General features: G+C 49.8%; 2 protein-coding genes and 1 non-coding gene across 3 annotated transcripts in view; 2 read left to right on the forward strand and 1 right to left on the reverse strand.

Moving 5' to 3' along the window:
- Positions 1 to 8,627, reverse strand: part of Vwf (von Willebrand factor) — a 167,817-nt gene extending 159,190 nt beyond the window's left edge. The window contains exons 1-3 of the mRNA XM_045139643.1: positions 8,385 to 8,627; positions 6,445 to 6,499; positions 3,403 to 3,567 (exon numbers count right to left, since the gene is read on the reverse strand). Of these exons, the coding sequence (XP_044995578.1) occupies positions 3,403 to 3,567; positions 6,445 to 6,499 (220 nt within the window). The 5' untranslated portion in view covers positions 8,385 to 8,627. The remainder of the gene's footprint in view (positions 1 to 3,402; positions 3,568 to 6,444; positions 6,500 to 8,384) is intronic.
- A 39,160-nt stretch (positions 8,628 to 47,787) lies between these two features.
- LOC123456486 lies at positions 47,788 to 47,894 on the forward strand. Its single transcript, XR_006634564.1, has one exon. It is a non-coding gene; the product is annotated as a U6 spliceosomal RNA (small nuclear RNA).
- Positions 47,895 to 64,198: 16,304 nt separating this feature from the next.
- Cd9 (CD9 molecule) lies at positions 64,199 to 103,247 on the forward strand. The gene is made up of 8 exons (XM_004668682.3): positions 64,199 to 64,346; positions 89,329 to 89,431; positions 97,470 to 97,567; positions 98,173 to 98,247; positions 100,965 to 101,063; positions 101,176 to 101,265; positions 102,125 to 102,208; positions 102,763 to 103,247. Exons 1-8 carry the CDS (start codon positions 64,281 to 64,283, stop codon positions 102,826 to 102,828), a joined length of 681 nt encoding a protein of 226 aa, XP_004668739.1. The 5' UTR covers positions 64,199 to 64,280; the 3' UTR covers positions 102,829 to 103,247.
- Positions 103,248 to 142,108: the final 38,861 nt, after the last annotated feature.

A 142,108-nucleotide genomic window follows, 5' to 3' on the forward strand; every position in this document is an offset into this window, starting at 1 on the left:
CAGAGAGCCCTTCATCATGGAATATTTGTTCTCAGAGGCCCAGAAGAGACCAGTATTAGAAAGTCCAAGGGAGGCTGGGCATGGGGGTGCATGCCTTTAATCCTAGCACTCAGGAGGTAGGAGGATGGCCAAGATGTCGAGGCCAGGCCTTGTGAATTCCAGGTCAGCCTCGGCTAGAGCGACACCCTACTCACCCCCTTCAAAACGAGAGTCCCGGGGGCGCCCAGGAGAGCATCCTCAGAATGAGCTGGTGGATGGAGGCGGGTGGGGGGAGGGCAGTTAGAAGTGGCTGCCTGGGCTGTTTGCCCACTGCTGGAATTTGGGATTCTGAAGTGGATGGTTTGGGTTATACCAGCAGCATCAAATTCCCATCCAGAGACAAAACCTGGAAGCCTTGGAACAGTGGGGAGAGTGTCACTGTGACCTTCAGCGAGGACGGAATTGTGTGGAACCCCAGTAGCTCCTGACCCTGCAAGGTAAGGAAGTTTCAGGAGCAGCCGGACCACACCCGCAGCAGGAGGGCCCGGGGAGTTTTGGAAGCGCGAGCTAGATCAACCAACAACTGGGAAGACGCGATAGCAGCGAGAAGGATCTGGGGAGTTCATCCAAACAAGTGGTCCTTAAGCTTTCTTACCCAGAAATTGCAGTAAAAACAATTTTCTTGGGCTGGAGAGATGGCTTAGTGGTTAAGGCGCATGCTGAAAAGCCTAAGGACCCAGGTTCAATTCTCCGGGTCCCACATAAGCCAGATGCACATGGTGGTGAACACATCTGGAGTTCGTTTGCAGTGGCTAGAGGCCCTAGCATACCCATTCTCACTCTCTCTCTCTCTCTCTCTCTAATAAATAAAAATAAATAAATATTAAAAGAAAACAATTTTCTTCATGAACCAATACAAAGATACACATACACACACACACACACACACACACACACACACACACACACACAACAGTCCCCTTTCTACCCTTACCATGTGCCGTTATCTTTAAATGTCTGGGTGTTTTTCCCGTTCTACTTAACCTTCACAGGGCTAGTGATGGCCCACGGCTAGTGACTCAGTTTGAACGCCACTGACTACACTAACTCTATTTTCTCCTTCTCTTTTGACAGACTCATTATGTGGGCCAGGCTGGCCTTGAACTCAGAATCCTCAAACTCTTAAGTACTGCGTTTACAGGCATGGACCACCAGGCCCAGGTAGATTGACTCCACTTTGCGAATTGCAGAAATGAGGCCCAAGCCGGGCATGGCGGCGGCAAACGCCTTTAATCCCAGCACTCGGGAGGTGGATGTAGGAGGGTCGCCCTGAGTTCGAGGCCACCTTGAGATTCCAGGTCAGCCTGGACTAGAGTGAAACCCTACCTTGAAACACTAAAAATAAATAAATAAATAAAAGAGGACCAAATTCACAATAGGGTTTCACCAGTTTAGCACGGTTGGCATTTGAAGCAGGGTGCTTTGTTGTGGGCCCACCCTGAACACAGTAGGGTAATTAGCAGCATCCTAATTAGCATATCTGCTAGAGCCATGTGGTACTGCCCCCTAGTCCTGACCCTCCAAATGTCCTCTGTGGGGCCACTGTGAGAACAACGGGTTTGCACCGGACCCTTAGAGCAGAGCCCCACGCAGGTGTCCCAAGTCCAGATGTCCTTCTGCAACTCAGAGCTTCCCAACAGGATTCAACCAACCACGAAGACAGGGGGTCTCTTTTCCCTTCCTTGCTGCAGAGACCGTGTAGTCTTTAGGGGGGAAAGCGTTTGGAAGTGGCCACTGACTCTCCAGCCGAGTGCCCACCCCAGGGGACAGACAGGCTCTCTCCAGGCTCCACCTGACCTTGTTATGCCCAGTTCTTGGCGCCCCCAGTGACCACCAAGGAGAACCAGACCCACATGCAAAGGCAAGGAGCTTTATTTCAGGCTTAAGCTCAGACTCTTGACCTCACCAATGCAGTGGCTCCGTGCTGGGTTTTTATAGGGATTTGGACAAAGAAGTAGGGGGCGGCACATGATTGGTCGGTTTAAACAGTAACTGTACTTGTATTCTTTTGATTGGCTGGGGCAGAGAGGCAGAAGGGACAAGTCTTGGGCAGGCCTGGACATGTTTTGGGGGTGACTCAGGTCCTCTGCCTAAGCGGGAATCTGAAACTCAGGCCCAGCCGGGGCAGCGCCTTAATGAAGCCTGTCATGGCGCCAGTCTGGCTTCGGGGTCTTTCGACCTCAGGCTCGGTGCACAAGGCCGAGTGGACAGCCAGCTGCTGGACCCGCATGTCGCTCACTTGATCTGCCTTCCTGGCTGATGCTTCTCCTGCTGGGCCAGTGTCTGTGGGGCCGGTGATCCTGCATCCAAGCTCAGAAGAGCAGGCATCTATCTGCGCTGACCCTCATTCTGCTCACTGGGAAACTGAAGTGCAGAGCCAGGGAGTGACTGAACACACTTCTGATTTTTTTGGGGTTTTTTTTGAATTATTTATTTATTTATTTGAGAGAGACAGACAGAGAAAGAATGGGCGCTCCAGGGCCTCCAGCCACTGCAGATGAACTCCAGACTCGTGCGCCCCCTTGTGCATCTGGCTAACGTGGATCCTGGGGAATCGAGCCTCGAACCGGGGTCCTTAGGCTTCGCAGGCAAGCGCCTTAACCGCTAAGCCATCTCTCTAGCCCCTCAACAGATTTCTGAATATAGCGCTCCCTGGGCTGGTTTGGGAGCCAGATCCTGCAGCCATGGCTTAGAAAAAAAAAAAAAAAGCAGGACTCTCTCTGGTCTCTTTGCTGACTGGGGGCAGACATGCAGCCTTGGCCTGGGACCCTGACCGGGAAAGGCCTCCTCTTGGCCCCAGGTGGGCCTTCACGTACAGACACAAACACTTTTACCCAGGATGTGGACAAGATCCAAGCAAACACCCGGTCAGGAATGGGAATTCTTTGCGATTTAGAATCGAGGAAACAGGATGACATTGAAGAACATCGGCGCACGAGGCCAAGGTGACCCCAGGTCTATAACCCGACACCGAGGTTCCAAGGCCCGGCTCTGAACACCACTCTAGCCCTCCCGCAGGACCTTCCCATCCTGACACCCGTCTTCTCGCCGCTAATGCCATCGACGAAAAATAACATCCGGTCTTTCTGGTACTTCATCAAGATTTTCAGAGAACGTGAAACAAACGAAGAGTAAAATGCTTTTGATCTTGGTTTCAGGCCAACGGCCACCAAAGTAGCACCGATGCCACCACGCCAGACCCTCCAAGGAAGCGGGTGTCTCGGGAAAACCACTGGCCTCCACATTCTCAGCAGCAACCTCTGGGTTTCAGGCGTGTCATGAGAACTCGAACCCGCCCCTCGTACAACAGAGCCAAGTATGGCTGTGGTCTCCGAAATCCTGCCCCAAGTGCCCAGCACTCACCGAGAATGGAGAAGGAGCGTTTCTGACAGTCCCCAGCTAGGAGGTAACTACAGTCTCCTGCAAAGCTGTACATGGTGCCATCAAAGGTGTTGATGAAGGCTTCCCCGAACAGGCTACACCGGCCCGTGGAGGGCCTGCCCGGAGTCTTTTCCGCGCAGGGGGTCCCTGATGGAACAGGCCACAGGTGAACACAGTGAGACCACCAGCCCAAGGCCCCCCTGGCCTCGTACAACAGAGGCCTCATCTGGCAGCAAGTCAGCCCTGGGGAAATACTCTCCATCTTCAGCAAGGTCCACGCTGCCTCTGAGTACCATGGCCCCCAGACTTGTGGCAATTGCAAAGAAACAAAGTGGCAGGAAATAAATTCATTTCACTGCACTTACTACAATCCCTTATGAAGGAACAGAAGCGGGCGCAAAATTAGAACAGTCTGCGACTCAGCAACAACCACAGCTGACAGTCCAGGCTTTGGGGTTTTTTGGGTTTTTTTTTTTTGTTTTGTTTTTGCTGTTGTTTTACTTCAAGGCAGATATCACAGTTGTGGATTATTATTATTATTATTTTGTGTGTGTGTGTGTGTGTGTGTGTGTGTGTGTGTGTGTGTGTGTGATGCATGCACATGTGCGTGCAGCTGTGCACACCTGATACATGGCCTGTATAAAGGCCAGAGGACATCGGGTGTCCTCCTTTAGATACACTAACTTAAGATCTTGGTTAGTCTCTCGGGCTGCAGTGATGGCTTAGCCTAAGGACCCAGGTTCAATTCCCCAGTACCCGAGTAAGTCAGATGCACAAGGTGGTACATGCAACTAGAGTTCACTTGCAGTGGCTAGAGGCCCTGGCATGCCCTTCTCTGTCTCTGTCTCTCTCTGTCTCATAAACAAACAAAAATACTTTTTAAAAAAGACAGTCTCGCCAGGCGTGGTGGCGCACGCCTTTAATCCCAGCACTCGGGAGGCAGAGGTGGGAGGATTGTGAGTTCGACGCCACCCTGAGACTCCATAGTGAATTCCAGGTCAGCCTGGGTGACAGTGAGACCCTACCTCGAAAAACCAAAAAAAAAAAAAAAGACAGTCTCTCAGTGAACCTGGAGTTGCCATTTTTCTGTCAGACTGGCTGACCAGCAAGGCCCCAACACACCTCAGGCCTCTGCTCCCCACAGTCTTGGGGTCACAGGTCACAGGCACAGGTGGCTGTGTCCAGCTGTTTGCATGGGCACTGAGGAATAGAACTTAGGGTGAGCCAGGCCTTCTCAGAGCTTCTTGCCTGTGCAGCCAGTGCACCCCCTCAGCCCCAGCTGTGGATTCTTTGCTGCTGCTATTGTTTCGAGGTAAGGTTTCGTTCTAGCCCAGGCTGACCTGGAATTCACTATGTAGTCTCAGGGTGACCTGGAACTCGTGGCGATCCTCCTACCTCTGCCTCCTGAGTGCTGCGATTAAAGGCGCACACTGCTACTCCCAGCTAGATTTCTTTTTTATATAAATGAACATCCATTTTCCATAGGCAGTAACTCCTGGGTGTTTCTCAAGCAGTGTGAAGCATACGTGCTCCTCAAATGTAACTCCAGCGACTGCATTATATTCAAAATCTACATGTATGAAACAGGGCCTCATGTTGTTGGGTCCTTAGCATTTTGCTCAAAGTTTCTAACATCGAAAGTCGACTGTATAAATCTGTTGGCGTATCTCGAGAGATTCGACTTGACACGTATCGGACTGTGTACTGTCCTGTGTTGTGAAGTGCTGACTGCTCTCCACACTGTTCATTCTCTCACTGATTGTGTGTGTGCGCATGCGTGCGGGTGTGTGCGTACATGACACACGTGACGGGAAGTCGCCAAGAACATGACACATGGCCGCTGCTCTGGACTAACCTGCGTAGATATTGTGTAGCTGTGTCTATGTTGTATAGGTACTGTATGGATACCGTGTAGATACTGTGCAGACACTGTGTGCTGTTGAGAGACTGTGTATTAGATACGGTGAAGATACTGTACAGCTATTATAGGCATGATGTAAAGATACCGTGTAGATATTGTGCAGACACTGTGTACTGTTGAGATACTGTGTATTACATACTGTGAAGATACTATGTAGCTATTACATGCATGATGTAAAGATACTGTGTAGATATTGTGCAGATACTGTGTACTGTTGAGATACTGTGTATTACATACTGTGAAGATACTGTGTAGCTATTACATGCATGATGTAAAGATACTGTGTAGATATTGTGCAGACACTGTGTACTGTTTAGATACTGTGTATTACATACTGTGAAGATACTGTGTAGCTATTACATGCATGATGTAAAGATACTGTGTAGATATTGTGCAGATACTGTGTACTGTTTAGATACTGTGTATTAGATACTGTGAAGATACTGTGTAGCTATTACATGCATGATGTAAAGATACTGTGTAGATATTGTGCAGATACTGTGTACTGTTGAGATACTGTGTATTAGATACTGTGAAGATACTGTGTAGCTATTACATGCATGATGTAGATATTGCCATCCTGAGGGTTCTAAATGAAGATGGTCCAAGGTCCATGGGCTCTACTGCCATTCCCAGCTTGGAGCCTCGGTGAGGAAGGAAGGGCAGAAGTGAGCTCTGGAGTGGACCGAGGGCTTGAAACCCAGAACTACCCCTCTGCTTGCGGCTCTGTGTGACTTTGGTGCTCTCATGTCTTGCCTCTGGCCCACAGGCTATTCATCTGGACTGAGGGCAACTCAGCTAGGGGACGAGATGAAAAGGAGCAAGCTCTCTGAGCCGTGAACTGCTTCCTGCCCATCCTGGGCACCAAGCACACAGGGCACTTCCGCACCACCCTGCTTCTTTGGACCTTCAGTCTGGGGGCTGCCGAGGCAGGGCGCTCTGGAGAGCCTGCACCGGAAACAACCAACCGCTCTGCAAGTCTTGAGCCTAACACAGGGCGAGGCACACACCTGAGCTCCAGACACACTTTCCGATTACCAGAAAGGGGGTGACCCAAATGGCCCGGGGACAGGAGTTAGGCAAGGAAGTGTTTCGATACCTACCTGGCCAGGTGAAGGCTACAGCAAGCAGCAGACTCACAAGCCTGGAGGGATTCATCTGCAGAGAAGCAAAAGACACGAGCTGGTCTCACCGCCCACACCTATGGCTTCTGGGACATCCACTGTCAGGGCATAAAGTTGAGGAGAGCTGAGCGTGGTGGTGCACGCCTTTAATCCCAGCACTCAGGAGGCAGAGATAGGAGCATGGCTATGAGTTTGAAGTCAACCTGAGAATTCTAAGTCAACTTGGGCTAGAGTGAGATCCTACCTCAAAAAAATGGGGGGGGGGGCTTTTGCCGGGCGTGCTGGAGCACATCTTTAATCCTAGCACTCGGGAGGCAGAGGTAGGAAGATTGCCATGAGTTCAAGGCCACCTTGAGACTCCATAGTAAATTCCAGGTCAGCCTGGGCTAGAGTGAAACCCTACCTCTAAAAACCAGAAGAAAAAAAAAAGAGCGGGGGCGCTGGAGAGATGGCTTAGAGGTTAAGGTGCTTGTCTGTGAAGCCCAAGGACCCGGGTTTGATTCCCCAATACCCACGTAAAGCTGGATGCACAAGATGGAACACGCATCTGGAGTTTGTTTTCAGTGGCTAGAGGCCCTGGCATGCCCATTCTCTCTCTCTCTAATAAATAAATAATTTTTTTTTTTTAAAGTTGAGAAGGAACATTTTGATAAAGCAAGACAATGACGGATCGTCCCTGCCTCCCATTCTTTCTTTGAACATGGGCCGCTAATGCCCAAAATGATGTTGGCCAGTGCCAGGCCTAAGAGTAGCAATCCCAGAGCATCACACACCCCTGGTCACCTTCCCCGGGGGAACAGTCCCAGGGCCAAAGCAGGGGAGGTAAGGGCTGCCCCAAGGATATTTGGTGTGTCACCACTGCACACCTCTGTAACAGCTGGAGCAGCATGCGACACCCCCAAGCCCTGCACACTTTGCAGCCACCATGAGGGAGAAGGAACTGGCGGTACTTTGTGGCTAGGGCTAGCGTAGGTCCCCCGGGGCCTGGAGGAGACGCAGACGCCACCACTCGCTGCTTTCTGGACACCCGCCCCGAACCCTGACTCTCTAGAATAGGGTCTGTCTCTCCCACCTCCCTCCCCCGCATCAGAGCACGCTCACAGACGTTTGCTGAACTGACCTGACAAAGGGCCAGGGACCCAACAGCCCTGGTCCAGGGCAACTTTGCCTACAAGGTGCCACCGCTGAGAGACAGCCAGTCGTGGCTGGCACAACACACTTCGAGACCCTAGGAGTTCCTGGAACAGGTCACGGGAAGTGCAAAAGGTACAACCCGAGGGTTGGAGAGATGGCTTAGAGGTTAAGCGCTTGCCTGTGAAACCTTAGGACCCCGGTTCGAGGCTCGGTTCCCCAGGACCCACGTTAGCCAGATGCACAAGGGGGCGCACGCGTCTGGAGTTCGTTTGCAGAGGCTAGAAGCCCTGGCGCGCCCATTCTCTCTCTCTCTCTCTGCCTCTTTTTCTCTCTATCTGTTGCTCTCAAATAAAGAAATAAAAATAAACACATTTTTTTTTAAACAAAAGGTACAACCTGAGGCTCACGGGGGTGACTTCCGACTCGCTGCCCCTTCCAGACAAAGAGGGGCAAGCCCAATATACTGTGAATCTTCAGACAGAACGCTTCGTTACTGGGTATGGCCAGAGCTTGGTCTGGAAGCAGGTCCCTCTCCCCTTCCTCCCAGCACACAGGGGCATCTGTGCCCCAAGAGATGAAGGCAGAACTCCTTCCGGTCTCATCTGCCCGCTGTGCTTGCAAGTGGCAAAGCCTTCCGCAGGAAGAAAGGCCTCAGCAGCCAGAGGAGAAAGGGTATGAAAGGGCATATGCCTGCTCTCCAAACAAAACCCTCCTGTTCCAGGCGTAGGAACTCCAGCGAACGCCTCCAGGGCAAGGCTCAGACAGCTCTCCTTCCAAGAACATACCTTCCCCCTGGAAATGGCTCTGGATCTCCAAGGTCCCTTGGGAAAGTCGGCCACCACCGATCAGTGGCAGAGCCGCCCTTAGGCCATGCTCCCCAGCAGCTGCGGTGTGGATCGGCTGCGGCTCTGGGCCGCCTCGCTGTGAAGTATTGGCCCAGGCGCTATGAGTCCTCAGAGCCAGGGAGCGAAAGCCCAGGTTGGGACGTTCACCAGCTGCCCGCTCTGCCCCTCCGCTCTGCCCCTCCGCAGTAGCCACAACAGGGCACTGGCCTCCTCTTAATGACCAACAGGAAACAATGGCAGGAAACGCTATCAGAAGTACTTCCCAGCTGATAAGAGCTTGGAAGGAGACCTGGAAGCCGCCCTAATGAGCTGCCTTGCTCTCTAAACACCCCCACGGCCCAGCTTGGACCCTGGGGTCCCCCAAGTGCCCCTACACCCACCAGACCAGGAACACTGGTTCCCCGTGGCAGCCTGGACCTGGACCTGCAGGACCTAGAAGGGCCCAGGCAAATCTAGGGCAGGGAAGGATCCAGATTGTGTCAACACAGCCTCTGGATCCAGCTTCTAGGGCTGAACTCCAGGGAATTTTGAGAAACAGCTCCAACTGAGCCCACCCAGGGGCAAGGTGAGGGGCAAGAGTGCATGAACACTTCCTGTCTGCCCCAGGTATGACCCACCCAGCCCTTGACCTCATGAAAACAGCCTGCTGAACCTGGCCTGTGTTTAGAGGAGGGTCCTGGCCATAGGTCCAGGCCTTTCCTTAGTAAAGTAATGGAGAGGAAGAGAAGGTTTGATTCTAATACTCTTCTCAAAGATAGATGTGAGCCTGGCGTGGTGGTGCACGCCTTTATTCCCAGCACTCGGGAGGCAGGGGGAGGCGGATCGCCACAAGTTCAAGGCCACCCTGAGAATACAGAGTGAATTCCAGGACAACCTGGGCTAGAATGAGACCCTACCTCAAAAAACCAAAGGGAAAAAGTAAAAGATCTTTCTTCTTTCTTCCTCCCTGTTCTCCTCATCCCTCTCCTCTACAGATGGACCCCAGGCCTTGTGCCCGTTAGGCAAGTGCTGTACCATGGAGCATTATCCCCACACCCTCAACTTCACAAGACTCCTTCACTTCCAGTTCCTTGATTCTCCCCTAACTTTACACACACACACACACGCACTCACGCGTACATGCTCATGTACACACACACACAGACACATGTACACACTCCTCATGTACACACCTGCATTCAAGCCTAAATCTCAGCATCGACTGTCAAAGTAACTCCTGGGAAGAGACCCTGGGTGAACTGAGTGGGTTGGGCCAAGGCAGGAAGTGATCCTCCTAGTGTGATTCCCAGCGTTAGGCGACGCAGCAAAGACACACAACACCTAGAAATAAAGCCCACCTCATCGCTTCTCACGCAACATCGTCTGCCCTGCAAACTCTGGGGGGAAAAAAATCATTGTACCTGCCTCCCCTCTTTCCCCATACCTCACTCTCTTTACCACCTAGGACAGGAAGAAAAGTGGCTGGGAGCTGGGGAGATGGTTCAGTGGTTAAAGGTGCTTGCTTGCAAAGCCTACTGCCCGGGTTCAATTCCCCGACCATGCACAGGCATTTGTTTACAGCAGCAAGAGATCCTTGTATGCAGAGAGGCACCCACACAGATTAAATTTGTTTTAAAAGAAAAATGGAGCCAGGTGTGGTGACGCACGCCTTGAATCCCCTATACTCGGGAGGCAGAGGTAGGAGGATCGCCGTGAGTTCGAGGCCACCCTGAGACTACATAGTGAATTCCAGATCAGCCTGGGCTAGAGTGAGACCCTACCTCGAAACCCCCCCCAAAATAATAATAATAATAATAATAATAATAATAATAATAAATAAATAAATAAAAGCAGGGGGAAGAACAATGGGGAAGGACACCCAAACATCTGCTTCGGTCACTGCAGACAAGTGTATAGTATATATATATCACACACACACATTTTGCACACATACACCACATTAGACCCACATATACACACGGGCAAAAATGTGAGATAAGAAGGGCTGTGAGCCGATCGTGGGGTTCTACGCGCAGAACAGAGCCTGAGAGTCTCAGCACGGATAGCTACTTGGGAGAGGAGGAAAGAGCCGCAGGAAGTGGGAGTGTGATGTGGGCAGAGGAAAGGCACCGATAAAAGATGTTTATTACCGCAGCCACCCAGACAGAGGGAGAGGCAGAGGGCAAAGGGAAGCGGAAGGTTAGGGCAAGGGAGGGGGAGAGGAGGCAGCCGAAGCTTAATCCTCTGGGGAGAGTCTGGAGGCATTAAAACACAGGTCTCGGGACTGTCCCTCTCTTGAGTCAGGTGAGCCTCGTTTTGTCAGCTGTCATCCAGGGCTGCTCTTTTAGCCCCACAGCACCTCGGGCCATGGGGCACAGAGGTGACGGCACACGTGAGTCGAGGTCACAGGGCTGTGGGAGGGAGAGCCCCTTAACACAGCCTACCAGAGTTAAAAGATCAATTTAATATGATCAGTCCTTTCTGAAAGAACCTAAGTGGGATATTTCAGAGAGAAGAAGAAGAAACCCAGAAAGGAGATGCCAGAAAAAAAGACACACGAAACTGGTAAATACAGGGTAAAGAAGAGCAGGCAGTGATTTATAAAACAACAACAATGACAAATTAGTTTAAAAAAAAAAACAAAACATGGATACCTTGACACATGATACTGACGACAATTCCAACGCTTGGTAGGTTCGGGCAGGAGGATGGTGAGTTACAGGCCAGTCTGGGCCACATTTAAGATGGTTTCAAAAATTAAATGTTAACAGAGCTAGAGAGATTGCTTAGTGGTTAAGGCTCTTCCTGAGAAGCCTACGGACTCATGTTCGACTCTCCAGATCCCATTTAAGCCAGACGCACAAAGGCGAGGCAAGCGCAAGGTCACACATGCCCACTAGGTGGCACAAGTGTCCAGAGTTCGATTGCAGTAGCTGAGGCCCTGGAGTGCCAATTCTCTCTCTCTCTCTCTCTCTCACTCTCTCTCTCTCTTTAAAAAGTAAAAATAAAAGTTCAAAGAAAAACAAGATGGAGCCAAACTATAAGAGAGCACCAGCCCCCAGGACGGGGAGAGGGGGGCAAAGCGATAGAGCCTGGAGGCACCTGCTTCCTGAAAAGACAGCAGCGGTCGATTCATTAAAGCAGCACTGCACAGCAAAGTGTAAGAACAGCCAGTTCTAAAGGAACAGAATTCAATGTGAGTTGTCCAGAACCATGGAGAGAAATGTAAAATCTAGAGGATAAGTAAAATAAAGAAAACCAGATTGACATAGGAGAAGTGGAGCTAGCAGGTCAAAAAAAGTAGAAAATAGAACTCAAGGGATGGCTTAGTGGTTAAGGCGCTTACCTGCAAAGCCAAAGGGCTCAGGTTCGATTCCCCAGGACCCACGTAAGCCACATGCAGAAGGTGGCGCACGCATCTGGAATTTGTTTGCAGTCGCTGAAGACCCTGGTGGGGCCCATTCTCTCCCCCCTCCCTGCTTCTCCCTCTCAAAGAAATGAATAAATAATAAAACATTTTTTTTCAAAGTAGAAAATGATAGAGTGCAGAAGCCCAAGTAGATAAGCAATGAAAGGTGAAAAACAGAGACCCCGGCTTGGATTTCTTTTAAAAGACACATAATCCAGAACTGTTCAAGAGACAAGTCTAAGCCAGGCATTCTGGCTGTGGAGGCAGGAGAATTCCTGTGAGTTTGTAGGCCTGCCTGAGCTGTTGAGTGAGCCTCAGACTCAAAAAAAACCTTAATTAATGAATTAATTAATTAACTGAAAGAGAAAGGAAGGAGACCATTAACTATAGATAAGAGGAAAGTGATTGCTCTGCTATCGCACAGAATGGACTTTAAGATAAAAAGGTTTTGGCAATAAACAGGATAAGCAGGTCATAAAAAGTTCAATAAACCAGATTTATGGGCAAGTAATAACAGGAGCTTCAGTTTTACTTTTAAAAACTGATTGAGTCAGGGCTCAATGATAGAGCACTTACAAGCAAACTTGAGGCCCTGAGCTCATTCCCACCACTACAAAAAACTAACATGAAAATGACTGTTGGTACTTCATGAAATCTGGTCTCAAAAACAAGAAGTGATTGCTTTTTTTATTTTTTATTTTTTTATTAACAACTTCCATGATTATAAAAAATATCCCATGGTGGGCTGGAGAGATGGCTTAGCGGTTAAGCGCTTGCCTGTGAAGCCTAAGGACCCCGGCTCGAGGCTCGATTCCCCAGGACCCACGTTAGCCAGATGCACAAAGGGGCGCATGGGCCTGGAGTTCGTTTGCAGTGGCTGGAGGCCCTGGAGCGCCCATTCTCTCCCTCTTTCAATCCCTCTCTCCCTCCGTCTCTCTCTCCCTCTCTCTCTCCCTCCCTCCCTCCCTCTTTCTCTCTTTGTCTGTCACTCTCAAATAAATAAATAAAAATAAACAAAATAATTTTTTTAATCCCATGGTAATACCCTCCCTCCCCCCACTTTCCCCTTTGCAACTCCGCTCTCCATCATATCCCCTCCCCTTCTCAATCAGTCTCTGTTTTATTTTGATGTCATGATCTTTTCCTCCTCTTATGATGGTCTTGTGTAGGTAGTGTCAGGCACTGTTAGGTCATGGATATCCAGGCCATTTTGTGTCTGGGGGAGCACGTTGTAAGGAGTGGTACCCTTCCTTTGGCTCTTACATTCTTTCTGCCACCTCTTCCACATTAGACCCTGAGCCTTGGAGGGTGTGGTAGAGATATTGCAGTACAGTACAGAGCACTCCCGTCACTTCAAGAAAAGATTGCTTTTTGTTAATTTATTTTTTTTCCAAGGTAGGGTCTCGCTCTAGCTCAGGCTGACCTGGAATTCACTATGTTATCTCAGGGTGGCCTCAAACTCATGGCAATCCTCCTACCTCTGCCTCCCAAGTGCTGGGATTAAAGGCGTGCATCACCACGTCCGGCAAAAGATTGCTTTTTAAAGCAAGCAGAAAATTCTTTAATTTATTTATTTGAGAAAGAGGGAGATAGAGAGAGAGAAAGGGAGAGATACAGAGAGAGAGAATGGGCATACCAGGGCCTTCAGCCACTGCAAACAAATTCCAGATACATACACCACCTTGTGCATCTGTCTTACATGGGTTCTGGAGAATTGAACCTGGGTCCTTTGGCTTCACAGGCAAACACCTTAACTGCTAAGCCATCTCTCCAGCCCCAGAAAAGTCTTTGGCTAAGAGTCAACAATGTCCCTTTAGAGAAAGCAAGCCAAAATATTTTTACAACTTAGAGTCTGAAGAGATATCCTTAGCTATGAAAAGAGAGCCAATTTATATACTCAGGGCAAAATGTAAGCCACCTTCCCTTATGCCAAGCTGCCCAGGTCATCACTGCAGGTCAACGTCAAGTTACATGCCCAGGCCAGTACAGTAGAAGAGAATGAAATGTTTTGGAGTGTTTTGTTTTGGCTTGTTAGAAATATAATTACATTTCTCTTGATTATAATTTATGTTTTTGATAGAATCAATAAACTGTGGTCCATGTTTCCTGTGAAAGACCTAATATCAATTTAAATATAGTAATCGAGACCACATGTACCCTACCTGGGTAAACCCCCAAAATAATAGTGGGCAAAAAATTCAACCAGGGCCAGGCATGGTAGCATACCTGTAACCCCAGCATTTGGAAAGGGGAGGCAGAAGGATCAGTAATTCAAGACCAGCCTCAATTACATAAGCGTGTCTGAAAAATAAAGAGATAAGGGGGCTGGAAAGATGGCTCCACGGTTAAGGTGCTTGCCTGAGAAGCCTAAGGACCCAGGTCCAATTCCCCAGTACCCACATAAGCCAGATGTGCATGGTGGAGCATGTGTCTGGAGTTTGTTTGTAGTGACTAGAGGTCCCAGAGCATCCATTCTCTCCCTTTCTCTCATCAATAAATAAAAACAAAAACAGGGCTGGAGAGATGGCTTAGTAGTTAAGACACTTGCCTGCAAAGCCAAAGGACCATGATTCTATTCCCCAGGGCCCATGTAAGACAGATGCACAAGGTGGTGTATGTATCTGGAATTTGTTTGCAGTGGCTGAAGGCCCTGGTATGCCCATTCTCTCTCTTTCCTTTCTCTCTCTTTTTTTCAAATAAATAAAAATATATATTTTTTGTTGCTTGTTTTCATTTAATTTTTTTTTCTGGTTTATTTATTAGAAACAAAGAGAAGGACAGAGAGAGTGATAATGGGCGTGCCAGAGCCTCTAGCCACTGCAAATGAACTCCAGATGCATGCACCACCATGTGCATCTGGCTTACATGGGACCTGGAGAATTGAACCGGGGTCCTTAGGCTTCACAGGCAAGTGCCTTAACCACTAAGCCATCTCTCCAGCCCTCAAATAAATAAAAATATTTCTTCTGAGGGCCACTCAACATTAAACATTGGCCAATCTAATTCACAAGAGGTTTTGTAACTTCCCTGGGGTCATTTCAGGACCATAACCTCCTGAAGTTTTTGATCATGCACCCTAGGACAGTGGGCTTGGTGGAGGCCTCTCCCATCACGAAGCTCCTGCCATGCCAATGTCACAGAGCAGAAACAAAGGCAAGACCTCCTGGGCAGGCACCCTGTAAGACAGAGGTCACTTCTCCTGCCTGGCCGCTACCCTCATGGGGATTTAGGCGTTTCTTGGTGACGGTGCACCCGCATAACACACCAGCCTGGTCACCACCCCTGTTATGGGAGGTGGGTCCCCATTATGCCGTAAGAAATACCACGGAACGGCAGGTCGGAGCTCACTCAGCCTTCGCAGCTTCAGGACTGTGGAGCCACACACATGACACTCTCTTTCACCCCAAACTCCAGGCAGGCACCTCTCTGTCAGGCCCTAAGTGAGACAATCGTAAGAACTGCCAAAAGTTGATCAAGCTTCCCTTCCATCAGTGAGGTGGGCTTGCCTAACTGGGCACCCTGGGCACATGTTACTGTTTCCTGAAGTTCTGCACAATTTGATCTCTCTCCCCACCAGGTTCACTGGGTAGAATGTCGGCTGATGATTCTGGCCAAGCCCACAGTTTGACTTCCAAACAATGGCCAACGGACACAGTTGAATGCCACAGAGGCAGTGGTTCAAAGGGCCATCCTGGTCCGTGGGCGCAGCAGGGTTTCCCAATCAAGGAACCAAAACGCCACGGGAAGCCGGGCGTGGTGGCGCACGCCTTTAATCCCAGCACTCGGGAGGCAGAGGTAGGAGGATCGCCATGAGTTCGAGGCCACCCTGAGACTACATGGTGAATTCCAAGTCACCCTGGGCTGGAAGGAGACCCTACCTCGAAACAGCAACAGCAAAGATACAGGGACAAGTCACGTACAAAACAGGTACCAGAGGCAGAGTAGAGAATCAAAAGATTTACTCCTTGTTGACATCTAACCAGTTCCAAAGACTGAGCCCTGAGCCCGGGCCACTGTGGGCAGTTATAGACAGTTAGGCATTATTTCTGAACTTTTTGATCATTGGTTGGATTTGAATTTATTGTCTACAGGACTCAGGACCTTGAGTGGGAATTCTTTAGTGAGAAGCAGGCTTTCAGAAGGGGAGAGGCAGTTAGGATAAGGGTCTTTTGCAGGCACCTGGGCTGTGAGATAAGATCTTGCAAATGGCTCTATGGTTGAGAGGGAAGTCCTGGAGGCTCCATTACTCATTTAGATCAAACTTCCTGATTTTAGCTTTTCTGTCACAATGCAATCCACTGACCCTTTTTGCTTTTTAAAAAAAAAAATTTTTTTTGTTTATTTTTATTTATTTGAGAGTGACAGAAAGAGAGAGAAAGAGGGAGAGAGAGAGAATGGGCATGCCAGGGCCTCCAGCCATTGTAAATGAACTCCAGACGCATGTGTCCCCTTGTGCGTCTGGCTAACATGGGTCCTGGGAAATCGAGCCTCGAACGAGGGTCCTTAGGCTTCACAGGCAAGTGCTGAACCACTAAGCCATCTCTCCAGCCCTGTTTTTTTTTTAAATATGTTTTATTTATTTATTTATTTGAGATAGAAAGAGGGAGAGAGAGAGAATGGGTGCATCAGGGCCTCTAGCCATTGCAAACGAACTCCAGATGCATGTGCCACCTTGTGCATCTGGCCTATGTGGGTCCTGTGGAATCGAATCAAGGTCCTTTGGCTTTGCAGGCAAGCGCCTTAACCACCAAGCCATCTTCTCCAGCCCATTTTGTTTTGTTTTGACTTGGCATAGTTTATTCTGCTTTGTTTTGAGTGAGATAGGGTCTTAATATGTCCCCAGACTTGCCTCAGAATCCTTATCCTCATGCTTCGGCCTCTGGAGAGCTGGGATTATGGACGGGTGCCACCATACCCAGCTCTCTAGCTCATGGATGATGGGCACATGCCACTGGGCCCAGCTCTGTAGTTGGTGGATTAGGGGCAGGTGCCACCATGTCTGGCTCTGTGGTCAGTCGCTCTTTTTTTGTCCTTTTTGTCTTGGTTTGTCTGGTTTGAGTTGGCTTTGTGGTGTTGGGTGTGAAACTTAGGATCTCACGCATACCAGGCAAATACTCCACCACCGGGCTACAGCCCAGTGTCCACGCTACCTTCTGAAACCTTGAGAGGTGAATGTGAGGTGGGCTCTGTTACGGTTCGAGTGTGCCCTCCAGATTTCAGGGGTTGGAAACTTAAACCCCAATTCAAGCAGGTTGAGAAGCAGAACCTTTGAGCCGCGATCGGACGTGAGGCTTCGTTGCTAATGGATGAACTAAGGACTGTCATCATGGTGGGGATGGGTTAGTCATCACGGGGGCTCCTGACGAAAGGACGCGTTTGCTCTGCCCCAACATCGTCTTCCTATTCTGCCTCCTGTCGTGGCGTGATGAAGCCAAGGGCCCTGTCCAGATACTAGACCTCTTAGCTTGGACTTAATAACCGCCAAAACTATAAGAAATACATCCCTTCTTTAAAATATTTTATTTATTTATGAGAGAGAGAAAGAGAATGAGCACTCCAGGGCCTCCAGCCACTGCGTACAAACTCCAGACGCACGTGCCCCCTTGTGCATCTGGTTTATGTGGGCCCTGGGGAACCAAACCCGGGTCCTTCGCAGGCAAATGCCATAACCACTAAGCCATTGCCCCAGTCTGGAAATACATTCCTTTTTATGAACTGCATGCTTTGTGGCGTTCTGTTACAGTGACACAGGATTAAGGTGAAGACCCCGTCGCTTTACAGGTGAAAGGACGATGGGGCAACACACCTGAATAGAGCCGCACAACTGCAGATCCTGAACCCACGTCCCTCTGGCTGCAGCCTCTCTCAAGTAAATAAATATATAAATATGTAAATAAATAAAATGCGTAGAGAAAAGCCGAGCAAGGTGGCACATGCCTTTAATCCCAGCACTCGGGAGGCAGAGGTGGGAGGATCGCCATGAGTTCGAGGCCACGCTGAGACTCCACAGTGAATTCCAGGTCAGCCTGGGCTAGAGTGAGACCCTACCTCGAAAAACCAAAAAAAATAAATAAATAAATAAATAAAAAGGATAGAGAAGATCCAAATTAATTGATTTAGAAATTAAAAGGTGGGAAACATAACAGATAATACTGAAATCCAGAGAATCATTAGGGGTTATTTTGAAAACTTATACTTCAATAAATTTGAAAATCTGGAAGAACCAGATGCATTTCTAGACATGTGATGTACCAAAATTGAACCAGGAAGATTTTATAAACCTAAACTAAGCAATAGCAAGTAACAAAGTTGATGTGGCATATTCATTACTTTTCTCACCGCTGTGACAGGAAAGCTGTTGGAAGGGACGTAAAGGAGGAGGCTTTAACGTGGGCTCGGGGACACAGCCCATCATCACCGGGGAGGAAAGCAGCAGCCTCTGTCCACAGAAGCAACTGCTTACGGCGTGGTACTGACCAGGCGGAGGGCTTGGGCTGGAAGCAAGAGCAGGCCACACCCCTCCAGGCCCCCCCACTCTTCCCACTTCTTCCCCACCTCCTGGAAGTTCCACGGTCTCTCAGGACAGTACCACAAGCTGGGGACCAACTGTTCAAACATAAGCCTGTACCAAATATTTCACATACAAACCCACATGTCTTTCAAGAAAGAGAAGACCAGGACTGGATGGATTCACGGCCAATTTTTTTTTAAAGAACTCCTTTGTTCTTTTTGCATTTATTTATTGTGTGTGTGTGTGTGTGTGTGTGTGTGTGTGTGTGTGTGTGTGTTACCACACTTGTGTGGAGGTGAGAGAACAATTTTTTAAAACTATTTTAGTTTTAGCCGGGCGTGGTGGCGCACGCCTTTAATCCCAGCACTCGGCAGGCAGGGGTAGGAGGATTGCCTTGAGTTCGAGGCCACCCTGAGACTACAGAGTGAATTCCAGGTCAGCCTGGGCTAGAGAAAGACCCTACCTCGAGAAACCAAAAAAATAAAAATAAAAATAAAAAATAAATTTTAGTTTTATTTATTTATTTAACAGAGAAAGAGTATGCCAGGGCCTGCAGCCAATGCAAACAAACTCCAGATGCATGTACCCCCTTGTGCATCTGGCTAATGTGGGTCCTGGGGAATGGACCCAAGGTCCTATGGCTTTGCAGGCAAATGCCTTAACTGCTAAGCCATCTCTCCAACCCCACTGTCAAATTTTAATAGGCCTTTCAAGAAGAATTAAAATGAATGCTCCTCAAAATATTCCATTAGATGTTGGAGAGACGGCTCATCAGTGAAGGCACTTGCCTACAAAGCCTAAGGACCTATATTTGCTTCCCCAGTACCCACATAAAGCCAGATGCGCATGCATCTGGAGTTCACTTGCAGTGACTAGAGGCTTTTGCATGCCTAGTCTCTCTCTAAGTAGAGATTTCGAACATTATCAAGCTTAAAGATGAGGGATCCCACCAGGGAGGACCCTGATGCACCCAAAACATTACAGGTGGGCTGGAGAGATGGCTTAGCGGTTAAGCGCTTGCCTGTGAAGCCTAAGGACCCGGTTCGAGGCTCGGTTCCCCAGGTCCCTCGTTAGCCAGATGCACAAGGGGGCGCACGCGTCTGGAGTTCGTTTGCAGTGGCTGGAAGCCCTGGCGTGCCCATTCTCTCTCTCTCCCTCTATCTGTCTTTCTCCCTATGTCTGTCACTCTCAAATAAATAAATAAAAAGTGAACAACAAAATAATTTAAAAAAAAAAAACATTACAGGCTATTGCCGAGGCCCTTGTTTTCCCACCAGGAAGAGACGGTAAGACCCTATTGCTGAAGACATCACATACTTAGGCTGCAAGGCCACTGAGAAATCCTGCTGGAGCTGAGCTGAAAACCTCCTCCATGTAGACCAGCTGACAGAAAGCTGGAAGAAGCCATTCTGTATGCAGTTCAATGGGAGAAAGAGAAATCACCAGTGAAGATACTCAACAGTGGACACTGCAAGCCTTATATTTGGTCAGCCAGGCCAAATGAGCCAACGGATGCAATAGTGGCACGTCTATCATGGTGGAAACCAACTGCCCTCTAATTGGACTGGAGGTCCACTCCATGGGAGGGAATACATCCCTGACACTGAAAACTTAAAACAGGGGTAGTCATGAGCCCTAGGGGTGTAATGTCTGCTGCTGTCTGGATAAATGTATATACTATGCTTATCAAACTGCCCAGTAAGCACTTCTCTTAATGTCCATACCCTTATGTTAATGCTACTCTCACTTTTGGTAGAGAATCTTCTCTTTTCAAATGTCAGTGACCTTGGGATGACTCAGAAGGCATCATGGTGCTGGAAAGAAGTGACAGGAGTGCTCAGTACTGCAATATCTCTATCACACCTTCCAAGGCTCAGGGTCCATTGCAGAAGAGGTGGTGGAAAGAATGTAAGAACCAAAGGAAGGGTAGGCACCTTACAATGTGCTCCTCCAGACACAAAATGGCCTGGATATTCATGACCTCACAGTACCCAACACTACCTACACAAGACCATCATAGTAGGAGGAAAAGATCATGACATCAAAATAAAAGAAAGGCTGATTGAGAGGGGGAGGGGATATGATGGAGAATGGAGTTTCAAAGGCGAAAGTGGAAGCCAGGCATGGTGGCACATGCCTTTAATCCCAGCATTTGGGAGGCAGTGGTAGGAGGATCGCTGTGAGTTCGAAGCCACCCTGAGACTACATAGTGAATTCCAGGTCAGACTGGGCTAGAGTGAGACCCTACCTCAGGAAAAAAAAAAAAAAAAAAGAACAAAGGGGAAGGTGGGGGGAGGGAGGGTATTACCATGGGGTATTTTTTATAATCATGGAAGTTGTTAATAATAATAATAAAAAGAAATTAATTAATTTTTTTAAAAAGATGAGGGATCCCAGAGAGCCAGAATAAGGGGCCTGGGTCTGAAAGATGGGCTGATGCAAAACAGAGGAAGCTCACGTGAGGAGGGTGTGTGAATGTTGGGGTTCTTGGGACAGCGTTCCTGAAAGTAGGGAATGGGTGATTTGACCTCTGCTTATCTGAGAAGTAACTTGTTCCAGAGAGCATTTAGTAGAAAGGAAAAAACGACCTTCAAAGGATGCCTACATGTCCTAGAAGGGTCCATCTTTGCCTTCTCCACACGTGTTTGTAACGACCCCTCTCCTAAGCAAATTTACCCCAAAGAAAGACATGTGCTGGTATTTCCCAGGCCACTACCGTGGCGTGACATATAGTGCCAACCGTTCCACTGGCAGGAAGCTGTCTTCTGCCATTTGTCCTCCTCAAGGGACGCAGGCCTTGTGAGGAGAACGGCGTGGTGATGCCCTTCCCTGGCATAGCGGTGACGCCCTCACGGGGCATGCCACCACTTCAGGCTTATCTCCTCATGCGGCGCCGCCGTGACACTATTACGGGCTGAGGGTGCCTGTTCTCAGATGCGTAGGGCCAGAAATGCTTCAGATTTTGAAGGCTTGTGAAAATTTCTGGAATGGGGCTGGAGAGATGGCTTAGCGGTTAAGCGCTTGCCTGTGAACCCTAAGGACCCCGGTTCGAGGCTCGGTTCCCCAGGTCCCGCATTAGCCAGATGCACAAGGGGGCGCACGCGTCTGGAGTTCGTTTGCAGTGGCTGGAAGCCCTGGCGCACCCATTCTCTCTCTCCCTCTATCTGTCTTTCTCTCTGTGTCTGTCGCTCTCAAATAAATAAATAAATAAAATGTTAAAAAAATTTCTGGAATGTTTGCATAGACATTACTGGTTGAAAGCCTTTCCCCCCTCGATCTAACATATCTCCTTGTGTTCATTCTTTATTTGGTTTGATTTGGTTGATTTACTTTGAGACAGACTTGTGCTACATAGCCCTAACTGGCTTTGAACTCATGGAAATCCTCTTACCTCAGCCTCCTGAGTGCTGGGATTAAAGGTGCAAACCACCACACCAAGCCTTTTCTTGTATCATTTCTTATAACTGTGTGAGAGCCCATAATTTTCTCCAAATAAAAATGTATATTTAAGCCAGGCGTGGTGGCGCATGCCTTTAATCCCAGCACTCAGGAGGCAGAGGGAGGAGGATCGCCATGAGTTTGAGGCTACCCTGAGACTACATCGTGAATCCCAGGTCAGCCTGGGCCGATGTAAGACCCTATCTTGAAAAAACAAAATATATATATATATATATATTTAGGGCTGGAGAGATGGCTCAGCGGTTAAGGCACTTGCCTTCAAAGCCTAATGACCTGGGTTCAATTCTGCAGTACCAACATAAGCCAGATGCTCAAAATGGCACACGCCTTAAATCCCAGCACTTGGGAGGCAGAGGTAAGAGGATAGCTGTGAGTTCAAGTCCAGGCTGAAACTACATAATGAATTCCAGGCCAGCCTGGGTTCAAGTGAGACCCTATCTCAAAAAAAAAAAAAAAAAAAAGAGAGAGAGAGATTGAGGAAGTGGGACAAAAGAAAGGAATGAGAGGGGATTATAGTCAAAATACTATATGTATGAAAAGTGTCAAAAATTAGGTATTAAAAATTTATATTTAAGGGCTGGAGAGATGGCTTAGTGGATAAGCGCTTGCCTGTGAAGCCTAAGGACCCCGGTTCGAGGCTCGGTTCCCCAGGTCCCACGTTAGCCAGATGCACAAGGGGGCGCACGCGTCTGGAGTTCGTTTGCAGAGGCTGGAAGCCCTGGCACGCCCATTCTCTCTCTCTCTCTCTATCTGTCTTTCTCTCTGTGTCTGTCACTCTCAAATAAAAATAAAAAAAAATGTAAAAAAAAATTTATATTTAAAACTGGTTTAAACAAAGCCAGTAAGAGGCCTGGGGAGATGACTTGGTAAAGTGCTTGCCACACCAACATGAGGGCTCAAGTTTGGAGCCCCAGAGCCCATGTAAATGCCGTGCACGGTGGCGCACACTTTGAATCCTGGCTCTGAAAAGCTGCAGACAAGCGGGGCCCCAGAGCAAGTTGCCTGGCTAAGCCAGCTGGACTGCTTCAATGAGAGACTCGGTCTCCGCAAATGAAGTAGAAAGAGGGAGACGCCAACGTCAACTATCTGGCCTCCCCACGCGTGCGTACACACATGTGCCTGTACCACACATATAAACATGCCAATACACATAAGAACATATTTATACACACACCCCACGCTCATACACACACAAAAGTAAAATAAATAAGAACTCTGCAGCCAAGTAGAGAACCCATATTGCTCTTAGATATGTATAAGGTAACTATATCATCCCAGTTTGCCAAAAAATTTCTTTTAAAAAAAATTTGAGGGGGGGAACTGGAGAGATGGCTTAGTGGTTAAGCGCTTGCCTATGAAGACTAAGGACCCTGGTTCAAGGCTCGATTCCCCAGGACCCACGTTAGCCAGATGCCCAAGGGGGCGCACAGTTCATTTGCAGTGGCTGGAGGCTCTGGCGCACCCATTCTCTTTGTCTCTCTGTCTCTCTCTCTCTTTCTCTGTCTGTCTGCCTCTTTCTCTCTATGCCTGTCACTTTCAAATAAATAAATAAAAATAAAAAATTAATTATTTTTTAATATATATATATATATTTTAATTGAGAACTTCTATGCTTGCAGACAACAAACCATGGCATTTCCCTCACCTCCCCTGCTTTCCCATTCATAACTCTGCTCTCCATCACATGCCCTCCCTCTCGCCATTAGTCTCTCTTTTAATTTGATGTCATGATCTTTTTCTCCTATGATGAGGGTCTTGGGTGGGTATTGCTGGGCACTGTGAGGTCATGGATATTGGGGCCAAATTCTGCCCGGACAGTTGTATGTAAGGAGTCCTACCCTTTCTTTGGCTCTTACATTCTTTCCACCACCTCTTCCACAATGGACCCTGAGCCTTGGAGGGTGTGAGATGTTTCAGTGCTTTTAAAAACGTTTTTATTAACATGTAAAGAACTAGATTTCATGATGTTTTATTTCAAACAAATGCTTTGTTGTTTCCCTTTCCCCTACCTTTACCTTTCCCTGCCCAAAAGCTTTCTTGCTTTTTAAAAATCATTGCACTTCTCTGTCTGAAAAATATTGAATTGGTCACATTTCAAAAAAATTGGTTATGCATAGTTTTCAACATAGAACAATTTTTTTTTCCAGGTAGGGTCTCTCTCTAGCCCAGGCTAACCTGGAAATTCATTATGTAGTCTCAGGGTGGCCTTGAACTCACGGTGATCCTCCTACCTCTGCCTCCCCAGTGCTGGGATTAAAGGTGTGTGCCACCACGTCCGGCTGCACAATTCTTAATACACTTCAGAGAACGGGTAACATACACACTGTGTTCTATAACCACAATACGATTAAACTGAGAATCATTTTAAAAGGTTTTTAGGGCCTGGGAGGATAATTCAGTGGATAAAGCACTTAACACAAGGGTGAGATGCTCCTTTCGGTCCCCAGCAACCATGTAATGCCAGGTGGGCATAGTGACTTCCTGTAATTCCAGAGCTGTGGAGGCAGCGCAAGGGTCCCCCAGGCAAGCTGACTAGAGAAGCCCAGTCCACAAGCTGTGGGCTCAGGTGAAAACCCCGCCTTAGTACAGAAAACAGAGCCGGCAAGGAAGAACATGGTGTGCAGGCGTGCGTGCACACACACACACACACACACACACACACACACACACACACACTCGCATGCATAAGGACATGCATGTACCTTGTACGTGTTAAAAAAGACAAAAGAGGGCTGGAGGGATGGCTTAGAAGTTAAGCACTTGCCTGTAAAGTCTAAGGACCCGGGTTCAAGGCTCAATTCCCCAGGACCCACGTTAGCCAGATGCAAAAAGGGGGTGCACGCGTCTGGAGTTCGTTTGCAGCGGCTGGAGGCCCTGGCGCACCCATTCTCTCTCTGTCTCTCTCTCTCTATCTGCCTCTTTCTCTGTCTGTCACTTTCAAATAAATAAATAAATAAATAAACATACAAACAGGGCTAGAGAGATGGCTTAGTGGTTAAGGCACATGCCTGTGAAGCCTAAGGACCCTGGTTCAGTTCTCCAGGTGCACGTTAGCCAGATGCACAAGGGGGCACACGCATCTGGAGTTCGTTTGCAGTGGCTGGAGGCCCTGGTGCGCCCATTCTAACTTTCTCTCTCTCTCTCTCTCTCTCATCCTGTGTCTAATTAATAAATAAATTAAATTAAAATCTTTAAAAACTAATAATAAATAAATAAACAAAACTTTAAAAAAAAAAGTAAAACAAGCAGGGTGTGGTGGTGCACGCCTTCAATCCCAGCATTCAAGAGGCAGAGGTAGGAGTATCACCGTGGGTTCAAAGCCACCCTGAAACTACAGAATGAATTTTAGATCAGCCTGGAATGGAGCGAGACCCTACCTTGAAAAACCAAATGAATCAGCCGGGCATGGTGGCGCACACCTTTAATCCCAGCACTCGGGAGGCAAAGGTAGGAGGATCGCCATGAGTTCAAAGCCACCCTGAGACTACACAGTGAATTCCAGGTCAGCCTGGGCTAGACTGAGACCCTACCTCGAAACACACACACACACATACAAATCAATCAATAAGTAAATCACAAGAGACATTTTTAGATACTGAAAACTGAACAATACAAAAATGAAGATTTTTTTTAGATATTAATAAAATATTTAAAGTGTGTGACGATGCCACAAAATACCTCTTCTCCGGATATCAGTTCTTAAAGCTGGAGGGTATATAAAAACATCACACTGGGGCTGGGGAGATTGCTCAGTGGTTAGACACTGGCTTGCAGAGCCTGCCAACACAGGTTCAATTCCCAGCACCCACGTAAAGCCAGATGCAAAGTCATGCACGTACGTGGAGTTTATTTACACAGGGAAGAGGCTCTAGCACACACCTATTCTCCTGCTATCTCCCAAGTAAATAAAAGTAAGTTAACATAAAAGGTACCCCGGGCTGGGACGGGAGCTTAGTGGCAGGGTTACTCCACCTCCGTGCGGCCCTGGGTTCCCCTGTCAGCACTGCAAGACATTAAGTCAAATTTTTAAAGGTTCTTTCTTCTTCTTCTTCTTCTTTTTTTTTTTTGGTAGGGTCTCACTCTAGCCCAGGCTGACCTGGAATTCACTATGGAGTCTCAGGGTGTCCTCGAACTCACGGTGATCCTCCTACCTCTGCCTCCCGAGTGCTGGGATTAAAGACGTGCACCACCACACCCAGCTAAAGTTTCTTTTTAGATATATATATATATATATATATATATATGGTTCATTTTTATAAAGCAATTTGGCAGCTTGTAATGTACCATTCCTGTAAAGTACTGTAAAGTACTCATGACCCAATCAATCCCACTTCTAGAAATCCATCCCAAGGAAATAATTTACAATTAAAGCTGAGATCTACATATGAGATAAACACGGCCACATTGTTTCTAGCTGTCAAAACAAGCGCAAGTGTTCTAAATGTCCCAGTTTAGGAAATTAAAGACTTTCAACATCCCTTGGGATAGATTACCACGTAGTCATGAGAAACAATATTGCAGAACGATTCTTAAAGATGTGGGAAATGCTTTTATGATACACCAAAGTGCAAGGAGATATGAAGATGCGTAAACTAAATCGACGCGTGACAGGCTCTCCCTTGAGAAGCCCACACCCACACAGGAGGGCGCGCACTGCTGGCCTGACATGTCCCTCTTCCTCCTCTTAATGTCCTTTCTTAAGTCTATATTTTCTCCATCTTTTTAAATACTTGACTTTTATTTATTTATTTGAGAGAGGGAAAGAAGCAGAGAGAGAGAGAGAGGGAGAGTGGTAGAGAGAATGGGCACCAGCCACTGCAAATGAACTCCAGATGCCTTAGCCACCTCGTGCAGCTGGCGTACATGGATCCTGGAGAATCGAACCGAGGTCCTTGGGCTTCACGGGCAAGTGCCTTAACCACTAAGCCATCTCTCCAGCCCTTCTCCATTTTTTTTTAAAGCTTTTATATTTTGCTTTTATTGATTTATTTGAGAGAAAGGAGGAGGCAGAGAGAGAGAGAGAGAGAGAATGGGTGCACTAAGGCCTCCAGCCGCTGCAAATGAACTCCAGACACATGCGCCACTTGTCCATCTGGCTTACGTGGGCCCTGGGGAATCAAACCTGCTTGGCTTTGCAGGCAAGCACCTTAACTGCTAAGCCATCTCTCCATCCCTATTTCTTCATTTTTCAAATATGGGAGCTGGCATAATGGTGCACGCCTTTAATCACAGCACTTGGGAGACAGAGGTAGGAGGATCACCATGAGTTTGAGGCCACCCTGAGACTACACAGTGAAACCCTATGGGGTGGGGAATGCATACAAGAACTGGGGCGATGACTCAGTAGGTAAACTTGTTGCAAATTAGAGCTTGAGGGAGTCAGAGCCCCACTGAGAACAATTCTGCAGGACCCAGGTAAGCAGCTGGGAGTGGCAACACACATCTCTAAACCCGATACTATGAGGAACAGACAGCAGAGAATCACTGGGCTCAGAGAGACAGTAGAGTTAAGGACCAGCTGACTTGCACCTCTGACCTCCGCCTACTCATAAGCGCATCCACACCCACAGTACGCTACACACACTCCACGTGCAAAATAAAAATAAATACATACGGGGCTGGAGAGATGGCTGAGCAGTTAAGGCGTTTGCCTGCAAAGCCACAGGATCCTGGCTCGGTTCTCCAGGACCCATGTTAACCAGATGCACAAGGGGGCGCACGCGTCTGGAGTTGATTTGCAGTGGCTGGAGGCCCTGGTGCACCCACTCTCTCTCTCCCTCCTTCTCTGATAAATTTATTTATTTATTTAATATTAGCTGGGTGTGGTGGCACATGCCTTTAACCCCAGCACTCAGGAGGCAGAGGTAGGAAGATTGCTATGAGTTTGAGGCCACCCAGAGACTACATAGTGAATTCCAGGTCAGCCTGGGCTAAAGTGAGACCCTACCTCAAAAAAACAGAGTAAATTAATTAATTAATTATATATTTTAGGGGCCAGGTGTGGTGGCACATGCCTTTAATGCCAGCACTTGGGAGGCAGAGGTAGGAGGGTCACCATGAGTTCAAGGCCACTCTGAGGCTACATAGTGAATTCCAGGTCAGCCTGAGATAGAGTGAGACCCTATCTTGAAAAACAAACAAAAAAAAAAAATTATTTATTTGAGATAGAGAGAGAGGGAGAAAAATGGAGAGAGAATGAATGGGCATGCCAGAGTCTCCAGCCACTGCAAACAGACGCATGCATCACACTATGCATCTGGTTCATGTGGGTCCTGGGAAATCAAATGTGGAATCCTTTGGCTTTGCAGACAAATGCTTTGACCACGGAACTATCTCTCCAGCCCTGGAGTTACTTTGTTTGTTTGTTTGTTTGTTTTTATTTATATATTTATTTGAGAGCGACAGAGAGAAAAAGAGGCAGATATATATATAGAGAGAGAGAGAGAATGGGTGCGCCAGGGCTTCCAGCCACTGCAAACAAACTCCAGACGCCTGCGCCCCATTGTGCATCTGGCTAACGTGGATCCTAAGAAATCGAGCCTTGAACCGAGGTCCTTAGGCTTCACAGGCAGGCGCTTAACCACTAAGCCATCTCTCCAGCTTTGGAGGTACTTTTTAATGCCTCTTCGAAATGAACCAACACAGGGGGGCTTCAATCTGCAATAGCCAGAGACGGGAGACTACCGAGGCACCCTTCGACAGTATAATGCCGTGAGTTCAAGGCCACCCAGAGACTACAACTGCAATGGAGTCATTACCCCCTTATTTACACTTTGTCATCTGCAGTTTCAGTTCCCACAGTCAACAGTCCAGAAGTTTTTAAATAGTTCTGGAAATAGTAAATTCATCAGTTTTAAATAATTTTATTACCAGGTGTTTTTAGAATGTCTCTACTTTCTTGCTATATTTTAAAATATTAACTATCACCATTTTTGTTTTTTTTAAACATTTTATTTTTTTATTAATTTATTTGACAGAGAAACAGGAAAAAGAGAGAGAGAGAGAATGGTCATGCCAGGGCCTTCAGCCCCTGCAAATAAATGAACTCCAGAGGCGTGCGCCCCCTTGTGCATCAGGCCACCATGGGTCCTGGGGGACGGAACCTGGGTCCTCTGGCTTTGCAGACAAAGGCCTTAACCGCTAAGCCACCCCTCCAGCCCTTTCTTGCTATTTTTGCTAATCTTTTTCTATGCCTTATTTAGAACTTAAACTTGATCATAGGTGTGTATGTATAGGAAATAAGGTATTTTTGTTGCTTTGGCTTGTTTGTTTTGGTCTTTTGGACAGAATCTTGCCATGTAGCCCTGACAGGCCTAGTTCTCAGTATGTATGTCGCCCAGGCTTGTCTCAAGCATGTGATCCTCCTGCCTCAGCCTTCCCAAGAACTGGGATTATAGGCACGCACCACCATACCCAGCTCACAACATCGTGTCTATAAATCCACGACTCCCTGCAGCTCCAGGCACCCTCCTGGGGTCTTGGAACATATTCCCCACGAACACGGAGCAGCTCCAATAGGGTCCAAACACCGAATTCTCACATGCCCATGAGAATGATACAAAACCGAATAAAATGAGTCACTGAGCAGGAGAAGCTAGGCTCAGGAAAGCATTGTCCCACGTAAGCCGCAGGACCAAGCTGTGCTGGGAGAAGTCAGGCGCGTTCCTCGGGTGAGGGGGTTGGGGGGACGCGAGGAGGGAGCCAGAGGGGAGTCCCTGAAGAGCTGAAGCGCTCTGTTTCTTAACCTGATGCTGGCAGAGAGAGGGTGTGTTTGACTCATAAAAGATTCTCAAACTGAATGCTTACATCTATGTGATTTCTTTTTCTTTTTTTTTTTTAACATATTTTATTTATTGATTTATTTGACAGAGAGAGAGATAAAGAGAGAGGGAGAGAACGGGCGCCCCAGGTCCTCCGGCCGCTGCAAACGAACTCCAGACAAATGCGCCCCCTTGTGCATCTGGCTTACGTGGGTCCTGGGGAATCGAACTGCTGCAAACCCTACGGACCCGTGTTCTACTCTACAGATCCCGTGTAAGCCACACGCACAAGGTGACTCAAGGTCGCACATGCACACAAGGTGGCGCCCGTGTGTCTGCAGCTCAACGGCAGTGGTTGGAGGCCCTGGCAGGCCAATTCTCTCTCTCTCTCTCTCTGTCTCTCTCTCTCTCTCATAATTAATAAATAAATAAATAAATAAAGTTTTGAAAATGAAAAAAAAAAGGCCTAATGGTGTTTAAAAGCACACTTGGAATTTATTTCTACTTAATTGGATACAGTTTCCTGAGAAGCCCACTGGACTTCCTAGAACGTTCATTAATAATTCAAGTCTCCCGAGTGGAGCTCCAGACAGAACAGCCCATCTACCAACGCACCCCACATCCACACGCCCTGTTACGAAGCCCTCTCTCCGCCCTGGCTGCTGCTCTCTGTGCCTGGAGCCTAGCACATGTAATGTGATCTGAGGGGACGTCAACGCAGGTGAGAACACGGGGCTGATTCAGAGAGCACCCCAGCCTCACTGAGTTTCTGAAGGGTTAATAGCCTTCCCTGAAAACTAAAGGGAACTAAAGAGTTAATAGCTATCCCTAAAGCTTGCGGGCAATAAAGAACTTTGGCACCCTTCCCTGACTGATGTACTCCCCTTAGCCTAGATGGCCTTGAAGGACCGGAGGCCATCTGAGTGTCCCCCCTTAGACGTTCCTGGCTGCAGAAGTCTATTCTGAACAAGGACACAAACAGCTACAATTTTCTTATCAACGGCACCTGGTCCAGTCTGGTTTTCTTAGGATTCTCCTTATAAACTTACACCCCAGCCTGAGTAAGTGCTTCAGCCTTCACCCCGCAGGAAAGCTGAGGTCCCTCGCTGTTTTCTCTCAATAAAACAGTCCTTATTGCTGAAGACTCCACATACTTGGGCTGCAAGGCCACTGAGAAATCCTGCTGGAACTGAGCTTATAACCTCCTCCATGTAGACCAGCTGACAGAAAGCTGGAAGAAGCCATTCTGTATGTAGTTCAATGGGAGAAAGAGAAATCACCAGTGAAGATACTCAACAGTGGACACTGCAAGCCTATGTTTGACCAGCCAGGCCAAATGAGCCAACGGGTGCAATAGTGGCACATCTATCATGGTGGAAACCAACTGCCCTCTAACTGGACTGGAGGCCCGCTCCATGGGAGGGAATACATCCCTGATACTGAAAACCTAAAACAGGGGTAGTCATGAGCCCTAGGGGTGTAATGTCTGCTGCTGTCTGGATAAATGTACATAATATGCTCATAAAACTGCTTGGTAAGCACTTCTCTTAATGTTCATACCCTTATAATAATGCTACTCTCACTTTGTGTAGAGAATCTTCTCTTTTCAGATGGCAGTGACCTTGGGATGACTCAGAAGGCACCATGGTGCTGGAAAGAAGTGACAGGAGTGCTCAGTACTGCAATATCTCTATCACACCTTCCAAGGCTCAGGGTCCATTGTGGAAGAGGTGGCAGAAAGAATTTAAGAGCCAAAGGAAGGGTAGGACTTCTTACAATGTGCTCCTCCAGACACAAAATGGCCTGGATATCCGCAACCTCACAGTCCCTGACACTACCTACACAAGACCATCATATTAGGAGGAAAAGAGCCTGTGGTAGAAAAGGGAGAGAAGTAAAAGCAAATAAGTACAAGTCAATAAAAATGAAAGAAGCCTTTAATCCCAGTGCTCAGGAGGCACAAGTAGGAGGATCGCTGTGAGTTCGAGGCCACCTGGAGACCACACAGTGAATTCTGGGTCGGCCTGGGCTACAGTCAGACCTTACCTCAAAAAAACAAAAGAAAGAAAGAGAGGGAGGGAGGAAGGGAGAGAGGGAGGGAGGGAGGGAAGGAAGGAAAAAGAAGGGAGGGAGGGAGGGAAGGAAAGAAAGAAGGGAAGGAGGTAGGAGGGAAGGAAAGAAAGGAGGGAGGGAGGGAAGGAGGGAGGGAAGGAGGAAGGAAGGAAGGAAGGAAGGAAGGAAGGAAGGAAGGAAGAAAAAAGGGAGGGAGGGATGGAGGAGGGAAAGAAAAAGAAGGGAGGGGGAGGAGGGAAGGAAGGAAGGAAAGAAAGGAGGAAGGGAGGGAGGAAAGAAGGAAGGAAGGAAGAAAAAAGAAGGGAAAGAGGGGAGGAGGGAAGGAAGGAAAGAAAGAAAGGAAGAAGGAAGGAAGGAATCAGAACACAGTATGGGTGTCACGTAGTAATAATAGATCAGTATTGGTTCACTAACACTGACACGCACCAGAGGGATGTAAGATGTGAGCAACCAGGAAAAGCAGGTGTGCAGCCCAGGGATTCTTGGTGCTCTCTCTCACCTGTAATCCTGGAAATCTAAAATTTCTCTGAAATGAGAATACCTCCTTGGTGCGTGTATGTGGTGTTTGCCCTCTGGGTGCAGATGCATGACCCCCTGTGTGCAAGCCTAGAGGCCCGAAGAAAATGTCAAGTGACCTCCTCCGTCATTCAGGCACACGTTTCCTTAAGACAAAGTCTCTCCCTCAGCCCGGAGCTGCTAGAGCAGCAAGCCCTGCCGAGCGGCTGCCCTCCGGCCCCCCGTGGGACTGGGGGTGGAGACATGGGTGCTGGGGAATCAGGCAGTCTTGGGCTCCGTGGCAAATGCTTTTATCCACTGAGCCATCTCCTCAGCCCCGAAAGTATTTGTTTAATTTTATTTATTTATGTATTTGCAAGGAGAGGAGAGAATAGGTGTGCCAGGGCCTCTAGCTGCTGCAAACAAGTTCCCGATGTGCACACTATTTTGTGCATCTGGCTTTACGTAGGTTCTAGGGAATTGAACTCGGGTCGTCAGGCATTGCAGGCGAGCGCCGTACGCCGTGAGTCCTCTCTCCAGCCCCGTAATTTTTCAAAATAATTAAGTGAGTGGGTCTGTTTCATCCTTTCCCACCTGCAAAGCATGAAACGTCAGGAATTAATGTGAGAAGAGAGTGTGCCACAGACCTGGCTCTGCCAAGTGCCTGCTTAGGTGCCCAGGGTGGGTCACTGAGCCTCTCTACCCTTCCTTTATATCAGTATGGAGGGAGTAACAATAGCAACTACGCCATAAGACTGCTAAGAAAATAAGTATGTAAACGGCTGGAGGGATGGCTTAGTGGTTAAGGCATTTGCCTGCAAAGCCAAAGGACCCACGTTCAACTCCCCAGGACCCATGTAAGCCAGATGCACAAGGGAGTGCATGCATCTGGAGTTTGTTTGCAGTGGCTGGATGCCCTGACATGCCCATTCCCTCTCTGCCTCTCTCTCCTCTCTCTAATAAAAATCTTTTTTTTTAATTTTTAAAAAAAGAAAGAAAATAAGGATATAAAGCCCACAGTAGGACCAGGGGTATAACTCTGAGGCAGAGCGCTTGCCCAGTATGCGCAAGGCCCTGGGTTCAATCCCCAGCACCACCAAAAAATAAAATAAAATAAAATTGGGGCTGGGGAGCTTAAAGCGGCCACCCCTCCATCTGGAGTTAGATCCCCAGAGCCCACTGCAAAGCCAGAAGCTGCAAGCAGCTTCTGCAATCCCAGCACCCTGATCTCCAGGTGGGAGGCAGAGACAGACTTTCTCAGAAGCTCACAGCAAGCAAGACTCCAGAGTGACCGTGGTTAAAGGCCCTTGCTTACAAAGCCCACCAGCCGAGGCTCCAACCCATGCTGCCCGCAAAGGGTTCCGTGCGCGAAGTGGCACAGGCATTGGGATCTCTTTCCAAACAAGTAAAATTCAAACTACACTGAAGGAAAAAGGATCCAGAGTAATTAAACCCTGCCTCAAATGAGGGGGACAAGCGAGGACCAACCTAAAAGTTGCCCTCTGACATACACACTACGGCACCTGTGCATGCATGTGCACTCACACACGCATGAGCGCGCATGCGCACACACACACCCACACCCACACCCACACCCACACACACACACACACACAAAGTTAAAATAAATGAATTAGGGGCTGCAGAGATGGCTTAGCGGTTAAGACACTTGCCTGTGAAGCCTAAAGACCTCCCAAGCCAGATGCACAAGGGGGTGCATGCATCTGGAGCTCGTGTGCAGTGGCTGGAGGCCCTGGTGTGCCCATTCTGTGGTTCTCTCTCTCTCTCTTTCTCTCTCTCTCTCAACGTACATGCTAATAAAATATTTTAAATAAATAAATTATAAATTAATTAATAAAAATATAAAGCTTTCATGCATGGTCTAAGTCAGGAAATCTTAGCTACGATCTGACTAAGAGGGAAGGCTGTTTGGGAAAAGGATGGCGCTGCGGTGGAGACCCCCACAGGCCCGTATCAAGCTACAAAGAGCTGTTTCCTCCTGCGGAAGACAGGGGACCAAGAGGAGGGGAGTGGGGTGGGGGGGGTTCCTGGCAGCACCTACACTCAGGAGCTTCTTGGGAATGCCAGAGGAAGTACAGACCATTGCTGTGCGACTTGAGAAGAGTCAGGCCTCTGCGTTCATGACCCGGGCACACTGGACACACAATGCCAGGAAGGCCACTCGCTGCCCAGCAAAACAGGCGGCGTGTCTGCCGCCTTCCTCTCTGCACAAGGGACCTGGCCACCGAATCTTGAAGCGCCTCCGCCTCCGTCAGGAATGCCAGATACACCACTACCGCCCCCCCCCCAAAAAAAAAAAAAAAAACACAGGAAACGTGGGCCTCCAGCGCCCTCAGCCGCCAGGTCACAGCAAGGCTAACTCGGGGTGGCCAGGCCAGCAAGGCCTTGGAGACAGCCTGGCCTTCAGAGCCTCAGAGAGACCCTCCCTGGCTTTCCTGCAGGGGACACTGAGGCCTGTGATGGGCCTGACCCAGGTGCCATTAAATGGTGTGATGGGCCCTAATCTCCAGTTAGCTGGACAACTTCTTGGTGTCCCCTCTTCACCCTCTGACACCAGCAGAAACAAGTGTCTGCTTGAACTGCCTCACAGCCTGGCAACGTGGAGGTCAATCACATGGAGGAAGATGGGTAGGGAAGTCCCAAAAGCACCACAGCCTTGTCACTTACCCATCACTTCCGAACAGGACAGGACTCGAGAGTCAGCCTTGCGGCTTTCAGTCTCTTCCCTCTGGGGGCCGAGAAGGCTCTTGGAAGGCATTCTGCGCCCTTTGAATTACCTGGGTATGGAAGTTACTGACGGTCAAGGTAGTGTGAATGTGTGCCTGGCAAGGAGGCGGGCCCCGATGGCTGGCAGCATTGGCCCAAAGATACACAGCAGATTCCCAATGTAGCTGGCCCTTGGACCAGCTGTCACCTCCCAGCTTCTAAAGGCGTGGGGCTTGACTGTGGGATTTGATGTGAGGCTGTTCTTGGCCTCCATCCGTTCTCCCCTTGGGACTCCATTGTCTTTGCCTGGAGCCTGGAGAAAAGACGAGACAGAGGACGGGCGTGGTCTTCTCGGATGGTTTAGCCACCGGTCTCGACGTCCAGATCAGGGAAGGAGCCCCTCGCACGGCCCAGCGTCCACTGGGCTTTTCCCTTCTCCCATCCACTTCTGTGACGTGGAAACCTTGGCTTTGGGGTCAGCGTTCCCCAGGCCTCTGTGCTGACCCCAGACTTTCTACAGTGGTTCATACCACACTCTGTGGAGGCCACATGGCTCTCCCCTGACTGGCTGTCACCGTCATACCGGGAGGGCCTCACCCTGCTTCCTCCACCCTCAGATGCTTTTATAATGTATTTTTAATATATATATGTTATTATTTTGTGTTGCTTTTTTTTTAAGGTAGGGTCTCACTCTAGCCCAGGTTGACCTGGAATTCACTATGTAGTCTCAGGGTGGCCTCGAACTCACAGTGATCCTCCTACGTCTGCCTCCCGAGTGCTGGAATTAAAGGCGTGCACCGCCATTCCCAGATGTTTCTTATTTATTTATGAGAGGCAGACAGAGCAAAAGAGAGAATGGGAGCACCACTACCTCAAGCCACTGCAAACAAACTCCAGACGTGTGCATCACTTTGTGCATCTGGCTTTACATGAGTCCTGGGGAATTCAACCTGGGTCCTTAGGCTTCACAGGCAAGCGCCTTAAACCGCTGAGCCACCTCACCAGCTCAGCCCTCAGGTACTTCTGTCTCGACCTTTCTCTGCTGTAACCTTCTTTACATATCTGCTCCTGGAGGGAGCCAACCATTCACAAATATATATGAGGGCTGGAGAGATGGCTTAGCGGTTAAGCGCTTGCCTGTGAAGCCCAAGGACCCCGGTTCAAGGTTTGATTCCCCAGGACCCACGTTAGCCAAATGCACAAGGGGACGCAAGCGTCTGGAGTTCGTATGCAGTGGCTGGAGGCCCTGGCGCGCCCATTCTCTCTCTCTCTCTATCTGTCTTTCTCTCTCTCCCTTTCTCTCTCTCAAATAAATAAATAAAAATAAAACAAAAAAATTTAAATATATATATATGTGTGTGTGTGTGTGTGCGTGTGCTCCAAAGTGCACAGGCCTGAGGACAGAGCAGGGACTGAGTACAGTGGTCCCCAACTTCCTGGACGCACAGTCAAGACCGAGGGAGACTGAGCATGTGGTCGTTAGTGTGGCAGGACATCAGGAAAAAGAGACGGGGAAGGGGGCCAGGGAGGGAAGAGCGACAAAGGACAAAGAGAATGCCGGCAGCAGATGCCTCCTCCAGAAACCGGGGGGCTGGACAGGGTCACTGACCAGCCACAGACGGGCATTGTGTCCTTCTGGGGCTATGGTAACAAAACACCAGAGACAAGGTGGTTTAGACAGAGTTGTGCTGTCTCGGGCTGGGGAGGCCAGAGTCAGAGCTGAAGGCGTGCGTGGGTAGGACTGGACAATCCTGCAGGCTTGGGGTTGTGGGGGGGGGGGGGCCGCTCTTCCTGGGCTGGTCGTCTCAGCAGCCCCGGCCTGTGGACAGTCCACACACGGCCTCCCCTTTGTGCAGCCTCTTTCTCTTCACATGGAGTTTGTTAAATCCAGCCACAGCAGAGAAAAGGAGGCTTCCAGGCTGAGATCTGTGTGTTTCCCCTGGCCTGGCGTATTTGTCTCTCTCCAGCTCCAGGCCAGCTCAGTTCCAAGGGTTGTTAGTGTGTTAGTGCACGTGCATGCGTGTGTGTGTGTGTGTGTGTGTTTTAATTTTTTTTTAATTTTTTATTTATTTATTTGAGAGTGACAGACACAGACAGAAAGACAGATAGAGGGAGAGAGAGAGAGAGAATGGGCGCGCCAAGGCTTCCAGCCTCCACAAATGAACTCCAGACGCGTGCGCCCCTTTGTGCATCTGGCTAACGGGGGTCCTGGGGAATCAAACCTGGCTCCTTTGGCTTTTCAGGCAAATGCTTTAACCACTAAGCCATACCTCCAGCCCTGTTTTTTTAAATTATTTTATTTATTTGAAAGAGAGAGAATGGGCATGCCAGGGCTTCCAGCTACTGCAAGCAAACTCCAGATGTATGCGCCCCACACCCCTTGTGTGCATCTGGCTTACATGGGTCCTGGGGAATTGAACCAGGGTCCTCAGGCTTTGCAGGCAAATGCCTTAACCGCTAAGCCATTTCCCCAGCCCCTGGCTCTGTTGATTTGTCACTGCTCCCCATTCTTCCCTGCTGACACAGCCTGGTTGACTCACTGCACAGGAAGGGAAGGACAGAAATTGCTGGCAGGGCGCACGCCTTTAATCCCAGCACTCAGCAGGCAGGGGTAGGAGGATCGCTGTGAGTTCGAGGCCACCTTGAGACTACAGGGTGAATTTCAGGTCAGCCTGAGCCAGAGTGAGACCCTACCTTGAAAAACCAAAAAAAAAAAAAAAAATTATTTTATCTGGAGAGATGGCTTAGCGGTTAAGCGCTTGCCTGTGAAGCCTAAGGACCCTGGTTCAAGGCTCAATTCCCCAGGACCCACGTTAGCCAGATTCACAAGGGGGCGCACGCGTCTGGAGTTCGTTTGCAGTGGCTGGAGGCCCTGGCGCGCCCATTCTCTCCCTCTCTCTCTCTCTCTCTCTCTCTCTCTCTCTCTCTGCATGTCACTCTCAAATAAATAAATAAAAATAATTTTAAAAATTAAAAAAAAAAGAAAACAGGGCTGGAGAGATGGCTTAGCGGTTAAGCGCTTGCCTGTGAAGCCTAAGGACCCCGGTTCGAGGCTCTGTTCCCCAGGTCCCACGTTAGCCAGATGCACAAGGGGGCGCACGCGTCTGGAGTTCGTTTGCAGAGGCTGGAAGCCCTGGCGCGCCCATTCTCTCTCTCCCCCTCTATCTGTCTTTCTCTCTGTGTCTGTCGCTCTCAAATAAATAAATAAATAATGACCAAAAAAGAAAAAAGAAAAGAAAACGTCCTGGCAGATGAGCCAGGCCTAGTATGTTGTCCACAAGAGCTACGCATACACGCACATACACACACTCCACAGTTCAGTGTGCCTGCCCCCCCATGGGACACCAAATGGTAAGCCCCCCCCACCACCACCACCGACACACACATCCATGCTCATGTGCCTGGGCCAGGCTTCGTGGGCTGGGCAGTTTCCTCTGCTGGCCATTCTACTGCCCACACATACTGGGCACCATTGCCCGTGCTCCACAAACTGGAATTAGCTAGCATTCACTGTGGCACAGACCTGGTTCTAAACCCCGGAGAAAAGAAACGGGTCCCGCCAGGGGAGGCTCACATCGAGGTGGAAGGAGACGTAATTAATTTAAAATGAGCCCAGGTGAGCAGACCCCTGTACTCAAAGCAGTCACTCATACAGACCACCAACTGTGAGCCGGGGGTGGGGGGGAGACTAAGTCTCTAGGCCCGCGTCCCGCTCCCCCATGCGCCCAGCTCAGACACACATGTAGATCACCCGTCCATGTCTGCCCTGAGCAAGGACAAGGCCAACCCCACACAGGTCCCCAAGAAAAGGTACCCTAGGCTCACTCCCACACCAGTCTAGACTCACACGTAGACTTCCCACCCATACTCCGCCGGGAGCAAGGCAGGCCAGGCTGCTCAACACGGGTCCCAGCGGAGCCCACCGTAGCCGCTTTCTTGACAAGAAAAAGGGATTACCTCTAGGTGGGCAAACCCCCAATACAAAACAAACAAGCAACTGAGGCAACATAATCCCCACCAAGAGCACCTGGTCTCATAGGGGACTCCTCCAGTGAAACTCCAGACACCGTTATGATAAGCCTATGCAAAAAACTTCAAGAGAACATGAACAAACGGCTGAATGAACTCCAAGGGCGTCAGCTAGAACTCAGCAAACTACCTGAACGTGTTCCGAGAGAGCGCAAACCATCAACTAAGTGCAAAGAGAAAAGTCAAACCAAGAAAGGACAATGAAATACCATACAGATATGCTGAAGCAAAACCTAGGGGAAGTCAGAAGAGCTCAATTTAAAAGGATCCCAATGGGGCCGGAGGGATGGCTTAGCGGTTAAAGCGTTTGCCTGCAAAGCCAAAAGACTCAAGTTCAATTCCCCAGGACCCACGTAAGCCAGATGCACGAGGTGATGCGTGCATCTGGAGTTCATTTGCAGTGGCTGGAGACCTTGGCGCACCCATTCTCTCTCTCTGTCTCTCTTTCTACTTACCTATTTCCATCTCTCTCTCTCTCTCTCTCTCTCAAATAAATAAATATAAAATAAAATAAATTGTTTTAAAAAAAGAAGACATGGGCTGGAGAGATGGCCTAGCGGTTAAGCGCTTGCCTGTGAAGCCTAAGGACCCCGGTTCGAGGCTCGGTTCCCCAGGACCCATGTTAGCCAGATGCACAAGGGGGCGCACGCGTCTGGAGTTCGTTTGCAGTGGCTGGAGGCCCTGGCGCGCCCATTCTCTCGCTCTATCTGCTTCTTTCTCTCTCTGTCTGTTGCTCTCAAATAAAAGTAAAGAAAAAAAAAAAAAAAAAAGAAGACATGACCTTTAAAAGGATCCTACGAAAACCTCATCAACAGAATATATCATATTGAGGACAGAATTTCAGGACTTGAAGACAAGCCAGAGGAAACAGATTGGGAGGCCAAAATCTATGACAAGTCAAAAAAAAAAAAATGCAAACAGAAAATGAGAGAAATGTGGGACAGCTTCGAAAGACCAAACATTCAAATCATGGGCATACAAGAAGGGGAAGAACTACAGGCCAAAAGCATAGAAAGCATCTTCAAAAGCCAGGTGTAGTGGCGCACACCTTTAATCCCAGCACTCGGGAGGCAGAGGTAGGAGTATTGCCATGAGTTCGAGGCCACCCTGAGACTTCATAGTGAATTCCAGGTCAGCCTGGGCTAGAGCGAGACCCTACCTCAAAAAACAAACAAAGGGCTGGAGAGATGGCTTAGCGGTTAAGCGCTTTCCTGTGAAGCCTAAGGACCCCGGTTCGAGGCTTGATTCCCCAGGACCCACGTTAGCCAGATGTACAAGGGGGCGCACGCATCTGGAATTCATCTGCAGTGGCTGGAAGCCCTGGCGCATCCATTCTCTCTCTCTCTGCCTCTTTCTCTGTCTGTCGCTCTCAAATAAATAAAGAAAAATAAACCAAAAAAAAAATTTAAAACAGAATAAAAAAAAAAAGAAGGAGGAGGAGATCTTCAATAAAATTATAGAAGAAGGGCTGGAGAGATAGCTTAGCGGTTAAGCGCTTGCCTGTGAAGCCTAAGGACCCCGGTTCAAGGCTCGGTTCCCCAGGTCCCATGTTAGCCAGATGCACAAGGGGGCACACGCGTCTGGAGTTCATTTGCAGTGGCTGGAAGCCCTGGCGCGCCCATTCTATCTCTCTCCCTCTATGTCTTTCTCCCTGTGTCTGTCGCTCTCAAATAAATAAATAAATAATGAACAAAAAAATATTTAAAAAAAATTATAGAAGAAAATCATCTGAGTCTTACGAGAGAGGCCTGCCCAGGTATAAGAGGCATGTAGAATGAGGGCCACATAGAACAGTAGAAGAAAGCCTCATCTACGCTGAACACAGAAAACAGGGAGAGAACTGAAAGCTGCAAGAGAGAAACAGAACGTCACTTACAAAGGTGAGCCACCAGGACTGCATCTGACTTTCCAATAGACACTCCAAAAAGCCAGGAAGGCTTGAAATAGAGTGTTTCAAATATTAAAAGATCATGGCTGCCCACCTAAATCACCCTACTCAGCCATGCTTATTGCTGCTCTGTTCACAGCAGGAAGGAACTGGAAGCTTCCCAGATGCCCATCAACTGATAAACGGTTCATGAAAATGTACATATGCACAGTAGAGGTCTTTTTTTTTTTTAATTCATAACATCTTTTTGTTTTGTTTTGTTTTTTGAGGTAGGGTCTCACTTTAGCTCAGGCTGACCTGGAATCCTCTATGTAGTCTCAGGGTGGCCTTGAACTCACTGCGATCCTCCTACCTCTGCCTCCCGAGTGCTGGGATTAAAGGCGTGCGCCACCACGCCCGGCACATCTTAATTTTAATTGGCCCTCCTCCTACACCCCATCCTGACCCCACTTGGACCATTTAAACGCCAGTATGGTGCCCCTCTACTGACATACCTCTTATTTCCTTGCCTTCATCCCTCTCCTCTCCTCGGGGTTTCATGGTCCCTTTCCAACTTCCTGGCCTCTACTACTGACTTTAATTCGCACACAAATCTAGACATCTGAAGGTAGGATCAGCATATGAGAGAGAACATGGGGTGTTTGACTTTCTGAGTCTGGGTTACTTCACTTAGTGTAATCTTTTCCAGATCCATGGATCTCCCTGCAAATTCCATTATTTTGTTTTTCTCCTTACCACTGAATAAAACTCCACCGCATAGTTTTATTCAGCGGTAAGGAAAAATGAAATTATGAAATTCACAGGAAAATGGATGGACCTCAAAAAATAAAAACAAAAAATTACATCAAGGGAGGTAGCCCAGGCTCGGAAAGACAAATGCTGCATGTTTTCTCTCCTGAGCAGATCCCAGCCTGGCACAGTTTGATTTGTTTAGAAGCTGTAGCAGGCATCAGCAGTGCTGGACAGAAAGATGGAATGAGGCTGGGAGAGAGAAGCAGGAAGGAATTAGAGGAGGGGATAGCAGACAGGCAGAGAGAGAGTAAAGGGGTGGAGGGTCTGGGGGAGACAGAAGAAAGGGAGGGAGGGGAGGTAGAGGGATATACAAAACGAAATAAAGAGGGTATGAATTAGTACGGTAGAAACCTGCTTCTTCATCAGCAAATTTAAAATTATAACTTAGGGCTGGAGCGATGGCTTAGAGGTTCAGCGCTTGCCTGTGAAGCCTAAGGACCCCGGTTCGAGGCTCGATTCCCCAGGACCCACATTAGCCAGATGCACAAGGGGGCGCACACGTCTGGAGTTCATTTGCAGTGGCTGGAGGCCCTGGTGCGCCCATTCTCTCTCTCTCTTCCCCCACCCCCGTGTGTGTCTCTTTCTCTCTCTGTCTGTCGCTCTCAAATAAATAAATAAAAATAAAACTTAGAGAAAGAGAAGGGGGGGTAGTTTGGGCCGAAATACTCTGCTGAGGAGGAAAAAGCTTTACCTTAAATCTACAGGCTGTTGCTGTGCTGGTAAATCCTAATGCCAGAATTGGATCCCTGCCCCCTCCCCCACCACACACACACACACACACACACACACACACACACACACACACACACTCACAGGGAGGCCCATGAGACCGCCCCCAAACAATATAGGTAACTGGCAAAGCACTTGTTTACCCACCAAAACTAGATGTAAGTAAGATCCTACTGCTAAAGATTCCGCAGGCTGAGGTTACAGGACATGGAGAAATGAAGCTGGAAAGCCCTGGCCGGCTGTCCTAGTACGCCAGAGTGCTGGGCAAACTCCTGGAGGATTAAAATCACCAACAGTGTGAGCAAGCAGCGGATCCGGAAAGCTACCAAACCACCCAGCCAGGCAAGGTGTACCTGCTGGTGGCACACAGATTAGGGAATAATCGACTGCTCTCCGATTGGGTATGAGGCCAGTTCAGTGGGAGGGAACTCATGCCTGGTACTGATAAACTATATGAGAAGCCTATGCGTTCTCTGGAAGATCATGGACCTGGACCGTAGAGGAAAACTTCCCCTGTTCTTTGGCTAAGCAGGGAGGTTATGCACATCAAAAAAAAAAAAAAAAAATCTAAATGTCTAAACCCTTGGTCAATGCTGGCTCATTCTTAGAGAACTTTTGCTTTTAAATCTGCAAACGAACTCCAGGCACATGCGCCCCCTTGTGCATCTGGCTTACGTGGGTCCTGGGGAGTCAAACCTGGGTCCTTTGGCTTTGCAGGCAATCGCCTTAACCGCTACGCCATCCCCCCAGCCCGAGAACCTGTGCTTTTTACAGATGGTGGTAAATACTGGGAAGGTTCCAGGTCCACTACAATGACAAGAAGAGAGAGCCAAGGGCCTAGCGTTCAGCAAGTCGTCTCTTATCACACCTTCCGGGACCCAAGAAACTTTTCGTAGGAAGAGGCAGAGTCAATGTGAGCGCTGCACTCACCGCCACCCTGAGGACCATCTCCAGGGAGAGGGCCGAGGGCACCGAGGAGCCTCCGAGCTCAGCAAGGCCAAAAGTAAAAGGCTGCTGGGAGAGCTCAGCAGGAAGGAGAGTCCTGCCGCACCTTCCAGGGCTCAGGGAACCTTGCAGAAGAGAAGGCAGAAAGCGCGCAGGAGCCGCGGGCGGGGAAAGCACGTGCGTAGTATGCGGAGCTCACTGGTGCATTCGCGACCCCACGGTGATTACCAATAGCTCACTTTGGAGGGCCCTCGGTGAAACGGAGCAGGGGAGAGAGGAAAAGCAAGAGGACAACATGAGGGCAGTATGCCCCATTCTCAGAATGTCCACACGTTAAGGTTCCCAATAAAAGCCACTAAATGGAGCTAGAGAGATGGTTCAGTGGTTTGAGGCACTTGTTTGCAAAGTATAAAAGCCCAGACTCTATTTCCCAATACGCACAGAAAGCCAGATGCACAAAGTGGTATACGCATCTGGAGCTCATTTGCAGTGGCATGAAGTCCTGGTGTGCTCATTCTCTTTCTCTTTCCTCTCTCTCTTATAAAAAAAGAAAAAAAATGAATAGTGCCTGGTGTGTTGATGCACGCCTTTAATGCCAGCACTGAGGAGGCAGAGGTAGGAGGATTGGCATGAGTTCAAGGCCACCCTGAGACTCTGTAGTGAATTCTAGGTCAGCCTGGGCTAGAGCAAGACCCTTCCTTGGAAAACCCAAAAAAAAAAAAAAAAAAAGAAGGAATAGTTTTAATATTTTTTTTATTTATTTACTTATCTGAGAGAAAGAGAGGAAGAGAGAGAGAGCGATAAAGAATGGGCACACCAGGGCCTCTAGCCATTGCAACCAAACTCCAAACACATATGCCACCTTGTGCATCTGGCTTTACATGGGTACTAGGGAATCAAACCCAAGTCCTTAGGCTTGGCAGGCAAGCACTTTAACTGGTGAGCCATCTCTCCATTCCAAATAATTTTTTTTTTTTTTTAATGAGGTAGGGTCTTGCTTTCACCCAGGCAGACCTGGAATTCACTATGTAGTCTCTGGGTGGCCTTGAAACTCACAACGATGTGCCTACCCCGGCCTCCCAAGTGCTGGGATTTAAGGCATGTGCCACCACACCTGGCCATATAAATATTTTTTAAAATAAATAGTTATTTAAGAACAATTACTTCATGGTATAAAAAAAATTGGGCTGGAGAGATGGCTTGGTGGTTAAGCGCTTGCCTGTGAAGACTAAGGATCCTGGTTCAAGTCGCGATTCCCCAGGACCCACATTAGCCAGATACACAAGGGGGCACACACATCTGGAGTTCCTTTGCAGTGTGGCTGGAAGCCCTGGTGCGCCCATTCTCTCTGCCTCTTTCTCTCTCTGTCTGTCACTCTCAAATAAATAAATAAAATAAAATAAAACAAAAAAATTAAAAAACAATAAGGGCTGGAGAGATGGCTTAGAGGTTAAGCGCTTGCCTGTGAAGCCCAAGAATCCCGTTTTGAGGCTCGATTCCCCAGGACCCACGTTAGCCAGGTGCACAAGGGGGCGCACACATCTGGAGTTCGTTTGCAGTGGCTGGAGGCCTTGGTGGGCCCATTCTCTCTCTCTCTATCTGCCTCTTTCTCTCTCTGTCTGTCACTCTCAAATAAATAAATAAAAGCAAACAAAATATTTTTAAAAAAATCAATAAAACTAAGGTGTTATTAAACAAAATAATTGAATTTTTTTTTGAAAAATGAAATGTACTTTGTGGCAGGTGATGGTAAGAGTAAATAAGAGGTCAAAGCAGGAAAAGGGGACAAAGACTGCCTAGAAATGGAAAGAGAAAAACCATCATGTGGGAGCATTTGCGCAAAAGCCCCAATTGGAGTGGGGAGAAGGAACCAGCAGGCTTCTCTTGTCCCCTCCCGGCCTGTTGTCCTGGGGCAGTTCTCTCTGCTGCAAGGAAAGACACTGGGTGGGGACAGGAGACGCTTTAGAGAATGTGTGCGGCAGAAACAGCCATGGACAAGCTGGTCACAAAGGCACCGTGTGATGAGGAAGAGGTGCGGCCGGAGCCAGGTAAGTGCTGGGATCTATAGTGCACTCCTGTGGCTCCAGGACTGAGGACAGCAGATCTGGCCAAGTTCATGCCAACAGGGGTGCCCGTGGGATGGAGCCCAGCCAGAGCTAAAAACAGGGTTGTATTTCTGTGCCCAGCAAGGACATTAGTATCTGTGGGTTTGTGTAGTGGGCAGAGGAAAAAGTCTGTGGTTGTGAGGGAGGAGAGACCAGACCCCAGGAAGGAACTGATGGGCAAGGCTGGTTTGCAACAGAAGAAAGGGTACAGATAGTTAAGGCAGAGCCACCCAGAGGCCTGGCCCAGCTCTGTGTCCTGCACCCTGGGGCAGCAGAGAGGGAAGGGGCGGTGTCCAGGAGCAGGCCAGAAACCCAGAAGGCGCAGCTGGAGCAGACTGGGAAAGAGGCAGCACTTGTGGGGCAAAGGGTGCTTTCTACTGTGATCCTGAAAGGTGTTTGCCTGTCTTTTAAGTCGTTGTGAAAACAGGATTCAAACAAAGACTCATGGGCTGGAGAGATGGCTTAGCGGTTAAGTGCTTGCCTGTGAAGCCTAAGGACCCCGGTTCGAGGCTCCGTTTCCCAGGATCCACCTTAGCCAGATGCACAAGGGGGCGTACGCATCTGGAGTTCGTTGGCAGTGGCACACCCATTCTCTCTCTCCCTCTCTCTCTCTCTCTCTGTCGCTCTCAAATAAATAAATAAAAATGAACAAAAAATTTTAAAAAAAAAGACTCATGACCCGGAGGCCACCCAGCAAGGGAGTAGCAGAACTGGGAGAGAGCCCCACCTCTCTGCCTCCCCACGACTGACTCATTCGGTGTGGGCCCCAGAGCACAGGAGGTGGCAGGGTTCCAGGAAGAGAGGAAAACTTTCTGCTGAGCAGAACTATCCACCGGTGAAGAGGTTCAGAGGGGAGGGAGCTCACACGAACGCTGTCGCTGGAATCCCAGAAAAGGGCTCCGAAGGTCTCCTGCGCTCTGTGAATTGATGCTGCACGGGAGCCGCACAGGAGCCTGCCGGGGCCCAGCTGTGCTCTAGAAATGTCCTTAGGGTATTCACACACAAAAAAGGGGGGGGGGGGGAACGGTAATATACAACCATACTTGCTTGTTTATATAAAGAAGGACACATCAAAATCAGTATTGGGCCGGGCGTGGTGATGCATGCCTTTAATCCCAGCACTCAGGAGGCAGAGGTAGGAGGATCGCCATGAGTTCGAGGCCACCCTGAGACTTCATAGTGAATTCCAGGTCAGCCTGGGCTAGAGTGAGACCCTACCTTGAAAAAACAAAAAAAAAAGAAAAAACAAAAAACGCTAGTATTGGTTTTGGGGGAAGGCTAGAATGATAAAGGACAAGACTGGATAAAGTTGCTATTTTTTTCTTTCATATTGCAGAAATATTTAAGCATATACAAAAGCAGAAAGACTAGTCCAAAAAAATTCCACGGGGCTGGAGAGGTAGCTTAGTGGTTAAAGGTACTTGCTTGCAAAGCTTCATGGTACCGGTTTGAGTCCCCAGTACCCATGGAAAGCCAGATATGCAATGAGGCAGGTGCGTTTGGAGTTCATTTACGGTGGCAAAAGACCCTGGGGTATTCACACTAGCTCTCTGTGTGTCTGCCTTTCTGTTTCTCTGTCTCAAATACATACAGACAGACAGACATACATAATATATATATTTTTTTAATTTCATGTATCCATTACCTAGCATTAATTATTTCACCCCTCCTATTTCATTTAGCTTTCCATGCTTTTTTAGGAATTTTTTTTTTTTTTTAGCAAATTACTTCTTTTTTTTTTTTTGGTTTTTCGAGGTAGGGTCTCACTCTAGCCCAGGCTGACCTGGAATTCACTATGGAGTCTCAGGGTGGCCTCGAACTCATGGCAATCCTCCTACCTCTGCCTCCCGAGTGCTGGGATTAAAGGTGTGCACCACCACGCCCGGCCAAATTACATGTTTTGAGAAATGTAAAGCAAGTCCTAGATATCATCCTATCGTTCCATCCACAGTAACTTCAGTATGTATCTCTAAGGCATAGAGTTTTACACAAGACCATGACAACGACGCCATCCTGACGCATGACAAAATCAGCAGTGGTTCTTTCATATCACTTAGTGATCAGCCCATACTTAGATCTCCCCTAGCCGGGTGCTTTGTCGCTCACCTGCCATTGCGGCACTCAGGAGGTTGATGCAGGAGGAGCTAGAATTCAAGGCCAGCCCAAGGTACGCAGAGAGACCCTGTCTCAAAAATATATATTAGGCTGGGAAGATATCTCAGTGGTTAAAGGTGCTTCCTTGCAAAGCCTGCTGGCCTGGGTTCGATTCCCCAGTACCCACATAAACCCAGACTCACAAAGTGGCGCGTGTGACTGGGGTTCATTTGTAGCATCAAAGGGCCCTGGTGCATCCATATTAATCCCCCTCTCTCTCAAATAAATAAACATATATATATTTTAAGCTGGTTTGCATCCTACATGGGCACTTAAAAAATTAAGTAAGTGGTAACTTTGGCAACACATATACTAAAATTGGAACACCACAGAGATGGTTAGCGTGGACCTTGCACAAGGATGGCATGCAAATTCATGAGGCATTCCATATTTTTTAATTGCCTTCTAGATAGTTATGAGCATACCCAGAGACTAGTGCAGCTTTCAGCCTTAGGCAGAGATGCCTCTTTTGGCAGTGAGAAAAAAAAACAACAGTCAAGAGCTGGAGAGATGGCTTAGTGGTTAAGGCACTTGCCTACGAAGCCTAAGGACCTAGGTTCAACTCTCCAGAACCCATGTAAGCCAGATGTACATGGCGTCGCATGCATCTGGAGTTCATCTGCAATGGCTAGAGGCCCTGGTGTGCCCATTCTCTCTCTCTCTCTCTCTCTCCCTCTCTCTCTCCCTTCTTCCCTCTCTCTGTTAAATAAATAAAAATTTTAGGCCAGGCGTGGTGGAGCACACCTTTAATCCCAGCACTCTGGAGGCAGAAGTAAGAGGATCGCCATGATTCAAGGCCACCCTGAGACTCCATAGTGAATTCCAGGTCAGCCTGGGCTAGAGTAAGACCCTACCTGGAAAAACCAAAAAAAAAAATTTTTTTTAATTAAATTGCAGGCTGGAGGGATGGCTTAGCAGTTAAGGCATTTGCCTTCAAAGACAAAGGACCCAGGTTCAATTACCCAGCATCCACGTTAGCCAGATGCACAAGGGTGTGCACGCATCTGAAGTTCTTTTGCCGTGGCTAGAGGCCCTGGCGCGCCCATTCTCTCTCTCTCCCTCTCCCTCTTTCTCTGTCAAATAAATAAATAAATAAAAATACAATATTTTTTATGAAATTACCAAAAACAATCGAAATTGGGCATGGGAGAGGGTTCATCGTTCAAAGCACTTGTTTGAAAAGCCTGAGAGCCTGGGTTCAGTTCCCCAGGACCCACATAAATCCAGACAAACAAAGTGGTGCATGCATCTGCAGTTCATTTGCAGAGCTGGGAGGGCCTGGCATACCCATACTCTCTCTCATAAATTAATGAATTACTTAAATTTTAAAAAATTAAATCTTCCAGGCACAGTGGTACCTGCCTGTAATCCCAGTACTGGGAGTCAGAAGTAGGAGGATCACTGTGAGTTTGAAGCCAGCCTGAGACTACATAGTGAATTCCAGGTCAGTCTGGGCCAGAGGGAGACCCTACCTCAGAAAAAATAAATAAATAAGTAAGTAAATAAGAATTTTTTAAAAAATCTAAATAAATGTACTTTCCCCTTAATTGCCTATAGAAACAATTTAATTATTGGCCCACCTGAATCAAGATTCTAATGAGACTCACACACTTCACTTGTTGAATGGGATCCTGCATCTGTCCTACAGATTAAGTTTCCAGGGGGGAAAAAAAAAATGCGTTTCCCTTTCTACTCACTTGTATCTTTATTTTTCGACTATGTGAATGAATTAGCTACTAAAAATTAAATTTAGAAGCACACACAAATCTGATGTTAGAATTGGTTTTCCACCAGGCCCCTGAGGACGGCAGGTGCAGGGTAGTCTCCAACACTGGAAATTGTGGTAACTCAAGGGTATAGGGCATAGGGCCCAGGCACCCAAGAGGCTGGCATTCTGGTGTCCTGGCCTGCTTGGTTAGAGGCAGACAAGAAGAAGGTAGGGATTTCAGTAGTGACAGCCACCCCAGAGCTGCCGGGGGACAGCCCCAAAGCCAAGGGTGCTGTGATCCTTCTCAATGTGCAGGGTGGGGAAAAACACAGGAATCACCCCTGCCAAACCAAGCATGGGAGCCCCCCTAGACCCAGCATAACGCATCAGGACTGGACAGCAGAGGACACTAAAGAGGGGCAAACAGGAGAGGCAGAGGGACAGACTGAAGTCTGCAAGCACCGTGTAGCAGACAGCCTCAGGTTCGCTGAGCTGAACGTCCAGACCAGGCACAGTGATGGAGGAAGGGGTATTTATTGAAGCTGACAGATCCAGGGGGAGTTCCATAATGGCAGAAGAAGCTGGCCTGCCTTCACAGGACCAAGCAGAGAGAGAGAGAGAGAAGCAAAAGCCAAAAGCCAAAAACCACACAGCACACTTCAGGAACTCCAGCTAGGCACACTTTGCATATCTTTAGATTGAAATCTGAAACACATCACCACAACTTAAGTTCGGCCCAGTGACACCACCTCCAGCCTGGTGGCTGCAGAAGCAAACTACAATGTATTGGGGGCCATCTATTCCAACCACCACACACGGTTACACGGAATGAGGTATGAGCTATGACATACTGGTGTTTGCTGTGGCTTGGACCTTGTTAAAAGTCCATGTGTTGGAGCCGGGTGTGGTGGCTCATGTCTTTAATCCCAGCCTTCTGGAGGCTAAAGTTCCTGGTGAGCCTGGGCTAGCGTGAGACCCTACCTGGGGGGATGGGGAAGTCCATGCGTTGGGGGCTTGGCTCTCAGAGGTGAGATGCTAAGGAATTGTGAAATTTTATGTATTTGTAGGTAGGTACATGTGGGTGGTGAGGGGTGGGGGAGTGGGCAGCATCTCTTGCCACTGCAAATGAATGCCTGGGTGGCTGGGAAACTAAACCCCTGCTAACAGGCTTTGCAAGCAAGCACCTTTAACCACCGCATCCCCCAGCCCCACCCCCTATGGTATTTTTTTAATAGGTGTGCCCTTGTATATCTATCTATTTTTAACTTAATTTAATTACTTATTTGAGAGAAAGAGAGAGGCAGATAGAGAGAGAATGGCACGCCAGGGCCTTTAGCCATAGCAAATGAACTCCAGACACATGTGCCACCTTGTGCATCTGGTTTATGTGGGTCCTGGGGAATTGAACCTGGGTCCTTAGGCATCACAGGCAAGCACCTTAACTGCTGAGCCATCTCTCCAGCCATTTATTTATTTATTTATTCACAAGCAGAGAGAGAGAGAGAGAGAGACAGACAGCAGAGAATGGGCACGCCAGGACTTCCAGCCACTGCAAAGGAACTCCAGATGCGTACACCATTTTGTGCATCTGGTTTTACATGGATACTGGGGACTCGCACCCAGGTCATTGGGCTTTGCAGGCAAGTGCCTTAACTGCTCAGCCATCTCTCCAGCCCAGCTTAATGTATTTCTTTTTTTTTTTTATTTTTTTTTAAATTATTTATTTATTTATTTGAGAGCGACAGACACAGAGAGAAAGACAGATAGAGGGAGAGAGAGAGAATGGGCGCGCCAGGGCCTCCAGCCTCTGCAAACGAACTCCAGACGCGTGCGTCCCCTTGTGCATCTGGCTAACGTGGGACCTGGGGAACCGAGCCTCGAACCGGGGTCCTTAGGCTTCACAGGCAAGCGCTTAACCACTAAGCCATCTCTCCAGCCCTTAATGTATTTCTTGAAACAAGAGAACTGCTGTAAAAGTAGAGCCTAGCCCTGCCTGACTTTTCTCTGCGCCCAGCCTGTCGTGAGGTCCTTAAATCCTACCATCCCCAGAGCCCGTACCATGCATCTGTTTGGTAGCACTCTCCTCTGAACAGAAGCATTCTCTCCCATGCTGGCATCAGAAAACTCGGGAAGCTCAGGAAATTTACAAAGCTCCAAAAGCTCATAAATCAGAAGATTCCTCAGGCCCCACCTCACAGGTCTAAACGCAATCAACAATTGTTGCAGGGGCTGGGGGAGGGGGTGAGGACTTCTTGGTGGAACTGCCTGCAAGTTGTACAGGAAACTCCGGTGATTCATCTTTCCTGAGTCATGGGGCTTCTCAGCGATGCAGCTGCCCTGAGTAACCCATGCTCCTGTAAGTCACCCAAATAGACTCATCGGTTCACCAAGCCACCAGCTGGGTGGAAATCATGCCTTTGGTCTGTCTTCGGTGTCCAACCTAGGGTGAACAAATGTTCGTCCATGTCTCCCCAGGAAGAGTCACACAACAGCATCCCAAACCAGGAGCTGCATACGGCTCTTCCGGGCAAGGAAGAGGGCTTCGTGGGGGCAAATGTAGGATTTGCTCCCATGTGCAGAGGAGGGTGCAGAGAAGTCGAATGAGATGCCAAGTGTGGAGGGAGGAATGCCAGCACTGCCATCCGCTCGACCCAAACCCTAATCCTGCTGGAGGAGCCGGAGTTTTCTGGAAACAAGAAAGCACAGAGCTACAGGCTCAAAGGCGGAGATGGGAACAGAGCCCACAAGTTCAGAAGATTAGAAGGAATGCAAAGCACTACATGCCGTGTGGAAACTTGGACTGGATTCTGGAACACAGCAAGGACATCAGTGGAAAAAAACTGGTAAAATCTGGGAAAAAAAAAAACCAATCTACAGTCTAGTTAATAGCATTGCACCAATTTAATTTCTTGCTTTTATTTTTTTAACCAATAAGCCATGGCTGCATGAGGTGTGAACATTACGTGGAAGCTGCATTGTCTTCGCAGCTTTTCCATAAGCTAAAATTATTCCAAAATAAAAGTTTAGTAAAAAGGGAGGAAAGGGCTGCAGAGATGGCTTAGTGGCTAAGGCACTTGTCTGCAAAGCCAAAGGACCCAGGTTCGATTCTCCAGGACCCACGTAAGCCAGATACACAAAGGGGCACACACGCCTGGAGTTTGTTTGCAGTGGCTGGAGGCCCTGGAGCGCCCATTCTCTCTCTCTTTCTCTCCCTCTCTCTCCCTGCCTGTTTCTGTATCTCTCTCTCAAATAAATAAATAAAAATAAAAACATTTTTTTTAAAGGGAGGAGAGGAGAGAGAGAGCAATGGGAATCATATGAGGGGCCAGAAGTGGGGACGTCAGATGATAAGCATCAACAGAAGCTGGAGTTGGGACCCTTCTGCCACCAGACAGAGTTCAGACTTCACCATCTCCATGCCATGACTCCGTGGCAATAATATAAGGCCTCAGGTAGGCATTCTCGACAGCTTTCTCTCCTTCAAGTTCATTCTAACGGCACTTCACCTTCCCGTATCTGCCTAAGTTCCCACTCATGGACACACACAGTCATGTGTACACACGTGCGTGTAGGTAGGTCCACACACGCACACACTGCCCCTCTAGGAGAAGCTTGGCCCTGCACAGACACACAAAGCCCTGCTTTGAGGAGTCTCTATTCTCTGAGCATCAGCCAGAAATTGTCAGCAAGATAGTTCACTTGCCCTCCTCCGGGGCCCCTTAGACTCAGCTGGGTGGAAACGGGAGGTGGTTCCCCATGCTGCCCCCAGCTCTGCCCCATCTTGCCAAGCTGTGGCTTCCCAGCTAGTGCTGGTGGCGGGTCCTGCTGTGTGCCCCTGCCATCCTTGGTTCCCCTAAGTCTTGCCTGGTCTGCAGTCCACTTAGGAGAAGTCTCCTCTTCAGCACGACCAGAGTCCTGCCCGCGCCTGGAACCTCACACAGCCTGGCACTCAGTAGAGTGAGGTGCCCTGTGGTGAGCAGGACCCAGCACCCTCCAGAGAACTTGCTCTTCACACAGGAAAGCTGCTCCTCTTGCCACGGCTCCAGGACTCCGGGGCTTGGGATCATGTAGCATTTTCTTTCTTTCTTTTTTTTTCCGTTATTTGAGATAGGGTCTCACTCTGGTCCAGGCTGACCTGGAATTCACTATGTCATCTCAGGGTGGCCTCGAACTCACGGTGATCCTCCTACCTCTGCCTCTCGAGCACTGGGATTAAAGGCGTGTGCCACCACGCCCGGCTTCACGTAGCATTTTCTAACAGCCCAGTCCCTCCTCTGCCCTGAGATTCAAATTCAAAGTCACAATTGGAAACATGTTTCCCATTTACGTCCGTATCCAGGATCTCACTTGGTTTGCTTTCTCTCCATTTCTGTGGATAAAGAGACGGAACCTCTGGAAAAACAAAGTGATTTTCCTAGGTCACCAGCAAGCATGGGAGGGCCTCGTAGCTTGGACCTGTGACTGAGTATTTTCGTATAACTCCTCTGCAGGAAACACACACACACACACACCAGAGCCCCTGGTTCTCCTCCTCAATCCAGGATCCAGAAGCTCCACTCAGAACAGAAGCTGCAGCTGTTGGAGCTCACGAAGGTGCAGACGTTTCCAGTGGGCATCAGTGCCCACTGCTGAGTCGAGGACATGCCCACCCAAGTGCAAGCTTGCCCACCCTACCCCACAGAGTCCAGAAAGAGCTCTCATCTTCCTCTGTCTGCCGCCCGGAAAGGCAGACACAAAAGGGACAGACGGACCCTGGCGAAGGCAAGATCAATTGTAGTCACGTGCTTGCTGGGAGGCACCCTCAAGATGGCCCAAACCCAGGGCACCACCTACAGTCTTTACCCATGTCTACACCCACAGGGCAACAACTACAAAGAAAGTGGGCAATGTGGCATGTGCCCACGGTCACAGCTACCTGGAAGGCTGAGCTAACTGATCACCTGAGCCCAGGAGGACCAGCCTGAGCAGCATACTGAGACCCTCCCCCTCCTCAATTTAAGGGAAAAAAAGGCAACAAGCGTGCAGGCCTTTTAGCCGTGAGCTCTGGAGCTGGGCCACCGAGGCCACTGGAGTCCCATCCCCAGTACTTCCTAGCGAGTTAAGGAACTCTGTGACCTGTTTTCCTCCACCTGTGGAGGGGAGCTGATCAGACATGGACTTCCAAGGGCATCTGCTGATCAGACCAGTTTCGGTGTAGCTCTCGGCATCTGAGACACGATCCGTGCCCATCCACGTGCTCGTTCTTGGGCCTCCCTTCTTCCAGTGTATGTAAAGGAGCTGACGGTCCAGCTGTGTAAGGATTTGTTGCTGTTGTTAATGGACAAAATGTGAAATTACAATCCAGGGTGCATTTTGTAATAGTCTGGTGAACGATCCAGAAAGAAATTAGGAGCCAGGCTCGGAGGCTCGTGCCTATAAGGCCAACAACTCCAGAGACTGAGGCAGGAGGATTGTTGCAAGTTCAACACCAGCCTAGGCTACGTACTGATATACTAAGTACCAAGCCAGTGTGGGTTATAAAGTTGAGAGCTTGTCTCAAAATATGAAAATCAGCCAGGCGTGGTGGCACACGCCTTTAATCCCAGCACTCGGGAGGCAGAGGTAGGAGGATTGCCGTGAGTTCAAGGCTACCCTGTGACTACAGAGTGAATTTCAGGTCAGCCTGAACTAGAGTGAGACCCTACCTCAAAAAAAAAAAAAAAAAAAACAAGAGAGAGAGAGAGAGAGAGAAAATCTCAAAACTGGAAAATACATAATTAAAAATTCTAAAACTAGGGCTGGTGAGATGGCTTAGCAATTAAGGCGCTTGCTTGTGAAGCCTAAGGACCCAGGTTCTACTCCCCAGAACCCCTGTAAGGCAGATTCACAAGGTGACGCATACACACAGGTGGTGCACATGTCTGGAGTTTGTTTGCAGTGGCTAAGGCCCTGGTGTGCCAATTCGCGCATGCCCTCTCTCTTTCTCTCTCATTTAAAAAAAAAAAATTTAAACCAAATAAACCAAGACTGTAGGAGTGAGTTTGAAGGGAGGAGCTGAGCAGCCTGCGTTAACTGAGCATGCTGGCAAGACGGGATCTGAGATAGCCACAGAGATGGAGATTAATGACAGGGCTGGAGAGATAGTTTAGCGGTTAAGCGCTTGCCTGCGAAACCCAAGGACCTAGGTTCAATTCCTCAAAGACCCACATAAGCCTGATACATAAGGTGGCACATGCATCTGGAGTTTGTTTGCAGTGGCTGGAGGCCCTAGCATGCCCATTCTATCTGCCTCTTTCTCTGTCTGTCACTGTCAAATAAATAAAAATTAAAATAAACAAACAAAAAGAAAAGCAGATTCATGACAGCCAAGAACTGTCTTCCTGGTGCATTCATGACCCCACCGTGAATATCAATAACCCCGCTGAGAAGGACCCTCAGGGCAAGGGGGTCAGAGGACAGGAACACAGGAGCACAACCTGATGGGAATATGACCAACATGAAATATGTTCACAGAGTAAAGTTCTCAATTAATAAAAAAGTAAAAAAAAAAAGAAGAAGAAGCCGGGCGTGGTGGCACATGCCATTAATCCCAGCACTCGGGAGGTAGAGGTAGGAGGATCGCTGTGAGTTCAAGGCCACCCTGAGACTACAGAGTGAGCTTCAGGTCAGCCTGGGCCAGAGCGAAACCTTTCCTGCGGGGAAGGGAAGTGTGACTCCTGTCTTTCTCTGCCTGGACCTGTGAAAGCAGACCAGCTTCTGCTATTATGGAACTTCCCCTGGATCTGTAAGCTTCAATAAGTATCCTTTCTTCTCTTAAAAAACAAAAAATGATGCCGGCGTGGTGGCACACGCCTTTAATCCCAGCACTCGGGAGGCAGAGGTAGGAGGATTGCCATGAGTTCGAGGCCACCCTGAGACTCCATAGTGAATTTCAGGTCAGCCTGAGCTACAGTGAGACCCTACCTCGAAAAAAAAAAAAAAAAAAATGAAAAAGAGCCAGGTTCTAGGGCCAGAGAAAGGGGGTGAGAAACCCGGGTGGAGATGGGAAATGCACAAGATACCATGAGAGAGTGACCGAGCTGTGGATGGAGGGGAAAATGAGTACGAAGGGTCTTTGTAATGATCTTAGAACCAGGACATCAGATTCTCATAGTTCGGTGTTTATTGTATTCCTGCTTTGGGCCCAGCACATCAGAGAACAGTCAAAGGGTCCCACATTCACAGAGTTTACCTACCCCCAAAAAAACTGTCCACTCGATGAGAAGGTGGCAAGTACTATGGGAAAAAAAAAAAACAGTTCAGAGGAGGGAGCTGTCGCCTCATACGCAAAGCTTCCTGTGGGTGACGAGCAGACAATATTAAATAGCAGCTACTTCGAATCCCCTGTGGCCTTCCTTCTGTGGAACGATCCTGGCACTGAGGCGAAGGGGCAGCATGGGCAGAGGACGGGCACAGGGAGTGAGGGCCACAAGGCTGGCAGAGGCTGAGCCGCAGGGCACGAGACAAGGGTGACCGCCACGAAACGCGAGCTTGGGGAGAGAGATAGCGGAGAGGGATTATTTATTTATTTAAGAGAGGTATAGAGAGAGAGGGAGGGAGGAAGAGGCAAACAGAGAAAGAATGGGCGCGCCGGGGCCTCCACCCACCGCAAAGGAACTCCAGATGCGTGCGCCACCACCTTGTGCGTCTGGCTTATGTGGGTCTTTGGGGAATTGAACCTGGGTCCTTGGGCTTCGCAGGCAAGTGCTTAACCGCTAAGCTACCTCTCCAGCCCTCAAAGGGATTCTTTTTGGCATTATCCTTTTTTTGTTTTGTTTTGTTTTTCAAGGTAGGGTCTTACTCTAGCTCAGGCTGACCTCAAATTCACTCTGTAGTCTTAGGGTGGCCTTGAACTCACGGCGATCCTCCTACCTCTGCCTCCCAAGTGCTGGGATTAAAAGCGTGTGCCCCCACGCCCGGCTTATCCTATTATTATTATTATTAATTATTATTATTATTATTATTATTATTATTATTATTATTTGCCCCTCACCACTACTCTACCCTTTCCCTTCTCCTCCCCACCCCCCTCCCACAAAATTGGAACATTTATTTCACAGCTTTGCATGCCGTCCTTGCACAGGGCGGTGCTCATCTTTGCTGCATTGATCCAGCGTTGGTATTTCTGCTGCTACTATGAGCACCAAAAGGGGGTTTTAGGATGTTCTCTGTAACCCCTCACTGCCCTGTCCGCGAAAACTTGATCAACCCCACGCTAAATGTAGGCAACTTCCACAGTGGATGGATGCATCCAGCGCAAGAAAAAGAAGCCGTGGGTGAGGATAGAGCAGCCCCGAGCGATCCACACACACACACCCCCCCCATGACATGGCAGGATCAGGAGTCTGATGAGGTGTGCAGACTGCTCAGAGGAGCCGTAAGCCCAGACAGCGAGTAGGGCAGTGCCTCGGGTCAAAGATGGATTTTAGAATGCAGAGATGGCTTAGCAGTTAAGGCGCTTTTGCCTGCGATGCCTGTGGAACCATGTTTGACTCTCCAGATCCCATGTGAACCAGACTCACAAAGGTGAGGCAAGCGCAAGGTAGCACGTGCCCACTAGGTGGCGCAAGCATCTGGAATTGTGATGGCTGAGGCCCTGGAGTGCCAATTCTCTCTCTCTCTCTTTTTCTCTCTGTCTCTCACTTTGTCTCTTTCTCTCTCTCTCTCTCTCTTTCTCTCTCACTAAAATAAAGATTTTTTTTAAAGGGTAGGCTTCAAGGATGTGGCCACTGGTGCCGGGAAAGACCCAAGAGCTATGAAAGGCATGTGACCGCTGAGTTGCACTCACAAACCTGAGGGTAGGTCTTTCCTCTATTACTATCGTCAACAACAACAGGACAGACGCCAGGCAGGTGGGCGCTGAGGAGGAAGGGAGGGCTAAGAAGACAGGAAGTCAGTTTGAGGTGTAGGAAGCTGCTGGAGCCTTTAACCTCTGATCCCAATGTTTATATGGATAACTGTGTTAATTTCTTTGGCTAAGAATGACACACCTTTAATTATTTTTCAGCTCCAGAGGTCAGAAGCAAGCGGGCAGTGCTGTGTTTGTTCCTGTTGGCACTTGCAAAGGAGAATTCATTATTTTTTGCCTGCTCTATCACATAGAGGCTCCCATGTGCCTGGGCACGTGGCCACACATCACCCCAACCTGGGCTTCTGTCCTCACATCTCATCATCGGTTGGGAATCGCCCACCTCGCTTTAATAAAAACTCTCCAGAGGGCTGGAGAGATGGCTCAGAGGTTAAAGGCACTTGCTCGCAAAGCCTGATGGCTTGGGTTGGATTCACAGATATCCATGTAAAGCCGGACACACAAAATGGCACATGTACCTGCTTGCAGGAGGGCCTGGTGCGTCCATTTTCTCTGTGTGTGTCTCTCTCTCCTCCCTCCTTTCCTCTCTCCTTCTCTCTCTTTCTCAAATAAGTAAATAGATTAAAAAATATTAATAAAGTCTTTGGAAAGCTGAGCATCGTGGTGAGTTCCTGTACTGCCAGAAATTCAAGAGGGTGAGGCAGGCGGACTCAGAGTTTGAGGCTAGCCTGAGCTACAAAAAAAAAAAAAACTAGAAAGAGAGATCCTGTGCAAAAAGAAAGCCACCTCTGATTACACTGGACCCACCCGGACCATTCCCATCTCAAGCTCCTTCAATGTTGTCACAGCTGCAAAGTCTCTTACTCCAGGCGAAGAGGCACATTTACAGGTTTCAGAGACCCCAGCTGGGCGTGTTTGGAAAGCTCCTAAGCAGGTACACTGACTTTAATTCAGAGAGGTGAGTTAAAGAAAGGAAATGGGGGCTGGAGAGATGGCTTAGCGGTTAAGCGCTTGCCTGTGAAGCCTAAGGACCCCGGTTCGAGGCTCAATTCCCCAGGACCCACGTTAGCCAGATGCACAAGGGGGCACAAGTGTCTGGAGTTCGTTTGCAGTGGCTGGAAGCCCTGGCATTCATTCTCATTCTCAATCCCCCCCCCCATCTCTCTCCCTCTTTCTCTGTCTGTTGCTCTCAAATAAACAAAAAAAAAAATAAAAAGAAAGGAACTGGGGCTGGAGAGATGGCTGAATGGTTAAGGCCTGTGAAGCCTAAGGACCCAGGTTTGATTCCCCAGTACCATGTAAGCCAGATGCACAAGGTGGTACATGCATCTGGAGTTCATCTGTGCAGTGGCTAGAGGCCCTGGCACACCCATTCTCTGTCTCTTCAATAACTACATAAAATATTTTTTAAAAGGGCTGGAGGGATGGCTTAGCGGTTAAGCCATTTGCCTGAAAAGTCAAAGAACCCAGGTTCAATTCCCCAGGATCCACGTAAGCCAGATGCACAAGGGGGCGCACGCATCTGGAGTTAGTTTGTAGTGGCTGGAGGCCCTGGCGCGCCCATTCTCTCTCTCCCCTCTCTCTCTCTCGCTCTCTCTCTCTCTCTCTCTCGCTCTCTCTCTCTCTCTGTCAAATAAATAAATAAATAAATAAAGATATTTAAAATAAATAAATAAATAAAACGACGGGAGCGCATGAGTGTCCCATGCAAAACCCCTAGTGATGAAAAGCCCAGGTCTGAGCTCAAAAGCCTGATGAAGACGGGCTTCCTTGAGGGGATTTCAGACCCTTGGTGCACAGGCCCCGGGACATAAATCAATCAGAGCAGGCGCGCTTTGCAGGCGCTCCCCGCGGACACGCGTACCTGCGCTCACCGTCGCCGCCAAAGAGTCACGCAAGAGCCTCGACCCAGGGAATCTACGACGATGCCTCGGAAGCGTTCACAGAGGCGGCACAAGCGGACGGCAGGGACGACTTTGGCTCTTAGTAAAGGAAGCTGCAAAGAAGCTCCTAGAAGCGATGAGAGCGTGGGGGGGGGGGGCGGCAAGATGGTCACTGATACCGCGGCCAGGAGGACCCCACCCCACCCCCAGAGTCCTGCCTGCCGTCTTACAGGGTCACTTCCCACAGCTGTGGGCTTAGGGAATGAGCATCCCTCTCTCCCTCCCCCCTCTCCCTTCCCCCCAGGTGAGCAGCAGCTTGCTTCTTCCCTATGTGTTCGAACCTACCACCAGGGGGAGCGCAAGAGCCAAAGTGGACCACGTGGACCCTGAGCTGAGCAGGGTTGTTTTTTTTTTTCCAGAAACAGGACTCCCCCATCCCCCCACTCCCCACCACCACCACCCCCACACCCACACACACACCCAGGGAAAGCCGGCGGGGGGGGGTGGGGGGTGTGATGAACCGGTAGAGGGAGTTTTCCCATTGCAGCTCCAAAAAGCCTGGAAGGCTGGCCGCCTGCATGTGATCTCTGACTCAGCGGCTTACCCAGACTTTCCTCTTCCAGTTAAAGCCAAGCGTAGTTTTTTCCACCCCTCCCGCTCGCCTGTAGGCAATGTGCAGCAAACACGCATCGGCCAACACCGGGGCTCTCACATCGAACCCAGGCTGCTCAGTTCCCCCGGGGGACAGGAAGGGGTGGCCTGTCCAAAGCAACCTCAGAGTGGGGACCAAAACTAGAACTCAAGGCACCTCGCTCCAATATAAGGAGGGGCCTCCCTCGGCTGCTCAAGCTCCCAGGAAAGTAAATCTCAACAACGAGCCTTCGCCTCTAATGCAATGCGGCCTTGAAGGGTTCCTTGAATGAAAACAGCAATAGTAGAGAGATGGCTTCAGCGGTTAAGCGCTTGCCTCTGAAACCTAAGGATCCAGGTTCGAGGCTCGATTCCCCAGGACCAGATGGACAATGGGGCGCACGCGTCTGGAATTCGTTTGCAGTGCCTCTTTCTCTTGTCTGTCGCTCTCATATAAATAAATGAAAAATAAAAACAAAAAATAAATTAAAAAAAAAACTAAAAGAAAGAAATAGCAATAGCAGCAGTGACAGCAGGCACCTCTTAAATAGAGCCAGTGGAAGCAGTGGTCAGGAGGAATATGGTTACTGAGCAGGAGGGAGCCCCAAAGACAGGAAACCTCACCCCAAGACAGGGGAGCTCCCATGGGACTGGCACAAGGCATGTGTTTCTGCCCCCATCTCCGTCCTCCCCTGGGGCTCCCCACCCTGCAGAAGCCATCCTCAGGGGACGCTGGGTGAGGGCGTGGCCAGAGACCCAACCTTCACACATGCCAACGCCTCTGCCTGGAATTCTCTCTTCTGTCTACCTGCCCACCTCGCTGACGTCCAGCTACTGACCCCGGCCAGGCCTCGGGCTGACTTGGAGACATGCTCCGTGCCTCTGGGTCCTAGGCTGCGGCCCCCTGGGGCACTGATGCCACAGACTCCGCCCGTGGCTGCCCTACCCTGAGACTCTCCCTTCAGGGCACCAGGGCTGTAAGTGACACACAAATGAAGGCGGTCCTTTGGGGTGACACACTTTCCCTCCACCGCCACCTTGGTCCCTCTTACCTTCTTTTCTCTCCCCAACTATCCAAACCCCCCCCCAACACATCTCTACCGGAGCCCACCTTTCATTTCCTACTGGTCCCCAAATGCAAAGACCAACTCCCCAAAGCTCTGAGCCAGGGGAGGTCAAAAACAATGGTGTGGCTTCTCAGAGCTTGAGGCCTACCTGCCCACCGGCACAGCCAGAGCTCTGCCTGAAACCGCTGCTGACCGGCTCCCTTGCTGGAGCCTGGCAGTGACCCCACTCTCTCAGAGGGCAAAGGTCACATGAGACCACTGTTTACACCATCCACTCCCCAGTGGCGGCCCCAGCCCCAGCTTCCCTAGGATCCCCCCAGATAGGGACTCTCCCCTAGAGATGGTCGCTTCTTCCTAAAACCTAGATGAGGGGTCCCCTCCACAGAGCTTTGAGCCCGGATCCCTTGGATCCCCACATGACACCCTCCTCCCAAGCCTCCTGCCCGTGTCTCCCTCCTTCACCAGATTTTTAGCTCCTTTGGGGAAAAGAAAGGAACGGAAGCCATTGCTCTCAACACCTACTCTTAATAAAAAGACTTTTAAAAGTAGACTGCAGGGCTGGAGGGATGGTTTAGGGTGAAGGCGGTTGCCTGCAAAGCCAAAGGACCCAGGTTCGATTCCCCAGGACCCACATAAGCCAGATGCACGAGGTGGCACATGCATTTGGTGTTCGTTTGCAGTGGCTGGAGGACTTGGTGCATCCATTCTCTTTCTGTCTGTCTCTTTCTCTCTCTCCCTCCCTCAAATAAATAAAAAAAAAATACAATATTAAATTTTTAAAAAATTAAAAGTAGACTGCAGAAAAATGCTTTTGAGTGGATCAGTTGATGAAGCCAGTCTGATAGGAAATACTTTATATATATATATATATATAAAATAAAAAGAGCCATCGGGCTGGAAGATGGCTTAGCAGTTAAGCACTTCCCTAAAGCCTAAGAACCCCGGTTCGAGGCTCGATTTCCCAGGCCTCATGTAAACCAGACGCACAAGAAGGCACACGTGTCTGGAGTCCATTTGCAGTGGCTGGAGGCCTTGGCGCGCCCATTCTCTCTCTGTGTCTGTCACTCTCAAATAAATAAATAAAAATAAACCAAAAAAAAAAAGTTTATGGGAGTAGAAGATTTTTAAAACCGAGCCATAGTGTGTGACTGGGAATGAACAGAACTACATTGTTTTTTATTTATTTATTTGTTTTTGGAAACAGGGTCTCATGTAACCCAAGTTGGCCTAAATCATAGTCCAGGTGAAATCGTAAATTTCATTATATTTTGCTTTTTGGTATTTTCTGTTGTTTCTGCAACAAATGTTTTGCTTTTGCAATAATAAAAGCACTAAAGGAAACCCCATTTAAAAAAAAAAAACAACATAAACTGCAAAGGCGTTAAAGCGGGACCTCAGTGGGTGGTGGGTGGCTGTAATCCCAGCATGCAGGAGGCTGAAGCTGGAGGAGCTGAGGGTACCCTGGACCACAAGCGAATCCCAGGTTAGCTAGGCTAGACCCTGCCTTAAATCAAAAATAGTTTAAAAAAAAAAAAAGTGGAGGGGGCTGGAGGGATGGCTTAGCCATTAAGGCGCTTGCCTACAAAGTCAAAGGACCCAGGTTCGATTCCCCACGACCCGCGTTAGCCAGATGCACAAGGGGGCGCACGCGTCTGGAGTTCGTTTGAGTGGCTGGAGTCCCTGCCGCGCCCATTCTCCCCTCTCTCTTTCTCTGCCAAATAAGTAAATTAATAAAAAAATATTTTTTTAAAAAAAAGGTGGACGGGCTGGAGAGATGGCTTAGCAGTTAAGGAGTTTGCCTGCCAAGTCTAAGGACCCAGGTTCGATTCCCCAGGACCCACGTAAGCCAGACACACCGGGTGGCTCATGTGTCTAGAGCTCGTTCACAGTGGCTAGGGGTCCCGGCGTGCCCACTTAGCTCTATAAATAAATAAATAAATAAATAAATAAATAAATAAATAAATAAATAAATAAATAAATAATAAATACTTCTTTAAAGATAAATAAATAAAACGGAGGGCCGTGGCATTGGCAGCGGTGACGGGGAGCGGGGCGAGGCGGGCCCGGGGCGCTCTCTAGCAGCCTTTCCCACCGAGGACCGGCGACTTCAGCCTGGGTCTCGCCAGGCAAAGTTTCCGAGCGGGTCCCGGCGGCAGGTGGCGGCGGGGCGAAGGGAACAGATGGGAAGGACGTGGGGGGGGAACCAGGTCTGCGAGGAGCTCAAGTCCCAGCTCAAGTCCAAGGCAGCAGCGGAGCCTTTAGGGCGCGCCCCGAAGTCCGGAGCCGGGTGCGATCTGCGCCCGAGTCCCCGACACAGCCAAGACCCCGGCACGGTGCTCGTGGTTAGGGGGTTGGGGGGGGGGGAGTTAGGGAAAGCTGCGGGCCCGCGGCGGCCCAGGTGCGGGGGACCCGGGCACGTGGGCGTGGTCCCGGGGCGCGGGCGGGGGGCGGGGCGGGGCCCCCGGGGGCGGGGTCGGCATCCCCGGCACGCACATGCGCACCGCGGCGGGCCGCGCACCCAAAGGAGTGGCACTTTTTTTTTTTTTTTTTTTTTTTTTAATTTAAAATTGCAGCCCGGGGCCAGCCCGCAGCCAGCCGCCCGCCGCCCAGTCCCCGCCGTCCTCGCCGCGTGCGCCCAGGGGCCCCTCGCCACTCCAGCCTGCACCATGCCCGTGAAGGGAGGTACCAGGTGCATCAAATACCTGCTCTTCGGATTTAATTTCATCTTCTGGGTGAGTGCAGCGCGCTCCCCTCCGAGGCCACCTGTTTTCCCGGACCCGAGAGACACCTCCGTCCGCGGCCCTTTGGCGGGGGAGGGATCCCGGAGGTCGGGAGGGCGCGTGGCTGGTTCTGCGCGCGCGGGCACCGGGGATGGGGGGGAAGCGGGTGAGGGGTGGTGGGCAGCGCTGCCAGGCTGGGCGCCAGGGCAGCTCGGCGGCTGGGGAAGTGTGTGCGGGGTGGGGTGGGGTGGTTCCTGCGGCCGTCCCCATCCCGATCCCCTTGAAGGCGTCTGGTAGGGGACGAGCACCCCATTAACTCGGGGTGGGAGAGGACTGGAGGCCCGGGGTGGCCCTTGAAGTGGCCGGGGCGAGGAAGTCCGGGTGCGGGAGAAGGGCTGGCGGCGGCGGCGCTCGGCGGAGAAACTCTGGGGCGCTTTCCCACTGGAGGTGGGAGTTGGGAGTGGGGGGGACTTGGGGGTGTCCTCCCTGCGCCCGGAGGACCCCCCGCGTGCTCTCGGCTGATGGTGAGCGTGCGTGAGAACCACCGAGCTACCTGAAAGACCAGCTGGTCTTGATTTCCTTCTGCAAGCGCGATAACTATCTTCGCCCGGGAGAGAGGGGACTCTGGGAGGGGAGGGTTGGGGAGGGAGGGTGTGTTAGATGCTAATCGGAGGTGGGACGGGTCCTGCATTTCCGGGGTGATCCGGTGCCTCCGGTTTGAAGAGCCTTTCCCCCACAGTAACTGCCCGTTTATCACCTGGGCCGAACCCCCCCCCCCACACACACACACACTCTTCCCTGCCTAGGAGAATGCAGAGAGGCCACAGGCTGGACAGTGTCCGCTCCTCCGGACAGGGAGCCGGAACTCACAAGGACCTTTGCGTCCTGGTTCTGAGAGCCACATCGCCCGCACGCTAGACAGTCATTGGAGAGGGTTTGGGCCAGGCAACCGCTTTGCCACCCTCAACATAGGTGGCCTTAGAGATAGGTGTGTGCCACCAGAGGCTTCCAACAGAAAGTGCACTTATTCTGGCCTCCAGGGTGCCTGCTAACCTCCCAGCAAGTGTGACGTGTGTAATCCTCCTCCCGGGGCTGACTACCCCCATTCACTCTACCCCCTTGAGCGCACCTCCTGATGTTCCCACCAGCACTGAAGAAGCCATCCAGGGCTTGGCCTGACCCACTCACCAACCTGGGCACCACGAAAGAAAGTCTGGGCTTCTGCTGGCCCCACCCCGCCCCACCCTGCCCTTTGGGGAGATTTCCTCTCTCTCCCTGGAAGTCTGTTGGCTGGTCCCAGCTGTCTGCCTAGACTACCTGAAGGTTTAGGGCGGGAGGGAACCCCTTACTGCCACAGTAGGCGCGCGCGTCCCCCATCTGCCCCTGTGGCATATGCAGGAGGTTGAGGGGAGGCGCCCATGGACACCCTATGTCTACCCCGTCTGTTGCCTGCTGGCCTGCAGTCTGCCCATCTTGTCTGCAGCCTGCCACCGACTCCCATCCACAGCGCCCGGACCAGGCATCAGCCCTGGGTTAGCTGCTTGCAATAGAATCATCTCACTCTGGAAGAATTTAGTTATAGAGCCGGGGGTGTTCTTAGGGACCGTGCATTCCAACCTCCTTGTTCACAGAGAGAGAGAGAGAGAGGGAGGGAAAGAGGGAGAGAATGGGCACACCAGGGCCTCTAGCCACCGCAAACAAACTCCAGTCACATGCACCACCTTGTGCACCTAGTTTACGTGGAACCTGGAGAATCGAACCTGGGTCCTTGGGTTTAGCGGGCAGACGCCTTAACCGCTAAGCCATTTCTCCAGCCTGCATGGTCCCCTTTTTACTGAGTGCTGAACCTGCTCCCTGAGAAATGGAGTGATATCCCAGGCTGTGCTCTACAAGTTTTATGGTGTTGTCATTTCTTTCTCTCTTGAGACCAGCAATTTATGAACTTGGCATTTGGAATCTGATATTGGGCCTTGAAAAACAGGATCGGTCATCACCTTATGTGCAGAAGATGCTGGGGCGGGGGGAGGCGTTTGGAGAGATGGCTTAGTGGTTAAGGCACAGGCCTACAGAGCCAAAGGATTCAGGTTCGATACCCCAGGGCCCACATAAGCTAGATGCACAAGGCAGCACGTGCTTCTGGAGTTCGTTGGCAGTGGCTAGATACCCTGGCATGCCCACTCTTTCTCTTTCTCTCTCTCTCTTTCCCTCTCAAATAAATAAATAAAAATATTTTGAAGAAAGAAGAAGAAAAAGATGCTAACAGGCTGGGAGCCAGGGACCTAAAAGGAAGCCAGCCTCGGTGGCCTTGGGACCTGTGGGAAAGGACGCTGGCACAGGGCTGCGCCTCTTTCCTGTCCTTGCACTTGCCTGCCCTCCCCAAGTTGGACCGTCCGATACCCGCAACCAGACTAGCAATCAGCCTGCTTTCCTAACATCTTCAGAGCCAAACCCCACAAGGCTATTTTGGTTATTCCTGTATTTCCTTCAGACCTGCTGGCCCTATAACCACTCCCTCCCCTACCCCCCCCCCCCACACACACCAAAGGGTTGAGAGGAAAAACATCTTTTGTCTCAGTGACGGCACAAGTATTTGGGGCTATGATGTGCGGACCGGGGCTTGGGCAAAGCCAGGAATGTCCCTTTTTCCATTCGTTTTGTCTTTTTTGGCCTCGGATGCAGCAGTCTCTTCCCTCTGTGCTGTTTTTCCCCATCCTACCCATCCACCAAATCCTGAGCCTCCCTAGTGAGGGCTTTTTGCCTCTTTTGGCTTGGCGGAGGGAACATGTTGCCTATATATTAAGAGAGGCAGCCACTGACTTTTCTGCCGTCTGGCCCCTTTGGCCACTGTCCCTCACCCCTTAGCCTGTCCCAAGGAGGAAAATTGCAGAGAGGACCTCTTCGCCCCAAAAGGGGGTTGATTACCCTGACCTCATCGAAGCTGATCGACCCCTTGGACAGAGACCTGGCCTGGGGGGGGTGGGTGAGTGCATCTTTGTTTCCGGTGCACTTGGAAACGTTGGGCAGATCTCTTCTCTGCTCCAAACCTCAGTTTCCTCGTGTGCAGATGCTTGAGTTGGAGCACATGTCTCAGAAGATCTGTTAGGTGACGCCTTCCTGTGACAGTCCCCTCTCCTCCCTCTGGGCGGGTCTCCTTGTCTTGGGGTTCCATTGTCGTTGCTCCATTGCCTCAGCCTTCGGTGGTGGTGCGAATGGTCAAAGGCCCCCATCCTGACAGGTTTGCTGCAAATTGAGTGAGGGGCCGGGGTCACCTCCCAGGAGCTGGGAAGGCAGGCGGCGGCAGCTCCCTGAGAAGCGTGGATCTTAAGCCACGCGTTGGCACGCTCTCCCGCCGTGCCCAGTCCCGTCTTCTCCATGCCTCCCTGCGTCGGTGCCAACCTGATTCTCTGAGGCAAAGCACTGACTCCATTTTATGTGTTGCTACACCTTTTAACTAGGGGAGGCTGAAGAAAATAAGACCGCCCAGCAGAGAACCCTGGGGCGTTGGGATTTGGGTTTGGGCAAGGTATAGGCGGGTGGGTGGCAGAGGCCAGAACCCATCCCCCACTCGGCTTGTGGCCTCCCTAGAAGCTGTTTGACTTAGATGCTGGGCGGAGCAAGAGGCTGGGCTTGTTGGCATAAAATGGCTGCCCACGTCTGGCACCCAAGGTGCCAGAGCTGGGGGGGTGACACTGCCTGGGTCTGAACTGGAGCTGGTGGGTTGGGGAGGGGTGAGCTGAGGCCACATGTCTGCATTGCTAAGGAAAGCAGGGCCTGTCCCCTGCCCAGACTGATGTTGTCTCCCCCACCCCCACCCCCCCACGCCAGCCTTGGTAGCCAACAACAAAAAAAAAAGAATCCCAGTCTCTGGGTGGTGCTGAGAATCAGATTCCTGAGCGCACACTCACAACGGCCCTCTGCGCGCACACCCACACTTGATCTCACCCTCGCCGCCGCTGATGCCCTACCCGTGTGTTTTCAGAGTGGCCGGTGGCCCTGGGCCAGACCTTGCGCCTGAGGGAAGAGGAGTGGCTGGTTAGGGACTCAAATTTGGACAGGCTTTGATAGGCAGTGGGGGACCCCGGGGGGGGGCAGCATTTGCTCCACTAAACGAGCCCCTGTGGCTTCTGCGCCCATAAGCCAGCATCCTCACTCCTTCCCCGGGAGGCTCGCTGGCCCCGGGGCCTTCCTGGCCGCTTACACACAGGCCTGTGTGTGTCCTGGGGTGGCTCTGTTTGTTGCCCGGTTCAGTTTTTATAAGGAGGTGTGGCCTCTGGGACTGGTCACAGTTTGGAACCTGATCATACGTTGGATTTTACAAAAGCACCTCTTCTCTACAGCACAGAGGCCTCGATCAGTCATTTTTTGCCTGGATGCTTCTGGCCATGGGGAGGGACCTCGGTGACAGTATTTCCACAGCTCCTGAGGTCCCCTGTCACGGCTGTGACCCGAGTAAGTCTGCGTGGCAGTGAGAACAGGAAAGGAAAGCAGTCTGAGAAGTTTAATTGGTTTTCTGAGTTTCTTCCTGCCTCAGGTTAGGTCAATTAAACTTTAACTGTACCTATCAACACTTTTTAAAATTTTTATTTTATTTATTGTTATTATTTTGGATTTGGGTGGTAGGGTCTCGCTGTAGCCCAGGCTGGCCTGGAATTCACTATTTAGTCTCAGACTCAAACACACAGCGATCCTCCTACCTATGCCTCCCGAGTGCTGGGATTAAAGGCGTGAGCCACCACACCCTGCTAACAGTTTCTTCTTCTTTTTTTTTTTTTTTGTTGTTTTAATTTTTTTTGTTTATTTTTACTTATTTATTTATTTGAGAGCAACAGACAGAGAGAGAAAGAGGCAGATAGATAGAGAGAGAGAATGGGCACACCAGTGCCTCCAGCCACTGGAAACGAATTCCAGATGCGTGTGCCCCCTTGTGCATCTGGCTAACATGGGTCCTGGGGAACCGAGCCTCGAACTGGGTTCTTAGGCTTCACAGGCAAGCACTTAACCGCTAAGCCATCTCTCCAGCCCCAGTTTCTTCTTAAAATAAACATTTTGATTTTATTTTTTATTTGAGAGTGCGAGGTACACCAGGGTCCCCTGCCACTGCAAAGGCACTCCAGGTACATCTGTCCCTTTGCCTCTGGCTTTACCTGGATGCTGGGGAATTGAACCTGGGCTGTCAGGCTTTGTGGGCAAATTTTGCCTTCAACCATTGAGCCATCTCTGCAGCCCTTATCAACACTTTTTTTGTTGTTGTTGTCTCGCGTTTGGTTTGTTTTGGTTTTTGGTTTTTTTTTTCAGGGTAGGGGCTTGCCTGAGCTCAGACTAATCTGGAATTCACTGTGTAGTCTGGGGGAGGAGGGTGGTCTTTGAACTCACCACAGGCCTACCTGGGCCTCCCGGAGTGCTTGGGATTGAAGGCGTGCGCCACCACGCCCGGCTTTGTTTTGCTTTTTGTTTTTAATTTACTTTTTAATGTTTTTATTTCCGCAGTGCTGGGGATTGGACTCACGGTCTTGTGTGTGGCTGGTGGGCTTCATGCCACCAAGCTGCGTCCCCAGCCCTCAGAGTTGTTTTTCAATCCGAGCCTTGCCAAACATATTTTACGTCTTCCATCCAGAAGACCAACCACTTTGAGAATCCCCATCCTAGGACGTGGACTAGCTGAAGAAATTCTGGATTTAGAAGAGGGCTAATCATAATAATATAAATTTATGTTTGGGCAGGTCACCGGCCGCTTGCTTCATTTTGTGGAAAAAGGCAGGCCAATCCAGGGACATTTTCGTTTTCCATCAAGTGGTGGCATGGCAGCTGTGGAAAACAACATCCTGTCCCAAGATGACATAATTTTGTAATAATTGTATCCACGCGGTAATTTTCCCCCCTCACCCTAAAAAATAGTTCTAGATAGTTTTAAAGTATGCATACCGTTGTCATATACTGGGAGATCATAGGTTTTTTAAATGAAATCTGTGTGATCTGCCTTTAGGAAAAAAAAGTAATGCTTTTTTGTTTGTTTGGTTTTGGTTTTTTTTGAGGTAGGGTTTCACTGTAGCCCAGGCTGACCTGGAATTTACTATGTAGTCTCAGGGTGGCCTTGAACTCACGGTGATCCTCCTACCTCTGCCTCCCGAGTGCTGGGATTAAAGGCGTGCACCACCATGCCCGGTTTTTCCTTTTTATTTTTTTCCAGAAGCCCGTGAACCTCAGATGGTCAGTGCCCCATATCGGTCTGTCTTCCTTGGTTTCCAGACAGCCCCTGCTGCGTCCCAAATCCCCAGTTTCTGACAGCGACATCGGAAGCCTCTCCCTGGGGAGGACGCGGGGGTGGGGGGCGGATGGAGGACTTTTGCAAATCCAGAGTTCAGGACTAAGGGCAGGTAGCTTGCAAGAGGCCCTGGGTTCCATCCCAGCATCAGAAAGAAGACAGAGGCAAAGAGAATGGATGAAACCTCAGTTCCCACGATCAGGTGCCACCTGGCCTAGCCTCCCCACTCATCCTTACTGACTCCCAGCTTAATCATTGCCCAAGGACTGCCCTCGACTCTCCCTTAAACTTAATGACTGTTCTATTTCTAGCCCATGCAAGGAATCCAGCGCTATACGCTCCTTGGCAAGTTTTGCCCTTGGTAGGTCTCCTGTAGATTGGATGGTTCCTTACTCCTTCCTCAGCCCAGACTTCTCTCCTCTCACCTCCCAGGATGTTAGGAATGGCAAAATGTCTCTTTCCAGGAGAGTGTCTGGGCACTGAGACTTCTGAGGAGGTGACCAACAGCCTGGTTAAAAATGACAAGGACAGCCTGGCGTGGTAGGGCACGCTTTCAATCCTAGCACTTGGGAGGCAGAGGTAGGAGGATCGCCATGAGTTGGAGGCCACCCTCAGACTACAGAGTGGATTCCAGGTCAGCCTGGGCTAGAGCGAGACCCTACCTCGAAAAAGCAAAAGAAAAAGAAAAGAAAAAAAAAAAAAGGGCAGCAAAGCAGTCTGACTTGGAAGGGAGCCCAGCTTAATTGGATTCCAAAAAAGGATCTGTAGGTGGAGAGGGTTGGGAAATGTGAACTTGGAGAAACTTCAGAAACCTGCCTGTTAAGTCCATCCCGGACCCCTTGCAGGGTGAATGTGATGTAGGTATTGGCTGATGTCCGTTGCACTCAGATGTGTGGGTGGGTGGCTGAGTGCATGGGTGGGTGGGTTTGTTTCTGAGATAGGGTCTCACCGTATAGCCTAGCCTGGCCTGGAACTCGCTGTGTAGTCCCTACTGCCCTGGAACTCTCTGGAATCCTCCTGCCGCCCCAGAAGTGAGATACAGGCATGTGTCTGTCACTCAGCAGGACTCAAAAGTTTAGAAACCTTGCCAGCCTGGAACAATCTTTCTATCCTCTTGCTCACCTCCAGATTGCAACCCCAGATCCCTAAGCCGTGCGGCACTGAGAGGACACGGAAAACTCAGTGCAAGTAGAAGTTTCTCTGTCTTCCAGCGCCGGGGTGGGAAAATCCTTGGTGCTTCTCACAGTAGGAAGCTCTCACGTGCCAGGTCTCTCCAGGACCCTGTGGTGCATCACTTGCAGGCCGGAGGCCGGCAACAGAAAGCCCAGATCCCGCCTAGGTGTGCCCGTCGGGCAGCTCCTCCAAGGGGGCCATGTACAACGACCCCTCAAGCCATGTGGGCATGACAGCTCTCTCCCATGTGCTCTCTGGAGAGGCGGAAGATGCCACTATCGAAACGGGATCGCGTATGGTTAGAAGGAAGGCATGGGAAATTTGGGCTTGAGAATAAAAGAAACATCCAAAAATAATAATAATAATAAGTAACAGTTGTGGGACTGGAGGTATAGCTCAGAGGACTTGGGTCAGTCCCCAGCACGGGGTTGAGTGGGGTTCAAGTTCAACCCAAACAGGCAAGTTAACTCCTGTGGGGCCACCGCATCTAGGAAAATGGGAGATAGTGTGACCTGCCAGGAAGCCTGTTGTGGAAAGTAAAAAGCGCGGTTGAGTTGTTCAGTTTGTTTTAGGGTGAGGCTGTGAGTCAGAACAGCTGGGCAAGTGCTTGCCATCCGAAACTTGAGAGACCTAAGATGAATGTGGGGCAAAGGGAGAGGGCGCTGACAGGTGAGATATAGGCATTTGGGAACCTTATCCTTTGTCCCCCTGAGCTGGCTTGGCACTCAGAATATGCCATGATGGTAAAGAAGGGTTCAGCTGAACAACACCAGGAATGCCTCTGGTCGTCCTGACCATGTGGCATTGTTTGGTTTTGTTTTGTTGTTGTTGTTGTTGTTGTTTTTCGAGGTAGGGTCTCACTCTAGCCCAGGCTGACCTGGAATTCACTATGTAGTTTCAGGGCGGCCTCGAACTCACAGTGATCCTCCTACCTCTGCCTCCCAAGTGCTGGGATTAAAGGCGGGCGCCCCCACGCCCGGCATCCATGTGGCATTGTTTGAAAGTGGTCAAAGAAAGAGCACTGGGCAGGGGAGATGGCTCACTGACTAAGGTACTTGCAAAGCCCAACGACCCAGGTTTTATTTCCCAGTATGTGGGTAAAGCCCGATGCATAAAGTGGCACATGCATCTGGAGTTTATTTGCAGAGGCATTATACCCTGGCTTGCCCATTCTCTCTCTCTCTCTTTTTCTCCCCCAACCCCCATGCCTCGTGTCTCCCCCTTCCCCCCGCTTCTGCTTGCAAATAAATGATATTTAAGAAGAGAAAAGAAGGGGGCTGGAGAGATGGCTTAGCGGTTAAGGTGCTTGCCTACAAAGCCAAAGGACCCAGGTTTGACCCCCCCCCCAGGACCCATGTAAGCCAGATGCACAAGGGGGCGCACGCATCTGGAGTTTGTTTGCAGTGGCTGGAGGCCCTGGCACGCCCATTCTATTCTCTCTGTCTCTCTACCTGCCTATTTCTTCTGTATCTCTCTCTCTCTCTCTCTCAAATAAATATACAAACAAAAATAAAATATTAAAAAAGAAAAGAAGGGGCGCCTTTCACCTCTGGGACCATTGCATCGCTGGTGTGACAGTGGCTCGTCCGCTCAGTAAACATGTGGAGGCAGGCGTGTATACGTCTCGCCACCAGCGACCTCAGTGAGGCGTGCACAATGGAAAACAAATGTGTGGTGTTTTGGAGTCTAAAGCAAAACATGCCTCAAACAGTCCCCCACATCACATGATTTTGGTTAAGATCAGAATGCCTGCTTTCAGCAGAAAAAAGAAGGATTTATTTATGGGCTGGCCAGTGAGTAATGGGTCTGGAAGCAGACAGTGGAAACTTGAAATGAGATTTCGTGTTCAGAAAGAGGTGCCCCTGGCCTCAAGCATGCTAGGCGAGATGACCACTGAGCAAGCTGCACCCCCAGGCCATGGGCTGTGCTTTTTAAGGATGCTCACTTTGACCTTGAAAGGAGGGTTTCTCAACCCTTGGACCTGTCCAGACCAGTGGCTGCCTCGTTGCCATGGGGGTACACTGAGAAAAAAAGTTTCTATGGCCCTAAGTCTTTTTGTTGTTGTTGGTTTTTGTTTTTCAAGGTAGGGTCTCACTCCAGCTCAGGCTGACCTGGAATTCACTATGCAATTGTAGGCTGGCCTCAAACTCATGGCGATCCTCCTACCTCTGCCTCCCCAGTGCTGGGATTAAAGGCGGGTGCGACCACGCCCAATCTTTTTCTACACCCTGGAGAGATGAAACCATTCCTCCTTCGACCCAAGGACGGCATACGCACTTGAGTAACTGGCCTCTCTGTCCCATAGCCCATGCCGTACGTATGATGGGGGAGAGAGCCCGCCACTGAGTCTCTGCATACGCACTTTGTGAGTCACTTCACCTATCTGAGCCCGTTTGTCTGTAACTGGGATCACTCCAGGCACAGAACCCAGGTTCAGAACATTTGAATGCACTTGCCAGGGCCGGTGGGATGGCTTAGCAGTTAAGGCGTTTGCCCGGAAGCCAAAGGACCCAGGTTCGATTCCCTAGGACCCACGTTAGGCAGATGCACAAGAGGGCGCATGCAGTTTGCATTCGTTTGCAGTGGCTGGAGGCCCTGGTGCACCCATATTCATTCCCTCTCTCTCTCCCTTTCTCTGTCAAGTAAATAAATAAAAATAAAATATAAATAAGTATAAATAAATAAATAAAAATAAAACATTAAACAAAAGAGCCAGGCACAATGAGATAACAGCACCCACTAGCTACAACAGGTGTCTTGGGCCCCTTAATCACTCTCCCTAGGGACCCCCAGGTGTGATAGGACCCTAAGAGAGAGAGAACCCCAGTTTAGCATGCAGGCTAAATGTGTGAGCCCACTAATCAAGCAAATAGTCCCTTTTAACTTCCTTATATGTGTTATGCAAGTGAGGCAATTTTTTATGTTGAATTATGTGGATAGTTATCTCAAAATTTTAAGACCCTAAGTGGCCACAGAGGGTGGTCTTCTGCCTTCTTAAGGAACTACTTCTCGTTGGCAGTGGGGGGTTTTGTGCCATCCTCATACCCCTTTGCACCTTTGGGATTAAAGAGCAACATAGAGTCAGGTGAGGTAATCCCAGCCCTTGGGAGATGCCGGCAGGAAGATCAGAAGTTCAAGCCCAGCCTCTGCTACACAGCAAGTTTGAAGCCAGGCTGGCCTACCGTGAGGCTCTGTCTAAAACAAGAGTGTCTAAGAAGATGGCTCAACAGTTTAAAGGTGCTTGTTTGCAAAGCCTGATGGCTGAGGTTCAAGCCACCCTGTAAGCCAGTCACAGCGTCACATCTGCTTTGTTTGCAGTGGGAAAAGGCCCTCGCACAGACACACAGACACACACACACACACACACACACACACACAAATTTTTTTTTTTTTTAAGAAAAGAATGAGATACAGCCAAGCATGGTGACGCATGTCTTTAATCCCAGCGCTCAGGAGGCAGAGGTAGGAGGATCGCTGTGAGTTCAAGGCCACCCTGAGATTCCATAGTGAATTCCAGGTCAACCTGAGCTAGAGTGAGACCCTGACTCGAAAAAACAAAACCAAACAAATATATATATGAAAAGAATGAGAGAACCAATTTTTAAACTTTCGAGGTTCTCATACATGAACATAATGTATTTTGATCAAAATTCCCCCTTGCCTACTTTTGTTTCCTATCCTCATCCACCTGCCAAAGCCCAGCTAGTTAGTTCCTCTTCTGTTGTGGTAACTTTTTTGCCCTTTTCTGCCATCAGAGATGGGCCATTGATGAGCCCAGTGTTGTGCAAGTGGTATTAGGCAATGAGTCATGGCAAGGTCCTGAGGCATTGGCCACTTCATGTCCAGAGCGCTCTTGCCGCCACCTGGCTTTTACATTTTTTTTTTGTTGTTGTTCCCACCTCATCTTTCAGTGTTCCCTGCCCCTTGGAGGACATGATCCGGGTGACTCGTTTCCTGCTGAGCACTCAGCGGTCACTTATTATCCCGGCACTTTGATAAGTCCCGCGCGCTGTCCACTACTTATCACCCGGAGAAAGAAAAAAAACAAGAGAAGTGACAGCATCGCTAATCTATGCTCACAAACATAAATATTTAGAGGGCAATTTGATGGGCACAAGATAAGCCATTCAGACCTGGAAAGGATTATACTAAGTGAGGTAACCCAGGCCCAGAAAGCCAAGCGCCACATGTTCTCCCTCATATGTGGATCCTAGCTGCAGATGATTGGGCTTCTGCGTGAGAATGACAATACTTAGTAGCAGAGTCCAGTAAGTTAAAAAGGAGACATAAAGGGAAGAGAAAGGAAGGGAGGAGGGTACTTAATAGGTTGATATTGTATATATGTAAATACAATGATTGTGATGGGGAGGTAATATGATGGAGAATGGAATTTCAAAGGGGAAAGTGTCAGGGGGGAGGGAGAGAATTACCATAGGATATTTTTCTTATAATCATGAAAAGTGCTAATAAAAATTTAAAAAGATAAGCCATTCAGTGAAATAATAGTAGGAGGAAAGAAGCAATCTTACTTTGCCCCAGACCGGGGAGGGGGCACCATGGTACCTCCCCCTTTCAGCTCATTCCTTATCCCTCTCTAAGTGGGATTAGTTTCTCTTACCAAGAACCTTCCCGACGCACCGAAGACATTCAAAAACCAAGTCCCAAAGGGTAGCAGAGCTGTGGACATCATGGGTAGAAGATGAGGGGATGGTGGCATGTGCTGGGCCCCTCACACTTTCCCAGGACCACACCTTCGGCCTCAGCAGAGGAAGAACGGCCCTAGGGGAAGACCTGGCAGGGCACCCCTCCTCACCTAGGCTGGGCTCATGGTCCCAAAGTCTGATGTCCATCATCAGACCTGAGTGGGTAGAGGAACCCTTGCCACCAAACGAAAGGTTAAGCCTGAGCCGTTTTGCCAAATGCATTGTGTCCAGGCCACTCTCCTCTCCTGGGGGTTCCCAGCCCCCCCCCCACCTGGGCAGTGGACAGAAGTAGCTTTAATCTTCAGCAGTTTGGTTTGCTGTGAGCCCTGCCTTTCCACTGAGCTGCTTAGCATCCCTGAGTGCGATATATGTGTGTGATAAGATAAACCACATCCCGCCACTGGTAGGAACTATTATCAAATCAGAGTTTGGGGCTATCGTTTATTTGCTCGCATTATTTGCTCGTGGACAGGAACCCCTGCCGGAAGGTGATTCGACACAGAAGCTCGGTAACCTATAGTTTCACGACCAGTCTCTGCGTGTTTTCTTGTTGCTGTTTAATCTTTTATTTATTTATTTACTTTCCGAGTTTGAGGTAGTGTGAGGTCAGTCTACTCTCATGCATGGCAGCAGCTTGGCCCAGGAAGTCAGGCCACTGTGGCTGGCCATGGGAGCCTCTTACAGGTTCCCCGAGTCACTGGGGAAGAGCTGGGGGTGAGGAGAGGAGGAAACCCTTTGGGAGCCCGATGCAGGTTCCAACTTGAGCTTCTGAGGCTACATCATCCCCACGTGGAGCTGCCAAGCCAGTGTGTGTCTTTCCCCCAGACCGTGCGACAGTCTAGGCATGCTTCCTGTGGCCTCATGGGGCTGGCGAGGGTTCTGGAGCCCCTCGCCCCATGCCCGTGCCCTGTGGGGGATCAGCCTCGCTCCCTTGTGGGGGCTGAATCCGTGAGCTCACCTCGGACATACTTGAGCTCAGGGAAGCAGCCTCCCCTTGATACTTTCCAGCAAGGGTGCATGGGAAGCTACTTTCTGGGATCAGAGTCCCAAGGAGAAAGTTTCCCTGTGCATCTGCTTAAATGAAGGCCTGGCGTGGTGGTTACAAATATGACAGAATCACTCAGGAGGCAGGCTCAAACACCAGGTCCTGGGCTGCATTCCCCTCCCCTTCCAAGTTTCCACCAGATTTAGGATGGGATGTCCAGTTTGCCTGCCTTGACACGTGTCAGGGACCACCCTTTGAGAACCGCCTAGGACAGGGCTCTCCCAGTCCCTGAGTGCGTGTGCCCATAGAGGGACCTGTGATCCCTGGGACTTTCAGCTCACCTCTAATAAAACTAAAGTCAGCCCTACGCCCTTGTTGGTGCTTTTATAAACTCCACCACCAAGAGCTGGTAGTTGGTGATCCCCGGGGAAGAGGAGCCGTGATGTCTCTTCTGCTCGGAGTGGAGTTGAGCTGGGTTGCGGGCTGGTGAGGCGCCTGAGTGCTGGGTGACCCTGACCTCTAACTCTGCCCACACACGCTACCCCTTCCATAGAAAAGCGGCACCAGCCTTGCTCAGGTTGGGGGAGGAAGCCTCAGGAGAGGATTAGAGGAGGCTGCCTGTGATCCTGTTTCTTCTTGCTGGCACTGCCCAGCCCAGCCTCCTGACGGGTGACTGGGCCCATCCCAGGCTTGGCATTTGCTGGTGAGCAGAGGTTGCCATGGGGATGGGTGAGGCCCAGAGCCCACAGGTCTGGGTGGCCTGACTTGTTTTTAAATACTGAAGCCTATTTGGACACAGAGGGCCTTATCTGCTTTCTTGAAGTGTGCCTGATATTTTAGGGGCTGAAAAAGGGCTGATGGTGGAACCAGGTGTTTCATCTGTCAACTGACTTCCTATGTGGGATAAGCAACTGTGGCTGTAGGGCCCAAGTGACCAGGGTTCAAAACAGAAACACAAACCATCGCAGCAAGTATTTACTAAAGGAGAAAATTAAAGAAAGGAAGGTTTCCTTCCCTGCCCAACCCACGCAGAGCCCTTCCCTCCGTGCAGCACCGTTCAGTCCCAGACCTCAGGAGGGGCCCAGGGAGCCCACCCCCCAGCTGCCTTCCCCACCTCACTTTGGACGTCCCCACCCTGTCCCAGGGGGGCCTTCGGGAGGCCGCTTGCTGGTGCGAAGTGGGTAAATTTATCCATCTGCCTCTACCACCCAAGACACACAGAGTCTCATGGAAAACAGAACCCCAGTGTCCCAGAATACCCTGCCTCTCCCCAGCCGCCTTCTCGGACCATAGGAGGACGCACAGCCTCGTCCAGCATCCTTGTCAATCGCCCCATTGTTATCTCTCTTGCTGTCTGTCCCCTGCAGAAACTGGCTGGCTTATAGCACTTGACACTTTTCATTCTGTGTGTGTGTGTGTGTGTGTGTGTGTGTGTGTTTTGGTTTTCTAAGGTAAAGTCTCACTCTAGCCCAGGCTAACCTGGAACTCACTATGCAGTCTCAGGGTGGCTTCGAACCTACGGCGATCCTCCTACCTCTGCCTCCCGAGTGCTGGGATTTAAGGCGTGTGCCACCACGCCCAGCTCTCATTCAATGTTTTTCTGTTGGTATTTCTATAATCTTCAGCTTCAGTCTTTCAACCTAGGTGGAAAGAAGGGCCAGCAGATAGACAGGGTTTTTTTTTGTGTGTGTGTGTGTGTATGTGTGTTTAAACAAATGAACCAGATGAGATAGCCAACGCGCTAATCGTGGCACTTGGGAGGCTAAGGGAGGAAGATCTCCACATCTGAGGCTTTGTAAATAGTGAGTTCAGGGCCATCTGGGGCTAATTGGAAAACAAATGAGGAGAGGTCTGAGGACAGTGCGTGGCGTCAGCTCCCGGGGGCACTGCCAGGATGAATCCGGAGTCTACACCCGTGTGCCAGCGTAGACCTTCTGACAGGTGTGCCGCCGAAGCACCTGGAAGCTGAAGCCAAAGCGTGTGTAGAATTCCCCCGTGATTAGGTCGCCCACTCTGTGTAGAACCAGGCCCTGGGTCTCGCAGCTGTGCAGGTGACAGGTGGCAGCTTTAGAACTTCCTTGCTGGCTTCCTACCTTTTTTTTTTTTTTTTTAATTTTTATTTATTTAAGAGTGACAGAGAAAGAGGTAGATAGAGAGAGAGAAAAAAAAAAATGGATGCGCCATGGCCTCCAGCCACTGCAAACGAACTCCAGACGTGTGCGCCCCCTTGTGCATCTGGCTAACGTGGGTCCAGGGGAATCGAGCCTCGAACCGGGGTCCTTAGGCCTCGCAGGCAAGCGCTTAACCGCTAAGCCATCTCTCCAGCCCGCTTGCTAACATTTTTTTTTATTATTATTATACTACCTATCCCTTCTGAAGTAAACATTGCCTTTCCAGACAGACAATGGGAAATAAGGAAGAAAGTCCCTCCTTCCCACACCCCATCCATTCCTACCAGCCACTTGAGTCCCTCCCAGTATGGCCCATGTGGTCTCAAGTCTATGTGGAGGACTGAGAGAGCCAGCAGGCAGAGTGGTTTGTCTCTGTTCTCTGGAAGCATGGAAACATGATGGGCATTTTGTCCTTAAAAAGAAAATGTATGGGGCAGTGGCTGGACGCCCTGGCGCACCCATTCTCTCTCTTTCTCTCTCTCTGCCTCTTTCTCTCTCTCTCTCTCTGTCACTCTCAAATAAATAAATAAATATTTTTTAAAAAGAAAGAAAACGTATGACAGGGCTGTGGAGATGGCTTAGCGGTTAAGGCACTTGCCTGCAAAGCCTAAGGACCCAGGTTCGATTCTCAAGGTTCCACGTAAGCCAGATGCACGTGGTAGCGCATGCGTCTGGAAATTCTCTTTTTCTCTCTCTCCCTTCCTCCTTCTCCCTCTCTGTCTCAAATAAACAAACAAACAAACAAATAAATAAATAAATAAAACATTTTTTTTTTTTAATGTATATCAGTCAGGCCACCCTACAAAAGAGGAGCTTAGCCAGGACTCCCCGGTCTGTTTGCCATGAATGGATTTTTCTTTGGCATGAAGTTCACCCCACAGGCGAGCATTCTTCCTCCCACCTGAGTGTGCCCGGTACACACACACGCACACGTCCTCAGACAACCAGTTGCTCTTTTCCTCCTCGCCACCTCCTCATCCCTTCTGCCCCAGGCCTCGGGCTTCGGTGGGCAATCCCACCTGTGCATGGTGCTCCTCAGGTTCAGACTAGACCCGGGTTTGGAAAGGGCACCAGGAACTCATGGGAGCCAGGTGCCCCCCAAGCTCCGCCTCACTCTGGTTTTCTTTTCCCTTTTAATTTTTTTGTTGTTGTTGTTTGTTTATTAACATAGGTTCTCACTCTAGCCCAGGCTAACCTGGAATTCACTATGTAATCTGAGGGTAGCCTCGAATTTATGATGATCCTCCCACCTCTGCCTCCCAAGTGCTGGCATTAAAGGCGTGCCCCAACATGCCCGGCTTCTTTTTATTTATTTATTTTGGGGTTTTTGAGGTAGGGTCTCACTCTAGCCCAGGCTGACCTGAAATTCACTATGTCATCTCAGGGTGGCCTCGAGCTCAAGGTGATCCACCTACCTCTGCCTCCCGAGTGCTGGGGTTAAAGACGTGCACCACCATGCCCGGCTTTTTTTAAATTTTCTATATTGACAGCTTCTCTACTTACAGACAATAAACCATGATAGTTCCCTCCCCATCCCCATCTTCCCCGTTCACAGTTCCGCTGTCCATCACATCCCCTCCCTTCCTCCCTCCATTAGTGACTCTTTTAGTTTGATGTCATCGTCTTTTTCTCCAATTATGAGGGTCTTGTAAAGGCCACTGCGAGGTCACGGATGTGGAGGCCCATTTCCCTCTGGGCAGTTGCATTGTAACAAGCCCCCCCAGTCCTCATTTGGAGTTGGAATTATTTCCACAGGCTCCAGGTGGATGGGTCAGGGCGACCATTCCGGACCTGTCCCCACAGGGAGACCCGCTGTAAACCTGATCTTTGCTGAGTGCCATCATCCAGGGTGAGCAAAGACAGAGAGACAGGAGCTGGGGTGTGGCACAGTGTGAAGCTCTTACCTGGCATGCCCAAGGCCTTGGGCTCTATTCCCAGTGCCAAAACTGAGCGAGCGAGAGTGACTGACTGACTGGCAGTGAGAATGAATGACCAAGAAACTGTGTCCGGTGAGCCTGCGTCTGGGGCAACACTGGAGTTCTCTGAGTCCAACGTTCGCTTGAGGACTATGTGACCACGTTACCTGTGCGTTCAGCCAGAATGGGTGCGTCTGGGTGGGCTTCTTAAAGGGGTGGGATGCAGAAGCAGCTGCAGGTTCTGAGGGAGGGGCCAGCAGGCCAGGCATGGTTCAGAAACTGCTTTACAAAAGCAAAAGGTGCACACCTCTAATCCCAGCACTCAGGGGGAGCGCCGTGAGTTTGAGGCCACACTGAGACTGGTCAGCCTGGGCTAGAGTGAGACCCTACCTCAAAAAACAAAACAAAACAAAAAGACTTAAGCTGGTAGTGCATGCCTGTAACCCCAACACTTGGAGAATGCAAGAGGATAGTGAATCTAAGGCCAGCCCAAGCTGCCTACCAAGAGACCAGAGAGGGAGGGGGGGAATATGATGGAGAGTGGAATTGTGAATGGGAAAATGGCCTGATAAAGATTAGCCCCTAGGTCTCATTCTGAAACTCCTCACAAACAAAAAAGGAAATCTGTAATCAACCAAATACTATCCAATCTTTGTGTCTTTGTGTATCTTTCTCTGTTTGCTCTGCCAAGTAATTGTCCCTTGTCATTCTGTACCCCCCCATCTCTCTCTCTCTCTCTCTCTCTCTCTCTCTCTCTCTCTCTCTCTCTCTTTCTCTCTCTGTTGTACCTGGAATTGAACTCAGGGCCTTGGCTATGGTGCCAAGTACCCTACCACTGAGCTGCTCTGTTTTTTGTTTTGTTTTGTTTTTTGTTGTTGTTGTTGTTTGTTTGTTTTTCTCGAGGTAGGGTCTCTCTCTAGCCCAGGCTTGCCTGGAATTCAGTATGGAGTCTCAGGGTGGCCTTGAACTCATGGAGATCCTCCTGCCTCTGCCTCCCAAGTGCTGGGATTAATGGCATGCACCACCACGCCCAGCTTCTGGTTTATTTTTGAGTCAGAGTCTCACCTCAATCTAGAGCCCAGGCTGGCCTGGAACTTATAGGAACCTGCTTTAGTTTCTGACCCTTGTGAGGTGATAGGAACTGTATCTGGATGAAAGTCTGGGTTCAAAGTGAGGACCCAGGAGAAGACCTGAGGAGGTCATTTCAGAGATCTTTGACTGTGGAGTCATCGTGTTCAAAGGATAGATGGGGCGGGCAGGGACAGAAAAGGACTTAAAAAGTTACCCTGGGGCTGGGAAGATGGCTTAGTGGTTAAGGCACTTGGCTGCAAAGCGAAGGGACCTCAGTTCAATTCCCCAGGACCCACGTAAACCAGATGTACTAGGGGGCGCACGCATCTGGAATTCATTTGCAGTGGCTGGAAGCCCTGACACGCCCATTTTCTCTTTCTCTCTCCCTCCCTCTTTCCCTCTCTCAAATAAATAAAAATAATATTTTTTAAAAGAAGACAATGTTACCCTGACCTCAAGGAGTTTGTACTGTGGTGAGGTGTGATGTAGAGTAGAGGAAAGGGGTGCCAGGGAAGCATGTTTGGGGTCGGACAGGCCTGGCAGGAGACCGCCAAGACCAAGGAGGCATTCAGCAGGAGGGCATTGGGCGAGCAGAGGCAGGAATGCCAGGGGCCGGTTTTGGAAGAGCAAGATCCCACCAGAGTAACAGCGGAGGCGGCCCATGCGCAGTGGCGTCAGCCGCCGGGGACCAGTTGGCACAGTTGAGAAGTGCCTCATCATTGAGGACCAGGGTGGCTGTGGAGAGATAATGCCCAAGCAGCGAAATTGAGGAAACAAGACTGAGGATGGCGGGGGGGGGGGGGGTCAGTTTTGATTTTTTTTTTTTTCTTTTCTTTTCTTCAGGGTATTAAGCAACTTACCTGTGAGAGGCTCGCAGAGACGGAGGCAGGGAAGAGGCTCATTAGCTGAGCGGGTCCTTGAAGGAGGCTGGAAGCTTTGAGGGGGGACATAGGCGGACCCCCCGGCCACTGCAGCTGTGGCTGCTGCCTGTGCAGACGTTTAGTTTTGGAAGAGCTCAGCAAGATACTGTGGCTCCTCACTGGTTTCGACTGGTAATTACGCCATTCCCCACCAGGTTTCAGTTGACACAGCATATTGTTTTGCTTGTTTAGGATTTGTTGGGTTTTTGGATTGGGGTTTTGCTTTGTTTTTTGTTTGGAAGCAGGTTCTCACTCTGTATGGAGCCCAGGTTGGCCTGGGACTCATATATATATATATATTTATTTATTTATTTATTTATCATAAAAATATTTTTTTTATTTATTTATTTGAGACAGAGAGAATGATTAAAAGACGGAGTGAGGGCTGGAGAGATGGCTTAGCGGTTAAGTGCTTGCCTGTGAAGCCTAAGGACCCCGGTTTGAGGCTCGGTTCCCCAGGCCCACGTTAGCCAGATGCACAAGGGGGCACATGCGTCTGGAGTTCGTTTGCAGAGGCTGGAAGCCCTGGTGCACCCATTCTCTCTCTCTCCCTCTATCTGTCTTTCTCTCTGTGTCTGTCACTCTCAAATAAATAAATAAATAAATTTAAAAAAAAAAGACGGAGTGAGAGAGAATGGGCACACCAGGGCCTGGAGCCACTGCAAACGAACTCCAGACACATGGACCACACCTTGTGCATCTGGCTTACTGTGGAACCTGGAGACTCGAACCTAGGTCCTTGGTCTTCTCAGGCAAATGGCTTAACCGCTAAGCCATCTCTCCAGCCCTGGCCTGGCACTCTTGATCTTCCTGCCTCAACCTCCCAAGTGCTGGGAATCCTGGCATTCCCCGCCAAGCCAGATTTTGCCATGGCTGTTACCACAAGTCCAACACTCACTGGGTTGTCATTACTGTTTCCATTCGTGTCCTTTCTGTCCTGGGATCCCACCCAGTGTACCACATAGAAGCTGTGTTATCCTGAATTTCTTCTTTCTTCCCTTGTTCTTCATAATTTTGACAGCTTTGAGAAGTCACCTAACACCAGGGAGGCTGAGGCAGGATAGACAGTTCAAGGCCAGTCTGGGCTTAATAGAAGTTCCTGTCTCAAAAAAAAGAGAGAGAGAGAGAGAGAGAGAGAGAGAGAGGCTGGAGAGATGGCTTAGCAATTACGACACTTGCCTGCAAAGCCCAAGAACCTTGGTTCGATTCCCCCAGAACCCACGTAAGCCAGATGCACAAGGGGACACACACATCTGGAATTCGTTTACAGGGCTGGAGGCCCTGGCATGTCCATTCTCTCTCTCTCTCCATGCCTATTTCTCTATCTAATGTCTCTCTCTCTCTCAGAATAAAAATAAAAACAGAAAAAGAGGGAAAGGAGAGAAGGGGACAGATTCTCTATCTAATGTCTCTCTCTCTCTCTCTCTCAGAATAAAAATAAAAACAGAAAAAGAGGGAAAGGAGAGAAGGGGACAGATTGCTGGTCGAAGTATTTCATGGATTATCCTCAGGTCACGTTTGTGTCATGTTTGGCTCGTCTTACAGAACTTAAAAAAAATTTTTTTTTTAATATATGAGTGACAAAACAAAGCCACTCCTGGTGAAACAATGGGAGATAACTCTGTCTGCGCACTGTCGCATGCATGCATGCGTCCCAGGCCAGATGGCAGGGGAGCTTTTCCCAGCAAAACCAGACTCTTTCCATTTGGCATTTGTTGGAAACAAAAAAGGTAAAGAGGCCCAAGTGTGGGCAGGGCCTGAGGCTGGCAGGGGTGGCCTGGGCTTTCTTCTCCGTACCCTCCAGCTGGTGATCGGGCACGTTGCCGTCGTCTTTCTAGGGCCTTCTGAGCGGGGGGCCTGCCTGAGCATCCCCAGCAAACCTACAGCAGCGGGCATGTGCCGACAGACAAGACGGCAGCGGCAGGAACAGCCGCGTGGCCCTCGTGACTGTCCCCTTCCAGTGAACTCCATGCTCCGTGCGAGCCTGGTCAATCTGCAGAGGCAGAGGAGTCCCTTCGTAATGAATTGACACGGTGCCCTTCTTAAAGCCTAAAGCCGTCTGACAGTTTGCTGCCCCTGGCCCTTCTTTTTTAAAATAGTGCCTGCCTAGAATTTATATTTTATTTATTTATTTGTTTGAGAGAGATGAGGGGATAAAAAGAGGCAAATAGAGAGAGAGAGAGAGAGAATGGGCACGCCAGAGGCTCCAGCCACTGTAAACGAACTCTAGACACATGCACCACCTTGTGCATCTGGCTTACATGGGTCCTGGGGAATCAAACCTGGGTCCTTTGGCTTCGCAGACAAGTGTCTGAACCACTAAGCCAGCTCTCCAGCCCCCTAGTCCCTTCACAGCCTGGTCTTCTGGCCGCTCTGTGTTTCTTCCCAAGGCCCAGCTCCTGCCCAGCGCGGCATTATGACTTCTGTGGCTCAGTCGCTAGGCAGAGCGGGACTATCTTTTCTTTCTTTCTTTTTTTTTTTTAATTACCATTAGTTTAATTTTTAAAATTCATTTTAGCGTGTGCATGTGTCCATATGTGTTTGTTTGTTTGTTTTTTTAACATCCATTCAACAAGTATTTATTGAGTGCCCACTACGTGCTGGGCACTGTCATCAGGCATTGGGAATAGACACAGCAGTGAAGACAGACAAGGTGCCTGCCCTCATGGAGCTTACGTTCTAGCGTGCACGCTAGCTTACGTTTCCATAGTAACGTCATACTGTCCAAACCGCATGTGTTGGTGTGGGAGTGCGGGCGTGCGTGTGGAGGCCAGAGGACGACTTCGGTGTCAGTCCTAGCCTCCAAGGGCTCTCCTCGTGCGACTCTGTGTTTGTGAGCTTCCAGGAAATTCTCCTGTCTCCACCTCCCCACTCACTGGAAACCCACAGAAGCCCACCACAGCGTCTGGCTTTTGTTGTGGGGTTTTTGTTGTTGTTGTTGTTGTTTTTAACGTAGGGTCTGGGGATCTGAACCCGAGTACTCAAGAGATGCAGGGCAAACAATTTGTCCACTGAGCCTTTGCTCCAGTCCACTTTTTATTCTTTTAGGATTGACTTATTTAGCACTTTTTCCTTCCAGATAAGGAGTGAGTAATCTCACCACTGGGGTTGGGGGGAGATAAGGTGATTTGGGGACTAGCCCTTGGAAGTACAAGCCCCGAGGGCCTCACAGCCAGGCCCTACCTGTCCTGGTGGCCAGGAAAATTCAACTGGAGATTATCTGGCTTAGTCCAGGGTGAAAAAGACTCCTCCCATGAAATGATGCTCTGCTGTCTTTATTTATTTATTTATTTTTAAAAAGAGAAAGAGGAGGGGAAAGAGGGTGAGAGAGAACGAGCGGTGCGCCAGGGCCTGTAGCCACTGCAAACGAGCCCCAGATGCATGCTCCACCTTGTGCATCTGGCTTTGTGCCAGGTACTGGAAATTTGATCCTGGGTCATTAAGCCTGGGTCATTTCAGGCAAGTAAGTGCCTTCACTGCTGAGCCATCTCTCCAGCCCTCGGCTGTCTTAGGGCTAAACCCAGAGACCCACTCTTTCCTGTGTGTCTTACAAATAGGAAGGAGATTTTCAGTTGTGTCTTTGAACCCACAATTTGGGGGTTCGTTTTATTTTATTTTTAATTTTGTCTATAAGAAAGGAAGGAAGCGGGGAGGAGGGAAAAAGGAAGGAAGGATAAAAAGGAAAGAAGGAAAGAAAGAGCGCAGGCAGCATGTGATTATGGGCATGTGGGCACACCAGGACCTCTACCCCTGCAAACCGACTCCAGATGCTCATGCCACCTTATGCATCTGGGTTTATTGTGGGTTCTGGGGAATCAAAGCCTAGGCCATCAGGCTTTGAGCGTCTTTCACCAGTGAGCCATCTCTCCAGCCATTTGGGTTCATTTTGATTCCATAGTTCCTACACTGTCAAGCCTGGAGTTCATGAGTACGGAGCCCCAGGGCACTTGGCCCTGGGTACTTCCTACTGGCGTTTGGCATTGTCTTACAAAGGGGAAAGCAGCAAGGGGCACTGAGAGGTGTGTGAAGATGCGGAGCGGTGGCATGGTGCCAGGCAACGCGATTTTTATGCGGACATGGTCAGGCTGTTCTCACGGAGCCCATTTGTTGCCTCCTCCTTCAGAAGTACCTGTTGTCTTATAATCTCCTTTGTTAATTTTTCTTTTCTTATTTGAGAGAGATAGGGAGAGAGAGAGAACGGGCATGCTAAGGCCTCCGGCCACTGCAGATGAAGTCCAGACCCATGCACCACCTTGTGCATCTGGCTTACATGGGTCCCAAGGAACTGAAGCGGGGTCCTCTGCCTTTGCAGGCAAGCACCTTAACCGCTAAGCCATCTCCTCAGCCCTGTCATCTCTAATTCTCTGGCCACATTGGAAAGGCATCAACCCTTCCTGTTTACAGATAGGGAAACTGAGGCAATGAATAGACTCTAAGCTGGGAGTTCAGCCTGTTGTCTTTTGAGGTCCTAGGCGGCTTTTTTTCCCCATGGCCACCATGTCCATTTCTCCACACGATGCGTCCAAGCCCATGTCTGTGTGGTGGAACCAAAACAGATGTAAGAGACGGGAGTGAAAAGGGACCTTTCCGTACCACAGAGAACTCCCCGGGCGAGTGGGATAAGTGACGTGATGCTGTCTCTATTGAGGTGGATGGACCTCAAAATCAGGTCCCTCTCCCACAGCCAGCCGGCCACTGCACTGGAGGGCTATGAGTCACTCCTGGGCAAGCCCTGGTACCAGCGGCGAGAGCTCAGCTGCCTGGCAAGAGGCCTCCTTCCCAGCAGCCGCTTCAACAGTGCCAGCCCAGGGGTTAGCTGGAGCATAAAGGGCCCCGGTGTGGAGAAGCGAGGGGCAGCTCTGATACATCATGCGCCCGGCAGTGCGGGGTCTCCAAGGACACTGTGGCTTCCCTCCCCCGTGCGTGTGTGTGCTCTTGTCTCTATAACAATCTCCTAAGTCAAAAATTAGAATGTCGCCGGGTATGGTGGCGCACGCCTTTAATCCCAGCATTCGGGAAGTAGAGATAGGAGGATCGCCGTGAGTTCGAGGCCACGCTGAGACTACATAGTGAAATCCGGGGCAGCCTGAGCTAGAGTGAAACTGTACTTTGAAAACCAAAAAAACAAAATAAAATAAAATTAGAATATTGTGCCTGGTATGAGGGACACTTGGGCTGAGGCAGAAGGATAGCTTGAGGCAGGAATGCATGACCAGCCTGAGCTGCAGAGCCCAGTAAGTGAAAAGGCTGAAAGCCCCAGATACGCACCAACCATGTTCCTCCATGAGTACCCTCTCCCTCTGCCAAGCCACTCCACGATCGGTGCCTTCTGTTTCCCTTAGTTATCCTGCACATGTATGTGTGCATGCGTGCGGTTAAACGGTGTGATCTGAGTGCAGGAATCGTACCATGTGAGTTCTGTGCGCGTATACGTGTGTATGCGTGTGGTTAAACAGTGTGATCTGACTGTAGGAATCATTCTGTGTGAGTTCTGTGGCCTCTGCTTTGGTTGACCATTGTGAGTTGTGCTCATGGCGTTGTCTGCAGCCAGAGTGGTTTGTCTCCACTGCTCTGTGGTATTTATTGTCACCCATCTACTGCTGTACCATCCCCTGGGGCTTGTGTCTTCCTGGCTCCCTGGTCTTTTTGACGCACGGAGTGACTCTGCACAGCCTCTGGCTCGTGCCACTGGCAGCTCTCCTTGGGAGACAGAAGGGGAGGGTGGTTCCAAAGTCTCTTTGGCATGTTGTCCCAAGCAGCCAGGGCTGACGCCACATTTCACGTATCTTGCAGCTTGCTGGAATTGCTGTCCTTGCCATTGGCTTATGGCTCCGATTCGACTCTCAGACCAAGAGCATCTTTGAGCAAGAAAACAACAACTCCAGCTTCTACACAGGTGAGGGGGGGTTGGTAGTTCCTCAGCTCACGAGACCCCCCCCCCCCCCCCCGTTGACACCGGACTTGGGCCTGCAAGAGAATGGTCCCTTCGAGTCGGGCGCTTTTCTGTAGCTGTGCCCACGAATTTGCATCTGACTAATGTGGTTTGTTTTCTCGCCGCCTGAGCTTGGCATTTTGACGGTCCTGTGATGCGAAATCTGCTCCATTCGAGAGCTTAGGAGTCTCTTCACATGCCCAGTGTTCTTTCCTGATTACCTGTGTTTCTTGGGCCCCATCATCTTCTTTTTTGTTTGTTTGTTTGGTTTTTGTTTCTTGAGGTAGGTCTCCCTCTAGCACAGAGCTGACCTGGAATTCACTCTGTAGTTTCAGGGTGGCCTTGAACTCACAGCCGTCCTCCTACCTCTGCCTCCCCCAGTGCTGGAATTAAAGGCGTGCCCCACCACGCCCAGCCGCTTTCTTAGGTCAGAAACCCTTGGCCTAGGGGGGCTGTGCAGGGCCAGGAAGAGGCTCGGGGCTCTCCCTACCATTTCATCCAGGACTCAGGCCCAGAGGAAGACCCATCTCCTGGCTATATCATCAGAATAAATGGGGAAGGGTCTCTGTGGAGGCACTCGCTGAGCATGCATGCTGCCCTGGGCTCCATTGCCAGCATCACAGGAAACTTCTTAGGAAGGGACCCCAGCTTCTAGCAGCTGAGTGGGGTTCTCCTTTCCAGGCGGTCTCTTTGGTGTCCCCCCCGGCCCCGTTCCGCCCCTCGCAGCTAGGTCAGGAGGACAGGCCGCCGAGGCCCCCGGTGCCCGGCTTCTGAGTGTGAACACGGTCTCCCTGGTTTGGCTTGTGCCCAGGGTGGGTGGGGGTCAGGACATTTCACTTGTGGGAAGCGAGGGGGCCCTATTTGTAGGGTGCTGCTGTCATGCCATCAGGCTCCGAGCGTGAGCTGGTCACTTCCTTCCCACCCACTAAAGTTATTTTTACAGAAGTTGGAGAAGCAGCCTGACAGGGCTCTCTCCCCCCCCAGCTCCAGGAATGAGGGCTCAGGGCCTGCCTCCAGGCTGCCCGTCCGTCCTCCCTGGGGCCCCACACAGTCAGGGGGACGTGGGGTCCTTCCCACTGGCTCTTTGAGTAACATAGTACCTGAGCGCACTGGACACTTCTGGCCTCTCTGCTTTTCGGTGTCCACTGGAAAGGGGCGCTGGGTGTGGTTCCCTGTTGTCAGGAAGAATATGAAGGGAAAAAATGCACAGTGGTTTTGGGTTTGGGCTTTTTTTTTTTTTTTTTTTTTTTTTTTTAACTACAGGCAAGGTTTTTAGGCAGGTTTCCATAGTGCCCTGACTTGTTCTAGCAACAGCATTTTTTGTGAGTCTGTGGTAGGCTCAAGATGCCACTCCTTTTTGGTTTTACAAGGTAGGGTCTCACTCTAGCTCAGACTGACCTGGAATTCACTAAAGAGTCTCAGGGTGGCCTTGAATTCACAGCGATCCTCCTACCTCTGCCTCCCAAGTGCTGGGATTAAAGGCGTGTGCCACCACGCCCGGCCCCAGAATGCCACACTTTAGAGCAGGAGGAAGTGACCTGTGCAGGGCAGCACTTTGCACAAAGAGCAGGGTGGGGGCTGGACAGATGGCTTAGCAGTTAAGGTGTTTGCCTGCAAAGCCAAAGGACCCTGGTTCAATTCCCCAGGACCCGCACTAACCAGATGCACAAGGGGGCACACGTGTCTGGAGTTCGTTCTCAGTGGCTGGAGGCCCTGGCGCGCCCAATCTCTCTCCCTCTTTTTCTGTCAAATAAATAAATAAAGTTTTTTTTAAAAAAAAAGCGAGCCTTCCAAAAGGACCTTCCCGTTACTCTGGCTGCTCCTGATCACCCGGTTAGTTTGTTGGTCTGTTTGCTATCCGGAACTCTGGCTCCCTGTACATTTTTAGATCTGGGAGGAAAGGGTTTCCGTGGTAAACGGGTGACCCGGGAGGAAGACACCACCCCCCCCGCCCCCTGGTAGTGGTTGCTGGCTTGCTTAGTATCGTAGTCAAACAGCTCCGTCCCCTTCAGGAGCAACAGATGACTCCATCTCACAGCCACTCACCATGCGAGGTCCTATCCCTCAAGAGGCAGCGCCGGGACTCCATCCTCGGCCACCTCTGGTACCATCCTGCGAGCCTGTGAGGGGAGTTCCCATCACTCCACATTGTCAGGGGAGAATGGAGCTCTTTGGGCCTTTTTACTTCACAAAGGAGAGGAAAGCCTCCACATGGGTGATAGGTGCCAGGAGGGAAGAGGGTGGTGGCCACATGGGTGAGGAAGCTGCGACTATCTCTGGAGACCTCCCGGGGTTCAGGTCCTGCTGGCGGCCCACAGCCCTCGCTGGAGCGACAGGGTGATTTGAAGGCAGTCGCAGAGATAGCGGTCCATGGCTGGAGGCTAGCAGCCACTGCCCTCTGTCAGAACCCAGTTCCTTTCCAGGTGGACCCCCTTCCTAGGGAACAATGCTCGGTGTTTGGGGGAGGGTTTATTTGTTTCGAGTTGGCAGGGTGAAGGAAGGGTTGGTATGGGGCCTAGAACCCAGAGCCTCCTGCATGCTAGGCACCACTCTTCTTCTAATATATTTTATTTATTTGACAGAGAGAGAGAGAATGGGCTCGCCAGGGCCTCCAGCCACTGCAGACGAACTCCAGACGCATGCGCCCCCTTGTGCATCTGGCTAACATGGGTCCTGGGGAATCGAACCTGGCTCCTTTGGCTTTGCAGGCAAACGCCTTAACCGCTAAGCCATCCCTCCAGCCCTAGGCACCACTCTTAACACCGAGTTACATCCCCAGCCCTTTTTAAAACATTTTGAGAAAGAGTCTCACTGGTGGTCCAGAATGCCCTTAAACTCACTCTGTAGTTCAGGCAGGCCTTGAACTCACAATTTCCTGCCTCAGCTTTCCAAGCTGCCAAGCTTATAGAACTTCACCACCAGGCCCAGCAAGGCTATAGCTTCAAAAGGCTTTGTCTTGGTTCCAGAAGCCCAGGAACCAGATAGTACAAGAGACGCTAGAATGTCAGCAAGCTGAGTGGCGTGTGGGTCTGGCTGGGTCCCGCCTGTGTGTCCGTTAATACTTTGGGAAAAGGAATAATTGTTCGTGGGCAGAGAGCCAAAGAGGCTTTTGCCCTCTGTTCCTCCTTTCCACTGGACTGTGGCCCATCATCTTCCTAGCCGGTGAGCTGGGAGTGCCAGTTCTACCCAGGGAAATTACAAAACCCAGGGATGTCTTTCTGTAGGTGAGCCACAGCTTGCGCAGTAGAGAAAAGAGTGCCCGACCGGGCAGAGGAGCAAGTTCAGAGCGCGTATCCACGCCAGCTGACGGCCTCACTTGGGTCTTCTCTCTAGTGCAGGCCCCTGGGAGATCTGGTCCATCAGCAAGGTCCTGAAACCCAGGCCTCAAACTTGCTGGGGGACTTCGTTTTCTTGGTCCAGGCCAGCAGCTCCTCTCCACCCAGGGTCTCTCCTGAGCCGTGACCGCTGAGTGGAGGAGCCTGGGTAGCCAGGCCAGAGGCCACGGGTGCCCTTCCTGCCCCGTGTTGATGATGATTCCCGTGCTCAGCAGGTGGAATTCCACTGTGGTGCTTAATAATGAGAAGAGCCAGCCATGGAGGGTACGGGAAGCAAGACAGCCTTTGGGTGGGGCAGAGCAGGGCCAGTTATTTGGAGATAATAAACTAAGTAACTCTGACACATCATGTCCTCTTCCACCCACGGAGGTGAAGAGTCCTGTTTGCCAGGTGGGGAGGGGCCCTGGCAGGAAACAGCTGTGGCCTCTCCTAGCCTGCCCAGAACCCTCATCCACAGGTGGGAGAGAATGTCATTTCTTCCTGTGCAAAGGACACGCATGCGTACGCTATTGCTATGCCAATCCTTTTTTTTTTTTTTTTTTTAGAGAGAGAGAGAGAATTGGCATGCCAGGGCCTCAGCCACTGCAGTGGAACTCTAGATGGTTGCGCCACCTAGTGGGCATGCGTGACCTTGTGCCTCACCTTTGTGCATCTGGCTTATGTGGGATCTGGAGAGAGATCAAACATGGGTCCTTAGGCTTCGCAGGCAAGCGCCTTAACCGCTAAGCCACTCCTCCCACCCCTTTCTTTCTTAAAAAAAATATTCTATGTTTATTTGTTTATTTACTTATTTGACAGAGAGAAAGAGGTAGAGAGAGAGAGAGAGAGAGAGAGAATGGGCGCGCCAGGGCGTCCAGCCGATACAAACGAACTTCAGAAGCATGCGCCCCCCCCCCCCCTTGTGCATCTGGCTAACGTGGGTCCTGGGGAATTGAACCTTGGGTCCTTTGCCTTTGTGGACAAACGCCTTAACCACTAAGCCATCCCTCCAGTGCCCCCTCACACCCCTTTTTTCTTAACTAAGCCTATAATGTCAGCCAACAAGAAGGCAGAATTGAGCAGCCTTTAAGCCACTGAACGTGGCATTCCTGAAGGCAGCCCTGTGACACACAACTTCCCATGAGTGAAAGCTGCCACTCACTGACCTCACAAAAGGGAACACTTTGCCACTTATCCGTGCCAGCCTCTCAGGGCTGCAAGCCGCTGTCCCAGAGGGAGGCAGTGGGCCGTCCCGTCCAAACGGCACAGTGAAAGTGGTGCTCAGCGGGACCAAGGAGAACAAAAGTGACGGGATCCCTTTGTGGGTTCCGTGGCTTCTTCAGGGCGGGGGACCCGCTTCCAGATGGGCCACCCCAGAGCCTGATGGCTGCTGCCCAGCTTGCATCTCGCTCCGCACTGGATGGGGCTGCCAGAGGCTCCCCGGAATGCAGTTGTCCAAGCAAGATTTAAAGCCAGCCAGATTTCCATCGTTTAGACAACCTTCCTCCGCAAAGTGCGGCTCTCTGTCCTAGGAACCGAGGGGCCCAGGCGGGGAGCGCACTCTCTTCACGTGGGAAATGCCCTTAGTCACTCAGGGCTGCCCCGACTTTTGCTACGAGGCTCCTGTACTGGGGTGTGGACACATCTGTCTGTCTGTTTCCCACTTGACTGTGTTTCCTGTGCTCATAAACCCCTTTGATCTCTTCATACACCGTCCCCCACTTATTCAGCCCCTGCTCTGCGGCTCAAAGCAGTGACCTCATCCTTTGCTGCCTCCTCCCCCCCCACCCCCAGCCCAATGCACAAGGGAGAAACCAGGGTTGTTCGACTGGCTCAGTCACTGGTGTCCCCTTGGCAGAGTGAGGAACAGAGAAAGGCTGGCATTCCTTCCCAGGGAGCCATGCACGGGACTGCGCTGCCCCCCCCACCCCACCCCCCGTCCCAGCATGTGGCCCCGCTGCATTGGACTCCAGAACAAGCCACGTTTGTCCCCCTGCCCAGTGCGGGCCGGGCAGGCACGGGAACAATACCCACATTCATCCACCGTGGGGTTTGCCAGTAAGCCCACACGTGACCCAACGTCACGGCAGATTGGGGACAGGCGAGAGGCACAAACGCTCCCGGCAGCCCCGTGCTGAGAGCTGCACGGCGAAGCCACCATGTCACCCACCTGCAGATCCCCTTGCACAGCGTGTTGTGGAGAAGAACGAGTGTATGAAACTCAACATGTTTTTTTTTTTAATTTTTTATTTATTTACTTGAGAGCGACAGACACAGAGAAAGACAGATAGAGGGAGAGAGAGAGAATGGGCGTGCCAGGGCCTCCAGCCTCTGCAAACGAACTCCAGACGCGTGCGCCCCCTTGTGCATCTGGCTAACATGGAACCTGGGGAACTGAGCCTCGAACCGGGGTCCTTAGGCTTCATAGGCAAGCGCTCAACCGCTAAGCCATCTCTCTAGCCCTCAACATGGTTTGTTTTTTTGGTTTTGTGAGGTAGGGTCTCACTCTGGTCCAGGCTGACCTGGAATTAACTCTGTAGTCTCAGGGTGGCCTTGAACTCACGGCGATCCTCCTACCTCTGCCTCCCGAGTGCTGGGATTAAAGACGTGCGCCACCATGCCCGGCTCCTCAACATGGTTTTTAACAGCAGTCACTCGACCCCCGTTTTACTGAGATGATGAACAGCTGGCACGTGTCCCTCGCGGCACCTGTGAGGATGACCTTGAACTTCTAATCCTCACCTCCCAAGTGCTGGCATCCCAGGCATGCCCCACCAACGACCTCCTCGTGCTGCGCCTGGGGGGGGAGGGGGGATCCCAAGGCCAGGACTTTTTATGCGGGCTAGGCGGTGGGGCTGAATCCTCAGCCCCCGCCCCCCCCCCCCATCATCCCATTTTTGCAGATCAAAACTTGAACAGGAAAAAAAATAATAAACATTTTTTGTTTTAAAAGCAAAAAAAAAAAAAAAACAACTTACACAGCCTGGTAGAAGGATCACCATGAGTTCGAGGCCACCCTGAAACTCCATAGTGAATTCCAGGTCAGCCTGGACTAGAGTGAAACCCTACCTTGGTGGGGGGGGGGGGACTTACACGGAGAGGTTAAGTGGCTTCCCTGGGGTCACAGAGCTGACCTTCAAGGCAGTGTTCCCCTCCCATGCGACAGTGACCTCCCCCCACCCAGCCCCGGGTGGGTGGGCTAGGACGAGGCTGCGGCTCCAAGATGAGAAGGCCCTGTGGGGTGCGGCCTGCCGTGGAGGGGTCGCCAGGGCACTCCCCACTGGTCAGCTCTGGCTTCTCAAGATGGCTCGTGATGTACACATCCCTGTCCTTCCCGGCTGTCTCAGTCTGGCTCACACTGCTGGTAGAAATCACTGGACCAAGAGCAGCTTGTGGGGAGGGGGAGAAGAGGTTTATTTTGGCTTACAGGCTCCAGGGGGAAACGATGGCATGAGCAGAGGGTGGACATCACCCTCTGGCCAACACAAGGTGGACCATAGCAACAGGAGAGTGTGCCAAACACTGGCAAGGGGAAACTATAACACCCGTAAGCCTCCCCCAATAATACACTGCCTCCAGGAGGCGTTAATTCCCAAATTTCTATTAGCTGGGAACCTAGCATTCAGAACAAATGGGGGAACACGTGAATCAAACCACCACACCTGCCTTCTCTTCGTCACACTTAGGAGTGACGTCACTCACCACGTCACTAGCACAAAGGATCTTTTTCACCCTTAACCTGGATTTGCTGCATGTCAACCATCCCATCTCTTCAGTGTGCTTAAAGGGATCTCTCGGGATCTTCTAACAATTAGCTTCTTTAATGTCAAGAGACAGAATTTAAGTTAAGGAAATTGAGGCCCAGGGAGGAAGCATGTCCTAACTCAAGATCACGGCAGAGATGGTGGCAGCATTGGAACTGAAACACGCATCTTTCCGTACCGCGGATGTGTCCTCTGCACTGAGACAAGGGACTTGAATGTTAGGACACCTGTTCCCCGCAGATTCCTAGCAGCAAACAAGGGGGCCTCGGGATCGAAATCGGGCAAAGTGGGGTCTCCCCAGAGTGAAGTACGCCAAGCTTCTTCCTGCTGGGAGCTTGCTCTAACAGCATCCTGAGGGGAGAAGGTGGGGTGCTAAGGGCTACCCAAGTCCCAAGACACGAGTTCCAGTCAGAAGGGTCTACATTAATTAGCTCAAATGGATTGTGTGCTATCCTAAGTTGAATCTGGCGTTCCTCTGGATATTCTCTTTGGTGTTCTGAGGTGGGGGGGGGGGTCTCACTCTAGCCCAGGCTGACCTGGAATTCACTATGTACTCTCAGGGTGGCCTCGAACTCATGGCGATCCTCCTACCTCTGCCTCCCCCCGGTGCTGGGGTTAAAGGCGTGCGCCACCATGCCCGGCCCCTATGGATATTCTTGGATGTGTCCTAAGGGCCCCTTCCAGGAAGGCCAGGGGTGAGGTAGGAGTGCAGGTCCTGCGAGAGGCCAGTGGGAGGAGCCTGGAGCAGAGATGGTGGAGGCAATTTTGTTAAAGACGGCCCTCCTTCCCTGGGGTTGAGTTAACAAATGGTGTGGGGGGGTGGGGGAGAGGGAAGGTGGAGGAGGAGCCCCTTCAGGAACCAGTCTTGGGCCTGCAGCCTCATCCCCAGGTCCTTTTCCTTCCCCTCTTCCCCCGCCCCCCAAGGAGTCTACATTCTGATTGGAGCTGGCGCCCTCATGATGCTGGTGGGTTTCCTGGGCTGCTGTGGAGCCGTGCAGGAGTCCCAGTGCATGCTGGGACTGGTGAGTTTCCCATGGGTGCTGCCTCCACCCACGCTAACCCTTGCCCCGCTTCCTCCTGCCCATTGCATAGAACAGGTGGAGTGGGTGGCAAGAGGACAGTCCCCAGGGTCCCTTGCTCCGGGCCCTGGTCCCTCCCCTGCAGGCACTGCCCCACGCCCTTCCCTCAGCAGCTGACTTTGCCTCCCCTTTCCCCGGGTACCTGGCTGCTCTGACCCCGAATCCACGGGCACTGTTGCCCTCTCCCCTGTTACTTCAAAGTGGCTGTCTGTATTCCCCAGCTCCTAGGATGAGTTCAGTGCCTCTGACTTCCCGTTTTCTGAGCAGCGGCGGCGGTTTTTCTCGCCCCCTGACTTCTCACATCCTATTGAATACCAGTTTGGGGGTTGCTGCACCCACACTTTCCCCAGGGATGGGCACCCTCTCACGTTACGGCCCTCCCAGCTCTTTTTTTTTTTTTTTTTTTTTTGGTCGACCCCTTCCCTGCCCCTCTTAGGATGCCCGTGTGTGTGCGCCCCCCACATGCCCGCTTCCCACACTGTCACCATTCGCCCCTGTCCTTGCTGGCTGGCTGCGGTCCCCCTCACTCCGTCCCTTTTGCCTTCTAGTTCTTTGGTTTCCTCCTGGTGATATTTGCCATTGAGATAGCCGCGGCCATCTGGGGATATTCCCACAAGGATGAGGTAGGTTGACCCCAAGAGAGAGCTCTTGGGTCCTGCGGTAACTTGGGTTTGTAAATTTGGAGGGGGTGATGACAATGGAAAGGGCACTGTCGCAGCCAGGTCCGCATTGCCGGTAGACATCACCCGACCAAGAGCGGGTGGGGGTGGGGGTGGGGGGAAGAGGTTTGTTTTGGTTTACAGGCTCAAGGGGGGAAGCTTCACGATGGCAGGGCAAAACGATGGCATGAGCAGAGGCTGGAACTCACCCCCTGGCCAACACAAGATGGACAGTAGCAACAGGAGAGTGTGCCAAACACTGGCACCCATAAGCCCGTCCCCAACACTACACTGCCTCCAGGAGGCGTTAATTCCCAAATCTCCATCAGCTGAGAACCTAGCACTCAGAACCCCTAAGTCTATGGGGGAACACCTGAATCAAACCACCCCAGGTTCCCAACAGACGCCATGGTCGGCTTTCAGCCATTGAACTCACTGAGCACATTCCCACATTGCCAGCATGTCGTGCGGCTGGGTATGCGGAGCTTATCCTGCCCTGTGTGGTTGGCATCTAGTAAAATGTTTGGGAAACATTCATCGGGGGAGCTAGGGTGTGGGGGCACAGGGAGCTCACTGGCATACCTCAGCAGTCCTTTCCCCAACTCCCGAAAAGATTGCTTAGGACAACATGTCTTTCAGTGACATGGTTTTTTGTTTGTTTTTTTGAGATAGGGTGTCCCTGTAGCCCAGGCTGGCCTGGAATTCACTTGGTAGTGTCAGGGTGGCCTCGAATTCACAGTAATCCTCCTACCTCTGCCTCCCGACTACTGGGATTAAAGGTGTATGCCCAGGAGAGAGAGAGACAGAGAGAGAGAGAATGTGTATGTGGCTGCTGCAAATGAACTCCAGATCCATGTGTCACTTTGTGCATCTGGCTCTCCCTGGGTACCGGGGGATCAAACCTGGGCTGTCAGGCTTTGCAGGCTGAGCCATCTCTCCAGCCCCAGTGACATGTGTTCAAGAGCCATGCCGAATACTGTGCCCGAATGTGGGCATGTGTCCTGAATTTTGGGGACTTTGTCATGTAGCGCAGGAGAAAGATGTGTTTGACAAATATCACGCACATGACTTATGCACAGCATTATGGTGGGACTTGAAAAGGTGATGTGGGGAAGGGGGGTTGTTGAGGCTTGTGGAGAAGGAACATGAACCTTCACCTGGAGCAGAAGGGAGTTGTAGGAGGAAAGCAGGCAGAGGCGGAGGATGGCTGCAAGGAGGCCTCTGTGGGGCCCTCCAAGGAGCTTGGGTGCAGGGTGGTGCACGCCAGTGCTGTGTTTTAGGAAGGGCCACTTACCACGTTTGGCGGGGAGAAACCCTGCTTTGAGGAGGGAGAAGCTGTCCAAGTGATACAAGCTCAGAAATAAGAAGGGATGGACTGGGGAGATGGCCCAGCGGTTAAGGCGCTTGCCTACAAAGCCCAAGGACCAGGTTTGATTCCCCAGGACCCACGTAAGCCAGATGCACATGGTTGGTAGCTCATGCATCTGGAGTTTGTTTGCAATGGCTGAAGACCCTGGTGCACCCATTCTGTCTCCCTCCCTCCCTCTAGTTCTCTCTCTCTCTCAAATAAATAAAAACAAAACTTTTTTTAAAAAAATACAAGAGAGGGCTGGAGAGATGGCTTAGTGGTTAAGCACTTGCCTGTGAAGCCTAAGGACCCTGGTTCGAGGCTCGATTCCCCAGGATCCACGTTAGCCAGATGCACAAGGGGGCGCACGCATCTGGAGTTTGTTTGCAGTGGCTGGAAGCCCTGGCGCGCTCATTCTCCCTCTCTCTCTCTCTCTATCTGTCTGTCTCTTTCTCTCTCTGTCATTCTCAAATAAATAAAAGTAAACAAAAAAATTAAAAGTACAAAAGAAAGAAAGAAGAGGGGCTGGGAGATGGTTTGTCAGTTAAAGGTGCCAGGTTTGATTCTCCAGGGCCTATGTAGAGCCAGACACAGAAAGTGGCCCAGGCATCATTTGTAGTGAATGGTGAAGAGTCTCTGGTCTGCACATACATTCATACACACATAAGTGATAAATAAATTAAGTTTTCTAAAAAAGAAATAAGGGCTGGGGATGTGGTATGTGGAAGAACACTTGCCTTGCATGAGATCCATCCACAGCACCACCAAAAAACATTCATATTCAAAAACATTCAAAAAAAATTTTCAAATATTCTCTTAAATATTATTTTTTTGTAAGCAGAGAGAGAGAGAGCCACTGTAGCCCACTGCAAATGAGCTCCAGATGCATGCACCACTTTGTGCATCTGACCTTACATGGGTCCTGGGGAATCAAACCCGGGTCATTAGGCTTGTGCTGGCAAGGGCCTTAACCACTAAGCCATCTCTCCAGCCCTCCAACTTAAAAATAAATAAATAAATAAGGTGCTGAAGGGAAAAGTGTTGTAGGTTGGTGTGTGGATTCATTGTGTGTGGGGGGGGCGTGTCAAGGGTACAGACATGCTGTTTTTTTAAAGCAAGTGAGGCTGAAGGGATCCACCAGAGAGAGAAGGGAACAGATAGCCAGAACAGAAGGGAACAGAAGGACAGATAGCCGGGGCAAGTTCCCAGAAGAGGCAGAAAGAAGAAGGTGGGCGGTGCCACACCGTCCCGAGAGATGATTCCAGTGGCGGATACCCCGGGGCTCGAACAAGCGTCCGTAGCGTGACGCTGCCGTCTTGGCTGCCCCTCGCAGGTGATTAAGGAAGTGCAGGAGTTCTACAAGGACACCTACAACAAGCTGAAGTCCAAGGACGACCCCCAGCGCGAACCACTGAAAGCCATCCATTACGCGGTAGGTGTGGGCAGGGGTGCCCGCGAGCCCCGCCGCCTCGGCTCTGCTTGACTCCGTCTTGTCTTGTCTTCGTCACTCTCTCTCCCCCCCGTGGCTGCCTTCCTCCCCACAGCTGGACTGCTGTGGCTTAGCTGGAGGCGTGGAGCAGTTCGTCAGAGACATCTGCCCCAAGAAGGACATTCTCGAAAGCATCCAGATTAAGGTAAATTTAGGGGCCACCCTCCGGGACCCCTGCCCTGCTGCTCGGGCACATCCCGTGAAGGCGGGCGTAAACTCGGCCATCTTCTTCCTGGAGGGCAAGATGCCCAAGGGCCTCATAAAGAGCCTCTTAAGCGGACTGGGCTCCGGAGTGAGCCTCCCCTGCCTGCCCTGGGCCCGCTTTCCTCAAAAGCAAGCAAACGAAGCCCACACGGGACATGTCAAAGTGTCCTAGCGCCCTGGGCCCACCCTCTGCTGCCCAAGTCCCCAAGCCTCGGAGGACAAGCATGGCTCTGGGGGGAGGAGGAGGAGGAGAGGAGGAGAAATAGGAGGAGGAGGAGGAGAGGAGGAGAAATAGGAGGAGGAGGAGGAGAGGAGGAGAAATAGGAGGAGGAGAAATAGGAGGAGGAGAGGAGAGGAGGAGGAGGAGAAAGAGGAGGAAGAGAAGGAGGAGGAGGAAGACGGGAAGGGGAAGGGAAAAGGAAAAGCACACCTTTAATCACAGGACTCTGGAGGCTGAGGTAGGAGGATCACTGTAAGTTCAAGGCCACCCTGAGTCTCCAGAGTGAATTCCAGGTCAGCCAGAGCAAGAGTGAGACCCTTCCTCACCTTCCCCACACACAAAAAAAAAAAAGAAAAAGAAAAGAGAGAAAGTAAAGGAAGGGTAGGGGGAGAAAGTTAGTTTAGGGACCCACCTCTGTTCCCCTTTACCCCGCCAGCCAGGACGGCTCTTATCCCCACATACGCCTGTTCCCTGTTTGTTCTCTGTCCACCAGGCCTCCTTCCCCGGGGGAGGCAAGGGTCCTGCTAGGGAGGCGGTGTGGGGTCGCGTATAACCCAGGGTTTGTCTCCCCCCCCCCCAGCCCTGCCCTGAGGCCATCCAGGAAGTCTTCAACAGCAAGTTCCACATCATCGGCGCGGTGGGCATTGGCATTGCGGTGGTGATGGTGAGTGTGGGGTGCCCCCACCGGGGCGGGGGGGGGGTGCTTCATCATCGGTGATGCTGAGCCACGCGCTCTGGCCGGACACTGTCAAAAAAGCCGCGGGTTCCATCAGCTAACGTAGTCGTTCCCTTCCCTTCCCAGATAGCTGCGTTCAGTCCATCTTCTAGGAAGCGGGGCCCGCGGGGTGCGGCTCAGGGGTAGGAAGCTTACCCGGGTACACAAGGCCCCCAGGTTCCGTTTCCAGCACCAAAGACAAGTCCTGCCTTGTGTGCTCTGTTGAAATAATCCAGAATCTGAAGGTCGAATTACTGTATGTAAAGGATCTCACCCGAGTGTTCTCCGGGAAGCTTCTAGAACACTACGTTAGCACTTAGCTGCCCCACTCTCAGAGTGTGAGTCCAGCCTCCCTGCTCAGTGTCCAGCCCTGGTCTCTCGAGCTTCAGGAGTTCATGTGGCCTTGTGGACGGTGCTGCCCTGGTCACTTGTCTGGGGCCGAATGACTCGCGTCTCTCCGTTCCTTTCCTCCGTGGATCCACACGGCTCCTCCTGTCTTGCAGATTTTCGGCATGATCTTCAGCATGATCCTGTGCTGTGCTATCCGCCGGAGCCGTGAGATGGTCTAGAGTCGATCTACACCCCGAGCAGGAAAACTGGCCCCTGGAGTCTGTTGGATTATTATTATCATTTTTGCCACTAACATTAGTGTTCATTACGCATTTCTAAACAAAAGTTATTCTGTGTTTGTCATTTTAATGCTTTATTCAATATTGACCTTTGTAGCTGAGGGACCCGGGGGTCTGGTTTGCTTTGTTTTGTTATTTTTTTTTGTTTGTTTGTTTGTTTTGGTTGGTTATTTTTGCTTGTTACGTTGAGCAAGAATCCTGCAATGAAAGGTACTATATTTTCCAGACTCTAGACAGAAGATATTGTACATAAAGATAATTTTTTTTGCCTTTAAATAGATAAAAATGTCTATCAAATTTAATCAGGTTGTAAGTTATATTGAAGACAATTTGATACATAATAAAAGATTATAACAATATCCAAGGGCTGGTTTGGAGTTTTGCTTCCTGTAAATCATTTTCTTAGAGCCACTGAGTTCGCAAGTGTTTTTCAGTACTTGGTTTTTTGTTTTTTGGTTTGTTTGTTTATCGTTGTTTTGAGACAGAGTTTCACTCTCTAATGCAGACTAGTTTGGAGTTCACTGTGTTTCCCAGGCAGTCCCTCCTGCATTAACCTCCTTCATGCTGGCATTATAGGTAGGAGCCACCCTGCCCTGCTCTTTGAGCTACAATACACCACAGCCGTATTAAATGAGAAAGGAGTTGGAAAGCGGGTCTCCCTACTTACCATGAGGAACTGGAGACATGAGAGAGATTGAGGGATTTTTGATCCAGCGTCACACAGTTGTTAATAGCAGAGTCAGCACTAACGTGAGTCCCAGCTCAGTTAGCAGTGGTCCGTGTCTTAGGGACACAACAGGACTTGAGTCCCGTGGTAGCTGGGCTCTTGCTTATTGCTGAGCCTTCAGTACCAAGATGCTGGTATCTGCTGCAGTCAGGTCTCAGCATTCTTTTTTTCTTTTTATTTATTTTATTTATTTATTTATTTGGTTTTTCGAGGTAGGGTCTCTCTCTGGTCCGGGCTGACCTGGAATTAACTATGTAGTCTCAGGGTGGGCTCGAACTCATGGAGATCCGCCTACCCCTGCTGGGATGAAAGGCGTGCACCACCACGCCCAGCCTAGGTCTCAGCATTCTTATCGGTTGACTGTATCCCCATTGGGGCTTAGTCAAAGAGACAGGACCGCTGTGAGATACCCACACACAGCGATCCGTCACCGGAACTCAGCTCTACGCAGTCTCTGCAGCTGGCTGAGCCGACTCTTACCTTTACGGACGGACGCAGAGCCTCAAGTAAGATCTGGCACCTCCGTGACAGGCACCCGCATGGCAGTTCTCATCTCGATGGTGTGGGTCCTGCAGGGCGCCAGGCCCTCTGCAGTGGAGCTGAGCACATGGTGGCCTGGAGGTGTAGGAGGTGATGTGGGCCAGCAGAACACAACAAGGAGTGTAAGCCCCAAACTGCTACCGCATCGCCCTCCGAGCTTGAAATGCCAGGGCAGTTCTACTAGGTACAGCTCAGCTTATAGGTGGCAAGATCCCAGAATCTGCAGGGTGGGCATCAGACCATCTGTAACTGAGTCCCCTAAAGAATGTAGACAGATCAACAACAGAGTCATGCAAATACAGCAAGAAGAGGACAAAAGCATGGGGAAAACTAGTTTTATTCCCGGCCCTTTGATTCAGTTTAGAACCTTTCATAACTTTTTGTTTGTTTGTTTTGTTTTGTCTTTTTCAAGGTAGGGTCTTCTCTAGCCCAGGCTGACCTAGAATTTACTCTGTAGTCTTAAGATGACCTGGAACTCACGATGATCCTCCTACCTCAGCCTAGTGAGGGATTAAAAGCATGTGCCATCACATTCAGCCTTAATAGCATTTAAAAAATTTTTTTATTATTTTTATTTATTTACTTGACAGAGAAAGAGGGAGGGAAAGAGAATGGGCGTGCCAAGGCCTCCAGCCACTGCAAATGAACTCCAGGTGCATGCACCCCCTTGTACATCTCGCTAACAGTTGTGGGGAATCAAGCCTAGGTCCGTTGGCTTTGCAGGTAAACTCCTTAACTGCTAAGCCATCTCTCCAGCACCTTCGTAACGTTTTTTGCAAGTACCTGTCTTCTCAGCACTCAGGAGGCTGAGGTGGGAAAACTGTAAATTCAAGACCAAACTGAGCTACATAGTAATACCTTGTCTCAAAAAAAAACAAAAACAGGAGCTGAGAGATGGCTTACTGATTAAGTGCTTGCCTGTGAAGCCTAAGGATCCCGGTTTGAGGCTCGATTCCCCAGGACCTACGTAAGCTAGATGCACAAGGTGGAGCATGTGTCTGGAGTTCATTTGCAGTGGCTGGAGGCCCTGGCGCGCCCATTCTCTCTCTGTCTCTCCCTCTCTTTGCCTCTTTCTCTCTGTCTGCCACTCTCAAAGAAAAACAACTAAAAATAAACAAAACAATTTAAAAAAAAAAAAAAAAGCAAAAACAAGGGCTGGAGAAATCACTGTTAAGGCACTCATCTGCAAAGCCTAAGGACCCAGGTTCAATTCCCCAGGACCCACGTAAGCCAGATGCACAAGGTGGCACATGCTTCTGGAATTCATTTACAGTGGCTAGAGGCCTTGGCATGCCCATTTTCGCTGTCTCTATCAAATAATTTTTAGATGCTTTTTTAAGGCAAAAACTAGAAAGAATCCTACTATCCCCAAACTCCTTCCATTCAAGAATCAGAGCACCCAGGTTCATAGCAACTGGTGACCACAGGAGAGTTTTATGTGGCCTTAAAAAAAGAAATGCGGTTTTAGCCAGTATTGTGGCACTTGGGAGGTGGAGGCAGGAAGATCAGGAGTTCAAGGACCGCCTCAGCTCCAGAGCAAGCTCCAGGTTCTAAGCCAGCCTGAGGGGCATGGACCCCTGGGTGTGGGAGGAGAGAGAGGAAAGAAAGAAAGAAAAGGAGAAAAAGAAAAACGAGAAGAGAGGAATGGGAGTGGAAGAGAGACAACAGAGGGAGGGTAAAGGGGTGAATGTGATCAAAGTGCATTATATCCATGTATGAAAATGTCATAATGAAGCTTGTTATATATACATGCTAATAAAAACTTGAAAAGAAAATAAAGAGATGCAGCTATAGCACTCCACAGCATCAATGGACCTTGAAGACACCGTGGTAAGCGAAAGAAGCCAGACACAAAAGGACAAGTGTTTCGTAATGATAATTATGTGAAGCACCTAGAAGGAGGCAAAGTCAGAGACAGAGAGTAAATTACAGGTAACTCAGAACCACCGGGAGCAAGAGAATAGGGAGTTACTCTTTAATGAGTTGCTTCTGTTAGGGATAATGAAGTCCTGGAAAGGGGCAGGGTGACAGTCACACACTCTCGTGAAGACAGCTGTGGGACGGAGCACTGTGCACTCGAAAACGGAGAAATTGGCACGGATTATGTTAGCTATACCTATTTTACAAAACGTGGGGCAAGATCGGCCAGGTCAGCCTCCTCAAGTCCCATTAACATTCCGCTGCACTAGATTTCTTCTTCTTCCGAAACTTACTGTACTGTCCCAGTTGTAGAAATAACAGGTCAGGGGCTGGAGAGATGGCTTAGCGGTTAAGCGCTTGCCTATGAAGCCTAAGGACCCTGGTTCGAGGCTCGATTCCCCAAGACCCATGGCTCATGGGTCACAGGGCCTCACAGTGTATAAAATCTTCGCTCTCCAGCAAGCTTCCTCTTCAGCCGTGGTTGGAACCCACCCGGGCCCGTGCAACCAGAGGGCACCCCTCACCCGCCCTCTGCCTTCAGGCTGGCCTGGTGAGGTCCGAGCAGCTAATGTAATTGTCCCCTCTCTGTCTTGGCCATCAGACCCCTGGAGAGCTAATTTGATTTTTTTTTTTTTTTTCCTTTTAAATTGGATTTCCCCAAACCATCTGCTTCCCTTTCCAGACATAAAGGCAGGGTCAAACCTTATCAAAGCCTGGAATCTCCCCTGCTCTGCAAGAACCTTTCCATAGAGGAAGTTGGGGGGCCACAGTCACCAGCACCTGTAGATCCAATCTTCTGTCCAGCTGACTCAGAATGACGCTGGGAGGAGACACGTGGAGAAACTGCAGGCGCAGCCCTCAAGCAAGCCCATGAAGCCTTCCTTGCTCCCTGGAATGAGTTACCTCCCATGGTCCCGGGCTTCAGTTGCCTTGGTATGAAACATCCAGGGCGGTTTTAATATTTTATTTATTTAATTATTTGAAGAGGAGAGAGAATGGGCGCACCAGGGCCTCTAGCCACTGCAAACAAACAAACCCCCAGACGCATGTGCCACCTTGTGCATCTGGCTTTATATGGGTCCCGGGGAATCGAACCCCTGGGTCCTTGGCTTTGCAAACAAGCGCCTTAACCACTAAGCCATCTCTCCAGCCCTAGCACAGTTGTTCCTGTTTTGTTTGTTTGTTTGTTTTTTCAGGTAGGGTCTCACTCGCTCAGGCTGACCTGGAATTCACTCTGTAGTCTCAGGGTGGCCTCGAACTCGCGGCGAGCCTCCTGCCTCTGCCTCCCGAGCAAGTGCTGATATTAAAGACGTGCACCACCACGCCCCGCTAGCACAGTTTTGTTTTGTTTTTTTTTTCGTGTTTTTTTAAATTATTTATTTATTTATTTGAGAGCGACAGACACAGAGAGAAAGACAGATAGAGGGGGAGAGAGAGAAAATGGGCGCGCCAGACCCCGGTTCGAGGCTCGGTTCCCCAGGTCCCATGTTAGCCAGATGCACAAGGGGGCGCAGTATTTTAAAATAAAGATTTATAGAGCTGGATGTAGCTTCAGTGGCGCAGCACTTGTCTAGCATGTCTGAGACCCTAGGTTCCATCCCCAGCACTAAAAAAAAAAATTACGCTTAACAGGCATGCTGGCGCACGCCTTTAATCCCAGCACTGGGGAGGCAGAGGTAGGAGGATCGCCGTGAGTTCGAGGCCAGCCTGATACTGCACAGTGAGTTCCAGGTCAGCCTGGGCTAGAGTGAGACCCTACGTCAAAAACTCCATGCACTTCAGTGTATGAGAACAGCTTTGGTGGCAGTAGCATCAACAAATAGCAAACACAGAGCGTGTGATGTCCCAGAGCGCACTGAAAGCTAGCTGCCCAGCTCCTGAGCTTCAGACCACCAGCGTGGGCGGCGGCAGCTTTCCCGACCTGTGGGGAACGGGATGCAGTCAGATGGTGCAGCTGACCTGTGTTGGGAGAACTTTGTTGTTCTGTGTGTGGGAGGAAGGGTGTTGTTTTGAACCAAGGTCTCACTATATAGCCAAGGCTGGCCTCACACTCACAGTCCCGTGTCAGCCTCCTGAGGGCTGGGATTACAGGCTGTATCACCATGCCCAGTGATGGCCCAGCTCTGATGAAGGTGAATGGAAACGTCGCACCTCCACTTAAAAGGACACTGGAAGCGAAGCATCAAGGGCAGCCGTGGCTATATAGTGACTTCCAAGCCAGCCTGGGTTTCCTGAGACCCTGAAGAGAGAAAGAAGGAGGGAAGAAAGGAAGGAGGGAAGGAGAGAGGATGGACAAAGGAAGGAAAGGAGGTAGGGAGAGAAGGAAAGGGAGGAAGGGAGAAGAGAGAAGGAAGGAAAGGAGAGAGAAAGGAAAGTGGACAGAAACCGTCTCCAAGGGAGGAGACCACGAGAGCCCCACGAGGAGAGAGCGGTTGGCGCGGGGCACGCAGAGCTGCCCCGAGCCAGCGCAGACAGACACGGAAGGAAGAGCGGCCAGCCTGCCCGTCCACTTTCTGGATTAAAAGAAAACGAAGATGAAAAGCAAAAAACTATTGGGCACGCTGGGAACTGTCGGAATGTCTGGGTAACAGACACACAATGTCAGGACATCAAAAAAGAGCTGGGTGGAGCCGTGCGTGGTGGTGCACACCTTCAGTCCCAGCACTCAGGAGGCAGAGGTGGGAGGATCGCCGTGAGTTCGAGGCCACCCTGAGACCACATAGTGAATTCCAGGTCAGCCTGGACTAGAGTAAGACCCTACCTTGAGAACCGCCCCCCCCCCCAAAAAAAAAGAACCGGCCTGGAGAGACGGCTTCGTGGTTAAGGTGCTTGCCTGAAAAGCCTAAGGACCCAGGTTCAGCTCCCTGGAACCCACATAAGCCATATGCACCAAGTGATGCAGGCAGGTAAGGTCGCACATGTGCACAAGATGGCTCACACCTCTAGAGTTCAGTTGCAGTGGCTAAAGGCCCTGGCATGCTAATTTTCTCTCTCTCTCTCTCTCCCATAAATAATTTTTTGTTAGTGTTGTTGTTATGTTTTTAGGGTTTTTTTGGGTTTTTCGAGGTAGGGTTTCACTCTAACCCAGGCTGACCTGGAGTTCACTAAGAAGTCTCAGGGTGGCCTTGAACTCACGGCGATCCTCCTACCTCTGCCTCCCAAGTGCTGGGATTAAAGGTGTGTGCCACCACGCCCAGCTTAAATTGTTTTAATTTTTTTGTTTATTTTTATTTGTTTATTTGAAAGCAATGGATAGAGAGAGAATGGGTGCACCAGGGCTTCCAGCCATTGCAAACGAACTCCAGACGCGTGCATCCCGTTGTGCCTCTGGCTTACATGGGTCTTGGGGAATCGAGCCTTGAACCAGGGTCCTTAGGCTTCACAGGCAAGCACTTAACCACTAAGCCATTTCTCCAGCCCCATAATTTTTTTTTTTTTTTTTTTTTAAGACAGAACTTGCAGCTCTTCCACCAGGCCTCCTGCCCCAGCTAGACCTGGAAAACCTCAGCTCCCAGATGAGCATTGACCCCCTCCGGGATCAGGCTGTTCTCTAGGTTCCTTCTGGGCCAGCAAGGAGGTCGGTCACTGACCACCATGCCTCCAAGATTCTCCCTGGCAAAGCCCAAGAGTTGCAAGGCAAAGAGGGAGGAGAGCTGTGAGTGACACCTGCCACCCACCAGCTTAGAAACAAAGGCAGAAAGAGGCAGGAGCGTTCCACCTGGGCGCAGGTCACCTCTCCTGGGAGGCTCCGGCTGATTAAAGCAAATGTCTCCTTGTTTGCCCTGCAAACAGTTCGGCTATGGCATATACTACAAGTAATCTCCTTTCAGTTGTAGCCAGTTAGAAATTGTGAAGCCACCAACACACGATCGCGGTCTAGCCAGCAAAACAAAATGCAGACTAGCTCATTCATCACAGAGAATCTAATATAGGAAACTGGTTAAGGATCGGGGGCCCAAGGAGTCACTCAGAGAACAAGGAGGCCAGCCGTGCCTAACAGCCAGAGGAAACAGCTGCCAGCCCTGTGACTGGGGAGAGGGATTACCAGGCCCTGCCTGCCCCCCACCAAGAAGCATGGCTCTCCTGCTGTAGGTACCCTTGCGCGCTACGGAAAAGCTGACTTGGCTTAGAAAAAGCTGAGATGGCTTAGCGGTTAAGTACTTGCCTGTGAAGCCAAAGTAACCCGGTTCAAGGCTTGATTCCCCAAGACCCATGTAAGCCAGATGCACAAGGTGGCACATGCATCTGGAGTTTGTTTGCAGTGGCTGGAGGCCCTGGTGCAACCATTTCCTCTCTCTCTCTCTCTCTCTCTCTCTCTCTCTCTCTCTATCTATCTATCTATCTGTGTGTGTGTGTGTGTGTGTGTGTGTGCGTGTGTGCCTCTTTCTTTGTCATTCTCAAATAAATAAATAAAATCAACAAAAAAAAAAAATTAAAAAGAAAAAAAGCTGGCTTGCAGAATGTTGAACTCCATACCTCTGAACTCCGGCCCCTACAACCTTCCCTAATTAAAGGCTCAACAAGTGTATGGAAAAGAAAAGTTCAATGTCATTTAGCCATTAGAAAAATGCAAATCAAAACTACAGTGAGACACCATTTTTTTTCTCTCTCTCTCGCTCACACACACACACACACACACCCTTAGAATAGCTGTTCTCAAAAACACAAAAAAGGACTGGAGAGATGGGTTAGCAGTTAAGGCCCTTGCCTGTAAAGCCTAAGGACCCATGTTTGATCTCTCTCCACATCCCTCTTAAGCCAGACGCACAAAGGTGAGGCATGCCCACTAGGTGGCGCAAGTGTCTGGCGTTCGACTGCAGTTGCAGAGGTCCTGATGCACCAAGTCTCCCCCTCTCTCTCTCTGAACACACACACACACACACACACACACACACAGTGCCAGGTAGAATGGGCAAGCCTTTAATCCCAGGCAGAGGAGGCAGGAGGATCACGCCTGTGAGTTTGAGGGCAGCCTGGAACTACAGATTGAGTTGCCGGTCAGCCTGGGCTACAGTGAGCCCCTTCCTCAGGGGAAACACACACACACACACACGCACACAAAATACAAAAGCCAAACATTAACAAGGATGGGGAGCTCTTCTACGCTGTTGGTGAGAATGTGAAATGGTCTACCCACTATGGAAACCAGCACAGGAGCTCCTCAAAAACTCTAAAAATAGAGTCGGGCGTGGTGGCGCACGCCTTTAATCCCAGCACTTGGGAGGCAGAGGTAGGAGGATTGCATGAGTTCGAGGCCACCCTGAGACTCCATAGTGAATTCCAGGTCAGCCTGGGCTAGAGTGAAACCTTACCTCGAAAAACCAAAAAAAAAAAAAATCTAAAAGTAGGGCACAGCTGGAGAGATGGCTCAGCAGTTGAGGTACTTGCCTGCAAAACCTAACAACCAGAGTTTGATTCCCCAGGACCCACGTAAAGCCAGATGCTCAAAGTGGCGCATGTGCCTGGAGTTACTTTGTAGTGACTAGAGGCCCTGATGTGCTTAGTCTTTCTCTCTCTCTCTCCCTCTCTCTCTCTCTGTGTATGTGTGTCCTTGCAAAAATAAATAAATAAATAAATAATATTTAAAGAAAAAAATTGGCTGGGGGTGGTGGCACACACCTTTAATCCCAGCACTCCGGAGGCAGAAGTAAGAGATCACTGTGAGTTTGAGGCTACCCTGAGACTCCATAGTGAATGCCAGGTGAGCCTGGGCTAGAGTGAGACCCTACTTCGAAAAATAATGATGATGGTGATGATGATGATGATAAATGTAGTTAGGTGAGCAGAAATGAACAAACTAGAAGGGGAAAGTTGGCCCCACTCCCTTCCCCAGAGGCAGGCCCCACCTCGCAGGGAAAGGCAGTCATCACTTCCACTATAATTAGAGGCTTCAGTAATTACCTAGGCCTGAACACTGAAATTCAGAATAAAGACTGCTTTACAGCCTAAAGCCACTGTAGTACTTTTGCCAGGAAAATGTGTGACAGTACATGGATCCCAGCAACCATGGCTCCATCTCATGCAGCATATGGGGCGCAATTAGAAAAATGTGTGTGGCGCATAGCAGACCCCCAATAATGACATTGTAACTGAAGCCCAGGTTGTTTGTGTGTTGTGGTTTGTTTCGCCTTTTTGTTTGTTTCGTTTTGTTTTGTTTTCGAGGTAGGGTCTCCCTCTAGCTCAGGCTGACCTGGAATTCACTCTGTAGTCTCAGGGTGGCCTCGAACTCACAGCGATCCTCCTGCTTCTGCCTCCTGAATGCTGGGATTAAAAGTGTACGCCACCACACCCGGCTTGTTTTGCTTTTGAGGGTTAGGGTTTCCTTAGGTAACCTTGGCTGGCCTGGGACTCAGTATGTAGACCAGGCTGACCTCGAACTTGTGGTCTTCCTGGCTCATTCAGCCTCCTGAGGACTGGGATTACAGGTGGGCAACACTATGAATCTCAGGCTCTGACCTCTACCACTCTGCATCACTGATTGTAATATTAAAAAGGCAGGAGCCGGGCGTGGAGGCGCACGCCTTTAATCCCAGCACTCGGGAGGCAGAGGTAGGAGGATCTCCGTAAGTTCGAGGCCACCCTGAAATTACATAGTGCATTCCAGGTCAGCCTGGACCAGAGTGAAACCCTATAAAATAAATAAATAAATAAGTCAGGGAGAGGCAAGGGTGTAGCTAATGTGATAGAGCAATTGCCCAGCAGACATGAGATCCGGGGTTCAACCCCTAACACTGGGGGAAAAAAAAGGGGGGGAACCTTTAGCACCCAGAAAAATTGCAGAGCCCTCACTTGCAGGGCGCCAGTGGCACAGCTGTCTGCAGAGGACCCCGGAAGCCCCCCGTGGGTCGTCTGAGGCTTCTCTGCTCCGCGGTGGGTGCGGTGCCTTTCCCAGCAGCGAGCAGTCTCTTGCTAACATCCATGCCCACACTGCCCAGCTCCCACTTTGACTTTGACATTTGCCCTACAAAAAAAAAAAAATAAATAAATAAATAAACAAGAATCCCTTCCTTAGAACACATCAACTTTGTCTTGCTGCCCTGGAGCTTGTCCATGTTCCTTCCCCAAGCCCTCCCAACCAAAATAAATGAACCTTATCTTTTATTCGTGGCATAGGAGACAGTGGGAGCCCCAGGAGTTAACCCCAAAAGAGCCCACCTCTCACAGTACATCCAAATTCATTCCTGGGGACACACTGCAGAGGCTGACCCAGCCAGCCCGGGCCCTCTGTTTTTTGGGTTTTTTTTAATCTTATTTTATTTTTTCTCAATTTTTAAAAACATTTTCCATGATTATAAAAAATATCCCATGTTAATACCCTCCCTCCCCACCTTTTCCCCTTTGAAATTCCATTCTCCATCATATCCCCTCCCCATCTCAATCAGTCTCTCTTTTATTTTGATGTCATAATCTTTTCCCCCTCTTATGATGGTCTTGTGTAAGTAGTGTCAGGCACTGTGAGGTCATGGATATCGAGGCCATTTTGTGTCTGGTAGGAGCACGTTGTAAGGAGTCCTACCCTTACTTTGGCTCTTACATTCTTTCCGCCACCTCTTCCGCATTAGAACCTGAGCCTTGGAAGGTGTGATCAGGATGTTACTCGGTACTCTAGTCACTTCTTTCCAGCACCATGATACCTTCTGAGTCGTCCCAAGGTCACTGCCATCTGAAAAGAGAAGATTCTCTACCCAAAGTGAGAGTAGCATTAATATAAGGGTATAAATATTAAGAGAAATGCTTACTGGGCAGTTTGATAAGCATAGTATATACATTTTGCCAGACAGCAGCAGATGTTACACCCCTAGGGCTCATGATAACCCCTGTTTTAAGTTTTCAGTATCAGGGATGTATTTCCTCCCTTGGAGCAGGCCTCCAGTCCAATTGGAGGGCAGTTGGTTTCCACCATGACAGACATGCCACTATTGCACCCATTGGCTCATTTGGCCTGGCTGGCCAATTCTAAGGCTTGCAGTGTCCACTGTTGAGTATCTTCACTGGTGGTATCTCTTTCCCCCATAAAATTGCATGTACAATGGCTTCTTCCAGCTTTCTGTTAGCTGGTCTACATGGAGGAGGTTATCAGCTCAGTTCCAGCAGGATTTCTCAGTAGCCTTGCAGCCCAAGTATGTGGAGTCTTCAGCAATAGGGTCTTACCATCGATTCCTGGTGGGAAACCAAGGGCTTCGGCAATGGCCTATCATGTTTTGAGGGCATCAGTGACCTCCCTGACCACCAACTCACTGGAAGGTATACCATCCCTGGCACTGAAAATTTTCTAGCAATGATCTATGGCTCCTGAGTGTTCCATTGTCCAAAATCAGAGGATTCCATATGATTTATTTATATCCTCTTAGATTTTGATTAGGCCTCCCTCCACCTTTCCTTTACTCAGTCTCCACCCCTGACCTCACTTTGCAGGCCTGTTTTGATCTCGTTCTTCCTGCTCACGCCAACGGGCCGCTCCACCTCCGCCCAGGCCGCACTCAGTCCTCCCTGAAGTCAGTACTTTACCCTAACACCTGCTGTACTCCCCACTGAGAATCCCCCCATCCTCTCGAGGTCCTTCTTCCCTTCAAGGTCCAACTTGGACCCCATCATCCATCCCACAGTTGGTGGCAGAGACCCTTGCTGATGGTCCCAGGTTCCTGTGCCCTCTAGGGTGGGCACAGATGTTGCCAGAAGTGACTACATGTGTAAGGACCAAGTGACCGCTTAAGGCCAGTGAGATAAAAGGAGAACTGGTGGGCATGGCTCTGGGCACAGAGCCCTGAAGAGGTGGTACACCTCCTCCCCTGGCTCAACAGAACTACCCAAGGACCAAGAAAGGCCCAGTGGCCAGGCGTGGTGGCGCACGCCTTTAATCCCAGCACTCGGGAGGCAGAGGTAGGAGGATTGCCATGAGTTCGAGGCCACCTGAGACTTCATAGTGAATTCCAGGTCAGCCTGGGCTAGCGTGAGACCCTACCTTGAAAAACCAAAAATAATAATAATAATAATAATAATAATAATAATAATAATAAACCAGGCATGGTTACACACAGCTATCGTCCCAGTCCTCTCCAGTGATCTCCTTGCCCCTCCTCATGGCCACTGGCATTCAAATTGCTTATGACCCAACCGTATGTGTGTGCGTGCGAGCGTGTGTGGGTGTGTGGCTCAAAGCACACATACAAACCATACAACAAACCCAAATGACATACACACAGATGAAATGAAACCTTATGATAATACTCACCCTTGGCACTTGCAATGTGTTCTCTTTTCTGTTCTAATTTCCATTTCTAGACACTGATTGCAGCCCACTAACCTGACTGAGTGAGCTACCAATGGGCTTCGGTCCCCAGTCTGAGAAACCGCCGTCCCAGACTTCACTTCCTCCGGCTCGTGAGATCAAAACGCCAACGCCGGGCCAGGAGCAGAGATTGCAGCAGATGCAGCAGAACAAACAGGCCTTTCATTAGCTCAGCCGCTCACTCTAATCTCTTCCTGTCATCCAAGCTCACTCCCTTGCGTACTTCAAATACGGCCATGTCTCCACTGCACCCAGGGCCTCCGCTCCGTGGGCCTCACTACCTTCTGCCTGTTCTCTACCTCCTCATGATGTCACTTTGGGGGGGGGGGGGTCTGGTTAAATGATATATTATTAAATCAAAATTATAGAAGGCCATTGCTCTGTACTACGCACAGGGCACCAGGCTAAAAATCAAAATGGAGTCGCTCATGTTAAAAATTCCAGGTCACCAGGATGAAACTAGTCTGTTTTATCTAACCTTTCCAGAAAGCGGGATTATAGAAAAACTGCCAAGTTTCCTAAACAAGCTCTTTCAAAAGCCATGATGATTAAGTTTTCCTCTGTTTTAATCTTGACAAGGAAAGGTCACCTGAAGTAACCAGATAGCAATCGATCAGGCATTTTCTTCCTGCTCTGTCTCCCTGTTCCAGCCTCACACAGACAGTAACTTTGAAATGACCCGTCTACTTTCTGCCCTTGGTTTCTGTGTCCTGCTTCCGCCCAAGCCCTTCCCTACCCACAAAACCAGCCTTCTTTGTTTTTATGGAATGCAGTGTCGCCTGATTCTAGAATAGAAAAGAAAGCCAACCAAGATCATTACAGTAGGGCGGGAGAGATGGCTTAGAGGTTAAGGCATTTGCTGGCAAAGCCTATGGACCCAGGTTTGATTCCTCAGAACCCACATTAGACAGATGAACATATTGGGGCACATGTCTGGAGTTCGTTTGCAGTGGCTGGAGGCCCTGGCATGCCCATTCTTTCTTCTTCTTCTCTCTCTCTATCTCTGTATCATAAATAACTAAATGAAAAAAATATAAAATATAGAGATCATTAAGCTAGGGGCTAGGAAGATGGCTCAAAAGTAAAAGGTTCTTGCTTGCAAAGTCTGCTGGTCCAGGTTCATTTCTCATGCCACCCATTTAAGCCAGATGCAACATGTGGCACAAGTATGTGGTGTTCGTTTGCAGTGGCAAGAAGCTCTGGCATACAGAGAGGGAGGAATGCATGTGTACATGCACACACACACACGTACAAGTAAATTAATTTTAAAAATCTTATGCTGGGGCTGGAGAGGTGACTTAGCAGTTAAGTGCTTGCCTGGGAAGCCTAAGGACCCTGGTTCAAGGCTCGATTCCCCAGGACCCACGTTAGCCAGATGCACAAGGGGGCGCACACGTCTGGAGTTCGTTTGCAGTGGCTGGAGGTCCTGGTGTGCCCATTCTCTCTCTCTCTCTCTCTCTCTCTCTCTCTCTTTCTCGGCCACTTTCTCTCTGTCTGTCACTCTCAAATTAAAAAGAAATCTTATGCCTGGTGTGGTGGTATACACCTTTAATCCCAGCCCTCGGGAGGCAGAGGTAGGAGGATCGCAGAGAGTTCGAGGCCAGCCTGAGACTGCACAGTGAGTTCCAGGTCAGCCTGGGCTAGAGTGAGACCCTACCCCGAAGAAACCAAAAATAAATAAATAAATCATGGGCTGGAGAGATGGCTTAGCAGGTTAAGGTGCTTGCCTGCAAAGCCTAAGGACCCAGGTTCAATTCCCCAGTACCCACATAAACCAGATGCACAAGGTGGAACATGCATCTGGAGTCTGTTTGCAGTGGCTGGAGGCCCTGGCGTGCCCATTCTCTCTATATATCTGCCTCTCTCTCTCTCAAATAAATAAGTAAATATAATATTTACAAAAACAAATCTTAATCATTAAATTAGTCAGGCCTTGTGGTGTAGCCCTAATCCAGTTACTCAGGAGGCTGAGGCAGGAGGGTCATAAATTCACAGCCAGCCTGGATAACATAGTGAGACTCCATCTTAAAATAAAGTAAAATACAGGTTGGAAATATTAGCTCAGAAAAGACCACTTGCAGCCAGGAGTGGGGACACATGCCTTTAATCCCAGCACTCAGGAGACAGATGTAGGAGGATCACTGTGAGCTCAAGACCACCCTGAGACTACAGAGTGAATTCCAGGTCAGCCTGGGCTAGAGCGAGACCCTGCCTTGAAAGATGAAAGAAAGAAAGAAAGAAAGAAAGAAAGAAAGAAAGAAAGAAAGAAAGAAAGAAAGAAAGAAAGGAAGGAAGGAAGGAAGGAAGGAAGGAAGGAAGGAAGGAAGGAAGGAAGGAGGAGAGAAAGAAGAGAATCCAGGAACTATGGTGCCCATCTGCATTCCCAGCCACTCAGGAGGCTGATGTCAGAGGATCATGTGTGCCTGGGAGTTTGAGACATGCCCAGGCAACTAAGTGAGACCCTGACTCAAAAAGAAGCCAAGGGGTGGCACAGTGATGCACTTGGTAAGCTGAGGTGGGAGGATCACCATATGCTTGAGACCAGCCTGGGCTAGAGCGTGAGTTCAGGTAAGCCTGGGCTACAGCTTGAGTTCAGGTAAGCCTGGGCTAGAGAGACACCCTTCATAAAAGAAAGAAAAGAAAGGAAAGGAAAAGAAAAGAAGAATGAAAAAGAAAGGAAGAAAGAAAATAAAAGAAAGGAGAAGAAAAGATCCTCCTACCTCTGCCTCCCGAGTGCTGGGATTAAAGGCGTGCCAGCTCTTAAAGTGACCTCATTTTAAAATGACAGAGAGCCGGACATGATGGCGCACGCCTTTAATCCCAGCACTTGGGAGGCAGAGGCAGTAGGCTCACCTTGAGTTCGAGGCCACCTTGAGGCTACAGAGTGAATTCCAGGTCAGCCTGGGCTAGAGTAAGACCCTACTTTAATAAATAATTAAATAAGTGACAGAGGGACAGAAAGACAGGCTCATGAGTGGCTTACATCAGGTTGCTTCAGGTCATCCATTCTGTGGGACTTCATTATCATGACTGTTGAAACGATCTGAGAACTTCGGCTCTTATCTGTCTTGACTTCTTGGAAGGCCGGATATCTGATCGTCAGCAGTGAGGCTTTGAGCCTTGTCATGCGTTAACTACAATTTCACACGTACTTTGGCCCACTGGGGCCGCTGCAGAAGTTTAGTCTGCACCATGTAGCTATTAGCCACAGCGAGGGATGGAACCAGGATTTCAGCCATGTCTACACACCTCTGTAGTCCACACAGCATCACATGATCCCTCAGGAATCCAAAGGCTTGAGAGCCTGGGGAACCTGAATTCCGGGGGTACAGGCTATTGTCTTCACTGCCACGAATGGAGAGCAGCGTCTCAGGAGAAGCCCAGAATTCAAAAGCCCAGTGTCCCAGTAGAAAGGAGTATGATGTCATGGTGGCCATTAGAAGACACCTCACCTACACACAGAGGCCACACGTGTCTGAATGTCAAATGCGGTCTCCAGGACAGGCTCTCCTACGCTGTATCCAGGTGTCCACTCCCAGTGGACAAGCCATGAATGTGGGTGAGTCATTACGTTTGCATTCAAAGCCTGACATCTGTCCTCACAATAGCAAGTCACCTGTTATAAGCTGGACAAGTGGAGGTGGCCTTCTCACCCACCTGACCACTACTGACAAGGGGTTGCCCAATGTTGCCTCAGCCAGCACCTCATGCCAGCTGCTGTAGGAAAAAGAACCTGGGCCCCCACCCTTTGGACATCGGGAGAAGAGGATGCCCACTCCCAGAAGGAGGCCTGAAGCCAGGGCAGAGCTCAGAACTGGAAAGTGGGACATTGACACCAAAGAAAATACAGAGACTTTAAGCAGGGCGTAGTGGCGCACGCCTTTAATCCCAGCACCCGGGAGGCAGAGGTAGGAGGATCACTGTGAGTTCCAGGCCACCCTGAGATTACATAGTGAATTCCAGGTCAGCCTGAGCTAGATTGAGACCCTACCTCAAAAAAGAAAAAGAAAATACAGACTTTGATTCTTATTCTGAGAGGAACTGGGTAGCAATGAAAGACAAGGAGGAGAGAACAGGAAGAAAGAAGGTGGACACAAGCAGGAAGTTGGAGCCAGAACTTGGAATGCCAGGAGACATTTGTTTTGTAGTCATGTGGTAAAACCTCCACTTGAACTTGTCATCCCTCCGTCCCGCCTGACCATGAGAAAGCTTGCCACACAGTCAGTTACCTCCAGTGCGGCATCTGATGGGTGGATTTTGAAATAAAGGAAGAGGGTGGCTGGGTTAGCAAACAAGAATGACTGAAGTGGCTGCCTGGACCAGAAGCGGAAATCATGGGCCAGACTGATCAAGAGAACACAGCCCACCCCAGCTGTACAGAAATCTGGGGAAGACACCAGACTTTCCATAAAGAGGGTGTGGTAGTTTGAATAGATGGCCCCCAATCTACTCAGTGTTTTATTAGTTTGTAGTTTGCAGCTGCAGACACCTGGCTGGAGGTGGTGTGTCACTGGGGCCGATCTTAAGGTGTGGTGGTGGGTTTCAGATTTCAATCTAAAGATATGCGATGTGTGCCTCGCTGGGGTTCCTGAAGTGTGCTGTGCTGTGCTGTGTGGTTTTTGGCTTTTAGGCTTGTGATTCTCTGTGTTTGGTCCTGTGAAAGGGGACCCAGCTTCTTCTGCCATCATGGAACTTCCCCTGGATCTGTAAGCTTCCATAAATATCCCTTCCTCCATCACTGTACCTGGTCTGTAAGTTCAGCTCAGCGAACCTGAGGCTGTCTGCTACAGAGGGGCTCAAAGATTTCAGCAGATCTCACCCAGGGACCCCAGGCTGACGATATCTAGTTGAGGATTTTTTTTTCCCCTTTTCAGTTGCCATGCTAGGGCTTAAACAGGGCCTTGCACCTGCACGTCCTCCTCTACCACTGGGCTACGTCCCTCGCTCCTCCCACTCCTGTATCCCAGGCTGGCCTCAAACCCTTGACCCTCCTGAGTGCTAGGATTACACTGTGCCCCTGGATGCCTGCTTTCAATGTAATGTGTGTTAGTAGGCGGGCGTGGTGGCACATGCCTTTAAGCCCAGCGCTTGGGAGGCAGAGGTAGGATAATCACCATGAGTTCAAGGCCAGCCTGGGATAGAGTGAGACCCCACCTCGAATAAAACAAATACTTTTCTCTTTCTCTCTACCTCTTCCTCTGTGTGTCTGTCTGTCTGTCTGTCTCTGTGTGTGTGTGTGTGTTTGTCTCTCTCATAATTAAATAAATAATTTAATAAATAAAATAAACAGGGCTGGGGAAATAGCTTAGCAGCCTGTGAAGCCTAAGGACACAGGTTCGATTCCCCAGGACCCACGTAAGCCAGATGCACAAGGAGGTGCATCTTCTGGAGTTTGTTTACAGCGACCAGAGGTTCTGGTGCACCCATTCTCTTTCTCTCTGACTCTTGCTCTGTCTGTCTCTCTCAAATAAATAAATAAATACAATATTTTAAAAATAAATAAATATCATGGAAAATGTTAATAAAAATTAAAATAAATAAATAAATAAACAAATGCATCCCTGATAATGAAAACTTACAACAGGGGGTAGCCATGAGCCCTAGGGGTGTAACGTTCGCTGCTATTTGGCTAAATATATATACTTTGCTCATCAACCTGCCCAGTAAGCATTTCTCTTACAGTTCATACCCATATATTAATGCTACTCTCACTTTTGGCAAAGAACCTTCTCTTTTCAGATGGTAGTGACCTTGGGACAACTCAGAAGGCACCATGGTGCTGAGAAGTGACAGAGGAGTGCTCAGCACTGAAACATCTCTATCACAACTTCCAAGGCTCAGGATCCATTGTGGAAGAGGTGGTGAAAAGAATTTAAGAGCCAAAGGAAGGGTAGGACTCCTTACAACATGCTCCTCCAGACACAAAATGGCCTGGATATCCATGACCTCACAGTGCCTGACACTACCTACATAAGACCATCATAATAGGAGGAAAAGATGATGACATCCAAATAAAAAAGAGACTGATTGAGAAGAGGAGGGGATATGATGGAGAGTGGAGTTGTGAAGGGGAACATGGGGGAGGGAGAGAATTACCATGGGTTATTGTCTACAATTATGGATGTTGTCAATAAAAAAATAAATTAAGAGCCGGGCATGGTGGGTGCATGCCTGTAATCCCAGCACTCGGGAGGCAGAGGTAAGAGGATCACTGAGATTTCGAGGCCACTCTGAGACTACATAGTGAATTCCAGATCAGCATGAGCTATAGTGAGACCCTGCTTTGAAAAACTATATATATACATGTGTGTGTGTGTAAGTAAGTAAATAAATAGATGAAAGTGTTTTACTACTGATTCTAGTGTCGACATCTGATCTTGTCTCTACTCTGGCCATCAAGACAAAGATTTTCATGCAGTGGCCCAGGCAGTATTCACCATAGCCTCCCTTGTGACAACATGCCACCCCAGGTCTGAGACCCTGAGGTCACCCCTTCACTTCTCTGAGCCTCAGTGTGAATGGACCCAACACCTTCACCAAAGGTGTTAGAAACTAAAAAGAAGACCTCACCCTCTGTGCTAAACTGCATTGCCCAGCATGTGGTCAAATCCTCCGGATGTTTGTGATGGTGATTTTGAATGAGACCTGCTGGTAGACTTTGAATTGGCTCTCCAATGTGGTGGCCCTCATCCAATCAGTTGACTCACTTGAACCAAAGACTAACCTCCCCGGACAAACCTGAACTTCAAGAGCAGAGGCCCTTCCCTGGGTATCTGGCCTGGCCTGACAGTTCACCTGCAAATTTTGTACTCAACAAACCTCGGTCCCAGAGCCAACTCTTTAAAATAAATCTCAGGCTGGAGGGATGGCTTAGCAGGTAAGGCGTTTGCCTGCAAACGTAGTTCGTTTGCAGTGGCTGGAGGCCCTGGCGTGCCCATTCTCTCCCTCCCCCTCTCCCTCTCTCTCTCTCTCTCTCTCCCTTTTTCTCTGTCAAATAAATAAATAATAAAATGTTAAAGTAAAGCTCTCTCTCCACCCGCCCACACATATATATGCTTCTCCATGTGGTTCTGTTCCCTGGGTAACCCTGACTACCAATAAACCCCTAAGTGTGCAGAACGTAGCAGGTATTAGCCCAGCTTTTGTAAAGCTGAGAGGAGGCAAACTTTACACAAAACCTCAAGTCTGGCCACTTCCAGCCTCGGTGCAATTCCAGGTCACTTTCTGGGGGTGAAACTCACTCCTTGACGGGGAGGGGCAGAACCCAAGAGACACGACACACCGGCCAGGCTGTCTCCACTCCCGCGTGTCTGTTCCTTCACTTCGCCCTTCGGCTTCTCTGAACCCTGCCACACCTTCCTACTCTTTCCCTCCCCGCTGCAGACGGGTCTTGTCACCACACTACTGGAGAGATGGCTTAGTGGTTAAGGTGTTTGCCTATAAAGCCTAAGGTCCCAGGTTTAATTCCCCAGGTCCCTCGTAAGCCAGATGCACAGGGTGGCACATGCATCTGGAGTTTGTGTGCAGTGGCTGGAGGCCCTGGTGCACCCATATTCTCTCTCTCTCTTTCTCTCTCTTTCTCATTCTTTCTCTCTCTCTCTCTCAAATAAGTAAATAGATAGAAAAAATGTTTTTTGGTTTTTCGAGGTAGGGTTTCACTCAAGCTCAGGCTGACCTGGAATTCACTCTGTAGTCTCAGGGTGGCCTTGAACTCACAGCGATCCTCCTACCTCTGCCTCCCGAGTGATGGGATTAAAGGCGTGCGCCACCACACCCAGCTGTATAAATAAATAAAATATTTAAAAAATCTAATTAGAGTCTCACATTGTAGCCCAGGCTGTCTTAGAACTCCTTACGTAGCCTAGGCTGGCCTCAAATTTGTGGCAATCCTCACGCCTCAACCTCCCAAGTACTGGGATCAGTACAAACACACTTCTGGCTTCCCATGCACCAAGTCATGTGTCCAGGCACACCAGGCCGAAAGAGAAACAACCTCCCCCAAACCAACCAAACTGTCACATGGGCGCAAGGCTGAGCCCAAACATAAACGGGCGTGCCCGTGACAAGAAGTGCTTAAGAGACGAGACAGGCAGCAAGGGCACTGAAGCCGTTCCCTGCCATCCGCAGGGACGTGGTCCCAGGAGCCCCTCAGACCACGGAATCCCCAGATGCCCAGGTGGTGACACGCTTACGCCACACCCGCCCACGCCCTCCTGCACGCTGCAACAGCCTCTGGCTTAGTTGCAGGGCTGAGCACTGTGTAAACACTCACCCTAGTGAGCTCGGGAACAAGGACAAAAAGAAAAGCCCAGCTTTTCAGAGCAGACACAGCCCTTGCTGGCCCAGCGACGTCGGCGACAGCATGGCGTGACCTCTGAACAGTCTATCCTTGTCTGCCAAACCCACTGGTGCAGAGCCCACGGACACGGATGGCTGACCGCGCTTCCCTGAGAAAGTGCCCTTTGGGCCGAGCCCCAAGGCAGTACAGAGGTCTTAACGGAGCAGGGACGGGCAGAGGAGGGAGGTGGGGCTCAGCCTCCTGGCTCCCGGGCAGGTGCCTGGTTTTGAAACCAGTACCGCCACTTGCCACCTGTGTGGTTGGTTGATCGGTCTTGCCACCATCCTTGGCTCCGCTTCCTCCGGGGTGAGATGACTGGGCAACGGCCCTTACCGCCTCTCTAGACCGTCATGGGGAGCGCACGAGTTGAGTCACGTAAATGCTTGGGACACACCTGATGTCCTGAGTGTGGTGAATGCTTGGTTTAAAAAAAAATATGAAGCCGGGCGTGGTGGCGCACACTTTTAATCCCAGCACTCGGGACGCAGAGGTAGGAGGATCGCCGAGAGGTTGAGGCCACCCTGAGACTACATAGTGAATTCCAGGTAAGCCTGGGCTAGAGTAAGACCCTACCTTGAAAAACCAAAGTAAATAAATAAATAATATGCATATGAATATATACCCTGTTACACTCCGGTTCACATTGCTGGTAGAAATCACCCAACCAAGAGCAGCTTCTGGAGAAAAGAGTTTTATTTTGGCTTCCAGGCTCAAGGGGAAGCTCCACGATGGCAGGGGGAAACGGTGGCATAAGCAGAGGGTGGACATCACCCCCTGGCTCAACATCAGCTGGACCACAGCAACAGGAGAGTGTGCCAAACACTGGCAAGGGGAAACTGGCTATAACACCCATAAGCCCGCCCCCAACAATACATTCATTCCAGGAGGCGTTAATCCCCAAATCTCCATCAGCTGGGAACCTAGCATTCAGAACACCTGAGTTTATGGGGGACACCTGAACCAAACCACCACTACCCACATAGATATATAAAAGTAAATAAACATGTAATGAAATAAATTATATATATTTCTACTATATATATGTTATCTAATATATACTATATGTATGTGTGATGGAAAACTGGGTGTGCTGATATGCCTAGGGCTCCAGAACTTGGGATGTGGAGGAGCGCTCCGGGCTGGTCTGGGCCAGTGTCAGGAAAGAGAGGTGACACAGGAACAAGGAAGGATAAGCATCTTTTTATTTTAAAATTTTTTGTTTATCATTTTTATTTATTATTTGAGAGCGACAGACAGACAAAGAGGCAAAGAGAGAGAGAGAGAGAGAGAATGGGTGCTCCAGGGCTTCCAGCCACTGCAAATGAACTCCAGGCGCGTGCGCCCCCTTGTGCATCTGGCTAACGTGGGTCCTGGGGAATCGAGCCTCGAACCAGGGTCCTTTGGCTTCACAGGCAAGTGCTTAACCTCCAAGCCATCACTCCAGCCATAAGCGTCTTTTTTTTTTTTTCTTTCTTACAGGTTTTTATTTATTTTATTTATTTATTTGTTTTTCTTTGTTGTGTCTTCTTTAAGAAGGTTTGCACAACCTCAAGGTCATATTTTCTTCTAGCATTGTTACAGTATTTGCCTCTCTTGTATAGCTCTTCAGTCCACTTGAAATTAGTTACTTTCCTTGTTTTGTAACAAAAGCAACTTAAATAAAAAAAGGGTCTATTTTGGCTCACAGTCTGTGGCAGGGAACTCATGGCCACAGGAACATAAGGCAGCTTGTTACATTGTATCCAGAGTCACTGGTCACACTGTAACCACAGTTACTAGCCCCATTGAATCCATAGTCACTGGACACATTTATCCACAGTTATTGGTCACACTGTCCCCACAGTCACAGGTCACATTGTATCCACAGTCAGGAAACAGACATGAAATGACATGAGTGTCCATGTTTCTTTCTCCTTTTTCCCTTTTCATTTAGTCTGGGATCACAGCCCATAGAATGGTGTCACCCACATTCAGGGTAGGTCTTCCCTCCCCAGTAAACATAACTGGAAACACACCTTCAACAGGCACATCCATGTGTTTCCATGGCAATTATAAATCCAATCACATCGACAATGAAGATTAACCATCTCAAGGGTAAAAAGGCATTTTTCCCAAATAGGTAGTTTTGTTAGTTATTCTATTCTTTTTTTTTTTTTTTTTGCTTTTTCGAGGTAGGGTCTCACTCTGGTCCAGGCTGACCTGGAACTAACTATGTAGTCTCAGGGTAGCCTCGAACTCATGGTGATCCTCCTACCTCTGCCTCCCAAGTGCTGGGATTAAAGGCGTGCGCCACCACGCCCGGCAGTTATTCTATTCTTTAAATGTTTTATTTGTGAGCAGAGAGAGACAGAGAGAGCGGGGAGAGAGAACAGGAAGGACACCAGAGCCTCTTGCTGCCATAAGCGTCTTTTTAAGACAAGAAAAAGCGAAGCGAGGTTGGGAGGAGCCAGTAAGGAAAGAGCAAGGCTGGGGGAATGGGGGAGATTGACACACAGGCCACAGCCTGGAGGAGGCGAGCCGTGGCTCGGCCACAGGGAGGTGAGGTGGGACGGGTGGCAGCGAGGGGGTGTGCGGGTGTGGCTGGGGAGCTGGGGGAGGAGCCTTTGAATGAACCCGTGAGGTGCAGATGTGCTGCCAGCTGTGCGTGAGCAGGAGGGGCAATGAGCCGAGGTCAGACGCATCCTTCTGGGGAAACAGACACCCATGTTCCTGACAAGAACCTGTCACAGCCCAGGAGCTTGGTAATTCCCGAGACAGCCTGCGGTGGTTTGAATCAGATGTCTCCCGTAAGCTCATGTGCTTTGAATGCTCGAACCCCAGCGGGTGGCAATTTGGAAGGCGGAGCCTTGCCCGGGGAGGTGTGTTCCTGGAACCAGGTTTTGGGGTGTTCTACCCAGCTCCCTCTTGCAAGACCTCAGGTCATTGTTTTTTCGGGTTTTTTTTTTGAGGCAGGGTCTCACTCTGGCTCAGGCTGACCTGGAATTCACTATGGAGTCTCAGGGTGGCCTCGAACTCACGGTGATCCTCCTACCTCTGCCTCCCGAGTGCTGGGATTAAAGGCGTGCGCCACCACGCCCGGCCTCAGCTGATTGTTTTACTGCTGTTTTCCACCTGCCACGGTAAGAAGTGAGGCCCAGGCTCTGCTTGTGCCATGCTCTCTCCAGGCACCAGGAAGACTGAGGACCAACACAGAAACCTTTCCTCCCATCCGCTACGTTTGGCCAGGTGTTTTGTCCTAGCAACACGAAGGCACTAGAACGTGGCTGCTCAGCACGTCCTCATTCCATCAGCTCAACGACCGCAAGGGGCCTTCTTACAGTTCCTGTCGACAAGCCACACACTGACCAGAGAGGGGCCCCGGCCTTGTGTGCGGGACTCGAGGCCTAGAACCAGTCCGTCCAACCAGTCTGTCTTCTGACTCTGAAATGTTCTCCAGGGGGTCCATGTGGTGAAGGCCCTCGGAGCTGCTGGGAGGGCTGAGACCTTTAGGAAATGGGGCTTCCCGGGAGGAAGTGAGGTAACTGCGGGTGTGCCCTTCAAGAGGAAGTGGAAGCCCTGGCCAATACCCTGGTCTCCCTCTCTCTGGTTCTGGGCCACCAGGAGGTAAGCAGACCTCCTCCTCACATTCCCACTGTGCCACCAGAGGCCCAAAGCTGCAGGATCAGGGGACATAGATGAAACCTCCAAACCGTGGGCCAGGGTACATGCCGCCTTTGTATCATTTCTTCCAGGATTTGTCTCACTGACTAACAAAAAAAAAAAAAAAAAACTAACAAAAGTGTCCTCTCTAGGGCTCTTGCACAGGCCCTCCTTCAGGCTCACGTGAGCACACAACCTCTGAGTCTCCCGGGCCTGCTCCTCCCTCCCTCACACAAAAGAGCAGTGGAGGGAGAGTGGCCGAGACGCTCTCTCTCTCTCTCTCTCTCTCTCTGCTTGCAAATAAATAAATAATAACAACAGTAATAATAATAAAACCACCACAGGGAGCCGGGGAGACAACTCAGCAGTCACGGACACTTGTTTACAAAGCCTGCCAGCCTGAGTGTGATTCCCCAGTACCCATGTAAAGCTGAGTGCAGCCGGGCGTGGTGGGCACGTCTTTAATCTCGGCACTCGGGAGGCAGAGGTAGGAGGATCGCCGTGAGTTGGAGGCCACCCTGAGACTCCAGAGTGAGTTGCAGGTCAGCCTGGGCTACAACGAAATCCTGCCCAGAAAAAAAGAAAGAAAGAGAAAAGAAAAGAAAATAGTAAAGCCGAGTGCATGCATCTGGAGTTAGTTTGTAGCAGCAAGACACCTTGGGCTGTTCATACACATATGCTCCCTCTCTCTCTGTCTCTCTCTTACACACACACACACACACGTGCAAATAATTTTTTTTTTTAACCTGCAGAATAATAAAAACAGCATGCTAAGCTGGGTGTGGTGGCACACGCGTTTAATCCCAGCCCCCTCGGGAGGCAGAGATAGTAGGATCGCCGAGAGTTCGAGGCCAGCCTGAGACTGCACAGTGAATTCCAGGTCAGCCTGGGCTAGAGTGAGACCCTCCCTCGAAAAGCCAAATTAAAAAAAAAAAAAAATAGCATGCTAACATTGTGTACAAAATGAGAAGAAACAGATGACTGTGTTTGCTTAGACATGCACAGAACGTTTCTGAAAGGATGCATGACCCCCTCCCCCCCCCCACAAACCCCTAAGAAGGGAGCCTACCAGAAGGGAAAGGAGACATCTCAGTGTGCTCCCTTCTGACTCTTTTGGAAAGAGGTAATGAAGCAAAAAGATGGCTTGGCATCCACTCAGTAGTGGAGCACTGGCATAGCTGGCCTGGGCTCAACCCCTAGTACCACTGAAAGGGAAAATGTAAAGAGAAGTGCGCACAAGGGCTTGATTCGCACCAGCGGCTGACCAAGGTGCACCCCAGCTAAGGCCGCTGCACGGCTAACGCAGGACCTCACGCATGCCAAGCAAGACTGCCGCTGAGCCACGCCAAGACGGGATCATTGTGTGCGATTCATGGTATGAAGGACTGGAGGATTTTTTTTTTTTTAACCCCAGGAGATGCTTTCAGTAACCCAGGGTTCCCCCCAAAGATGGTTATCTCTATAATGGGCTGCCTTTTTCTGCTTTTTTTAAAAATTTTATTTCTTTTTGGTTTTTTTTGAGGCAGGGTCTCGCTCTAGCTCAGGCTGACCTGGAATTCACTATGTAGTTTCAGGGTGGCCTCGAACTCAAGGTGATCCTCCCACCTCTGTCTCCCGAGTGCTGGGATTAAAGTAAAGGCAGGCGCCACCACGACCTGCCTTTTCTGCTTTTTATGTCATTTCCTGGCTTCTGTCTCTCTGCTGAAAGGCCCAGGCCACTTCCATTCTCCTGTCTGGTCACGTCACTGACACCAAAGCCACACCATGGCCTGGTACCTCTGGGCTGGTACCCGCTCCTGAGCCAATCAACTACAGCCTTAGAAGCCGCCCATATGGGTCAAGACACGAAAGTGCATGCCCCAGTCCTTCATAGGTACTGCCTGCCCCAGACCCCCGCATGAAAGGTATTCTGCCTAACTTATCCAGAACCTCTTTCTGTTGGCTGACAGCCAGAACACTGACTAATGCCTCCTGAACCTTTCTTCCCCATCGCCCACAGTTCCCCTTTAACCTCTTTGCATGTCTGAGGACTTCCTGTCTTAACGTGACCGAGGTCTCATTAACCAGGGGCAGTCAAGCTTGTGTTTAATATTGTCCGTGAAGAAAGAGCTCGATAAGCTAGTTCTGTTTCCGGTTTGGAGGGCAGCAGAGCCTTCCAGGCTGGTGGCATTGAGTTCGTGCCTTGCAACTAGCAAAGAATTGACAAGTATAGGCTCAGCAGGACACAGTAATAAAGATTTATTAGGCTGGAGAGAGATGGCTCAGCGGTTAAAGGCACTTGCTTGCAAAGTCTACTGATCTGGGTTCCCAGTACCCATGTAAAGTCAGGTGTACAAAGTGGCAGATGCATATAGAGTGCATTTGCGGCCTGGAAGGATGGCTTAGCAGTTAAGGCATTTTCCTGCAAAGCCAAAGGATCCAGGTTCAATTCTCCAGGACCCACATTAGCCAGATGCACAAGGGGGCAGGTGAAAGTGTCTGGAATTTGTTTGCCGTGGCTGGAGGCCCTGGTGCACCCATTCTCTCCCTCCCTCTCTCTCTCTCTCTCTCTCTCTCTCTCTCTCTCTCTCTCTCTCTCCTCCCTCTCTCTGTCTCTTTAAAAAAGAAAAGAAAAAGAGGTAATTTACACTCTTTATTACTTCTCATATTTCTCTTATCATTTTTTCTTCTTCTTTTCCAAAATATTTGGTGAGAAAAGTCTAGAAGCACCTTTAAGATGGAAAAAAGAAACTGATAGCAAGTTTGAATCTGTTGAAGAAATGGATTATTCTCCTCTTCATCCAAATCTAGACAGGGAGCTGATGTGATTGAGCAGTTCGTTCTTATCTTTTTACAAAAGAACTTCTCTGACAGAGTGAGCAGAAGAGATATGGGAACATTAAACACCTCCTCTGTACATCAACTTGATGTCTAGGAAGATATCATTAAAATCTAAATGTGTTATGCATGTATAAGGAGCTATTTAGTCATTAGGGACTTAAATATAAAGAAACAAGGTATACAGTTAATTAATAAAAGCAAAATGTAGGGGGTGGAGAGATGGCTTAATGGTTAAGGCGTTTGCCTGTGAATCCTAAGGACCCATGTTTGACTCTCCAGATCCCATGTAAGCCAGACACACAAAGTTGAGGCACATGCAAGGCAGCACATGCCCACTAGGTGGTGCACGCATCTGGAGTTCGATTGCAGTGGCTGAGGCCCTGGCACACCAATTCTCTCTCCCAGTCCCTCTCTCTCTCTTGCTCACTCTCTCTAAAATAATAATAATAATTTTTTAAAGCAAAATATAGGTAGGGTCTCTCTGTAGCTTATCTGATCTGGAATTCAGTACATAGTCTGGCCTTGAACACACAGTGATCCTCCTACCTCTGCCTCCCAAGCACTGGGATTAAAGGCGCTCACCATAGTGCCCGGTGCTGATTAAATTTAAATGTATATGGAGAACCTTGATTGGTTATTGGGTCAGGGAGAAGAATATAGAGTCAGAATAAGCACACCAGCAGGAGAAAAAAAAAAAAAAAACACTCAAAAAACTTCTAGGAGGAAGAAATAAGAGGTAAGACAGAGGGCTGCCCTGACCACCATCTTGATGAATCTGGTTTAGGCCCAGCCAAGGAACGCTGACATCGATATAGATTCTTTTGGGCCTGTCTCCCTATCTAACTAGTTGCAAAATAAATAAATAAATAAATAATTTTTTTAAAAGACTATCTTGCTCCTAATCTCTGAATACCATCTGGAAGGCACCTCCAGGTGATGGAAAAGAAAGACACCGGCTGATGAGTGATGAGGCCTCAACATCTGGCAACTAGTGTTGAAGGTGTAAGACGTAGTGCCCCAGAACTCGCTGGGTCCAGACTCGGGTCTGGGCTGCCTGCCGCTTAGAAGCCAATACTCAGAAGACAAGAGTTGGTGATGGAAATCACTTTTATTCAACTGACATCTTAAGGAGATGGTGGGGACTATCATCCTCAATGCTTCATTTTTTTTTCTTAAGTTTTTTTTTAATATTTATTTATTTACTTGAGAGAGAGAAGAGGAAGAAGAAGAGAGAGAGAAGGGGCACACCAGAGCCTCCAGCCACCGCTAACAAACTCCAGATACATGCGCCCCCTTGTGCATCTGGCTGACGTGGGTCCCGGGGAATCGAACCAGGGTCCTTTGGCTTCGCAGGCAAACCCCTTAACCGCTGAGCCATCTCTCCAGCCCCTCAATGCTTCGTGTTAAGAAACTCAGGGCGGGGCACAAAAGACTATTACTGGGAGAAAGGGAGGGTCAGGGCCTGGGGCTCCATGCTGAGTAGAGTCTGTGTCATCCAGGGTGTGCCTCCCGGGGTGGCGCCTTCTCATTGCTGGGACAAACCAACCAAAAGGAATGAAAAGATTTATTTTGGCTTACAGTTTCGGGGGGCGGGGGAAGCTCCATGACGGCAGGGGAAAGCATGGCATGAGCAGAAGCTGGGCATCACCTCTGCCACTGCAGGTGGACAACAGCAGCAGGAGAGTGAGCTGACTTACACTGGCAAACTAGGAGCTGATAAACCCAAGTTCACCCCAGCAACACCCCTCCTCCAGCAAGGCTCCACCTCCCAATTTGCCATCAACTGGGAACCAAGCATTCACAACCCATGAATTTTTTTTTCGGGGGGGGGGGGCATCTGATTCAAAGCACAACCCCTAGGGGCTTACTGTTGTTTGTTTGTTCCAGTCAGAAGATCCCAGTGGTCCTTGGCCTCCTAAGGCTAGTTTCCTGTTTTCTTTTTTCTTTTCTTTTTTTTTTTTTTTTTTTTGTTTCTCGAGGTAGGGTCTCCCTCTATCTAGCTCAAGCTGACCTGGAATTCACTCTGCATTCTCAGGGTGGCCTCGAACTTACGGTGACCCTCCTACCTCAGCCTCCCGAGTGCTGGGATTAAAAGTGTGCGCCACCACGCCCGGCAGTTCCCTATTTTCTTTAAACAGACCTATTGCTTTTCTGCAAGTCAAACCTCTCAGCAAATTACATGCTTTGTGTTAGGTGGTATACAAGATTAAGAGGCAAGGGGCATGTGGCACTCCAATATGACCCAAAGGTCATCAGATGTTCTGGGTTTTGTAAATCTGAAGAAACATTATTTAGCATTGACATCTTAGTCACTTAGGTGTGTCTTCTCTTGAGGATTAGGAATGCTGAGTGAATGGGGTAGATGGTGTCCTTACAAAGGGGAGGGGAAGGGCAGTAACCTTGCCCTTGCAGACTCTGTTACGCTGGGATGGTTGTGGCCTCTGCTGGTCTCATCAGAGAGAGGCGCTGTGCAGCCTTCTTGGTTTCCTGGAAATCAGATATCCTAAAATAAATTCATTTGCTGACCGAACCATATTTTACAACTAAGATCACTAGTGCATCATGGGTAGGCAAAACCCAAGCACTCAGTTTCTGCATATTCACAACACGTTGACTTCTGCGATCTCAAAATGTGTTTCTCCCCGCCTGAGGGAAAGCGATCAGCTCTGTACCGGCGCAACGTCCCCCAACTCAGGTCAGCTCTGACGCTGTGGAGGTTTGATTCCGGTGTCCCCCACAAACTTAGATGTTCCAAATGCTAGTTTCCCAGCTGATGGAGCTTTGGGAATTAATGCCTCCTGGAGGCAGTGTATTGTTGGGGCGGGCTTATGGGTGTCATCGCCAGTGTCCCCTTGTCAGAATTTGGCACACTCTCCTGTTGCTATGGTCCACCTGATATTGGCCAGGAAGTGATGTCCACCTTCTGGTCATGCCATCATTTTCCCCTGCCATCATGGAGCTTCCCCTCAAGTCTATGAGCCAAAATAAACCTTTTTTTTTTTTTTTTTCCCACAAAAGCTGCCCTTGGTGTGGTGATTTCTACCAGCAATGTGAACCTGACTGTAACAGTAATGTTGGTACTGAGAGTGACATTGCTGCTAGACTCCTATGTGGCTTTGGCCTTTTGGAGCTGATTTTCAAGAGGAATGTGGAAGGATTTGAAACCTTGGCCAAAGAGATGCCTTGCAAAGCTGTAAGTACAGCTTGATGGACTATTCTGGTCAGAGTTGAAAGACCTGAATGCAGTAAGAACTATGGACTGTAAGGTTTGGCTTATGAAGGTGAAAAGGAGCTTTGTCTGGCTGCTAAGGAGAGCTGCCGGCCCCGATGAAGTTTTCTAGGACTGTGAGTAGCCTAGCTGGAGGGTGGAATTGGAACTCCAGGGTCTTGTTGCTGGTTAGAGTTATTGGACTTGGAGATTTGTCACTGGCTGGAGTTGTTGGACTTAAAGCTACAGAATTTGATGTTTGCCCTGGTTGTTTTAAATCTTATATTGGCTGAATATTTATTTGCATGTCCATTGCCATCTTTTGTACTGCGAATGTTTATTCTGTGCCATTATGGATTTTTTTTTTTTTTTGTACTAAGGGTCAGTTAAAAGTCCTTGGACTGTGAGAATGTTTGAAGATCATTGGGATTGATAAAAAGTATGGGGGCTTTTAAAGTTGGAATAAATGCTTTTTTGGGGGGGGGGTTTCAAGGTAGGGTCTCACTCTGGTCCAGGCTGACCTGGAATGAACTATATAGTCTCAGGGTGGCCTCGAACTCATAGTGATCCTCCTACCTCTGCCTCCCTAATGCTGGAATTAAAGGCGTGTGCCACCATGCCTGGCTGCATTGCATTTTAAATCAGGTATGGATATCAGTTTATGGGAGCCAGAGGCAGAATGTAGTGGTTTGATTCAGGTGTCCCCCATAAACGTAGGTGTTCTGAAAGTTAGGTTCCCAGCTGATGGAGATTTGGGAAATAATGCTTCCTGGAGGGAGTGTACTGTTAGGGGGCAGGCTTATGGGAGTTACAGCCAGTGTCCCCTTGCCAGTGTTTGGCACACTCTCCTGTTGCTATTGTCCACCAGATGTTGGCCAGGGGGTGATGTCCACCCTCTGCTCATGCCATCATTTTCCCCTGCCATCTTGAAGCTTCCCCTCCAGTCTATAATCCAAAATAACCCCCCTTTTTTTTTAACCCCAAGCTGCTCTTGGTCAGGTGATTTCTGCCAGCAATGCAAACCTGACTGCGACAGTCACTATCTACCTGGGGATGGCAGCAGAGCTCACAGCCTGAGGGTTCTGTTCCCAGAACTGCTCCCAACACATCTCTCTCTCTCCCTCTCTCTCTGTCACTCTCCCTCTCTCTCCCTCTCTCCCCCTCTCTCTCTCTCTCCCTCCCTCTCCCTCTCTCCCTCTCTCTCCCTTTCCCTCTCTCTCCCTCTCTCTCTCTCTCCCTCCCTCTCCCTCTCTCCCTCTCTCTCCCTCCCTCCTCCTCTCTCTCTCTCCCTCTCTCCCTCCCTCTCTCTCCCTCCCTTTCTCTCTCTCTCTCCCTCTCTCTCCCTCCCTCTCTCTCTCTCCCTCCCTCTCTCTCTCTCTCTCCCTCTCTCTCCCTCCCTCTCTCTCTCTCTCTCTCTCTCTCTCCCTCCCTCTCTCTCTCTCTCTCCCTCTCTCTCCCTCCCTCTCCCCCTCTCCCTCTCTCTCCCTCCCTCCTCCTCTCTTTCCCTCCCTCTCCCGCTCGCTCGCGCTCTCTCTCTCTCTCTCTCTCTCTCCCTCTCTCTCCCTCCGCCTCCCCCTCCCTCCCTCCCTCTCCCGCTCGCTTGCGCTCGCTCGCTTGCTCTCTCTCTCTCTCTCTCTCTCTCTCTCTCTCTCTCTCTCTCTCTCTCTCTCTCTCTCTCTCTCTCTCTCTCGGAAATCAGTAGCCAGCCCCAAGACGTCTCAGCTGCTGGAGGCACAGATCTGGTTCGAGGCAAGGTCCAGTACTGGTTGAAGGCACAGTGCAGAGCTTGTGCAGGCCAGGAAGCCGCGTGGGCGGTGCGAGCTGAGGACCAACAGGTGGGGATTTGTTGCCTGTTGACCCAGGCACCACGCGGCTGAGGCAGGTTACGGGGAACAGACTCCTGGAAATAAAAGTGGGGAATGTTTTTGAGCCCATAAGAGGAGAATCTGGGTCATTCCACTTTGTTCGAGGTCAGAACTGTCAGAAGGTTTTGGACTTTCCTTATCTCTTCTCTCCTAGAGGAGGTCCCCTTTCCCCAAGATCATCACGGGGCACCCTTCTGAGAAGGTTCCACCCTTCCTGAGGGATTAAAATTCCTGGGAAGATTGCCTTTTCCCAGAAATCCTGAGCCCAGACACCCAGAGTCAGGAAAGACTGACCAGTTCAGCCCCCTTCCCCCAACCAGTAGGGTCCCTTAAAAGACCCCAGGGTCTCCTTCCTTCTGCTAAGCTCAAAGTCCCATTTCGACAGGCTCTCCCCAGAGTAAACTCTGCAACCTTGTCCTCTGGGCCCGTGGGTTTCATTAGCTGAAATTCACAAGAGCCCTGAAGGTCACTCACTGTTTTAGGGAGAGCTTGACGTGACTGTTGAGCTTCCTGGATCCTAGCTCCTGAGTTATGGCCCATCCAAAGCCCCAAGATAAGACTCCAGTGCTCTCAAAGACACCCCAAATTCCCATATCACTGTCATAGCCCACTGCTATGCAGCCCTCCCTTTACATAAACCAAGTGAAGGAGTGGCGTCATTGCTGGCCTGGTGCTTTGATAAATTCATATGTCTGGGATTTTTTTTTTTTTTTTTTTTTTTTGTGGGGGGACGACATGGAGAGGCATGTTTGTTTGTTTTTGAGGCAGGGTTTCACTCTAGCCGAGGCTGACCTGGAACTCACTCTGTAGTCTCAGACTAGCCTAGAACTCACAGTGATCTTCCTACCTCTGCCTCCCAACTGCTTGGATTAAAGGTGTGTGCCACCATGCCTGGCTTGTTTTGCTAATTGTTTTGGGAGCTGGAAGTTGAAATTAGGGCTTTATGCATGCAAAACAAGTGACTTTTCTTGTTTTCCCCTTTTTATTTATTTATTTTAATTTTATCATCATTATTATTAATTTTGTTTTGTTTTGTTTTTTCGAGATAGGGCCTCACTCCAGCTCAGGCTGACCTGGAATTCACTATGTAGTCTCAGTGGCCTTGAACTCATGATGATCCTCCTACTTCTGCCTCCCAAGTGCTAGGTTTAAAGGCATGCACCACTATGCCCGGCTCTCCCTTTTTTATTTTGATAAGGTTGTCCAGACTGGTCTTGAACTTGTGATCCTCCTGCCTCAGCCTCCCAAGTAACTGGGATTACAATTCTCTATCACTAAATGGAGCTAGGCCTGGATTTTCGGGTGTGGTTTTAATCTGACCATGTTTCCATAACCTCCTAATTCTATCTGATAAATTCATAAGTGGTAATATTTTATTTGCATAAATAAGTTATTTTTTAGTCTGTGCCTCATGGCTTGTGCTGAATAGAAGCTCTGTGACTCTAACAATTAGAGCCACAGTGACTATGGACAATTGGAATCTTACAAGTCCAGAGCCAAATTATCTTGGGGTATCTTAGACCCATAAATTTCCTACTTCCATGTGTAACCTAATATCCTGTGACTATTAGGTAAATCGTCTGGAATGTAGGCAAAGATTCCTGGCTTCTACCAACACAAAAGCTAAGAACTGGTCTAGAGGGATGGCTTAGTGGTTAAGGCACTTGCCTGCAAAGCCAAAGGACCCAGGTTCCATTCCCCGGGACCCACATTAGCCAGATGCACAAAGGGGCATACACATCTGGAGTTCGTATGCAGTGGCTGGAGGCCCTGGCATGCCCATTCTCTCTCTCTCTCCCTCTTTCTCTGTCAAATAAATAAATAAATATAGAAGCCAAGGATGTCATCAAATAGCACCTGAGGCCATGTTGCAGTCAGGTTCACATTGCTGGTAGAAATCACTCAAACAAGAGCAGCTACATGAAGGTGCTACTGGGGGAAAGTGGCCAACATCTGTCCAAGCGACTCAGAAGCAAATAATCCGACATGATGCTCACACAAGTGCAATAGTGGCACACGGCCATGGTGGGTAATCAACTGCTCTTGGATTGGCTAACAGATCAGCTCAGTGGAAAGGAAACCATATCTGGAACTGGGAAACAAGTCAGAATCATGTCCAGATAATGATTCTGCTTTCCATTGCCAAGCTTCCACTAATCTTGGACTCTAAGAGGGTCTATACCCTTTTAATTCCCTCTAAATTAATAATGGTTATCCCGCTTAACTGGTGCTGACTTTATTCTCCTTTGGAAAATCTGCTTCTCTTTTTTCAGACAGGACCTGGACCTGAGGAGATAAACGACCCAGCGCACTTCATCCCTGGCCCCAGCTGAAACCACAGAGGAATTGGGGAAATGAGCAAGAGTTCTGCTTTCTTAAGTGAACCTGATATCAGCACAAGGGTGATGGGGATAGACAAACTGCACCTGTTCATTGTAGCAGTCTGTTATACTATATTAAATGCCAACAATAAGGGGTTAGTTATAAAAGACCAACCTTAGAAACTCCAAAGGGTCACATTTATCGGAAGCTCTTTTTGCCTTCCTGGTCAAAGACTCTCTGTGCCCTACCCTAAGAAAACTGCGAGTTTGGCTGTCAGGAGGACAGGGGTGAGCCTCCATACAACATTCCAGAGAAAGTACACTGGGACGTACAGGCTTCAGGCCAAAGCAGGAGATCCAGAAAAGAAAGCAGCAGGGCTGGAGGGATGGCTTAGTGGTTAAGCGCTTGCCTGTGAAGCCTAAGAACCCCGGTTCGAGGCTCGATTCCCCAGGACCCACGTTAGCCAGATGCACAAGGGGACGCACGCGTCTGGAGTTCTTTTGCAGTGGCTGGAGGCCCTGGCGCGCCCATTCTCTGCCTCCCTCTCTTTCTCTCTCTCTCTCTGCCTCTTTCTGTCTTCCTGCTCAGGTGAACCAGAGGGCCAGCTGGGTGGTCAGGGCTCGGGGCTGTCTCAGGTACAGATTAACCCTGGCACCAAGTTCCAAGGGTTGAACTTGACCAACCACAATGTTTAAATCCTATGAAAGACCTCACTCCCAGGAGGGGTCCTGATTGTGGAAAAACCAGGGTGGGGGAAATCTGGGTTTTGCTCACCTCCTTTTCCCTAAAGGAGTCCTCCTTCCCTAGAAAACTGACATGAAGACGTAAGATTTCAAGACTCCTAGACACCTGGTGTTGTTTGTTTGCTTGTTTTAGGGTTGTGGGTTTTTTTGTTTGTTTGTTTGCTTGGTTGGATTTGTTTTGGTTATTCAAGGTAGGGTCTTGCCTAGCCCAGGCTGACCTGGAACTCACTATGTAGTCTCATAGTAAATTTTTGAACTCATGGTGATCCTCCTACCTCTGCCTCCCAAGTGCTGGGATTAAAGGCTTATTTGAGGGTGTTTTTTTTTAATGTTATTTTATTTATTTATTCATTTGACAGAGAAAGAGTGAGAGAAAGAGAAAATGGGCACACCAGGGCCTCCAGCCACTGCAAACAAACTCTAGACACACTGCATTTGGCTAACATGAGTACTGAGGAATCGAACCTAGGTCCTTTGACTTTGCAGGCAAACGCCTTAACCGCCAACCCATATCTCCAGCCAAAAAAAAATTTAAAAGCCCAGCCAAGGGCCTGGAGAGACGGCTTAGCGATTAAGGCATTTGCCTACAAAGCCAAAAGATCCCGGTTCGATTCTCCAGGACCCACGCAAGCCAGATGCACAAGGGGTTGCAAGCATCTGGAGTTCATTTGCAGTGGCTGGAGGCCCTGCGTCCACTCTCTCTCTCTCTCTCTCTCTCTCTCTGCCTCTTTCTCTCTCAAATAAATAAATAAATGAAATATTTAAAAAACAAAAAAAGCTCAACCAAGAGCCAAGAAGGGCCCCATCAATCTCAAAGACCCTCCAGATTCCCAGATCAGTAAGGCACCCTGGTCCTGGCAAAAAACAAAACAAAACAAAACAAAACATGAAGTCACCAACACTCCGAGGTGAAGGAAGCAAGGGGAGGGGAGCAGGACAGAGCAGCTTTAGGACAGGCAGGTCTGCAGCAAGGACCATGCAGCCACCCCACCCTGCGGTCCAGCAGCGAGGCTCTTCTCTTGCCCTCCAAATCCTGGTGGGCCTCCCACCGGCTGATGGGCACCAGGAGACAGGGGAGTCCAGTAGAAGAGCCTCGATGGCAAGGGCCAGGGAAAGTAGGGGGGGGTGGAGGGACAAACATAGAGAGTCTGCATGCCCACTTCAGCCCAGTTGCCACCCGCTTCCTTGGGTCAGAGTTGGAAACTGACAAAAGCAAGAGGCCTGGGCAAGCGGAACTCTTGAACTGAACAGGGTTGAGGGGGCTACAATCGGGGGGAAAGGACAAACAGCCATTAAGCCATGGAGGGGAGCAACGTGGGTGTCAGATCACTGTCGTGACAGCCACGCTGAGCTGCCGTCCAGGTCCAGGGCCAGGAACTGGCTGCAAGTAACTGTTTCCATCGCCCGCCCATCCCATTTCTGTCTCTCTTTCCTTCCTTCTTTGGCTCCCAATGATATTTTCCCTTACTGTGTCCATTCCCTGGCAGAGTTTTTCTGAGAACAATGGATGGAGGCGCTGGGTGGGGACCCTTGGACAGTCATGGCCAAAGTAATTGCAGGCAGGAAATGACCATGAGGTGGCACGGAGGATGTCAGAGACTCCAGAGTGAGGAGAGGAAGGAACCTACAAGGGGTGACCTGGCACCTTACACGATTAGATGGCTGTCAAAAAGCAACAGGCAGGGCTGGAGAGATGACTTTGTGGTTAAGGCACTTGCCTGCAAAGCCAAAGGACCTCGGTTCGGTTCCCCAGGACCCAAGTAAGCCAGTTGCACAAGGTGGTGCGTGCATCTGGAGTTCGTTGGCAGTGGCTGGAAGCCCTGGCGCACCCATTCTCATTCTCTCTCCCTCTCTCTCTCCCCCTCTTTCTCAAATAAAAATAAAATATTCAAAATTAAAAGAAATAAAAAAAGTCATACCAAACTGTGGCTTCTAGCCTCTGGCCGCAGCAGCTGCCTAGATAGAAAGGGATTTTTTTTTTTTTTTTTTTTGAGGCAAGCCCAACAGACTGCCTTTTTTTTTTTTTTTTAATGTGAGAGTGAGAGAGAGAGAGAGAGAGAGAGAGACAGAACTGGTGTGCCAGGGCCTCCAGCCACTACAATAGAACTGCAAACACACGCGCCCCTTTGTGAGCACGTGTGACCTTGCGCACTTGCGTCAGTGCATCTGGATGACATGGGACCCGGAGAGCCCAACGTGAGTCCTCGGGCTTCTCAGGCAAGCTCCTTATCCACTAAGCCGCCTCTCCAGCCTGGAAAGGGCCGTCATTCATCCTGTCCTTTGCAGGGGACTGCTTTGGTCTAGGACACCTCTTCATCCTTTTAATTTTTATTTATTTGCAAGCAAAGAGATACACAGAGATAGAGAGAGAGATAGAGAGAATGGGTATGCCAGGATTCCTGTCTCTGCAAATGAGCTCCACTTACGCCACGCTGCGTACCTGGCTTTGCGTAGGTACTGGAGCACCGAACCCAGGCTGTCAGGCTTTGCAAGCAAGCACCTTTAGCTGCTGAGCCATCTCTCCAGCCCACGTCTTCTTCCTATGGCTGGTGCCCAAGAGGTCCCCGTGCCTCGGTCAGTCCTGCTAAGCTGGGCCACCTCAGGAGTTGGGAAGGTCGGGCTGGCTGCCACGGCCTTCCTCAGGCTGCTTGACACCGTCTCCCAGGACACAGCTGCCCTCCCGCCGCCTCCCCCTCAAATCCAGCCTGTGCCCATCTTGTCGGCTTCAAGTTTCTCCTCTGCATCAAGTGTTTCCGCTCTCACCTGCGCCGTTCTTGCCCTGCCGAGTTCCAGGACATCCACTGTGGACAGGAGTCCATTTTCATCCAGCATGACTCATATTCTCGTGTTTGGTTGTTATTTCTTATTGACAACTCCCATAATTGTAGACAATAACCCATGGTAATTTCCTCCCTCCTCCCCACTTTCCCCTTTGAAAGTCCACTCTCCATCATGTCCCCTCCCCATCTCAATCAGTCTGTCTTTTATTTTGATGCCATGATCTTTTCCTCCTCTTATGATGGTCTTGTGTAGGTAGTGTCAGGCACTGTGAGGTCATGGATATCCAGGCCATTTTGTGTCTGGAGGAGTACGTTGTAAGGGGTCCTACCCTTCTTTGGCCAAGTGTTTGTTTTTGGGGGTTTTTTTGTTGTTTTTTTTTTAATTTTTTTGGTTTATTTTTATTTATTTATTTGAAAATGACAGACAGAGAAAGAGGTAGAGAGAGAGAGAGAGAATGGGCGTGCCAGGGCTACCAGCCACTGCAGACGAATTCCAGATGCATGCACCCCCTTGTGCATCTGGCTAACGTGGGTCCTGGGGAATCAAGCCTCGAACCGGGGTCCTTGGGCTTCACAGGCAAGCGCTTAACCGCTAAGCCATCTCTCCAGCCCCACGTGTTTGTTTTTGATGCACTGGTAATTGGACCTGAGACTTCACTCACGCTCCACAAGCACTCTACCACTGGGCTAGAATCGTCCACACTTATTTTTTTTTTTCTGTGTGGGTTGCCTCACTTCCTGACAAGCAGCCTGGAATCCCCTCATACCTGACCGGATATATACAGTAAGCACTCGATGAGCGTAATCCAAATGTTGAGTAACGGGCACAAGGTTCTCGGATCTTCCATTGTCAGACAGAGACTTTAATATCAGCTGTCGACCTCTTAGGAGCTCCTTAGGAAAGGTAAGATCAGGGCTGGGCCTTCAGCTCTGTGGCAGAGCGCTGCTTAGCAAGCACATACAAAGCCCCGGGTTTGACGCCCCCAGCACTGCATGAACTGGGTGTGCGGAGGTGCAACCTGAAATCTC

This window comes from Jaculus jaculus, chromosome 23 (genome assembly GCF_020740685.1).
Source record: "Jaculus jaculus isolate mJacJac1 chromosome 23, mJacJac1.mat.Y.cur, whole genome shotgun sequence".
NCBI classification, from domain to species: Eukaryota; Metazoa; Chordata; class Mammalia; order Rodentia; family Dipodidae; genus Jaculus; species Jaculus jaculus.

What these genes read in the sequence shown, in the direction of transcription:
- Cd9 (XM_004668682.3), top strand. Translation starts at nt 64,281, where the DNA reads ATGCCCGTGAAGGGAGGTACCAGGTGCATCAAATACCTGCTCTTCGGA. An exon ending in TCGAAAGCATCCAGATTAAG is followed by an intron (nt 101,266 to 102,124) that starts GTAAATTTAGGG and finishes CCCCCCCCCCAG; the next exon opens with CCCTGCCCTGAGGCCATCCA. An exon ending in TTGGCATTGCGGTGGTGATG is followed by an intron (nt 102,209 to 102,762) that starts GTGAGTGTGGGG and finishes CCTGTCTTGCAG; the next exon opens with ATTTTCGGCATGATCTTCAG.